Source organism: Saimiri boliviensis, chromosome 3 (assembly GCF_048565385.1).
Source record: "Saimiri boliviensis isolate mSaiBol1 chromosome 3, mSaiBol1.pri, whole genome shotgun sequence".
NCBI lineage: Eukaryota > Metazoa > Chordata > Mammalia > Primates > Cebidae > Saimiri > Saimiri boliviensis.
The window spans coordinates 115,155,630-115,299,808 of record NC_133451.1 but is presented as its reverse complement, the minus strand read 5'-3'; the positions used below and the strand labels follow the sequence as shown (position 1 = coordinate 115,299,808).

Genomic DNA, 144,179 nt, shown 5'->3' with positions numbered 1-144,179 from the left:
AGTAGCAGTTAGTATATCTTGAACTTTGATTGCAAACTGCTTGCCCAGAGCTTGGCTCCAGCACTTAGGAGCTACGGGAGGGACCTAGGCCAAAACACTTAATCGATTTTGGCCTTAGTTTTCTCATCTGTCCAATGGGGATAATACACATTCCTATCTCAGAAGGTTCTTATAAGAAATACACATACATGGCCAGGTGCAGTGGCTCACGCCTGTAATCCCAACACTTTGGAAGGCTGAGGTGGGTGGATCACCTGAGGTCAGGAGTTTGAGACCAGCCTGATCAACATGGAGAAACCTTGTCTACTAAAAATACAAAATTAGCCGGGCATGGTGGCTCATGTCAGTAATCCCAGCTACTTGGGAGGCTGAGGCAGGAGAATGGCTTGAACCCAGGAGGCGGCGGTTGCGGTGAGCTGAGATAGTGCCATTGCACTCCAGCCTGAGCAACAGGAACAAAACTCCGTCTCAAAAAACAAAACAAGGAAAAGAAAGAAAAAAAACAAAAAGAGATACATATACACACACACACACATATTTATTCACCTATTTACAGTCCTTTTCCTCACTAGAATATAAACCCCATGACACTAGGAAACACTGATTGCTGCTTTAATCAACTTAACCAAGCTGGAGCTGCATTCCCAGCATTCTCTTTCCTGCACGTGGCTGTGTTAGGGTTGACCACAAGAGAATTTTGCCCAGTATTTGGGAGACAAAAGCAGTGACTCTGCCATGTATATTTTTTTTCTTGAGATGAGAGTTTTGCTTTTGTTGCCCAGGCTGGAGTGCAATGGTGCAGTCTCGACTCACTGCAACTTCCACCTCCCTGGTTCAAGCAATTCTCCTGCCTCACTCTCCCGGGTAGTTGGGATTACAGGTGCCTGCCATAACACCTGACTAATTTTTTGTATCTTTAGTAGAGACGGGGTTTCCCCATGTTGGCCAGGCTGGTCTCGAACTCCTGACCTCGTGATCTGCCCACCCTCGCCTCCCAAAGTGCTGAGATTACAGGCATGAGCCACTGTGCCCAGCCAACTCTGCCATATTTTTATGCTGTGAAGGTCAGTGTAGGCTCCGGGCAGTGTGGGAGCTGCCACAAACATTGTCACTGATGTACAAGCACATATCCTGTCCCACGGCCACCAGCCAGGCTCCTGCTTCCCCAGTTCCCACAAGAAGGTCCCTGCAGCTCCTCTGAGTCCCAGGCCAGGTGTGTGTGCAGCTCCTCAATGAAGGCCCCGCGGCTCCTACTGATCAGTGTCACCATGTTGGAGTCAGTGAGGCAGACACAGGTTCCAGTTTGTTCTTGTGGGTCCCAGTTATTCCTGTGGCTTCCCGGGTGTTCTAGTGGGTCACCGTCTGTCCTTGCTGATGCCATTTCACACCTGGCTTTTCTTCCCTGAGTGGGTAACCTACAAAGAATTCATCACCCGACGAAGAGGCGATAGCCTTGCACAGACTCCTCTGGTAACTCCCGCAGCTGTGTAATATCTAATCCCCAAAATAAATCCATTATTCTGTATCACTTCTAGTGATTCAGCGTCTCTGGCTGAACCTTGCCTAATATGGAAATCCGTGCAGAAATCATTTCAGAGGATGTGCTCTCGGAACCAGTTCCAGGCTATCTGAAGTTGGACCTCTGATCTGATTGGCTTTTAAAGCATTCGTGGTCCCATTTCCATTGGTAAAGACAGTAATGGTCATACATAAAAAGGAATGGCAAGTTATTTTAATTATTACCTGTAGACACTTGTCATCAAGTGTCTTTGGAAAGCAAGGTTTCAGGTTGGGTGTGGTGGCTCATGCCTGTAACCCCAGCACTTTGGGAGCCCAAGGCAGGTGGATCACCTGAGGTCAGGAGTTCAAGACCCTGGCCAACATGGTGAAACCCCATCTTTACAAAAATACAAAAATTAGCTGGACCCGGTGGTGGGTGCCTGTAGTCCCAGCTACTCTGGAGGCTGAAGCAGGAGAATCACTTGAACCCAGGAGGCAGAGGTTGCAGTGAGCCGAAATCATGCTATTGCCCTCCAGCCTGGATGACAGAGTGAGACTCCATCTCGGAAAAAAAAAAAAAAAAAAAAAAGGAAAGGAAAATTTCAGGATGACTACGTAGCTCTTAACATAGAACACTTTATCACTGTACACGTAATGGGGTTGCTTGCTTGTTCTGAAGTGTTCTGCAGTACTTGGAGAAAGAAAATGATGAGCTTAGGGCTTTAAATTCCCAACTCAATGTTTGGCTAAAGGACCAGAAATCCTCTGTGACTTCCCTCCCCCTCACCAAAAAAAAAGGCATTTTTTTCTTGTAGCCATAGAGTCAAGATTTCTGAAAATCAGACCCGAAGTCCAATTCAATTGAATTTAACTTTACAGGATCTCCTTTGCTAAAGTTAAGGCCATGATTGGAAAGGAGAGGGACTCTAAAATTTGGGAAGGGGGTACACAGGCATATTCAGTGCCGCAGGGGGCCTTGAGTCCCCAGATCTGCCAAGGCTTCCTTGCTGGTAGAAGCAGCCCTTTCTAGCCTGGCTAAGGAGATTGTTGTCCTCATGGCTGAAGGTCCTGTAATGGTCTCCTCCAAAGTGGTTGCCTTACAAAAGACTTGTGACACTCCTTAGGAGGAGCAGTGGGTCAGGGTCCGCCCCACCCTCACCCCTGTTTCTCATTGATTCTAGAACAGACTCAAATTGCAGAGTCTCCAACAGGTACAAAATATAAACCATAAGGTTATAATACATCAGTTTACATCAACTGAAACCAGAAAGACATGTGTAGGAACTCAATAAAAATGCTGGATCAGAATGGAAGGAATACAGTGTTGGACTGGACTCAATTGTTTAATATAAATATATAATAAGGTATAATATAAAACTGAAACAGACTCTTGATTCAATTCATTAGCTCAAGTGGCTAGGAGTGGCGCTAATATTTTTACTTGATTGACTGAAACTGGACCCAAGGGGCTACACTAAAACTTTAAAGAAATAGCAAAGAGAGGCCGGGCGCGGTGGCTCACACCTATAATCCCAGCACTTTGGGAGGCCGAGGCGGATGGATCACGAGGTCAAGAGATCAAGACCAACGTGGTCAACATGGTGAAACCCCGTCTCTACTAAAAATACAAAAAATTAGCTGGGCATGGTGATGCGTGCCTGTAATTCCAGCTACTCAGGAGGCTGAGGCAGGAGAATTGCCTGAACCCAGGAGGCGGAGGTTGCGGTGAGCCGAGATCGCACAATTACACTCCAGCCTGGGTAACAAGAGCGAAACTCCGTCTCAAAAAAAAAAAAAAAAAAGAAATAGCAAAGAGAACACTTCAGGTACAGAATAAACATCAGAGGGGGAAAGGTAATACTTCTTTTAAACATGTTTGGGTATAAGAATGAATGAAAAGGAATTGGTTATTTTCTTTTTTTTTTTCTTTTTTCTTTTGAGACGGAGTTTCGCTCTTGTTATCCAGGCTGGAGTGCAATGGCACGATCTCGGCTCACCGCAACCTCTGCCTCCTGGGTTCAGGCAATTCTCCTGCCTCAGCCTCCTGAGTAGCTGGAATTACAGGCACACGCCACCATGCCCAGCTAATTTTTTGTATTTTTAGTAGAGACGGGGTTTCACCATGTTGACCACGTTGGTCTCGATCTCTTGACCTCGTGATCCACCCGCCTCGGCCTCCCAAAGTGCTGGGATTACAGGCTTGCGCCACTGCGCCCGGCCTCTAGGAATTGGTTATTTTCTTACCCACGTACAAGAGATTTAGCCCTAGTGAAGTTAATCTCATTTTTTACACTAATTCCAAGTAGTTCATGGATCCAACATCACGGATCATTTTTTCCCAGCCTTGTGCATCATTTTCAAATATTCTTACCTACTGAAGCCTGTGAAACGTGGTTAATTTTAATGAGAGATTCTAATGAAATCATTCAGCCATGCAAGCACAGGAACCTCTTTCTTTTCCAGGTCTCCCTCCTTTGGAACCGGTCCCTTGGCATGAGTCCAATAAGCACATCATCTTGCCCAGCTCTAAAGACTGGCTCCAGTTCTGAGACCTTTCAGACTTCCATGTTGTGATTTCTTAGCTTGTGTGTTAGGGAAGTTTGAACTTCTTCATTTGCATTGTTGCTTTAATTAACATGGCTGGGGCCAGAATCCAATAGACCACATTAGTCAACACTGGATAAGGAGGAAGCGTTGGAGGCGCATGATCCCAGCTCTGAGGGCTATGCATTCTTCCTGCACATGTCCCCAGAAACACTTCAGTCCTTGAGAGTTTCTGCAGAAAAAAAGCCCTCATGAATCTAGGGAATAGCATTAGCTGCATCAATTTTTTTTTAAGCAGATTTTTGTCCCCAGATACTGCTCAGCCTCTTAAATTCTACTTCTTAATATTTAAAAATTACAAACTCTTTATTCATATTTTATTTTATTTTATTTTGAGACAGCGTCTCGCTCTGTCACCCAGGCTGGAGTGCAGTAATGCAGTCACAGCTCACTGCAGCCTCCAATTCCTGGGCTCAAGCAATTCTCTACCTTCAGCCTTCTGAGTAGATGGAACTATAGGTGCGTGGCACACGGCTAGTTTTTTGTTTTTTTGGTTTTTGTTGTTTTTGTTTGTTTGTTTGTTTGTTTGTTTCTTATTTTTGGAGTGATGGAGATCTCACTATGTTACCCAGGCTGGTTTCAAACTCCTGGCCTCAAACGATCAGTTATCCAAAGTGCTGGGTTTATGGCTGTGAGCCTGGTCTGGCCAACTTTCTTTCTTTTCTTTTTTTTTTTTTTTTTTTGCAACTATTTTTTATACAAAGATTTTGGCCCTTAGTATCAGAGGCTGGAAAGGGAAAGGGGGAAGGAAGGATGGGAAAAAGTTGGTGAATAGATACAGAATTACAGCTAGAGAGAACAAATGAGTTCTGATGTTTTATAGCACTGTAGGATAAATACGGTTAATTATTATTTGTTGTGTACTCTCATAAAGCTAGAAGAGAGGATTTTAAATATTCACAACACAGAGAAACGATAATTGTTTGAGGTATCAGATATTCAAATTAGCCTGATACGATCATTACGCATCGTACACATGTAACGAAATATCACTCTATAGCCTATGAGTATGTACAATTATCATGTGTCCAGTAAAAAGAAAAGAAAACAGCATATTAGCCCTCAAAAGGAAATTTGTAAAAGGAGAACAATTATGCCACATCCTCTTAGCACTAAAATCTCAATGCGTCACCTACATGAATGAATTTTTACAACTCTAGATGTAAGTAGAAAGAGGAAAGTATTGTGAAAATCCTTGCCTAACGCTGCCATTCCTTCTGCTCCATGTAATTACTGAAATTACTCAAGGGGAAGGATTTGGTCTCTTTTTCTGAACCTACATAGTACTTGTTGATTTAATTTAATTTAAATTTCTTTTAATCTATAATTTTTATTTTAATTCATTATCACACCAATATCATATTGAGAGAGTTGGGCTATCAGAGTGTATGAAAGTTAATTCCATACCCATTATATACTTAAAATAGTTTATCAGAGGCCAGGCACAGTGGCTCACTCCTGTAATCCCAGCACTTTTGGAGGCCAAGGTGGCCGGATCCCAAGGTCAGGAGATTGAGACCATCCTGGCTAACATGGTGAAACCTCGTCTCTACTAAAAATACAAAAACTTAGCCAGGCGTGGTGGCACATGCCTGTAATCCCAGCTACTCGGAAGGCTGACGCAGAAGAATCGCTTGAACCAGGGAGGCAGAGGTTGCAGTGAACTGGATTGTGCCACTGCACTCCAGCCTGGGCAACAGAGCAGGAATCCATCTCCAAAAATATATATATTTGATAAGAAAGCTAAGGCTTGGTTAAATGTTGCAGCATGTAAGCCCACACATTCTAATTCCAACTGATCAAATTATTAAATTCAGAGCAATATATTGCAGTTTTATGTTTTTCAATTTATAAAATAAGAAAAATAATATTGACTTCTTTTACCCCTGTGCTAAAAGTGTGAACAGAGTTATACAGGCACAACCTGCTAGTTAATTGCTTAATAATCTTGCATGGATTTATGCCACTGTAGCAATTTTATGCTGGTTTTTCCAGTAGCAAAGCAGAGGTGTGGTTGTTCTGTTAAAATGACCATTTCGCAAGCTCCAACTTTAAACAACTCTGCCTATCAGTATTTGCAAACTGAAACATCCCCTTAAAACCAATGCAAACATCTAGGGGAGGATTTTATATTATACAAAACCTTTACTTGAGATTTTCATTTTCTCCCATAAAGTGTAACAACAGTAAATCCCATTGTTTGACAATCACTTTATACTAATTTCTCATACACTCAAGGCAGAAAGAGTCTTGCTCCATCCAAGGCACCAGGCTGTAGTGCAGTGGTGCAATCTCAGCTCACTGCAGCCTCCACCTCCTGGGTTCAAGCAATTCTCCTGCCTCAGCCTCCCAAGTAGCTGGGACTACAGGCGCACGCCACCATGCCCAGCTAATTTTTGTATTTCAGTAGAGATAGGGTTTCACCATGTTGGCCAGGATGGTCTTGATCTCTTGACCTCATGATCCGCCCACCTCAGCCTCCCAAAGTGCTGGGAGTGAGCCACTGCGCACAGCCAAGCCTAAGATTTTTTAAAGCTCTACACTCTTGAACTTCCCCCATAAAGTTTCTGAATTAATGGTAAGATTTATAAGCTGTAAAGATTAGGAAGATCTTATAAAGTATCCAGTCCTTCTCACTTCTCAATTTTTTCTATGATTTTGAATTGTACTCTTTACTCTTCCTGTATATGCTTTCTGAGACATTTAGAAGCATGAATAGAGTTGCCAAATACAATACCAGATGTCCAGTTAAATTTGAATTTCTTTTGAATTTCAGATAAACAATGAAAATATTTTTGGTATAAATATGTCTCAACTATTGCTTGGGATATACTTACACCAAATTTCTTTTCATGGTTTAGCTATTAATAAAATTCAAATTTAACTGAGTATCCTGTGTTTTATAAAACAGCTTTAAGACACTCATGTATTATAAAATTCCACCACACTTAGTGTGCAGTTCAGTAGGGTTTAGTATTTTCACTGAGTTGCATGACCATTACCACAATTTAATTTTTTTTTTTTTTTTTTTTTTAGACAGTTTAGCTCTGGTCACCCAGGCTGGAGTACAGTGGCAGTGATCTCAGCTCACTGCAACCTCTGCCTTCTGGGTTCAAGCGATTCTCCTACCTCAGACTACCAAGTAGCTGGGATTACAGGCACCCACCACCACACCCAGCTAATTTTTGTATTTTTAGTAGAGGTGGAGTTTCACGATGTGGGCCAGGCTGGTCTCGAATTCCTGACCTTAGGTGATCAGCCCTCCTCGGCCTCCCAAAGTGCTGGGATTACAGGCGTGAGCCACCGCGCCTGGCCTATGCTGCATTTTTATTTGCGAACTGGCACCCCTAATCATAGACATACAGAACAGAACCCTTTTGCCTATGAGAAGGCCAAGGACTGAACGTTACCACCAGACTCAGATCCAGACATCGCCGGAGCCGCTTCCAACTCTCTTACCTCTTTTTTGCACTCTCAGAGTTTCTCATTCTGGATTTGGAGACCTGGGCTCAAGGAAAGCCCCAAGAAAACAGGATTGGGGCGTTTAGCGGAGAAGTCGCTGGGAGGCGGAGGGAAAGGACGGAGACAGGCGGGCGCCCCGATTTAGGACCCGAAGTAGCCTCAAACAGCCGTCCGCCTTCTGTACCTCCCTGGGGTTTTTGGGGTGGCTTCTGCCCTTCTCTTTAGATCTCCCTTGATGTCAGCTGTGGCCAGATTTTCCCTCCATGGAATGCTAGTGAGGAAGGATAAGTAACACAACGGGGACTTCCTCACCATCTGGGCTTGATTTCGCATCTGCCACCATTGCTCTTTCCCCGCGCTGTCCCCAGCCTTCCCCACCCCAGCCCAGACTCCCCACAGATGTCAGCAACCCTCAGGGGTGTGGCCCTGAAGACCCAGGGTCCCGCCTTTGATCCCGATAGCGCCTGCTGCTCATGGCCTTGGGAAGCGCAGTCCAGGCATAAGGAACCACAGTTGTCACCCCGCCAAGATGTTCTTTTAGTTCAAGGAGGAGAAAGGTTTAAAAGCTCAGCAAACAGCTCACCCAAATGATGAGTGTGTGACTTTTCTTTGTGTGACTTGACTTTTCGCCTTCCTCAGAGTTAGCGACGTTTACTGTGTTGGCCTGGGCAGAAGTTACCTGGTTTTGCTCCTAAGAAGGCAAGTGAGGGGCACGTTGCTGGCAGGATTTGAGTGGCAAAGCCAGCATCCCCTCTGCCTGTGCCGCAGGAGTGCGGGCTGGGCACAATTCAGGACACCGCCCCACACCCCCGACTTGTAAAATACGTATTTCAAATTCCATGTCGCTTTGCATTTAAGCCCTCCGCAAAGCCACAGCCAGCAACCCAAGCTCCCCAGGAGCCTCTTTCTAACATATCTGTCTGCAACAGGGAAAGTAACCTGCTCTCACCCCAAACTACTCGCTCAGCTGGCGGAGTGTATTTTATCAAATTAAAAGAAAAAAAAAAGAAACCGCTAACTATCATTCTTCATAAACTCCTTTTTCTTTTTAAGACGGAGTCTTGTTCTGTCACCCAGGCTGCATTGCAGTGGCGGGATCTGAGGCCAGCTTTCCTGCAATGCTTATTGAATGCATTTCAGGGGAGCCCCGGCTTGGCTGACTTGTTCCCAGACTTCAGTTTGTTTGTTTGCTTGCTTGCTTATTTGAGACAGGGTCTCACTCTGTCATCCAGGCTGGAAGTGCCATGGCGCGATCTTGGCTCACTGTGGTCTTTTCCTCCCAGGTTCAAGCCATTCTCCTGCCTCAGCCTCCCGAGGAGCTTGGACTCCAGGTGCCTGCCACTACAACCGGCTAATATTTTTATAGAGACAGGGTTTCACCGTGTTAGCCAGGCTGGTCTGGAACTCCTGGCCTCAAGCAATCCCCCCTGCCTCGTCTCAGCCTCCCAAAGTGCTGGGATTACAGGCCCGAGGCACTGCACTCAGCTCCAAACTAGTTTAAGATGTTGTGTTTTTAGTGCCCAATCCACTTCAAATTCCAAATATTTGTGGTTCCCAGGGAGCCGGCTGCCATGCCTTGTGGCTTGGCAACCCGGAGGCCGCATTCTCACCTGTCAGCACTCTGGAAGTAAGTGAAAGACTGAGGAGTCAGATCTACGGTGGCTGAGTTTGAGCTACAAGAAGTGAAGTTTCTTTTGTGCTGTGAAACAAGACCACCAAGTCATGCTACGCATCGGACCCCAAGGGGCCACGGAAGCCTCGAGCTTCTGCAGAGAGGGGATTCCGTCCACCATCATCTCTCCCCAGCAGCCGGACTCCTCCCTCAGCTTACTCCTCAGAGTCCTGCCCAATGAAGTGAAGGAAACGCTAGCATTTCACAAGTTAGAGTTCATCACGTTCACCAGTTAGCAACCACAAAACATACTGGGACTACAGGCTTACTGTATGGGTAAAAACAAAAAACCCCAAAAACTTAAAAGTGAGAAATGCATGAAAAACAAGACACAATGACACCGAATGATCTAGATTTACTTTCTATCCATGGGCCCATATGTAAAGAAATGTATGTGTATTTCTTTGCATACATTTAGTGGCTCACGCCTGTAATACCAGCATTTTGGGAGGCCACGGTGGAGGGGATTACCTGAGGTCAGGAGTTCAAGACCAGCCTGGCCAACATGGTGAAACTGTCTCTACTAAAAGTACAACAGTTAGCCAGGTATGGTGGCTCACGCCTGTAATCCCAGCACTTTGGGAAGCTGAGGCAGGTGGATCACCTGAGGTTGGGAGTTGGAGACCAGCCTCACCAACATGAAGAAACCCCATCTATAGTAAAAATACAAAATTAGCCAGGTGTGGTGGTGCATGCCTGTAATCCCAGCTACTCAGGAGGCTAAGGCAGGCGAAGATTATTTGAACCTGGGAGGCAGAGGTTGCAGTGATCCCAGATTGTGCCATTGCACTCCAGCCTGGATGACAGAGTGAGATTCTGCCTCAAAAAAAAAAAAAAAAAAAAAGTGTATATATGTATCTCGGTAATTTCCAAACATATCATAATGAACCCTTAAGTAGCTATCTCAGTAATTCCTGAACATATTCCCTCAAAAGCCCACTTATAAGGCACAAATTACAGTTATTTTATCAAACTACGCATCAATCGTTGTATACTGAACATGCCTAAAGTACGTAAGACACTGTGAAACGAGTACCTGAATTAAAAGTACTGAATGTATTTCTTGCAAGTTCCTGTAATTCTAAACTACCTCAAAATAAACATTTTAATTAAGGTCAGTGCGGTGGCTCATGCCTGTAAGTCCCAGCACTTCAGGAGCCAAGGTGGGTGGATCACTTGAGCCCAGGACTTAGAGACCAGCCTGGGAAACATGGCAAAACCTCATCTCTACAAAAACTACAAAAATTAGCTGAGCGTGGTGCTGCGAGCCTGTAGTCCCAGTTATTCAGGGGCTGAGGCCAAGGGATGGCTTGAGCCCAGGAGGTCGAGGCCACAGTAAGCTGTGATTGGACCACTTCACATCAGCCCCTCACTCAGTAACACAGCATGACCCTGTCTCAAAAAAAAAAAAAAAAAAAAAAAAAAAAAAATTTTTTTTTTTTTTTGAGGATGAAATGTTTCCCATCATAGTGGATTCTTTTTTTTTTTTTTTTTTTTTTGAGACGGAGTTTCACTCTTGTTACCCAGGCTGGAGTGCAATGGCACAATCTCGGCTCACCGCAACCTCCGCCTCCTGGGTTCAGGCAATTCTCCTGCCTCAGCCTCCTGAGTAGCTGGGATTACAGGTACGCGCCACCATGCCCAGCTAATTTTTTGTATTTTTAGTAGAGACGGGGTTTCACCGTGTTGACCAGGATGGTCTCGATCTCCTGACCTCGTGATCCACCCGCCTCAGCCTCCCAAAGTGCTGGGATTACAGGCTTGAGCCACCGCGCCCAGCCAAAAAAATTCTTTTTAATTAAAAAATACTGAATTCCAAGATCTTAAAGAAACCTGTAGCCTCATAATCAGTAACTCTCATAGGAAAAAGTCCTGAGGAAGATAATGGCTCACTAATCCCTCCTATTTGCTAGAATGTTCTAACTTGGGCTCAGCTCATTGAACCAAAGAGATAAGACCATTTCAGCTGTGTATCATTTACTGGACAGATCTTATGAAGGGGGATCTTTATATGGAGTGATTTTGGGGACCCCCCAAAGCACCTCTGTTCAATATTACATGTCTACTGTGCCACGTGCTGTGTGACAGGCTATGTTCTGAGAACTGTGTCACTGGGCAATATCACTGTTGTATGAACATTATCGTGTGCACGTACACAGCTAGATGGTACAGTTACTACGCTCCTGGGCAATACGGTGAAGCCTATTGCTCCTAGGTTGCAAATCTGCACAGCACATGACTGTTCTGAATACTGAAGGCAACTGTAACACGGTGGTAAGTGTCTGTGTGTCTAAACCTAGAAAAGGCACAGTAAAAATACACTATTGTAATCTCAAGGAACCATCATTGGATATGCAGTATGTCATAAATCAAAATATCATTAGGCAGTGCATGACTGTATGTATGTGTGTTTGCAAGCATATATACACGTATATGCCCACACCAACACCAACACATGTGTACACACAGATCCATTCTGCTTTTTACCAACATTCACTCCTCTAATTTATTTGTAGAGCTCTTCCACCTTGAAAATCCCAGAAGGGACCAGGCGTGGTGGCTCACGCCTGTTATCTCAGCATTTTGGGAGGGCAAGATGGGCAGATCACCTGAGGTCAGGAGTTCGAGACCAGCCTGGCCAAAATATTAAAATCAGCCAGGCCTGGTGACACATGCCTATAATCCCAGCTACTTGGGAGGCTGAGGCAGGAGAATCACTTGAACCTGGGAGGCAAAGATTGCAAGCTGAAATGGCACCATTGCATTCCAGCCTGGGCGACAGAGCAAGACTTTGTCTCAAAAAAAAAAAAAAAAAGTGTCTCTTCATGTCCTTTGCCCACTTTTGAATGGAGTTTTTTTTTTTTTTTTCTTGTAAATCTATTTTAGTTCTTTGTAGATTCTGGATATTAGCCCTTTGTCAGATGGGTAGATTGCAAAAAAATTTTCCCATTCCATTGGTTGCCAGTTCACTGTAATGATTGTTTCTTTTGCTGTGCAAAAGCTGTGGAGTTTAATTAGATCCCATTTGTCTATTTTGGCTTTTGTTGCCAGTGCTCTTGGTGTTTTAGTCATGAAGTCCTTGCCTATGCCTATGTCCTGAATGGTTTTGCCTAGGTTTTCTTCTAGGGTTTTTATGATGTTAGGAAAATATATATGAGGCCAACAAACATATGAATAAATGCTCATCATCACTGGTCATTAGAGAAATGCAAATCAAAACCACATTGAGATACCATCTCATGCCAGTTAGAATGGCAAAATTAAAAAATCTGGAGACAGATGCTGGAGAGGATGTGGAGAAATAGGAATGCTTTTACACTGTTGGTGGGAGTGTAAATTAGTTCAACCTTTGTGGAAGACAGTGTGGCGATTCCTCAAGGACCTAGAAATAGAGATTCCATTTGACCCAGCAATCCCATTACTGGGTATATATCCAAAGGATTATAAATCGTTCTATGATAAAGACACATGCACACATATGATTTACAATCATTCTATTATAAAGGGGGCCTGCATGACTGGATTCGATGGCAAAGTTCTAAAACTATGCTCAACAGAAACAGTCCACTGACCCTCCTCTTAGAAGAAATGATTGCAGGACACAAGGAGGTTAGTCTTTCAGCCTTCGTTTTAATGCTTAGAGGAGTCTGCCTTTACATCGTTGATTCTCCTGTTTGGGTGTTGAAGTTTTGACTTCCTCTTTGTTGAATCCTGATGGAAGAGGGGTCAGAGGCGAATGAACATAGGAATCCAAGGCTCAGTCTCATAAGAACTGTGCATCCCATTCTCACTTGCTCTTCGGCACATTATCAGACCAGGTAAAGAGAGCAATGGTACACCCCTCTACAGTTCAACTCTATAGCAAATGACTATGTCGGAATCAGGAAAGCAGAAAAGGGGCTTCATGATGGGGCAGAATTCACAGGTATTAGAAAAACAGCGCCTGAGTTAGAGAGAGGGACAGACAGACAGACAGACCGCCAGAGCTGCAGCATCGTGCAGCCATTCCAGTTAACTTGCAAAGCAGACACTCCCCATTTTGTAGAGTATATGGGAGGGAGGGAAGTTCTTCTAAAGAGATTAATTAACGAAGCTTGTGTTTTTCATGACTGTGCTTTGAACGAGTAGATGGAGCTGTGATTAGTGAGAATAACCTCACAGGAACAGGAAGGAATCGATGCAGAAAACAACAGCCAGTGGCAGGCAGACCACCAAGACATGGGCTGTGCCCTAAGCTGCAACACTGAAGTGCAATCAGCTGATCCATTATTACAAGGAATACGAAATGTCCCTGTCTAAATGAGCTATAACACTGTCTCGTTGAGTTCAAGCTTTCTCAGCAAATTCCAAATTGGTAAACCATTAGAGTTTTGGCTTATTTCTGTGTGCTATACGCAACCTTTGCATAAAATATAATTTACTCCATTCAAGAGAAGCTGCGTGGTCTATTATAAAGACTAAAGCCAAATTCTACAGTTGTAGCAAACATGGAGTTCTGGTTCTTAACTCACAGAAATTTAGAAATGAGAGAGAAGCTCTACACTAACCCAAATGCCCACAGCAGCAAGACCGGACAAATTATAGCCATAAATGTGTTGGAAGTAAAAGCGTTTCTTTTTAAAGTTTCCTTTCTTGTTAAAGAATAAGTGTACTAACCGGGCACGGTGGCTCAAGCCTGTAATCCCAGAACTTTGGGAGGCTGAGGCGGGTGGATCACAAGGTCAAGAGGTCGAGACCATCCTGGTCAACTTGGTGAAACCCCGTCTCTACTAAAAATACAAAAAATTAGCTGGGCATGGTGGCGTGTGCCTGTAATCCCAGCTACTCAGGAGGCTGAGGCAGGAGAATTGCCTGAACCCAGGAGGCAGCAGAGGTTGCGGTGAGCCGAGATCGCGCCATTGCACTCCAGCCTGGGTAACAAGAGCGAAACTCCATCTCAAAAAAAAAAAAAAAAAAAAAAAAAAATAAGTGTACTAATAACTTTGTGAAGCCCTATCCTATGTAGCTGTTAGACATGCCATGCTTACAGGCACGTAGTACATTCTGTGTCTCTGTACTTTAACCAAGATATCTGTGCTGGATGTGTCACAGGCATGTCCCAGCTCTCCACTGCTTTTACCTTTTTAGAAAAGTTTTAAGTTGTTAGCCAATCGGGTTTTAGTTTAGATTGTGAGGTCTGGCTCCAGCCAATGGAGATCAGACACAGCAGTGAGAACAACCCCAATTGCATAAGGAATAAATGTCCGTGTATTCCCTTTGTTCTTTGTACTCTCCTGACATGATGATTACTGAGCGTCCAGGAAGTAAAAATTGCATTGCTGAAAGATCGTTTGTCTCAGTGCTAATTTTTGTTTGCAGCACTGAGCATCTATTTCCAACAAATGGAAACAAAAAAAGAAACTGTCGTGTGCCAGCCCAAGAACCAGAGAGTGTGGGCACTTAAAACTTTGTCACAAACCTCTGCGACAGATGACTGATGGCCTAGGTCTACAAAGGAAGTACAATTGGAATTGATACCTTTGATTTTTAAAAATTGAAAAGTGGGCAAAGAAATTTGGGAATATTTTTGGCCAAAGGGTCAAAGAAAAATAATTTGTGCCTTCTAGAAAAATGGCTGTCCAGAGCAAGTTGTCAAGGAACGTGGATAATTGAGATGTGTCCTGGGCTAAACACTGTCCCCTCCCACCAAATTCATTTCCACCTGGAGCCTGTAAATATGACCTTATTTGGAAATACAGTCACTGCAGATGTATTCCAGTTATGATGAAGTCATACTGGATGAGAGTGGACCCTTGTCTAATGACTGATGTCCCCATTAGAAGAGGGAAATTTGGAAACAGACACACAGAGGGAAGACAGCTGAGATTGTAGTCAGGCTGCCAGAAGCCAAGGAACATCAAGAATGGCCAGCAACTATCAGCAGCTAGGAAGAGGCCAGGAAGGATGGCCCACAAGAACTTTCAGAGAGAGTTTAACCTGTGGACACCTTGACTTCCGACTTCTGGCTGCCAGAATTGTCAGAGAATAAACTTATGTGTTGAAAGTCACTCAGTTTGTGGTACTTAGTTTTGGCATCTCTTAGGAGACTGAGACAACAAGTTGCTATTCTGCCTCATTCGTTACAATTAAATCTGACAGTTGCTTTGGAAAAAAGTCGATTTTGGCCAGGCACAGTGGCTCGTGCCTGTAATCCCAGCACTTCGGGAGGCCAAGGCGGGAGGATCACGAGGTCAGATTAAGACCATCCTGGCTAACACAGTGAAACCCCATCTCTCCTAAAAATCAAAAATTAGCCTGGCATTGTGGCATGAACCTGTGATCCTAGCTACTCAGGGGGCCTCGGCAGGAGAATCTCTTGAACCCGGAAGATGGAGTTTGCAGTGAACTGAGATTATGCCACTGCACTCCAGCCTGGCAACACAGCGAGACTCTGTCTCCAAAAAGAAAAGAAAATAAACAAAGTAGATTTTTTTTGTTGAGTGGCTAACATTCTAAGCACTTTTCATGGGTCAGTTAACCTAATCCTTACAATAACCCTCTGAGCTGCATATTACTATTATCAGGTGAGAACATTTTAACTATTTTTGAAACTCTGTTGTTACAGATGAGAACACAAGGCAGAAGGAAATTGAGGAACTTGGTCTAGTTCGCTCAGCTAGTGCGTTTTGGGAAAAGAAAAGACTCAGGCAGGCTGACTGCAGATCCTGCTCCACTGCCCGTGTGACACGCTTTGCAACCAAGGTACTCTAGATTTGTTGTTTTCAAAGAGCAAATGATCCAGATGATTCCCTTAGCATCCTTGTGGATAATTCAGGTCAAAGGTTAGCACAACAAAATATAGTGGATTTTACGGCTCGTTGGTGATTCTTTCCCGCTGTCTTCTATTCTAGCAATATGGTGATTGTCATTCATTCCCTGACTATGCCAGGCCCTCTCATCCACTGGTGCCTTTAAGATGGTTATGCCTATTTCCTAGAATGTTATTCCTGGCTTCTGCATTTTAAAATTGCATCTTATCTTTCAAGTCACAGCTCACATACAATGGTATGCTTAAAGGCATATGCATCTAAAAACAGGGCTTCAAATACATAAAGCAAAAACTAATAGAACTTAAAGGAAACTTGAGCAAATCCACAATTACAGCTGGAGATGTCAATATGCCTCTGTTAGTAACAGAACCAGCAGACAGGAAATCAGCAAGGATTTAGAAGAACTGAACACTACCATCAACCAACTAGATCTGGTTGACGTTTATGGAACATTCCATCCAACAACAAAATATACATTCTTGTTAACTGCATAGGAAATATTTACCAAGACAGACTATATTCTGAGTCATTAAACAAACGTTTACAATTTGAAAGAGTTTGTGTGTTGATTGTATAGATCGAAGGGAATAAAGACAAATATGAAAAAATAAAATAAAAGAATTTGTGGCTGGGTGCCGTGGCTTACACCTGTAATCTTAGTGCTTTGGGAGGTCAAGATGAGAGGATCACTTGAGACCAGGGGTTTCAGATCAACCTGGGCAACAAAGTGAGACCTCATCTCTATAAAATTTTAAATAATTAGTTGGGAGTGGTGGTGTGTGCCTGTAGTCCCAGCTACTTAGGAGGCTGAGGTGGGAGGATTGCCTGAGCCCATGAGTTTGAGGTCACAATGAGTGATAATCACACCACTCCATTCCAGCCAGGGTGAGAGAGTGAGACTCTGTCTAAAAAACTAAGCAAATAAAAATAATTTAAAGAAAATTAGGGCCAGACACAGTGTCTCACACCTATAATCCCAGCAATTTGGTAGGCTGAGGTGGGTGAATAACCTGAGGTCAGAAGTTCAAGACCAGTTTGACCGACATGATGAAACCCTGTCTCTACTAAAAAATACAAAAATGAGTCAAGCATGGTGGGGGGCACCTGTAATCCCAGCTACTTGGGAGGCTAAGGCAGGAGAATCGCTTGATCCCGGGAGGCAGAGGTTGCAGTGAGCCAAGATGGTACTACTGTACTCCAGCCTGGGCAACAGAGCAAGACTCCATCTCAAAAGAAAGAAAGAGAGAGGGAGAGAAGGAGAGAAAGAGAGGAAAGAAAGAAAGAAAGAGAGAAAGGAAGGAAGGAAGAAAAGAAAGAAAGGAGGGAAGGAGGGAGGGAGGAAGGGAGGGAGGGAGGAAGAAAGGAAGGAAGGACAGAAGGAAAGAAAAAGAATCGAAGTCACAAAAAATATGTTCTTGGGCCACCATGGAATTAAACTAGAAATCAGTAACAGTAAGATACTGGAAAAATCCTCATACTGTTGGAAATAAAATAATTCACCTAATCTATAAAATACCCATGTGAGGTGGATACTATTGTTATCCTTGTGTTAGAGATGAGAAAGTGAGGCAGAGAGAAACTGAGGACCTTGCCCAGGTTCACTCGGCTGGTGATAGCTGGAGTCAGAAATTGGACTCAGGCAGGCTGGCTGCCGATCACACTCTGCTGTCCCTCTGACTCATCTTGGAGCCGAATTTACCCAAACCAGTGCTTCCACAGATCAAAATGATCCAGATAATTCACTTGGCTTCATTTGGGATAATTCAGGACACTGTGACTAGTTATGCAATTCCAGGCTGACAGATCTTTCTTCCCCGATAGTCACTTTAAAGATGGTTTTCCATTGTCTTCTGCCTTGGTTGTTCTCCTATAAGCAATGTGTCTTTTTTCTTTGGCTGCTTTCTCTCTGGTTTTAGCGGTTTGCTGAAGATTCGCCTAAAGGTAATTTTCTTTTTTTCTTTTTTTTTTGAGCTGGAGTCTCACTCTGTTGCCTATGCTGGAGTGCGGTGTCGTGATCTCAGCTCACTGCAACCTCCACCTCCTGGGTCCCGGTTCAAGCAATTCTCCTATCTCAGCCTCCCAAACAGCTGGGATTACAGGCACGAGCTGCCATGCCCAGCTAATTTTTGTATTTTTTAGTAGAGACAGGGTTTCACCAACACCATGTTGGCCAGTCTTGTCTTGAACTCCTGACCTTGTGATTCCCCCACCTCGGCCTTCCAAAGTGCCTGGATTACAGGCGTGAGTCACCGCGCCCGGCCGGTAATTTTCTTTAAATTTATCCTGTTTGGGATTTGTGGAGCTTCTTGGGTCTACAAGCTGAATTACTTTTTTTCTCAAACTTGGAAATCCTACCATCATTTTCCCCAAATAAATATTCTGCCACGTTCTCTCTCTCTGTTTCTTCTAAGATGCTAATTACATGTCAGATATTGTGCCACAATTATTGAGGCTCTGTTCATTTAAAAATATATATATAGTTACTCTATCTGCTTTACCTTGAATGATTTTTCATGTCTTCAAATTCATCCGTCCTTTCTCCTGCAGTTAAGCCTATACAATTTTTTAAATCATTTCAGATATGTATTATTACATTCTAAAAGATCTATTTGGCTCTTTCTAAAAATCTCTTGGCAGCCATTAGACTGTACCTTCTACCAGGGGAGAGCATTTCATCCATTTTGTTCATTGCATTATCCCTGTTCCCTAGAACTGGCATAGCGTCTGTTCATGGACAAACACGTGACTCCATGTCCCTGGCTATGACTGACGGGAAAGAAACACGTGGATGTGGTAATGATTAGGGAACACATGAGAGCAGACCAGCTGTTTTTCTGCTCACTTCAATGCCTGATGATCTCAAAGTCCACCAGGCCTTCTCCTCCTGAAAATCTGTACTTCAGATAATGCTGATTGCTTTAGCTTGGGTTCCAAATAAGCAGGTCTTGAGAACCCCAACACCAAGATTCAAGGGCAAGTAGATTAGATTGTGTTGGAAAGGATCCCAGAAAATACCTACAGGTAAGCTGGGAACTGAGACAGGGTAAGGAGAGAAGCTGATAAAGGATGTATTATCAAAAGTGTCATTAAATGGCCAGCTGGAGCCTAATCCCAGTGGAGGCTTCTGAGAGTCAGTGCAGGGTTTTCCCTCACAAGAGGCAAGGGAGCTGCGGCTTTTATACACCATTCCCATCAGTCTTTGGTTGAGGGATGCTGGGTTTGTGGTGGGAGAGTTAATTCTCCCATGCTTTTGAAACTGACCCAGTAGTCCCATGGATAGTTTTTAAGATCCACATAGAAATTGACCCTTCTTGTCTTAAAGCTTGAAACTTACATTTGTCTTCTCTGAGTTCCTTCCTCAGGAAATGACCTTCAGGCCTCTCCAAAAAAAGCATCAAAGAACTGAAACTCACCAGATACCCACATCCAGACAATGAGATGCCAGGCTGCTCCCTCCTCATGATCGCTTCCTTGCCCCTCCCCAGTTCCTGTTTTCTCATAGATTGCTGCATTCCTTCCCTGCTATATAAATCTCTAATTTTAGTCAATTATAGTCCAGCAGGGAGATGGATTTGAGACTGGGCTCCCATCGCCTCGGCTGTAGCACCCAATTAATGCTTTCTTTAGCAATACTGTTGTCTCAGTGATTGGCTTTCTGTATGGCAAGCAGCAGGACCTAGACTGAGCCCCCCTAGTGTTTCTGAAACACTTTTAGTCTGCATGTTAGCATTGCTGGAGAGAGTGGGAGCCAGAGAATGACCTCAGGCAGTCAGAAGTCTTGCCAACTGCACTGCCGTGGTAAGGCATAAGTTGATATGGATAGGGCATTTTCATCAGGTGCTGCACTGATTTGCCCTGAGAACAAGTATCCAGTAAGACAAATACTTAATGCAGTGCTAGGCCCACATAAATATGAGCCTAGAATAGTAGCTAAATCACAGACTGGGGAGTCAACCCAACTTGGGTTCATTACGGTATCTTCTAGCAACTTGCCTTGTGACCCTAACAAAATTACTTAACATCTCTGAGCTTTCGTTCCCTGACTTAGAAAAAGGTATAATGGACCAGGCGTGGTGGCTCACGCCTGTAATCCCAGCACTTTGAGAGGCCGAGGCAGGTGGATCACAAGGTCAGGAGTTCAAGACCAGACTGGCCAACATGGTGAAACCCTGTCTCCAGTAAACACTATAAAAATTAGCTGGGCATGGTGGCTCACATGCCTGTAATCCCAGCTACTTGAGAGGCTGAGGTAGGAGAATTGCTTCAACTAGGACCTGGGAGGCGGAGGTTACAGTGAGCCAAGTTCAAGCCACTGCACTCCAGCCTGGGCTACAGAGCAAGACTCTATCTCAAAAAAAAAACAAAAAAGAAAAAGAAAAAGGTGTAATGCAGAAGAATGATGCAAAGTCAACAACAGAGTGCTTGGCCCCGGGTCAACACTAGAAAGGAGGGCAGTGCATGGCTTCCTGGCGCCCCTTCTCCCGGCTGTAAGCCAAAGCAATAACTGATGGAATTTCAGGCATCAGTGAGCCAGGAGGAATTTGTATGAAGGGCATGAGGAAAAGAGAATACAATTTTCTGGCATGCCTGAATTATAATGTGGTGGAAACACCTCTTTGCCCTGCTTCCTGGTTTCTAGCTAGAGTACCCAGCAGAGTGGGGTACTACTTACAAAAAGGGAGACTGGAGAGAGAAGATGCTTGGGGGGACTAAGCAATTCAAATATTGGGCTATTTAGTCCATTAGAGGTCAAAACTCTGAGTATTGCTCTAGATTATAGCTCATATTAGCTCAAATTAAGCATTCTTTGCAAATATATTTAGACTTTAATATACATCAATAGATTTGAGTTAGAAACTTGAGTTTAAACTCCAGCTCTGCCATTTATTAGCTATTAATGAACAAATTATTTAACTCTTATAGACCTCAGTTTCCTGGTCCACAAGATGAAATTATACCTGCTCTGTCTGTCTCATGAAGGGATTAAGTGAAAACAAGGTAAACTGTGAAGTGCTACTGTAAAAGACAGGACAACGTTACTTATTACTGTATCATAAAGACATGAGTACTGTTGTTACCAATCACATTGCAAAGAATTTCTGGGGGCTTCCAGTCTGGGAAAAACCATTACCAGTTTTTCCAAATACCCACAGCAATAGGATGACAACATTTAAACAACCCTCAGACAGGATTTTTTTTTTTTTTTTTTTTTTTGAGACAGTCTTGCTCTTGTTGCCGAGGGTGAAGTGAATGGTGCAATCTCAGTTCACTGCAACCTCTGCCTCCCAGGTTCAAGTGATTCTCCTTTCTCAGCCTCCAGAGTAGCTGGGATTACAAGCACCACCAGCACACCGGCTAATTTTTTTTTTTTTTTAAGTAGAGACAGTGTTTCAGCATGTTGACCAGGCTGGTCTTGAACTGCTGACTTCAGGTGATCCACCTGCCTCAGCCTCCCAAAGTGTTGGGATTACAGGTATGAGTCACTGCACCCGGCCAGACAGGGTTTTTAGTAAAATTAAGTGACAGTTTCCCCAGGAATTCCAGAATAACTTTGAGGAGGACCAAACCGCCACTATCAACAAAACCTTCTTGGAACCCTTGCAGCCTTAACACCTGTGTTAAGAACCTAAGGGAAGAAAGGAAGGAAAATTCTGATGGGGCTAAAAGCCGATGGAATCAGCTCTTCGAGACAAATATACAACACAACCTACCTTGACTTGTAGCGTTTGCTGGGGTTTGTGGTCTAAAGACTCCCAATACAACCCACATCACCAGCTGCAGATCTGAAGCCAGCAGCACAAGATCAAGTCTTGTTATTTTTATTTTTGAGGTGGAATCTTGCTCTGTCACCCAGGCTGGAGGGCAGTGACGCGATCTCGGCTCACTTTAATCTCTGCCTCCCGGGTTCAAGCAATTCTCCTACCTCAGCCTCCTGAGTAGCTGGGACTACAGGCGTGCACCACCACGCCTAGCTGATTTTTTTTCTATTTTTAGTAGAGTCAGGGTTTCACTGTGTTGACCAGGCTGGTCTCAATTTCCTGACCTCGTGATCCACCCGCCTCAGCCTCTCAAAGTGCTGGGATTACAGGTGTGAGCCACCGCACCTGGCCCTGATCAAGTCTTTTAAGCCAGTGTAAGCCGAGGATTTAGAATCAGGCTAGAGCCTCATAACACAGCCCTGGCTGACAGCAACTCACCCTGAATGAGCTGGCTCCACCCAGAGGAAGCTGGGGTGACCTAGGTCCTGGAGGACTTCAAACCTACTCAACAAAACCCTCTGTTAAGAGGAAAAGAACCTACTCTGAATTTAAAAAAAAAAAAAAAAAAAAAGACTTCTGGTAGTAGAATCTAAATTGACCAGATCAGGGCACTGGGCATAAAGAGAGAGTCGATACAAAGGAGAAAGATCTCATAGCTGTGGAGGGGAAGACTGAGTGGCCACTTTTGGGAAAACTTTGAAGTAACGATAGAGAAGGGAGTTTTCAACCCAGAAAGCTACCCGGGCCTACCTCCTACTCTCTGTGTGACAATACTGTCCTCAAATTACAGGAAAAACCCATCTCGTAGAAGTATAAACCTTATGGCTAGGCGAGGTGGCTCACACCTGTAATCCCAGCACTTTGAGAGGCCGAGGCAGGCAGATCACCTGAGGTCACGAGTTTGAGACCAGCCTGGTCAACATGGTGAAACCTCATCTTTACTAAAAATACAAAAATTAGCCGGGCGTGGTAGTAGCAGAGGCCTGTAGTCCAGGCTACTCAGGAGGCTGAGGCAAGACAATCACTCGGACCCGGGAGGCTGAGATCGTGCCACTGCGCTCCAATCTGGGTCTGGGCAACACCAGTCTCAAATAAAGAAACAAACAAACAAACATGCAAAACTCAGATATATTGTTCCCCGAGCGAATCTATGAAAATGAGCTCAAACCACCATTCAAAATAATCATAAAAAGCTTCAGCACAAAGTCTTTGATGAGCCTTAAATGTATTTATCCATAGATCTAAGACAAAATAATGAGAATAAAAACGGAAGAAGTGTGGACCCTACACGGTGGCTCACGCCTATAATCCTGGCACTTCAGGAGGCGGAGGCAGGAGGATTACTTGAGTCCAAAAGTTCAAGATCAGACTGGGCAATAGAGCGAGATCTTGTCTCTACCAAAAAAGTTTTTTTTTAATTAGCTGAGTGTGGTGGCACATGCCTGTAATCCCATTTACTCGGGTGGTTGAGGGAGGAAGATCCCTTGAACCCAGGAGGCAGAAGTTGCAGTGAGCCATGATCACACCACTGCACTCCAACCTGGGCTACGAAACAAGATCCTGTCTCAAAAACGAGAAAAGAGAAAGAGAAAGAAAAAAGGAGAGAAGAAGGTATTTCAATATGATACGCTCTGAAAATATAGATATGATAGAACTAATTCCAAATGTAGTTTTCTACTTAGAAAGTAGAAAAAGCTCAGGAAGTAACTCGCAAGTATTAACTGTGAGTAAAAGGCTATCACTTTAATTTGGAGGCTGGAAGAGAAAGAGTAGAGGAAAGTTATTTTTATTATTAACAGTTAATTTTATTATTGTATTATTAATTTTATTTTACTCATAATTGGGAGCAAATAGTGTATTAAAAAGACAGGCTTAAAACTCTTATTCAAAGATATTAATACCAAGATAACAATTAGAACAAAAGTACAAACCTTCCTAAATATTAAGGCATACCAAAAATTTAACATCTACATTGTAAAACAATATATATTGAGAGAGACATATGACATATCCTTCATAAAGCAGTCTGATAGAACTGAGAACTTTTGTATAAGAAAAGAGAAATAAATATAATTAGACATTTGCCTAAATTTGCAAAACAAAAATAAAAACAAAGGATGCAGGAACCAAAAGCCAATAAAAATGGTTCCCTGTGGGAGTGGAGGTTAGAATGCTACACGCCGCTGGGAGGGCAGCAAGGCTTTGGTAAAACTTACCGTGTGGTGTCATTTAGAACTTTAAAAACATTACATAGTTCATATGGCTAAAAATATAAAGTTAAAACCAATTAAAAACAAAGCCAAACCAAAGAAGGAAAAACAAACTGAAATGTAGCACTGGGCTTATGAAGCTGGTGGCACAAGCCGATGGAGAAAGGAATTACTTAAGTCAAACCATTAAGTGAATTAATGAGGTGAATTAAGTAATTAATTAAGTAAAATTATTAAGTGAAACATAATTTTACTGTATATCCTTAGAGATGTATAATCTAAGGACGCAAAGCAACATGGATATCTGAAATGCAGTTAATAGCACTTCAGTAATATTGGTATTTTTATTTGAAAACTATTTTAGGTATTTTGTAGAATAAAGCCTGTCTAAATAAATAATAAAGCAATTGTATTATTGTCATTAGGAACTACGATTTTCAATGATAACAGAGACAAATTTAATTTAATTATTTGATTTAATTTATTTATTTTTTTTCTTTTTGAGACAAGGTCTTGCTCTGTCTCCCAGGCTGGAGTGCAGTGGTGTGATCTCAGCTCCCTGCAACCTCACCTCTCAGGTTCAAGCGATTCTCCTGCCTCAGTCTCCTGAGTAGCTGGTATTACTGGCACATGACACCAGGCCCAGCTAATTTTTGTATTTTTTTAATAAAGATGGAGTTTCACCATGTTGGCCAGGCTGGTCTCCAACTCCTGACCCCAGGTGATCTGCCCACCTCGGCCTCCCAAAGTGCAGGGATTACAGGTGTGAGCCACCACACCTGGCGATAAATTTAATTTTTTAAAAGTAAAAACTCTGTAATCTTAAATCTGAATTTGAACTATCAGTATGAGCTTTTACAAAAGCAAAAGGCATTTCTGAAAATTCCTTTGGAATTTCACATAAAAGACATAACAGACTTAAAACAAATGCTATAAGACTTTTAGGGAAAAAATAGAAGAAAATATTTGGGCTCTAGAGCTAGTCGAGGGGTTCTTAGGCTGGACCCTAAAAATAAATCTATAAAAGGAAAAAATGATAAAGTTGGACCACATCAAAATTCAAATCTTTTGCTCTGTTCTCCTCAAAGAGGATGAAAAGACAGGCTACAGACTGGGAGGAAAAAAATGTGCAAACAACGTGTCAGACAAAGAACTGCTATCTAGAATATATAAAGAATTCTCAAAATTCAAAAGTGTCAAAATCCCGGCTAGAAGATGGAACAGATGTTTTCACCAAAGAGGATATACAGATGGTGAATAAGCACATGGGAAGATGTTCAAAGCCACTTGCTGTCAAGGGAATGAAAATGACAACCCCAGTGAGCTGCAGGTATCATTACACACCTATCCAAACAGCTAAAATAAAAACCGATCTCAGGGCCAAATGGTAGCAAGGATGCAGAGACACTGAATCGCTCACGTATTACAGGTGGAAATGTCAAATGGCACAGCCACTCTGGAAAACAGTTTAGCAGCTGGTTGTAAAATGAAGCCTTTCATTACCAGAAGACCCGGTCATTGCACGCTTAGAAATTTATTTCAGAGAAATGAAAACTATGTTCACAAAAACCTGTCAACAAATATTCATTGTAGTTCTGTTCATAGTATTTAAAAACAAGAAACAACATAGATGTCCTCCAGTTTGTGAGTGGTTAGATTAGTTGTGGTCCATCCATCAAGAGACCATAATCAACAATAAAAAGGAATAGTTTAGGCCAGGCACAGTGGCTCATGCCTGTAATCCCAGCACTTTGGGAGGCTGAGGCAGGTGGGTCACTTGAGGTCAGGAGTTCAAGGTCAGCATGGCCAACATGGCGAAACTCTGCCCCTACTTTAAAAAAAAAAAAAAAAAATCAGCTGGGTGAGGTGGTGAACACCTGTAATCCCGGCTACTCCAGAGGCTGAGGCGGGAGAATCACCTGAACCTGGGAAGTGGAAGTTGCCGTGATCCAAGATCGAGCCACTGCACTGCAGCCTGATTCCTTCCCACCCCTCTCCAAAAAAAAAGAAAAAGGAACGGGCTAATTCCCGGGCTAATCTGGGGAATTAACGCTGAGTGAAAATGCTAATCCCCAAAGTTACATATCCTATTTATATAACATTTTTTAAATGATAAAGTGATAGAAATGGAGAGCAGATTAGTTGTGGCTAGAGATGAGAAACCATGAGGGTGGGAGGTGGCAATCGTTAACAACATACGGAATCCTTGTAGAGATGGATCTTTTCTGCATCTTACTGTTTCAGGATTTTGGTTTCTTCTTAGAAAAAAAAATCGAATAGGTCTCACCACATTACAGGCTGCTCTCAAAACCTTCTGGCCTCAAGTAACCTTCCCACGCTGGTCTCCCACAGTGCTGGATAATAGTTACGAGCCATCATGCCTGATGCCTGATCTACACTACAGTGGTGCATATGTCAACATACACAGGTGATAAAATTGCCTAGAACTAAATACACACACACACACGCACACACGCACACACACACACACACACACACACCCCAAGTGAAAGTGGGCAGATCTGATTGGTGGATTGCGTAAGTGTCAATATTGTGATACTCTAGTTTTGCAAGGTACAAAGGATCTCCCTGCACTATTTCTTTTTTTTCCCCCAAGTCGGAGTCTCACACTGTCACCCAAACTGGAGTGCAATGGCGCAATCTTGGCTCACCGCAAACTCTGCCTCCTGGGTTCAAACCGTTCTCCTGCCTCAGCCTCCCAAATTGCTGGATTACAGGTGTCCGCCACCATACCCAGCTAATTTTTTGTATTTTCAGTAGAGACAAGGTTTCACTATGCTGGCCAGGCTGGGTAATAGTTCTTACAAATGAATGTGAAGTTATAATTATCTCAGTATAAAAAGTTTAATTTAATTTTTTAAAAAGGCAGTGTTCTGGACTCACCAATGTTCTTAAATCAACATTCAACATAAGGGAAATTTCACTGATGACAACGATGGCAATGATGAAAGTGGCAGCGCTGACGACGCCAACGGTCATTTGCTGAGCTGTCATTGTGGGCTCCAAGATGGCTGAGATTTGGTCTGTAACATACACTACTATCCCCCAAACACTACAACCTCTTGAACAATTATTTGTTAGCACTAAGCAACTAATTGTTGAATAAATAAATGAAAAATTTCGCAAGATTTTTACTTTTTATTATTATTACCTATTATCATGTTTCAGATGAGAAAACTGGAACTCAAGAAGTTTAAGAAGTCCAGGTGCGGTGGCTCACACCTATAATCCCTGCACTTTGGGAGGCCAAGGTGGACGAATCACTTGAGGTCAGGAGTTCGAGACCAGCCTGTCCAACATGGTAAAACTTTGTCTCAACTAAAAATACAAAACTTAGCTGGGTGTGGTGGTGCACGCCTATGATCCCAGCTACTCAGGAGACTGAGGCAGGAGAATCGCTTGAACCCTGGAGGCAGAGGTTGCAGTGAGCCAAGATCGAGCCACTGCACTCCAGCCTGGGCAAGAAAGCAAGACTCCATCTCAAAAGCAAACAAACAAAATGTTTAGGTAATACCCCAAGGTCAAACAACTTACAAGCAAAGAAGCCAAGATTGACTCATCACTGTCTGTGCTATTAACAAGGAATCATAGTCTCCCAAAATGCTAACAGAGCTTCCAATAAACCAAAACGAATATTCTTTATTTTACCAATAATCAGTTTAACTGCCTAACATCTCTCAAATGAACCTCCAGATGGTTCGTACTTTGGTTCTTATTTATAGAAAGGCATCAGCAGCCCTCCTCCCACCCCCTATTGTTCCCTGAGCATCACTGTGACAGAGTATTATTAGTGCCTCATGTGTGTTCAGAAAATCTGCCAATGACTGCAGCATTTTGAAAGCATGTTGGCCACTTCGGGAATGTCCATTAATTTCTGATAATACACTTAGGAATCTTACCCTATGGGTTTGTATTACTCCAATTTAAGTTGGTCATATAAACTGCAAATAAGGAGGAACAGGGTGGCTCATGCCTGTAATCGTAGCACTCTAGGAGGCTGAGGTGGGGGGATTGCTTGAGCACAGGAATTCAAGACCAGCCTGGGCAACACGGTGAGACAAAAATAAAAAAATTTAAAAAGTACCCTTGGCTGGGTGTGGTAGCTCACGCCTGTAATCCCATCACCTTGGGAGGCATTGGCGGGTGAACCATCTGAGATCAGGAGTTTAAGACCAGGCTGCCAACATAGTGAAACCCCATCTCTTCTAAAAATACAAAAACTATCCGGGCATGCTGGTGTGTGCTTATAATCCCAGCTACTCAAGAGGCTGAAGCAGGAGAATCGCTTGAACCCAAGAGGCGGAGGTTATGGTGAGCCGAGATCGCGCCACTGCACTCCAGTCCTTTTTTGAGACTCTGTCTCAAAAAAAAAAAAAAAAAAAAAAAGAAGAAGGAAAGAAAAGAAAAAGAAAAAAAATTTAAGATATTCTGGAATAAACTTATCTTAGCCCAGGTTCCCCAGAAACCAGGACCAAGGACAAGGCATTTGTGCTTACGCTTTATTAGGGAGAGCAACCCCGGGCAGTGTCAGTGAAGGAAGGAGGGAAGGAGGGAAGGAGGAGGGAGGAAAAAGGGAAGAAACAAGGGGGGAAGAGGGAAGAAAAAAGGGGGAAGGAGGAAGGAGGGAAGGAGGGAGGGCAAACATAAGCACATTGCCGAGCTCATCACAAAGCCCCGATTTTTCTGCCTTACAGGATGTCTCCGGAGAGGCCGACTAAACTATAAACAGTGTCATGAAACAGAGCGCCCACGAAGGAAGAGAGATTTTATCCACTGACTCCAGTCTGCCATTGAATGAAGTTCGCCCCACAGGACACCAACTCCTTGTCCCTTACCTGGGCGGTGCCTGCAGGCAGCCACCAGGAGACTGGACCCCAAGCAGTGGTGGCAGCCTCCCTGCCCGCCTGCAGCCTGCAGCTTCCACGGCCTGGCGAGGTGAGCAGGCGGGCATGTGTGGGCTCCGAGAGGTCACGGGAGCACTTTCTCACAAATAGGAGTTCTGGGCACACAAGCAAAACTGAAGCGAGGGAGACCGGGTCACACCTGAAAGGGCCGTTGTCCAGTGTCTGCTGCAACTGTCCTGGTTACAGGACTCGGGCAGGTGACTCAACTCCCATTTTTGTGATTGATGAAAATGTCAGAAGGGGTTTCTGAAGAAATTTCCAAACGCAAAATCTTTCTGTTGTCTGCATCATACTTTATTTGAAGAGCCCTCCAAAGACATCATCTACTGTCTCCAGAAGAAAAGATGTCAGCTGGAGTTTTCCCTGGCAGGAGGGCAATGAAACACGGCTTGAGAAAAGACTGAAAAACGTTTTTTGTTTTTTTTTTTTTTAAGCAAAAGGGACTGAGGGCTAGAGTGCCCATGATGTCTGGAGGACGTGGGCCGTCAGCCTGCCGTGTCTGATGGAACACTCATTCCCATGCTTTAACAGAAATTCTCGGTATTCGTAGGCACATTATGCAGGCCATGGTACCTCTCCAACTTACTTGGAACTCGCCATGAGAATAAAGGTGCACTCAGAATCACCAGGGCTGTGCTGTGATGGGACTTGGAAGCTTCCAGGTATTAGAGATGACTATGACCAGTGCTTTCCCGGCATTCATATGGACCCTTGATTGACTGATTGATTGATTGATTGAAACAGGGTCTCATTTTGTCGCCTGGGCTAGAATGCAGTGGCATGATCTCAGCTCACTGAAACCTCCGTCTCCCAGGTTCAAGTGATTCTCCTGCCTCAGCCTCCCCAGAGGCTGGGTTTACAGGCACGTGCCATGATGCCCGACTAATTTTTGTATTTTTAGTAGGCACGGGATTTCACCACGTTGGCCAGGCTGGTCTCGAACTCCTCGGCCTCTCAAAGTGCTGGGATTACAGGTGTGAGCCACCACACCCAGCCTGGGCCTCTGTGGTTTGATTCTGAGCAAATGACGAATGGGCAAAGGGTTGGGTGAGGGAAGAGTTCTCAAATGTAGATGTAAATGTGAAAAATGAAGAAGAAAGACCAGGTGAGGTGGCTCACGGCTGTAATCCGAGCACTTTGGGAGGCTGAAGTGAGGGGATTGCCTGAGGCCAGGAGTTTGAGATCAGCCTGGGGAACATATCAAGACGCTGAAATAAATAAATTGATAAATAAACAAAAAGAAGATGAGAAACAAAGGACAAGAAATAGGAAAGAAAAAAAAAAGGAGGAATCTGAAAACTGGGGAATAAATCATTTCTGAAGAGTAGGCCTGAATTTACATGCATATGCAACAAATATTCAGTAGGTCTCTTCTTCTTCTTTTTTTTTTTTTTTTTTTTTTGAGACAGAGTCTTGCTCTGTTGCCCAGGCTGCGGTGCAAGGGTGTGATCTTGGCTCACTGTAACCTCCGCCTTCTGGGTTCAGGCAATTCTCCTGCCTCAGTCTCCTGAGTAGCTGGGATTACAGGTGTGTGCCACCAAGCATGGCTGATTTTTGTATTTTTAGTAGAGATGGGGTTTCAGCCATTGGTTGGGCTGGCCTCGAACTCCTGACCTCGTGATTTTCCCACCTTGGCCTCCCAAAGAGCTGGGATTACAGGCGTGAGCCCCCACGCCCGGCCGAGTAGGTCTCCTCTAATGCACCACGGATGGTTCTAGGGCAGCTGAAGACAAGGCGGTGAATACGACATGTCTGTTTCACACTTGCAGTCTAACGGTTCTGCTGGAAGGCTGGTTTGGGAGGTTGCGGCAAGACGGAAGCCATCCCCTCCAGTTTATGAAGTCTCTGAAACTCTTTGGGTCACTTGGCAGCATCCCCTAAGCCAGAGGCCCAAGTTTAGATCTGTCTCCTGCCATCTAAAACCTAAGACACCTCAGAGTGTCTGCTATGAGAACTCCCCCTGGCCACATCAGACCAGAAATGTGGAGAGAACCGACTCAGTGAACACGCCAAGCAACACGTGAGAGTCACCGACATCCTCAGGAACCTCCTGGGTTAGAGAAAAGCATCATGGCTGTCATTCCAGCAGTAACTCCCCTGCTTTTTCCCAGAGTAGCCATCAGACAAGAGCAGAGCGTTATCTAATGCAGAGTGGAAGCTTGCCAGGAATCTACCGCGGGTGCCTTCAGTGTCCTGTTGGTCACTAAATATGTTTTTGATAGAGAAAAAACGGTGTGCACAAGAATTTTTGCAAAAATATCTAGAAATCCTATCCAGGTATCAGCGCGTGTAGCAAAGAGTGGATGTCTGATAAACTACCTACTAGTCCCGAAACATCTCCAAAAGAATGGTGCTGGAATAACTAGACATATACTCAAATGCATTGACGCCTCAAGACAACCAAAATCACATGCAAAACCCTGCATCTCAGCATGGCCACCAGGTGCCAAAAGATTGAAGAGGAGGGTGGTAGAATAAGCTCGACATTGTAATTGGAAAGAATTGGGTTCTTACCTGACTAGCTATGTGACTTCGGGCAAGTCACTTTAGTTCTCTCCAGCATCTGATCACTTCCCATCAGTTCCACTGCCACTGCTCTCTCCAGGTCCCTGGGATCCCACACTGTCCCCTCTACCTTTGTACACTGACAGTCCAGGATCAACACAGCAGCCAGAGGGATCCTGTGAAAGCCTAGTCAGAGCTCGTCACTCCTTTGCTCAAACCTCCCAGCGGTTCCTTATTCATTCAGAGAAAAAGCCAAGTCTGTGCAATGAATGGCTTGGAAGTTCCTGCAAGATCGGACACTTCTGTGATCTTATCGCCTTGCTCACTCCGCTCCCCACACTGCTCTGGAAATTCCTGAACCTGCTGAGCATGCCCCTACTACGTCGGGACATTTGAACTGACTCTCCTCTGTACCTAGAGCCTGCTTTCTCCAACCAGCTCAAAGCTAACGTCCTCCTCCACAGCAAGTCTTTGCTTAAATGCTGCTTTTTGGGTGAGTCCTGCTCTGACCTCCTGTTTAGCAATGCAATCCCCACACACCCTGCTCTACTTCTTTTTCGTGGGAGGTTGGGCAGGGAGAGACAGGGTCTCACTCTGTCACCCGGGCTGGAGTCTAGTGGCACAATCATGGCTCGTTGCAGCCTCTACCACTCAGGCTGCCGTAAGCCTCCCAAGTAGCTGGGCCTACAGGCCTGTGCCACCACACCTAGCTAATTTTTGTATTTTTTTGTACAGATGGGGTCTTGCTATGTTGTCCAGGCTGGTCTTGAACCTCTAGGCAAAATCAGCCTACCCACCTCAGCCTTCCAAAGGGCTAGGATTATAGGTGTGAGCTACCACGCTTGGCACCCTGCTGTATTTCTTTTTTCAGAGTATGTATCACCTTCTAAAATACTTTCTAATGTTTATTTCTGGTTTATTATCCATCCTAAAAGACCTATGAGGAGGGGAGTCTTGACGTATTTTGCTCACCAATGTACCTGAATTGGCTCAAGAGAGCAACTGGCACATCCTCAGTGTTCAATAAGTATCTGTTAGGTGAGAGAATGGGCAGTTCAGAGTGCAGGAAGAAAAGCCTCCAACCACATGCAAACAGGACTCCAATGGAGATGACTACAGATGTCCAGGCAGTTTCCCACTTGGTCTTCCATATGGGAAGTAGTAAGGCATATGTGAGCAGAGGCAGGACCCGATCAACTTCCAGGGAAAGCTGCCCCTTCGTAAGTAAGGCATGTTTGTTTCTGGCGCTTCTCCTACCAACCTCTACCAAGGTTCCAACTGTCTCGGTGGAATTTGTGCTGGGATCAGAGAACAATGAATGATGGACCGACACTGGGTTGCTGTCAATCACAAGGTGTCTGCCTGCCCCTCCCTCCCCTTACACGCTGAGTTCGCGCCATCCCCTTCGACTGAACAGAATCTAAGTGAGAGTTGTGCAGCAGGCAGAACAGCTACTGTTTGGCAAAATGATATTCGTAGCATTGGCCAAACTCGAAATGTGGAGAGAACTGACTTAGTGAACAAAAATGGCAAAATTTTTGTTAACATTAGATCCTGTTAAGGTCTGGGATCTAGGCTGGGCACAGTGGATCACACCTGTAATCCTAGCCCTTTGGGCAGCCAAGGCGGGTGGATCACATGAGGTCAGGAGTTCAAGACCAGCCTGGCCAACATGGTGAAATCGTCTCTACTAAAAATTAAAAAAAAAAAAAATTGCCAGTGCAATGGCTCGTGCCTGTAATAGCAGTGCTTTGGGAGGCTGAGGCAAAGCGGATCACTTTAGATCAGGAGTTTGAGACCAGCCTGGCCAACATGGCAAAACCCCATTCTCTACTGAAAAAAAAAAAAAAAAAAAAATTAGTCCGGTGCGGTGGCAGGCACCTGTAATCCCAGCTACTGGGGAGGCTGAGGTGGGAGAACCACTTGAACCTGGGAGGTGGAGGTTGCAGTGAGCCGAGATTGTGTCATTGTCCTCCAGCCTGGGCGACAGAACCAGACTCCACCTAAAAAAAATAAAAGATCTTGTTAAGGTCCAGGATCCCTCCATATTTCTTCACAGATAGAGAAAGGCAAATCAGCTATTCTGCAAGCACTGGCTGCCTTGAATTCCATTTTTAGCATTCAGGAAGTATGCATTTTTTAAAATGCTGCTTGATCACTGAATAAATCCTTATTTAACTGCATCGAGTAATACGATCATTGACAAGAACACCTAGAACCATGTCCTGTAACTATCCAGGACATAGGTCCCTGAAGGTAACCGCTACACTTCTGGGTACTCTGGCTGGAGAGCTTTCTCCCTGCCGACCAACCTTGGGCCTCGAGACTATTTGGATTCTCTCTAGTCACTGTATCTAGTTCAATCACTGAGTTAAACCAGCAAGTGGCTGTTAACTGTGGCATTTCACAGAACTATTTTCAGTAACAACACAGCCAGATCGCACATTTTTGAGCATCTAAGTCGTCCCTTGGCCATTGATGGCTGTGTCCAACCCTATCTGAGCCCTGCGTTGGACACTGGGGAGAAAAGAGATACAGGACAAAGAGCTTCTGTCTAGTCGAGAGACAGAATGCAGCCTTTAAAAAGATACGAAATGATGGCCAGGTGCAGTGGCTCACGCCTGTAATCCCAGCACTTTGGGATTTGGGCGGGCAGATCACTTGAGATCAGGAGTTCGAGACCAGCCTAGCCAACATGGTGACATCCCACCTCTATGAAAAATACAAAAAATAGCCAGACATGGGGGCAGGCGCCTGTTATCCCAGACACTTGGGAGGCTGAGGCAGGAGAATGGCTTGAACCTGGGAGGTGGAGGTTGCAGTGAGCCGAGATCATGCCATTGCACTCCAGCCTGGGTGACAGAGCAAGACTCCATCTCAAAAAAAACAAACAAAAATAACAAATAAGTTGTCCACAAAGCCTGTGTCCTGTCCTCCCACCCTCCTCTATGGACAGGATGAGCTTCACCACTTGCTCCACCTTCTCCACCAACTACCGGTCCCTGGCTCTGTCCAGGTGGCCAGTTACTGCATCTGGCTGGTCAGCAGCGCGGCCAGCGTCTATGCAGGGGCTGGGGGCTCTGGGTCCCGGATCTCCGTGTCCCACTCCACCAGCTTCTGGGACCCCATATGGGGTCCAGGGGTCTGGCCACGGGGATGGTGGGGGGTCTGGCAGGAATGGGAGGAATCCAGAATGAGAAGGAGACCATGCAAAGCCTGAACAACCGCCTGGCCTTCTACCTGGACAGAGTGAGGAGCCTGGAGACTGAGTACTGGAAGCTGGAGAGCAAAATCCAGGAGCACCTGGAGAAGAAGGGACCCCAGGTCAGAGACTGGGGCCATTACTTCAAGACCATTGAAGGCCTGAGGGCTCAGATCTTTGAAAAGTCTGTGGACAACGCCCACATCGTTCTGCAGAGCGACAATGCCCATCTTGCTGCTGATGACTCTAGAGTCAAGTATGCGACAGAGCTGGCCAAGCGCCAGTGTGTGGAGAGCGACATCCATGGGCTCCGCAAGGTCACTGGTGACACCAGTGTCATCAATCGGCTACAGCTGGAGACAGAGATCGAGGCTGTCAAGGAGGAGCTGCTCTCGTGAAGAAGCACCATGAAGAGGAAGTACAAGGCCTCCAAGCCCAGATTACCAGCTCTGCGTTGACCGTGGAGGTAGATGCCTCCATCTCAGGACCTCGCCACGATCGTGGCAGACTCCAGGGCCAATACGATGAAGAACTGAGCGGAGCCAGACAAGTACTGGTCTCAGCAGACTGAGGAGAGCACCACAGTGGTCACTACGCAGTCCGCTGAGGTTGGAGCTGCAGAGGTGACGCTCGCGGAACTGAGATGCACAGTCCTTGGAGATCGGCCCCGACTCCATGAGAAACCTGAAGGCCAGCTTGGAGAACAGCCTGAGGGAGGTGGAGGCCCGCTACGCCCTGCAGATGGAGGAGCTCAACGGGATCCTGCTGCACCTGGAGTCGGAGCTGGCACAGACCCTGGCAGAGGGACAGCGCCAGGCCCAGGAGTACGAGGCCCTGCTGAACATCAAGGTCAGGCTGGAGGCTGAGATCGCCACCTACCGCCGCCTGCTGGAAGAGGGCAAAGACTTCAATCTTGGCGATGCCCTGGACAGCAGCAACTCCATGCAAACCATCCAAAAGACCACCACCCGCCGGATAGTGGGTGGCCAAGTGGTGTCTGAAACCAACGACACCAAAGTTCTGAGACATGAAGCCAGCATAAGTAGGGTACTTTTTGGGGAGCAGGAGGCCAATAAAAAGTTCAGAGGTCATTGGATGTCAAAAAAAATTTAAATAAAAATAAATAAAATAAAATAAAAAATTTAAAAGGTATGAGATGGGCATCCATATAGGAAACGCCAGAAGAGTCCAGAGGACAAGAAGGACCCCTGAAGGCTGTGCAGGGAGACGGAGTTTCAACTGAGCCTTGCAAGGCTCCTGTGACAGAGATAATGCTATGTCCCCCACACAGTCCCCTTCCTGGGCCCCCTGCCTTCTCTGCAGTCAATTCTGGCCACTAGAATGGAGCTGGACTTTTAGATGGGAAATAATGAAGCCTCAAAAACAGATCTTTGTATCTTCTCCTGGCTGGACCCCCTCCATCCACACACTGCCCACCCACCATGCCTGCCCTTCTGAGCTGGATGCATCTCAGGCAAGGCTGCAGTAACAGCTCACAAGCAAACGTGTGCTTCAGTGTTGAATTGAACACTCCTTGTCTGAGACATGTAACAACGCTTTCACCCAAAGAGAATTTCAGGGTTACATTTTTAGACACACAGAACTTACGACCTTTGCTTAAATCATCTTGCTGGGAAGCCCTCTACTATTCCTAAGAGGAATATTTGTTCAAATGGGAACAGATTTCAATGCTGGGAACATCAACTTGTTAATAGCAACCCTCATCTTGGAACGTTGATGTAAACATATACTTTACCTCCTGGGTTACTTGTGGGTCCCTGGGAAGCAAGTTTGTGCATAGGACCCATCTGCTGGGTGTCTTCCCTCTGGTGCTGTGATCTATGTTTCTTTTAAAAATGAACATTTATGCCGGGCGCAGTGGCTCATGCCTGTAATCCCAGCACATTGGGAGGCCGAGGCGGGTGGATCACGAGGTCAAGAGGTCGAAACCATCCTGGTCAACATAGTGAAACCCCGTCTCTACTAAAAATACAAAAAATTAGCTGGTCATGGTGGTGTGTGCCTGTAATCCCAGCTACTCAGGAGGCTGAGGCAGGAGAATTGCCTGAACCCAGGAGGCGGAGGTTGCGGTGAGCCGAGATCGCGCTATTGCACTCCAGCCTGGGTAACAAGAGCGAAACTCAGACTCAAAAAAAAAAAAAAAAAAAAAAAAAAAAAAAAAAAAAAAAAAAGAAGAACATTTCTAATCCCTCCTTTTTAGGAAAAAAAAAAAAACTTATTTACTGTGGAAAGCCATTCAGAATAGATAAGTAAAATAAATAGAATTGTCATCACCTGTACAATGCAACAATCCAAAAACGAGAGAGAAAGAGAGAGAGAGAGAGAGAGAGACAGGGTCCAGGTCTGTCACCCAGCCTAGAGTGCAGAGGCACAATCATAGCTCACTGCCGCCTTGACCTCCTGGATTCCCACACCAGTGGCTGGCTAATTTCTTTTTAATTTTTGTAGAGATGAAGTCACGCTTTGTTGCCGAGGCTGGTCTTGAACTCCTGGGCTTAAGCGATCCTCCTGCCCTGGCCTCCCAAAGTGCTGCAATTACAGGCATGGGCCACAGCCCCTGGCCCCAAAAGGATATTTTTATGCACGATCATTTTCCTTTGGGTCTGTGTTTGTGTAGTGTCTGTTTTGTTTTGTATTGCGAAACAAGATCATTACCATATACACTGTTTGGTCCTTGCCTTTTTTCTTCAACAGTACCTAGTGATCATTTCCCCACATTATTATTAAGTACCCAATCTCTCCATGACAGATCTCTATAACCCAAATAAAAGTGATTTCACAAGGAAGAGGTCCCTTCTTACAAAGACAGCCGTGTCTATCAAGGTTTCAGGTGTCACTGAGAGCTCTGTCATCTGCCAAATCAAAATGAACAGACAGAAGGAGGGGCCTGGGGTCAGGAGCAGCTCGCAGTGTGCACGGCACTTGATTCTGGGTAGGAAGCTCCAGGGCACCCGAGTTTGCAGAGGCCAGGTGCAGCAGAGGCCAGGGGCAGCACAGAGGCCAGGGGCAGCAGTGGCCAGGGGCAGCGCAGAGGCCAGGGGCAGCACAGAGGCCAGGGGCAGCAGAGGCCAGGGGCAGCGCAGAGGCCAGGGGCAGCACAGAGGCCAGGGGCAGCAGAGGCCAGGGGCAGCACAGAGGCCAGGGGCAGCACAGAGGCCAGGGGCAGCGCAGAGGCCAGGGGCAGCAGAGGCCAGGGGCAGCGCAGAGGCCAGGGGCAGCGCAGAGGCCAGGGGCAGCAGAGGCCAGGGGTAGCAGAGGCCAGGGGCAGCACAGAGGCCAGGGGCAGCACAGATGCCAGGGGCAGCACAGATGCCAGGGGCAGCAGAGGCCACGTGCTGCAGAGGCCACGTGCAGCAGAGAGGGCACATGCAACAGAGGCCAGATGCAGCTGAGGCCAGCCATGGCAGAGGCCAGGTGCAACCGCAAGTTTCACACCGCTGCATCTCCCGGGGATGGGTGGGGGGGGGGGGGGGGGGCTTTGCAAACCCTCACCGGACGTTCTGCGTTGTGCTTCCGAAAAGCCACAGGGGCTTCCCGCGAACCGCGGCGGCGCGGGTGCAGGCAGTGACAGCTCCCACCGAAGGCCCCTGCGGTGTCCGCAACGGACCGGCCTCCCAGGGCGGGTGCTGGCGGCGGCCGGGACGGAGGCGCAGGGGAGTCCGGGTCACGCAGCGGCAGCGTCCCCCAAGCCCAGGGCGCCCGCCCCGCTCGGCTCGCACGAGTTTCTGCAGGTCTCTCCCGCCAGCCGCAGGGAAGCCTCTTTGCGGCGCGGCGCGGCTGGGTTCCGGCTTTCAAACAGAAAGGCTCATTGTCGGGAGGTCCCCGGGCCGGTCTAACCGCTGCGGAGACTCCCCGACGCCCCGCCCCGCCCCGCGCCGAACGGCCCAGCGCCTGGCTGCAGAAGCCGGACCGGCGCGGGAGCCGGGCGGGCTGGCCTCGACGGAGAGGCAGGGCTGGGGTGGTGGGGTTGGGTTGGGTTTGTTTTGTTTTGTTTTGTTTTGTTTTTGTTTGTTTGTTTTTATTTTGTTTTGTTTTTTGAGATGGGGTCTCCCTCCGTCGCCGGCTGGAGTCCACTGGCCCGATCTCGGCTCACTGTAACCTCCGCCTCCCCGGTCCAAGCGATTCTCCCACCTCAGCCTCCCCAGTAGCTGGGATTACAGATGTCCGCCACCACACCGGGCTAAATTTTGTTATTTTTAGTAGAGACCCTGTTGGCCAGGCTGGTCTCGAACTTCGGACTTCAAGTGATCCACCTGCCTTGTCCTCGCAAAGTGCTGGGATTACAGGCGCGCCACCATGCCCTGCTAATTTTTTTGCATGTTTAGTAGGGACGGTTTCACCAAGTTGTCCAGGCTGGTCTCGAACTCCTGACCTCAAGTCAACCGCTCCCCTCAGCCTCCCAAAGTGCTGGGATTACAGGCGTGAGCCGCTGCGCCGGCCTGGGTGCATTTTCTGTGCGCGGAAGGGAAGCAGCACCGGAACCCTCCTGTTTCCCGCGCCCTCCGTAAGCACCGGGGACACTGCCACCTGACAGCGGAGGAGGAAGCAGCTGGAAAAATAAAACGCAGGGCGCAGTTAGGTATATCTGCTAGTGTTTGTGTGTGGTTAAAAAAAAGCCGTCATTCAATGAGTACCTGTTTTCAAAGAATGAACATAAAAGGTATTTATTAAACATAATGTAATCACTTCTCCATGTCAGGCCCTGGCACTGATTTCTCAAGGTGACCGTTCGGACCATCCGAACGTTAATGTTGGTTTTAAGTTGATAGAGGCTGTGTTTGAAGCTGCCTTCTTGATTTTATCCTTGCAGCTGAAGATACCTTGTGAACTTTACTTCTCAGAACCGAGAGTCTGAGCGGTTGGCCAGGCACGAAGCGCGAGGGAAGGCGATGGAGGGGGCCGCTCCCCTGCACGGAGGGCACAGGCGCCAGCCGCTGCCAACACCTCCGGAAAGCCCTCACCCCAACCTGAGATCCCTGACGTCAGGCTCCTAATTTACATCGTTATTCCATGAGAACTGGGTAGAAACGGAGACGGCACGAACCACAAAACACCGAAGCTCTGGGATAACGTTAGAGCTACACTGCAAATTACAAATATAGAAGCCGGGCGCTGGGACTTACTCCTGTAATTCCAGCACTTTGGGAGGCCGAGACAGGAAGACCACTTGAGCCTAGGAGTTCGAGACCAGCCTGGCCAACCTGGTGAAACCCCACCTCTACTAAATAAAAGATTAGCCAGCAAGGCGTGGTGGCCCCGGGCGCCTGTAATCCCAGCTACTCTTGGGAAGCTGAGGCAGAAAAATCTTTGAACCACAGAGGTGACGCTCCAGTGAGCAGAGATCATGCCACTGCACTCCTGCCCAGGTGGCAGAGTCAGGTTCTGTCTCAGATAATAAGAAGAAGATCACAAAGAGAAGGAATTAGGTTATTAAAATTATTTTTGCTTCCTTGTCTGTTGAGCTGAATTAAAGAAAAAAGTTCTCTTTGCTATAAGAACTATATTGTAGGGTAATTAAATAGACCTGGTAAATGAGGGAAAAAATTTCTCTTAAGAATTTCAGTCAATGAATACAAAATAGCATTCTTTAATTACATTTTAATTACTAACTAAACAACGTCTAATTTTAAAACATTTAACTAAGTTAAATACACACTTCAGCTATCTGATCAATGCAATTCAGACAATTGCATTGATTGCGGTTTAGCTGAATCTTACAATAAAGGAATTTTTCACCCTCTAAACTCATTGATCAATCTTAGCACAAAAAGTGAGACAACTAGACATTAGGTGTGGCGATAGGAAATATATCATATCACCTATGAGACAGTCTTATCCAAAAAAAGAGAAAAAATGGAAGGAAGGAGTGAGGGAGAGAGGGAGGGCAGAAGGAAGGAAGTGGAGGGAAGAAGAACAGGAGGGAGGATGAGAGGGAGAATCTGAGCTCAGGCCAGCTTGGAATTCTAACTCCCAGTTCACTGGAAGAACAGTAGATAGAGAAGCAAGTTACATAAACACCCTGGGTCGCAATTACCTAAACCCTGAATGTGGGATGTTTTACAAAAATCAACTGACCCACTTCTTCAAGTGAATAGGGAATATAAAGGGGGAAGAGACTGTGCTACATGAAATAAAATTTAACAAAGACTTGCCAGGTAACTAACTATAAAGATGGAGCTTGTTTGGATCCATTCAAACGACCCAACTGTAAAGAGACTTAGGGAAAATTAAACATGTTAGACAATTGTTAGTTTATTAGATGTGATAATGCATTGTGGTTATGTAATGCAAGAACATAACCACTCTTTTCTTTCTGGTGAAATGAGTTAAGGAGGATGGATGGTGGACGACAAGGCATTCTTGGCTGAGTACAAGCATGGAAGTCTGTTACAGTCTCTACTTTTGTGTCTGTTCTGAAATTGTCACGATGAAAAGGTAAAATGAAATAAAGATGGCAATCAGAAGTGGAGAGAATATCGTAAATGTAGTCTGACCAGCCGGTGGCCGCTAATGGCTTTGATTTAAAAAATATATCAGATATTTGATTTTAAAAAGCTGTGATGGAGCGCCTCCCATCCTGATGGAATAATTTATTTCACCTTGAATAAAGGGTTTCTTAGTTGTTCCTGTCAAATTTGGCATTTGGAATTCAGTCCTTTGTGGAGATAATGATTGTGAATTCCTCTCCGAGATCAAATGTTTTTCAGACTACAGTTCTTCAATCTGATGAGCGTTACCAAAAAGAAAACCAGCTTCCTCCAAAAGCTCCAGGAGTGAATCCCCGCTCTCCAGAGGCAGCAGGGAGACTTGCATTTTAAAGCGAGTTTCATCCCCCACCCCCATTCTCTTATCACTGAGTATCTGGGGTAGAAAAAATAAAAGGTTAGGTTTACTCAACAGTGCACAGGTCTGTCTACGTTCAAAGCACTGGCATGCCAGTGTGCCTCAGGGGCTTGTGCCAACCGTCCCTTTCATCACCTGGAAAGCTCTTCCTTGATCTGTTTATTTTACAAACGTTTCTATGCCTTCCAAAACCCAGTTCACATAACATTATCTGTTCGTGGATGATGGAAATGCATTCCCACACCACAAAAGCACAGAATCATTTTATTATGAACACAAAAACAGAAACAACTCCAATGTCGGTGTCACTCCCTGAGGAAGCCCTACCTGCCTGCAGCCTCCTCCTCATACTCTACGAAGTTAATCCTTTCCTGGGGCTCCTTCCTACCTTGTATCCTTTATTATTTTTTTATTATGGAAATTTTCAGCCATACCCAAAGGGAGAGTGAATGGTAAATGAGCCCCCCCAGGCCCACCCATCTTTAACGTCATCAACATTTTTCAAGTCTTGCTTCATCCATTTCTCTCCAACCTGGGTACGTTGTTTTCAGGAGTATGTTAAAGCAAATCCCAGACAGCCCCTCCATTCCCAGTCTGGTACCCATTTCTATGGCACTGGGCACACTGTCAGATCCTGCTGCCCTGGCAATGTCTGCTGTAGGACCATTGATCTTCCTGTATGGCCGCAGCAACCAGCCCACAAACTGGCCCACAGTAGGCCCACGGCAAATACATGGAATACGTTTTTGTTGTTCAGGGCACTAGATTTACTACCATAGACTGAAGGAAACGTCTTTTTATTTTTATTTATTTATTTATTGAGACGGAATCTTGCTCTGTCCCCAGGCTGGAGGGCAGTGGCGCGATCTCGGCTCACTACAACCTCCACCTCCTGGGTTCAAGCGATTTTTCCACCTCAGCCTTCCGAGTAGCTGGGACCACAGGCACGTGCCACCATGCCCGGCTAATTTTTGTATTTTTAGTAGACACGGGGTTTCACCGTGTTGGCCAGGATGGTCTTGATCTCTTGACCTCATGATCCACCTGCCATGGCCTCCCAAAGTGGTGGGATTACAGGCATGAGCCACCATGCCCGACCTTTATTTTTAAGAGACAGGCTCTCTGTTGCCCAGGCCACAGGGCAGTGGTACAATCATGGCTCACTGCAGCCCCACCTCCTGCCTCAGCCTCCAGAGTAGCAGGTGGGCACCACCATTCCTGGCTAATATTTCTATTTTATTTGGAGATGGGGTCTTGCTGCGTTGCCCAGGCTGGTCTCAAACTCCTGGCCTCAAGCAATCCTTACCCCTCGGACTCCCAAAATGTTGGGATTACAGGCTTGAGCCACGGACACCCAGGCAAGGAAAGGTCTTAATTCATAAAATGCATAGTGCCTCAGGCATACATAATTTAGCTGAAGACAAATTGATTTAGGATAAGCCCTGGCAGCATGAGCATGGCGGCTCTGTAGCATAGCGGGCTCTGCAGGACAGTGCTTTGATTAGAGTTCCAGCTCTTCTCCCACTTGCCATGTCATTGGGCACAGCAGATTTTGTCTGTCAGAGATGGATGCAGTAATACCTCCTGTCCTATCTCTTCTGGATGAGGCTGTTTCTCCCTCAATAGGTGACATTTATGGTTTGTGTTCCCTCCCCTTGAACCTGGGTGGACCGTGACCCTGGAAGTGATGTTGTGTGATATTCAAGGCAAGGTCAAAAAAAGGTGGTGTAGCTCCCCTTGCTGGTTCTATTCTCACTGGAGGTTTGCACTGCCAGGTAAGCAGTCCAGCCACCTTGAGGCGGCCATGCTGTGGGAAACCCCGGGAAACACATGGAGCCACCCTAAGACTACATAAAGAGAGGTGCCTGGCTAGCTCCAAGCTGCCTCGGTTCCCCTGGTTCTCACGGGTCACCCTGTTCTAACTCCAGCTACTGTTTAACTACAGCTGCACGAGTGACCCCAAGCCAGAACTGAGTTGTTCCCAAATTCCTGCCCCACTGAAACCGTAAAAGATAAGACTTGTTTTAAGCCATTAAACATTGGGCAGATTTGTTTTGTAGCAGTGGATAAACAGAACACTGGGCACGTTACTTAACCTTTCTGCGCCTCAGTTTTCACATCTTTAAAACGGATAAGAAGAGTACCTAAAACCACATTGAGCTTTTATGAGTATTAAATGAGATCAAAACATACCCATCTGGCACATCATAGCACTCAATAAATGTTGGCAATTATCATTTGGGAAAGAATCGTTTAGAAATCCTGACCAATGAGATAATATTTGTAAGTTTCCATTTACCATGCATGCCGATACTTTTTTTTTTTTTCCTGAGACAGGAACTTGCTCTGTCACCTGGGCTGGAGTGCGGTGGTGTGATCATGGCTCACTGCACCCTTGACTTCCCAGACTGTAGCAATCCTCCCGCCTCGGACCCCCAAGTAGCTGAGACTACAGGACTACAGGCGCGAGCCACCATGCTCCATTAATTTTTTGCATTTTTAGTACAGACCGGGTTTCGCCATGTTGCCCAGGCTGGTCTTGAACCCCTGGGCTCAAATGTCCCACACGTCTCAGCCTCCCAAAGTGCTGGAATTACAGGCATGAACCACCACACTCTGCCTCATGCTGATATATTTTGGATAAGGGTATACTCTCTACAGGAGAGGTTACTATGAGTTTTGCCTTCTTTAATGTCTTAAAGGTTGAAACGAATTGTAACCAATTTAACTCATTTCAGATGACCTTTTTGCCTTAACTCATATTTGCAAGCGCTAAGTTTGAAAACAAAACAAGATCGGTGCAGAGAAGCCATATGATATATTGGGTGACAAATTGGTCATTCATTTAAATAAAGTTAATAAAGATTAAATTTGTTTCAAGAGCTATTGAATTTTCAAATTTTCAATGTACTCATAACTTTTTTAAGAACATGAAATATTAGCTTAACATAGTTTTCTCTGTTGGCTTCTTGCTCAAGTTTGTGCTGTTTTCTTTTGTTAAAATTAGAGATTTCTTTTTATTTTCCGGTTATAGTCATACTAGCTGTTAGTTTAAACCCTCTGTAATAGGACATGGAAACAGACACATAAAGACATTAGCTGAAAAAATAGACTGAAAATCAACTATTTTTTACTCCCACTAATTTCTGTCAATCATTTTCAAAAGCGTGTAAGATTCAGTCATTGGATTTACGCAGTGCCATGTCTGTCTAAACTCTAAGAGTTCCTTTATGTCATGTTCTTCAGAGCGAACATCTGTCCGCAAAGCAACGCTTTCCACCTCGTTTTACAGAGTACGGAAAAACTTTCAGCAAATTCACAGATTAGGTTGAGTTTCAAAATACATGTAGTTTAAAAAGTTCTGACTTCCAAATGTAATACATTTAAGTATATACTTTAGGAGTTACCAATAACTTCCATCACAGCAGAGTAGGATATATGGTAACATTAATTTTCTGTCATTTTAAATGAGATATATTTTTTATTGGAGAAATTAAAGTACCTATACTTACATATTTTTCCTTATTAACGAAGTATTAATCTTATTAAAAATAACCCAGCAGTAAATGATACATTACTGAATGAGAGGATAATGAATCTGAATCGTAGCAGGAATTTGCAATATTAATTACGGTTAGCTATTTTTCTCTCATTGATTTTCGTGCCACTTGAATGGAACAGAAGTGTGCCTTTTGTTTTGGAAGGTCTGGGGTAAAATGCTGTGACTGTTTTCCTTCAGTTGCATGTGTGTTGCCTGTGACTGTCTTCAAACACTAGAGGGGGCCTCTGATTTAAGATATGAAGAGAAAATAGAAATTTTAAAAAAAACTGTTTGGAGTGAGCACAGTAAAAAAAAGAAAGAAAGAAGTTGCTTGGAGTATAATTTGGAGGTACATAGACCCTGAAATGCAGGGGTACTTGGCAGTTTAGGTTTTTCGCCTTTTTAATACAGCTCCTCTCGGAGCAGAGCTAACTCAGGCAGTATACCCTGCGTGGGCATGCTTGGCAGTGACTGACCTCGGTTCTACTTCCCCCTCTAGTAAAACATGCTTCAGAAAGCAGAAACAATAAAGCCTTGTGATCACTTTCTCTTTTGTTTGCAGGCGTAAGTAAACTGAGTGGAAGGGAATGTTTTTTCACCAATTTGACCTTTGAGGAGAACTTGAATATAATTAAACTATGGATTTTTCTTTTTCATGAAAAACATAGAATGTTGTGCTCATTTAATGAATTTTATGGGGCTCCTTAGTAGATGTGTCTGAGAATGACATCGTTTGTTAAAATAAAGGGTATCGCTATGGTCACCAAAGAATGACATGAGTATGGTCCAGCACGGTGGTTCAAGCCTGTAATCCCGGCACTTTGGGAGGCTGAGGCAGGCGGATCACCTGATGTCGGGAGTTCGAGACCAGCCTGGCCAATGTGGGGAAACCCAGTCTCTACTAAAAATACAAGAATTAGCCTGGAGTGGTGGCCCACACCCGTAATCCCAGCTACTAGGGAGGCTGAGGCAGAAGACTTGCTTGAACCTGAGAGGCAGAGGTTGCATTGCATTGAGCTGAGATTGCACCACTGCATTCCAGCCTGGGCAATAGAGTGAGACTCCGTCTAAAAAAAAAAAAAAATACAAGTGTCTCGTTAGAAATATTTCAGAATAAATCTGTAAGTGTAAAAAAGGGTATGTAAGAATACTGGGACAGTAAAATAACATATGAATTTGCTTCCTTATGTAACTGAATGCACAGGGTCAATGGCTTTGACTTAGCATTCATTCATAAGGCTTTAGCTGGAAAAGATTTAATCTTGTGGGGTGAATCCACATGGCATGAAAAAATAGAGGAGATGAGATAATGATATGTATACTTCTTTTTTTTGAGATGGGGTCTCACTCTGTTACCAGGCTGGAGTGCAGTGGCATTATTTTGGCTCACTGAAACTTCTGACTCCTGGGTTCAAGTGATTCTCCTGCCTCAGCCTCCTGAGTAGCTGGGACTACAGGCACCCACCACCACGCCCGGCTAAATTTTTTTGTATTTTCAGTAGAGACAGGGTTTCACCGTGTTGGCCAGGATGGTCTGTCTGGCATTGTATACATTTCTATTTGGTTATCACATATTTGACAATCTCCAATCACTAATGTTTCATGCACACAATGATTTTGAAAATTACAGTCACTGCTATTTATGTTTATAATCAAATCTTTGCAGTTTTAATAACTCTTTCCTTCCCAAAGACATTATCTTCTGTATCTTGGGTTTTTCAGATGAGAATTTTATTGATACCTCTAAAATATAAACCTGCTTCATTAATGATCCATATTTTGGCTGCAAGCTGAACTTATTTGATACTTTGATAGTAAGCAATTTTTGATACCTTAATTAAACTGCTTTAAAACTTTGATGCAGTTTTCCATATCAGTCATACAACTCCCTATGTTGTTGTGTATGTATTCTGAGTACACAGTGAATTTCTGAGGATGGATTTATTTCCTGTTCGGCCAACTCTGAAAGACACACAGAGGGGACTCAGAACTTCACAGCACAGGTATTGGTGCATCTACTCTTTGTCCAGTCATATTTAGGATGCTTAATTTTCCTGATACTGTACATGCAAACCACTTACTTTTTTTTTTTTTTTTTTTTTTTTTTTTTGAGACGGAGTTTCGCTCGTTACCCAGGCTGGAGTGCAATGGCGCGATCTCGGCTCACAGCAACCTCCACCTCCTGGGTTCAGGCAATTCTCCTGCCTCAGCCTCCTGAATAGCTGGGATTATGGCACACGCCACCATGCCCAGCTAATTTTTTGTATTTTTAGTAGAGATGGGGTTTCACCATGTTGACCAGCATGGTCTCAATCTCTTGACCTCGTGATCCACCCGCCTCGGCCTCCCAAAGTGCTGGGATTACAGGTGTGAGCCACCGCGCCCAGCTAGCAAACCACCTACTTTTGAGAGAATTTACTATTCATCACTGCTATTTGTCCACTCTACCATTAAATAATGCAACCCATGCCTAACTTTTAAACTGCGCTGGGACACTTTGGGTGCCTTTTCCGAAATTTAAGACCAAGTGAGGAGGCTTCAGAAGGGTATTTGCTGGGACTGCATGAACCCTCCCCATGAAAAGGTGAGCTTCACTTGTCTGCTTGCTGTCCTTCCCTTAAAAGCACTCCCTCTCTCTTACAACAGCAACAGCGAAATTACAGCTGGAATTCTTCACAGCTATTATTTCAGAGTATCAACTAAACAGCTTTTAATATTCTGGGTGGAAATATAACATGGGCCATGAAAGAAATGACTGAACTTGAACAAAAATAATGAATCTCCAGGTAATGTGAAGACATTTTGAAAAACTTGAAGGTCCATGGTCTATAAACCTCTTAATTCTCACAAAAGTTCAAAGATGAAGACCCAAAGACATTACAAGGAAAACTGAGTTGAAGGGATCAAATTTGTAAGTTGAACTTGAAGGATCACAAGAACATAAATTTAAGCAAATTAATAACTCTTTCCTTCCCAAAGACATTATCATCTGTATCTTCCTTTTGGTGGTATTTGGATTATCCACCAGTGCTTACCCCCATCACATACACCAGTCAAACTTTTATACACACCTCCCCACAATTTATAACACTTTGTTTAAAAAACTGTATCCCCGGACGATGTGAACGCTGACAGAGAGCAATGTTGAGAGCCGAATGTACAAAGACAGAAGGCAGATGTTCTCACGAGGGACAGACGGCTGTGGCTGATGGCAGAGGCCAGGAGAAAGACCAGGAGGTCCTCCCTGACACTTGTAGCTTCAGCGAATGCAGAAAGAGCTCCTGCAACACTGTAACAGTTCTGACTTTAGAACCCAGGGTAGATGATGATTTCATGTATTTTTGAATCAAAATTTTCAGTTTCAAATTTTGAAATAGAACATACTCACAGCAGAACTTACGATATGGGAGAATTCCTGGTTGGGAAAGGCTTACTCCATTGCCAACTCTAAGGAAGATCAAGAAATACAAAGACCCGTTTGATATCCATACAGAAGCACACACGGGTACACAATTCCCACTGCCATCAATGGTGCTGATTTTCAAGTCCGTGTCAGTGGCTCACTGTTCAAACACGTGCTTCGTTTGACAATGGCAGTGTTAGCACGTGAGATCTTTGTTACGTAAGCGCTGCATCAAACCAGCTTAGAATTCAACAGAACCTTAAAGATCTTCGTCTGGTATTTTTCAAACCACAGTTTACATCCTGTTAGTAGGTCATGAAATAAATTCATCAGGTTTATAACCAGGGATTTTTTTTTTTTTTAACAAAACAGTGTAGAATACAAAATATTTAAGACTATACAGAATGCATTATTCCATGAAACTTGTTTATAGTTTGATGTATTTATATGCACACGTGTACTCATATATATAGTAAATTATGTAAAATGTATCAACAAATTCTGATAACATGGACATCTCCGGTAGAAAAGTGAATACCCTCTTCAGCCTTCCCATAAAGATACAGATGACCCTGGCTGAGCACACTCATACGTAACTTTGGGTCAGGGACTATTCCAAGCTCTTTCCGTGTATGAATCTTTATCATCCTTCATAACAAGCCTGTAAGATGGGTGCTATTGACATCTTACAGATGAGAACACTGAGATACACAGAGGGTAAGGAACTTGAACAAAGTCACCTAGACGAAAGCAGCAGAAGAGGGACTTGATTCTAGACAGCTGGACTCTTGTCAGGCTCCACGGCTTCTACCTGAAAAACCACGTTACAGCAGGGAGCTCATGTCCTCCCAAGATGGCGCTGTGCAAGTCTCACCTAGTATGACCAGAGCCAGTTCGAGCACAGAGCCTGACTTTCAACCCTGTGCTTGCCACCACACTCATGCAACAGTGTTCTTAGTAAAAGCTGTTTCATGAAGCTGAAATCAAACAAGCTCAAGATAAAAGATACAGACAAGCATATTTGCAAGAGAACATGTTTATTTACATCACTATTTCCTTTTTACAATGCCTCCACTTTTTAAATAAAAAATTTTCCAGGAAAGCAGGTAGCTCTAAATTATTAAGATATTTTAACAAATACAATTTTCACCCAATGATTTTTATTTACATGAGTTTTCAAAACTTTTAAATAGTTCTTTTGAAACTGCACAACATAACCAAAAGGTTTTACTCAGACCCTGCATCTTTGCCAAAAATTTTTCGTCTGGGAAATTATGTTTGTAATCAAATCCTTGCGGTTTGGATCTTTTCAGATGAGGATTTTATTGATACCTCTAAAATATAAACCTGCTTCATTAATGATCCGTATTTTGGCTGCAGGCTGAACTTATTTGACACTTTCTGATAGTAAGCAAAGATATTTTTGATACCTTAATTAAACTGCTTTGATTAAAACTTTGATGCAGTTTTCCATATCAGTCATACAACTCCCTATGTTGTTGTGTATGTATTCTGAGTACGCTGTGAATTTCTGAGGATGGATTTATTTCCGGTCTGGCCCACTCTGAAAGACACACACAGGGACTCAGAACTTCACGGCACAGGTATTGGTGTATCTACCAATCCTTTCATGTTGTAGTGATAGATTTCAAATATTTATTAGAGAAACTATAAGACAAGATAGATTTTCCTAATATTTTTGAAGTATGAGTTCCTCTGAATAGTTGGTGTAATATCCATTAAAAAATAGAAAAGATTGACTTTTTACCATGATGACAGCTACCGTTCACAATGAAACACCTGTGTAGCTCTGCCCAGCACCTCTGTGAATAGCCAAGGGCCCGTCTTGAACATCACGCAGCAGCGATAGAGGTATCGTCCATGAGTCGACCCTGTGGCTTTAAAGTGGGGAAAACAACGTGGGTTCACCAAGTTATAATATAGGAACAAAAGCTCTAGTAACTAGAAGGATTTTGAAATTCCTGAACCTGTTTTACAAAAACAGAATAAACGAGTGTTAAGCATCAAAATACAAATGGTGATCCTCCTCTTTTCACCCCACCTTCTCCCTTCCTTCACTCGCACCTGGGGACGGTCACCACACAGGCTGGGGCTGCCCTCTCTGCAGCCATCACCAGCTGACTCTGCACCTCCACCCGCTGCATCCTCTTCCGTCAGCACTTCTCTCTCAAGCCTGTGTTCCAGCAGCTACTGCCAGGCCGTTTCCCACTGACGCCATGTGGAATAGAATCTTATCTTTTTTTTTTTTTTTTTTGAGACGGAGTCTCACTCTGTTACCTAGGCTGGAGTGCAGTGGCATGATCTGGGTTCAAGTGATTCTCCTGCCTCAGCCTCCCAAGTGGCTGGGATTACAGGTGACTGCCATCATACCTGGCTAATTTTTCTATTTTTAGGAGAGGTAGGGTTTCACCATCTTGGCCAGGCTGGTCTTGAACTCCTGATCTTGTGATCCACCCTCCTCACCCTCCCAAAGTGCTGAAATTACAGGCGTGTAATTACACCACACCTGACCTGTTTATCATTACTGCTTAAATGATAAGTTTTGTACTCTCTCTCTCGCTCAGGGCCCTCCTATGTCTCAAGCTTTAAGCAGGCCCAGAGCCTGAGCTGACAGTAAGTTCCTTTTGGGGACTCAAGTTTTCCCAATCTCCTGTTTGCAAAAAAAGAGGTCTGCGGTGAACTCCAACACATACTGCGAGGGTAAAAGCAGCAGACAAAAACAAAGACTACCCCATCTCTAAGATCACTGACTGAAATAACTTAAAACATCACATCAGAAAAGTCAAGACTAAGAATGAATAAAAAGTATCATAACTGTCTTTAGTGGTAAAAGTTCTGGCAGGTTCACATCTCAGAGGGATATCTAGTAGCTAAAGTAATAAAATTTATGCAAATAATGTTTTTATTATACAGACATACAATAGCAGACCTTTGTGGGGAAAGCATGAGAAAGATGATCAGGAAATGAAACAGTAGAGTGCTCACAATCAAAAGCCATTTGCTATGCTTTAAACAGAAGAATTCTGAGGGATTCCCAGGCGGTGAAGACAGCACTCCTGCTTTCAGTTTGTTGCTGTTGTGGTTGTTCAGATGTACACAGTGTGTGTGTGTGTGTGTGTGTGTGTGTGTGTGTGTGTGTGTGTGTGTGTGTCTGATGTATATAGGGATGTGTGTGTCTGATGTATATGGTGTGTGTGTGTGTGTGTGTGTGTGTGTACACATACACAAACACAGCTAAGTATAGCATTCAAGGCAGGAATGGAGTGAGTGAAATAGATTCCCAATCTTTTATTCTTGACTCTTTTTTTAGTACTCATGGAAGCTGCTCAATTTTAGAAACAAAATCATGGCTCAACCTAGTTAAATCCTGCCAAATGTAGCTTTTACAAGCAGGGGCAGAAAATGAGTGCATCATACAATTAGAGAATGAAAGTCTTTTATTCAAAGGAAGAAAAGTATGGATTCAACCTTGCCTAGGACGTCACTGTCTGGTCTGGAAGCCACTAGACACATTTGGCTATTGAGTACTTGAAGTGTGGCAGTGTAACCATGTACATTTAATTGAAACCGAAATCTCAATAGTCACATGTGGCTAGGACAGGTGACTGGACTGCACAGCTCTAAAGTTTAATACAGGTACACTGGACCTAAAATTGGAGTCAGTGATTGTCCAATAAATGGGAAAGGGTGATCCTCAGCCACTGCCCTTAGTGTGACAAGTAAAAATAAAATGGTAGACATTCATGGTATACAATATGATGCTTTAAAATATGTACACTATGCATATGCTGTGAAATGGCTTTTTTTTTTTTTTTTTTTTTTCTTTTTGGACATGGAGTCTCACTGCTGTCGCCCAGGCTGGAGTACAATGGTGCAATCTTGCTCACTGTAACTTTCACCTCCTGAGTTCAAGTGATTCTCCTGCCTCAGCCTCTCAAGTAGCTGGGACTACATACACCTGCCACCACACCTAGCTAATATTTGTATTTTTAGTAGACACGGACTTTCCTGTTGGCCAGGCTGATCTTGAATTCCTGACCACAGGTGATCCACCCACCTTGGCCTCCCAAAGTGCTGGGATTACAAGCATGAGCCACCATGCCCACCCAAAATTTTTTAATTATAAGTTTTTCCAACTGATAAAAGAGCTGGCTCTGAGGAGTCCAGTCAACATTTTTGGCAGCAGTCAAGTTGCTAGAAGGTGGTACCTGTACTCGGAAAAGGGATCTCTGCAATTAAAAAGGGCATGCTAGTTATGTTAAAACTTACGCATGTTTGCTGGGCGCGGTGGCTCAAGCCTGTAATTCCAGCACTTTGGGAGGCTGAGGCGGGTGGATCATGAGGTCAAGAGACCAAGACCATCCTGGTCAACATGGTGAAACCCCGTCTCTACTAAAAATACGAAAAATTAGCTGGGCATGGTGGCGCACGCCTGTAGTCCCAGCTGCTTGGGAGGCTGAGGCGGGAGAATTGCTTGAACCCAGGAGACGGAGGTTGCGGTGAGCCGAGATCGCGCCATTGCACTCCAGCCTGGGTAACAAGAGCGAAACTCCGTCTCAAAAAAAAAAAAAAAACTTATGAATGTTTATTTTCTGGAAACTTTCCTTGTGAATTTCAACACTACCCAGAAGAGGTTTACCTTGAGAGAAAATCAAAAGACTGAATTAGCATTAGTTGGGATTACGTCTAGGTCTTCTGAGCACCACAGACAGAGGAATAAAAGAGATTAACTGATGGAACCAAAAATCTCTCCTTTTCAATACTGGTTATTCCAGCAACCTCAACAAGCTATTTCTGTGCGGCTAGAATACGATCAAGTCTACATACGTCTAAATCAAAGAGTACTTCTACATTTAAAAATAGCAAACTTCAAAAAGTCAAACAGCTAAAGGGACGTTACAGATGCCACTGGTTCCCCTCTGTGCCCCCACCCAGTCGTTAGACTTCTCCCCTACACAGTGACTTCACACATGAGAGTGCAGGATGGCAATGGGAGCGTCATTAGACTGAAGTGACTAGGTGAAAATGTTAAAAAGCCACAGTTTAAACACAAGGAGATCCAAAATTACGAGATTTTTCTTTTACAATTTAAAAGTATGGTGTGGAATAGGAGCTTGGGAGGGTTAATGACTTTTATACAGATGGAAAAAATATCGTATAAGTCTGGAAATATAAAAACTGGCAGAGTATGGAGAATATATTAACAGATAATTTACCAAATCCTGCATTATATAAACAAGGAATGGTTCCCCCAAACTTGAATAAGACAGACACAAAAAAGGAAGCAGTGAGCAATATAAACTGTCATTCCAAAAGAGTACAGACTTAAAAGAGGGCACAGAGCAGTGACATACATTCATGTATATGGAGTTAGAGGGACACCAGAACCCTGTGGAAGGACGGCTCCGATTTCAGGTAGCAGGGTGGCAATCAGAGGGGGACTCTGAGCTAAATGAACCACTCATCTCTCCAATTTACTTGCTTACACACTGCCCATCCTACATATTTTTTTTATTGCAGTAACCTGGAAATTGTGTAATTTTAAAAAAATGAAAACATTAAACCAGAGTATAGTTTCTGAGAGATGATCACTTTCGGAAGACAGTTAAATCCAGTATTACAGAGTTACAGGGAATCAGGGAAGTCTGATATTTTAATATCTGTATTAAACTTTAGAGCTGTGCAGTCCAGTCACCTGTCCTAGCCACATGTGACTACTGAGATTTCAGTTTCAATTAAATGTACATGGTTACACCGCCACACTTCAAGTGCTCAATAGCCAAATGTGTCTAGTGGCTTCCAGACCAGACAGTGACGTCCTAGGCAAGGTTGAATCCATACCTTTCTTCCTTTGAATAAAAGACTTTCGTTCTCTAATTGTATGATGCACTCATTTTCTGCCCCTGCTTGTAAATTTAGTTAATTCACCTTGATGACTAGTTACAAATTACAATTTTAAAGTATACTTCACTAAGCCAAAAAGAAAATATGCAATATAAAGATAAATCATTATATACCTAAGGAAATAAAAATCTTTGAAATTAGATTCTATTAAAAACTAACTCTATAGAAATGAATAGCAATACTGCCAAACACATATGATAAAAGTCAAAACTGTCACTGTTGGTCTCAAAATACTGTTCAGGGAAGTTCACATGAAAAAGAAGTCTGTTTGTTTTGAAGAGATTTAATTTAAAAAGCAGAAAATTTCTAAGCTTTACCTTGACAAAAATACTGGTAGGTATAAAACGCCTGAGCAGCTGATTTGTGAAGTTAGGAAATCTAAGCAGGTTGATGCTGAGAGACGGTAGCTGCTGGTACCCAGCCATCAGAGGGTAGAAATTGTATAACATCTCCTGCTCTGCACCGGGCAGGATACGTAATCGGATCTGCAGCATAAAAAGTCACAGAGGAAGATCATCAAATACACATATATGCAATGTCTACATGTTGTTATCCTCCGTTATTTACAAAAGATTGGATATCCAAACCCTTTTAGTAAAATACTCGCTCTCTCCTAGTCCATCTTTCAAAATGTAGGGCTAATTAGTATAAGTTTAGAATGAGGCAGACAGGAAATGTATAAAAAATATATGGAGGATTTCTCAGTTTCTACCAAGATCTACAAAGGTAACTTATACCTCTTAAACATAAGAACACTAGACAGGTTAATATTTTCTCTGTCTTAGCCCAGGTAGATTTTAAGTTCACAATATGTTAAGGGATAATTTGTAGAAGAGTGTCTACTTGTAGACATTATGCCAACGTAAAACAAATTAGTTCTAATTTGTTCAGCTGTTTTCATTTTCTCTTAAGGATTTTACCTTTGCGCCACAGTAAGTAATTGCAGGATGGAAAAAAGATGTTTTGAAAATCTTTAGCAATACTTTTAAAAAGTATACAAACTGGTAAGATTTTGGCATCTTTATATTTCCTTTTTTTTTTTTAATTTCCTACTATTTGTAAGTCAACACCTGGAAAAAAATCAAGACACTCAAGAAAAAAAGCTTACTCATTTGTAAATAATACAGTTGGTATATTTGATACTGTATATTGTAAATATAAAACAGTACCCGAACATACAGCGTGTATCACATAACATTCTATTTTGCATTGAACAACAAACAGCCCTTGGAATCTGCAGAGCAGTTGACGAGTCAGGTAAACACTTCCCAGTGGTAAGCCATGCTGTTCTCTAATTATGCCTTGTTAATTAGAAAGTCTTTCCTGACTTTGGAGGGGCATCTCTGCCATCCCTCTCACAGTGGAGAACAGGACTCTCACTGAAGCATGGTTTTGCCTGGGTGTTTTCTTTGCTCATTTAAAAACCTGATGAACTTTTCCAACTCTGATTTGACTGCATGAATCAAAAAATCTAGGTAACTTACAGAAACCTTTGCTGTATTTAAACATAGCAAAGGTTCCATGCAAAATCAAAATCTCTATGAAACTGTACTGATAGAAACACGGGCTATTAATATTAGTACAGTGAGGTCTCCAGGCCTCCCACTGACGCACACACACACACACGCGCACACACACTCATCAGTAATAAAGGAGAGATTTAAGTTTTCCAGGAACTAAAACATAATACAGTCCAAGGATTTGTGGACTTTTGTTTTGTAAGAAGAACCCACATGTCTGATCTCAATGATGTGGCAAAGGTAACCCATCTTTCGAGGGAGCTGTACATAAGGTGCTAAAAAATTCCCCATTACCAAAACAACAGGGACCACAGTCAGCTTTACCCAGTTCATTCATAAAAAGTAAAGGTACAGTTCTCCACTTCCTGGAAACACTTTTGTGTCAACATAAGCAACGCAACATATGACCTGTACCTGTTTGAGACCTGAGAACATGAAGGCATCACTGGGCTCCACAGAAATTTCCACATCTTGAACTAAGTTGGTCTTATTCTGCAGGTGATACTTGACAGGCAAGGACTCTCTGACTCGCCCAAATGATGGCAAATCTACAGAGAAAGATGACACATTTCTCTTGGTTTAAAAAATAGCTCACCATTTATGGCTTCGTTTTGTAAATGAATCTCATTCAACGGACACAGTATCATTTAAATGAATAAAGTTACAGTGTGCTTGCCAGATAAGAAAATTCTTTGACTGGGCAACGGCAATAGGACTATGATAAGACAGGCTAAGGAAAAAGTGTTCTTCTAAAAATGACTGGCCTAGACAGGGTCTTGGCTAGCAGGAATAGAATTATATTTTAGGGATCATTTTTTTAATCTATAAAAGATTTCCCAAAATATCAATCATGGTTCCTAAACTAGAATAAGCAAAAGCTGTGTTTTAGCGAAGTTGTAAGTAAAACTTTCATTCATGCATTTATGGATACACTGTTGTTTGGGTGCGTGCGTGCGTGCATGCGTGCGTGCGTGCATGCGTGCGTGCGTGTGTGTGTGTGTGTTGGCAGCTCTGCCATTTTATTTTTCCTGAGATACAAAAATATGGAGTGCTTCATGAATTTGAGTGTCATCCTTGCACAGGGCCACGCTAATCTCTGCACCATTCCCATTTCAGCATACATACTGTTGAAGTGAGCACTATATACAGTTTTTTTCAAATTATAGACATTAGGATAACTGAACAGTTAATAAAGGAAAGTTTCTCTTCAAGAAGTATTCCAGTAAAGAAAGAATGAGGGACAGATGTTATCTGCCTCCTGGTGGGAGCACACACCATTTATGAAGTATTCTTGTCAAAAACCTGACCCTGAATCTGTTATCAAGCCTATAGACACGCCAATTTACAGGAACAGAGAAACATTTAAAAATGACACCATGCAATCTGCAAAATTCAGCCTGTGGGAAACTCTATAGGACAAATGACTTAGTTTCTTAAGCAAGAAAGAGATGGAGGTAGGGAGGAGAGGGACAGAGTGGTTGAGAAAGTGGTATTAGAAGAGGTGACGGAGGGGTTAATGGTGGAAGTCGGGGGAGAGGAGAGAGGCTGTGGGAGAAGGGAGGTAGTCAGCCTACCTGCCTACCTATAGGTTATAGATGGATAGCATGAGACTTATCCATCAATTACAGTATAGACCTCAAAATAAACTGAAAAAACATCCAAAGTTAACTAGGAAATTTTCAGCACTGGAATTTGATGACATTAAGACACTATTGCTAATTTTTAAAGTCATAATAATGGTACTATAATTATATATTTTAAAATACCCATTATTTTTAAAAGAGGCATATGAAAGTATGGCTTGAAATGGTATCGAGGATTTGTTTCAAAATAACAGGGGTGGGAGGAGTGTGTAGAGGTAGAGATGAAACAAGACTGGCCATAACCGACTTTTACAAATGTTGAAAAATTTTCATAACAGGATGTTAAAATAACTAAACTCTTAGAAGTTAAAATAACTACTGTTATTGGATCCTTCTCATCAAGTAAAATTTAAATTCTGCTACCTGCATTGACATGGAGAGGGATAGTTTCCACAATCACATGTGGCAGAGTGATGACAGTACTGATGGTGGGGATGTTCTCCATGGCTGAAGTCCTGTGACAAAAGAGGTCATCTTTTAAACTCACACTTTCCAAAAGAAGTTAATAAATCAAAAACAGGAAACGTGTACTCACCAACTAATTTCAAAAGAAATATGTTACTTATCCATTTCCCAAAATATTATTATTATTATTATTATTATTATTATTATTTGAGACAGAGCCTCACTCTGTCACCCAGGCTAGAGTGCAATGGCACAATCTCAGCTCACTGCAACCTCTGCCTCCTGAGTTCAAGCAATTCTCCTGTCTCAGCCTTCCGAGTAGCTGGGATTACAGGTGCACACCACCACACCCAGCTAATTTTTGTATTTTTAGCAGAGATGAGGTTTTGCTACGTTGGCCAAGCTGGTCTTGAACTCCTGACCTCAGGTGATCCACCCGCCTTGGCCTCCCTAAGTGCTGGGATTACAGGCATCAGCCATCATGCCCGGCCTTCTAAAATTATTAGTGGAAGTGGTTTTGCGAAGTTAAGAGCTTTTAAAATTCCATGTCTGAATATTTCCAGTTAACAAATGATAATGACCCAGGGCTGCTTTGTATTACCAGCGGGGGATAATCATTATGCACACCATTTAATACAGTGTTTTGGTAGCAATACTTTCTCAATTCAGGAACAGTGAAGTGATTTAAATTGTAACATAAATTCCTTAACTCACTGAGGATGGTTTACAGGTGGGCCCGAGACCAGTTTGAAGAGCACTGTTGTAACTCACTACAAGTATATAGCAGAAACTGAAGAACTGAAAGTATTTTACCATCAACAAACGTGGTAGTATTCCCATATTTAGGGAGCCAAAGTAACATTATGAAACTGGTAAGGAACTACAGGGGTGGTGCCAGGGAAATCCCTGTGAGTCTAGGGGCAGAGCAGCTGACATTATGTGCGAATTACCAGACAGCAAAAGCAACAGGCAAAAAAAATCTAAGCCCTCATCAGTAATACACAAATACACCTCTGTCATAATACCGCAGCATGACGGAATAATTCAGCAGGGCCTTAAACATGCTGTTTTGACAATGACAATCAAATAAATAAAACTCAACATCAATATGGTAAATTCAGGAATGGAGAAAAGAAAGACAAGTTTATTTACTTCTTAGTAATATTACGTATTTCTCAATTCTTAAAAAGTTTCTGCTTTAGTTCCTAACATGGTAAATATTTGTGCATATAATTAACATAAATAAGCTGTTCAGGGTTCTCAATGATTTTTCAAAGTGTAAAGGTGTCTTGAGACCAAAACGTTTGAGAACTGTGGGCCTACAGTTATCTTTTATTTTCTGCCTTTGTCAGGCTTAGGGATGGGTGCTCTTCATGAACAGACCCAAGGAATTTTCCTTCTTGCTCTATGCTTTGCATATAATTTATAACATGAAAACAATAAATAATACCATGTAATTATATATGCTAAACATATATTCTTTGAAGATAGTCTCATGAATTTCCTCCAGTTATACTGGTTTTTTAGGTTAAAAATTTTCCTTTAGTCAATTTTTATAATTTATAACCTTTTTGTGACAGCCATAACATTCAGATCTTTCTACTCATTACTCTTGAGTTGTATAAAACATTCCCTTAAAACTAGTATCTTCTGATTCCTTTCTCATTTTTAAGTAATACATGTTATTCCCTGCTTTAAAATTTCTGAAAGTAATTAAGCCATACCAAGGGGATAATACATGAATATCACGTATCTACTTCCCAGTCTAAGAAATAAATTACAACGATACAACTGAATCTTCTTGCAGAGCCCTTCCTGCTTGTATCTCCCCACCCCAAAGGTAACCACTGTCCTGAATCTGGTATTTATTATTCCTATGTATTTTATACTTTTCCAAATTATGTATGTAGTCCTAAGAAATATATAGCATGTTTGACATGTTTTTCAATGTCATATTAATATAATTTATTCATATTCTCATCAGTAGCTTGCTTTGCTCACTTTACCTTAAGATGTTGATACATGTAGCTCTGGTTCATTCATCTCACTGATACATAGTATTCCATTGTGTGAATATGTCACAATTTATTCTCTTTTCTATTGATGGGCATTTAGTTTTTTTTCCACCCCCCCATTTTTTTTACTATTACAATCAATGCTACTATGAACTTTTTTTTTTTTTTAATCAGGTTCTTGCTCTGTTGCCCAGGCTACAGTGCAGTGGCACAATCTCAGCTTACTGTAACCTCAACCTTTTGGGCTCAAGCCATCCTCCCACCTCAGCCTCCTGAGTAGCTGGGACTACAGGAGTGCATCACTGAGCCCAGCTAATTTTTGTATTTTTTCAAACTCCTGGGTTCCAGTAATTCTCCCATCTCAGTCTACGAAAGTGCTGAGATTACAAGTGTGAGCCATTGCACCCAGCCATGAACATTCTTTTTTTTTTTTTGGAGACGGAGTTTCACTCTTGTTACCCAGGCTGGAGTGCAATGGCACAATCTCGGCTCACCGCAACCTCTGCCTCCTGGGTTCAGGCAATTCTCCTGCCTCAGCCTCCTGAGTAGCTGGGATTATAGGCACGTGCCACCATGCCCAACTAATTTTTTGTATTTTTAGTAGAGACGGGGTTTCATCATGTTGACCAGGATGGTCTCGATCTCTTGACCTCGCGATCCACCTGCCTCGGCCTCCCAAAGTGCTGGGATTACAGGCCTGAGCCACCACGCCTGGCGAACATTCTTATACATACACCCTTTGTGTACAGATTTAGTTTGGCTAAAATTTCAATAGCATATAAGTCACAAATTGTGACAAGCACAAATTCAGGTTTAATTATCTTTTTCAGCTTTGTGTTCATATACATGTGACTTCTGCTCTTCAGAATGACAGAAACTCTCAAATATTAAGTGACAAAGATGAATAATAAAGATATCAGAATAACAAAGACACTGAAGAAAAGACCAGATTGATATAATTTTTACCTTTTCCAAGAGATAATATAATGGCCGGTTGCTACTCCACCTTCAACATTTCCAAGAGATGGACATCGAAGACAAAAGCATTCACTAGCACTCTCTCCAGTCTGTAAGACAACTACAGGGAAGAGTCTTTATACTCTTTATGCAATGGTTTCATCTATGAAATGAGAGTTTCACATCCAAGTAATATAACAAAGAAAGAATATCTCACCCATTATATATTATTTATAGAAACTCACAAAGTAGGGCTCAAAGATGTTAAATGACTTTTTCAAGGTCACAAAGTCCACTGTTTTTGCTAATGTATCAATATTCCATTACAATAAAATCCAGCGAGGCATCTATATATCTGTGAGTCAGTCCTATGGAAACTAATGAATGTGAAAAGCTTAGAGACAGAATAATTATCTTATGGTGATTGTTTTTCTTTTTCTAAATTATTTCACGCCTCCAAAGTAAATACTTTGGGGTAGAGAAAAAGCAAATAGAAAACTTCCGCTACCCTTAAAGTACTCAAAATATTCCAGAAAATTGTGGCTTTCTCTTAATAAACACATACAGGTTGATCATCCCTAATCTAAAAATCGGAAACCAAAATGCTTCAAAATCTGAAATGTTTTGAGTGCCAACATGACACAAAAAGGTTATTCTACAAGGAAAGGCATCCAGGCGTGGTGGCTCACAACCGTAATCTCACTTGGGGAGGCCAAGGCAGGAGGATTGCTTGAGCTCTGGAGTTTGAAACTAGCCTGGGCAACCAAAGGACACCCCGTCCCTTTAAATAATTAAATTAGCCAGGTGTGATGGCATGCACCTGTGGTCCCAGCTACTTGGGAGGCTGAGGCAGGAGAATAGCTTGAGCCAGGGAGTCCGAGGCTACAGTGAGCCATCATCCTGCCGCTGCACTCCAGCCTGGGTGACAGAGTGAGACCCTGTCTCCAAAATGAAAACAAAAAATTTTAAAAGGCCGGGCACAGTGGCTTATGCCCTGTAATCCCAGTACTTTAGGAGGCCGAGGTGGGTGGATCATGAGGCCAAGAGATCGAGACCATTCCGGCCAACACAGTGAAGCCCCAACTCTACTAAAAACACAAAAAATTAGCTGGGCATGGTGGTGTGCGCCTGTAGTCCCAGCTACTCAGGAGGCTGAGGCAGGAGAATTGCTTGAACCCGGCAGGTGGAGGTTGAGGAAGCCGAGATTGTGCCACCGAGCCTGGCGACAGAACAAGACAGCCTCTCAAAAAAAAAAAAAAAAAAAAAAAAAAAAATTTTTTTTTAAAGACCAAATGTTCTTTAGCATTTCAGATTTCAGATTTTTAGATTAGGGATGCTCAACCACTAAGTATAATGCAAATATTCCAAAATCTGAAGAATCCGAAATCTGAAACACTTCTGGTACCAAGCATTTCAGGTCAGAGATATAGCCTGTATTACTAACAGCACTCATACTGCCTCACTATTGCCTCATGTGGCTATTCACCTCTGTGCAAGAATGCTTTCCTCCTGCCAATTTTAGAGTAAATTCCCTGATGACAAGATAAGCACCCATTCAAACCAAGTCTTCTCCACCTTTCAGTTCTCCAGAGCCTGCAATGTCACTCCTTTAAATGCAAGCAGGCAACAGTACTTATTTAATGGCAATTTTAGCAATCTCTGAGTGAAACTCTGAAGTACAACAATCGGTCAGGTGTGGTGGCTCACACCTGTAATCCCAGCACTTTGAGAGGCTGAGGTGGGCGGATCACAAGGTCGGAAGTTTGAGACCAGCCTGACCAATGTGGAGAAACTCCATCTCTACTAAAAACACAAAACTTAGCTGGGAATGGTGGTGTGCACCTGTAGTCCCAGCTACTCGGAAGGCTGAGGCAGGAGAATTACTTGAACCTGGGAGATAGAAGTTGTGGTGAGCAGACATCACACCACTGCACTCCAGCCTGGGCAACAGAGTGAGACTCTGTCTCAAAATAATAATAATAATAATAATAATAAAGTGTCTAAACATTAGGTTATTTTTATGGTTTTCTAATGAAGAAGGTTGTGACAGATTCATGGAGGTCTGATTGTGGACAGAACACATTAGTGAAAGGGAAAAAAGCTGGATCAACCTTTGCTTTAATTAAGTATTTTTAAGTAACGTTAAAGACTTGGAAAATATATTGTAGCCCAGTAAATAAAATACACATCAATTCGAACCTCTAGAGATCGCCTTTTAAAAAACCTGGGCCATTCATATTAAATTCTGCCAAAGTTCTCCTTAATTCTAAGAAGTTAAACAAAATGATCATTATCTTTTCTTAACAATTAACATTAGGATCAATTTGTGAGAATGAAGTGGTACACTGCTGGTTTTGAAGACGGAGGAAGGAGCCAGGCACAGAGGAGTGCAGGTGGCCTCTAGAAGCTGGAGAAGACAAAGAAATAGATTTCCCCTGAGAGCCTCCGGAAGGAACACAACCAGGATGACACCTTGTTTTCTGGACTTCTAACCTGCATAACTTTAATGTAGTTAAATCTATGTCATTTTAAGCCACTAACTTTGTGGTCATTTGTTACAGCAGCAGTAAGAAACTAATATACCAGAAGTTCAAGCCAGAGATTATTGCTTAATTTAGTAAATACTTATTAGCTAAGTACTACGATGCTGGCAATATGAAGATGAGTGAGACACAGCTCAGGTTCTAAAGGAACACACAGTCTAGTAAGGGAGCCATATTTACAAATAGTAATTGCAATATAATGGAATAAGAGTAACAATGTAAGTATGTGCAAAAAAACACGGGAGTAAAGAAGGAAGAGTACTTAGCTCTGCTTGGGAGAAACAAGAAGTTAAAGTTTACACGAGCCCTGAAGATCAAGCCAGAGTTCAACAGGATGAAAAAGGTTTTAGACAAAACTTCCAAAGATATGTTCAAAAGTAGCTGGGGACAATGATGGACGAATGCCTGTCTGTCTTGGTTGAAACCTGGGAGCGTGAAAGGGCAGTAGGGAGCCTGGGGTAGAGGCAGCTGGGAAGGCCAGCCAGAGCCGGACCAGGTGAGGCCTCGAGGCAGTATGAAAGGCAGGCTGGGGAAAAGAATGCCAAGGAAGAAACCAGTTAAGAACCTGCTTCTGTAGACTGGGTGAGAAAAATGGTTAAGATGGCACTGAGAATGGAGATGAAAAGCTGAATTCAAAAAACGTTTAGAAGGTAGCACCTGAACTCAGGAATGGATGTGGATGTGAAAGAGTGCAGTTTTTCTCTGCCGTTTCCAGCTTGGATCAAGGGTACTTACAACGACCCCTCCAACTGGACATGGGAATGCAGGCAGCCTGAGATCGTGTGGCAGCGGAAGAACTTGTAGAGAAAGAACAAGGGAACCAAAGTCAGGATACTGGAAATGACCAACGCTGAAAGCAAAGGAATCAGCAAGAATAGACAAATAACCAGCTTCTACTAAGCTGTCAGAAGAGGAGCACTGAGCTAAGAGATTTCATACTCTCCCATATATACATATGACTCGATTATTTCACATACTGTACATCATCCTCTCTGCCTCTAAGAAGTGATGAAATGACCTTTTGAGTTCACAAAAGAGCAAGTGGTAGGGCTGGACACTGAATCTAGCTCAGTCTGACCCTCAAGCTCATCATTCCCAATTAATAACAGTAAGGAAAAAGGGAAGGAAAGAGAAAAACAAAGCAAGACAGTGAAAATGATTTCCAAACACACAAAAGAAAACCAAGTTTCAAGAATAGATGAAAAAAAAAAAAAAACAAAAAAAACCTCATGAAGACATTGTGAAAGCAAAAGATATTATTCGTACTTTTTAAAACAAGAGAGGTATTGTCCTGGGTTTGAATCAGTCTTACAAACTGTTTTAGCTGGGAGACTCAGAAAATTTATCTTCTATTTTTCTATATTTGCCAAAGTATCTTTAAGAAATTATCTTTTCTAGGGGAGGGATAACATGGGGAGAAAAGCCAGATACAGGTGACTGGGATGGAGGCAGCAAACCACACTGCCATGTGTGTACCTATGCAACAATCCTGCATATTCTGCACATGTACCCCAGAACCTAAAATGCAAATATATAAAGAAATATCTTTTCTCATTCCAAGTTATGAAAAACAGTAAACATTAAGAGTCAATGAGATAAAAGCCTTTAAAAAGTTCAAAAATGAAAAAAGAATTCTTTTTGTGAAGTACATTTTCAAAGTACAACTTCCTTAGAGTATGAAAAAAATCTGATCTTTAAAAATCAGGTATAGTCAAGCAAATGGTATTATAAATGACACTAATTCCACCTTAATTCCGTATGCATTTGCTTTCGTGAGTATAGGTCTCAAGTTCCCTCACTTAGTAAAAAGTGAATTAACTCCTCCATTGCCAGCTTACACACACACACACACACACACACACACACACACACACACACACACACACAATTCTCCTGCTCTTTAAGTGGGAATGGACCAACTTCTCACCATTGTCCACCTGGGACTCTAGCTGGTCCACTGTGGTCATGGATGGAGCAAGCTGGAGCTCACTGGAAACAATGGTGAGGGCCCAGGGTGAGGCACTTAAGACGTCCGTCATCAACAGAAAGGGGATGTCAGCATAAACCCTTTCCAGGTGCTCAAACTGTCACAAATGAAGATAAAAGGTCTGTCAGGAATTACTTTAATCCACGTTATCATTTCAGTCCATTTCTGTAACTTAAATGATTTCTAGTATGCCTCACAGGAACATACCTTGGTAGAAACAAATTTAACTGCAACGTCAAATGGAAAGACTGTTTCTATTGTTACGGTTTCATCCTGCAAGAAAATTTAAAAAGCACACTCAATGGATTCTCTAAATCTTTGTACATAAAGTTATAAAAAACACAATCTATCACTGATCAATAAATAATCCCAAATTATACACACTAAGAGAAAAAGGCCTTTCTTTTAGGTAATGTTTGTAAAAATCTGTGTAGAGAGAACTGAGTACCATTTTTTTTTTTTTTTTTTTTTTTTTTTGGAGACAGGGTCTCACTCTGGCAACCAGGATGCAATAAAGTGGCACCATCACAGATCACTGCAGCCTCGAACATGTGGGCTCAAGTGATCCTCCTGAGTAGCTGGGACTATAGGCGCACACCACCATGCCTGGCTACTGTGTTTTATTTTTTTAGAGATAGGGCCTTGCTATGTTGCTCAGGCTAGTCTTGAACTCCTGGCCTCAAATGATCCTCTTGCCTCAGAACCCCAAAGCGCTGGTATTATAGGAGTGAACCACAGCACCCAGCGAATGTGTTTTCTTATACATTATTTATCTCTATATCTAATGAAGTGGGTAGGGCAGGCATCATCACCATTTTGCAGAGGAGGAAACAGATGTTCCACAAAGCTAGGGTCTTCTTTTGCCTAAGTTCTTACTACACCTCAACTCAAAATGACTAATAATAAAGAAAATATTAATGTAATATGACAGACACTGCTATCATCACTACACATGTATTATGTAATGTTCATAATCACACAAGGAAACAAGTGCTATTATGATTGCCACTTTAAGATGAGGCCACGTAACTGGAAAGTAACAAAGGCATAAAAGCAGAACTGAAACTGTCAGGGAGCCTACACTCTTAACCAACATGCTACATTTCCCTTCTAAGAGTCTGTTAGAAAAACAATGGGGGCTGGGCACGGTGGCTCACACCTGTAATCTCAGCATTTTGGGAGGCTGAGGCAGGCAAACTGCTTGAGCTCAGGAGTTCGAGACCAGCCTGAGAAATGTGGTGCAACCCTGTCTCTACCAAAAATACAAAAAATTAGCTGAGCATGGTGGTGCACACCTGTAGTCCCAGTTACTTGGGAGGCTGACATGGGAGGACTGCTTGAAACCAGGAGGTGAAGACTGCAATGAGCCAAGATCGCGTCACTGCACTTCAGGCTGGGCAACACAGTGAGACCCCATGTCAAAAAAAAAAAAAAAAAAAATAGAAAAAAGAAAAAAAAATGGGGTTATTTTATCTTTCAAAACAAATAACACAACCTCTTGGTAAGAAATCTTTAAAAAAGGTCATACTAGTTAAAAGCTCAGGCTGTAACATCAGGCACAGCTGAACTCTAATCCTGACTTGATACATACTAGCTATGTGACCTTGAACCTAATGATGTGACCTTGGGAAAGTTACACAGGTTATCTGAAATGCTGGGACCAGAAATGTCTCAGACTTTTGGATTTTAGAATATTTCCATGCTTACTGGTTAAGCATTCCAAATCCAAAATTTTCCTGGAAGCATTTCCTTTGAGTGTCATGCTGGCACTCAACAAGTTTCAGATTTTGGAATATTCTGGATTTTGAATTTTCGGATTTGGAATGCTCATCTCATGCAGTCTCTTTAAGTCCCAGTTTCATAATCCTCACAGGGTGGTTAGAAACATTAAATGAGATAATACATATAATGTGCTCAAAGTGGTACCCTTATCTCCTAAGTTACCATACGGGATTCTATGTATTATACCAGGCTATGAGAAATTTTCAACAGTACATGACATGCCTTCTCTTTCACTAATTGAAATACTAACAATTTTGAGATGGTTTTCTTTCCCAATGACCTGTAAATAGCCAAGCTGTGCAGTAACAAAACTACAGCCCAAACTGTGCAGTAACAAAACAAATCCCCAAATTGCTAGGCCTTCTCCTCTGCCGGGTTGAGGACCCGATTCCTAAGAGAAAGCTAAAAAAAATTACTGTCAGGACCCAGAAGATACTAAATATCATAATGTTCTATTATATACAGCACAGCAAATCTATTTAAAAACGTGGCCTCTTAAAAATCTCTATAAATAGAAAAAGAGACCAATAAGGAATACAAAGAGTTAGCAGCCGCCTTCGAGTTGTGAACTGTAACTGTGATCGTTCCTACTTTCACTTTTATGTGCACTTATCAAAAACAATTTTTACAAGTATTTTTTAATAACTGAAAAAGTTTTTTCAAAGGGAGACCTCCTTTCCTCCAGAACCTCCTATATATAAGTCAACTTACAGATTTTATCTTATGTGTGATTTGCTCGAGATCTCAAACCTATTGATCCTCTACATGAAAAGCCATACAGGCCAGGTGTGGTGGCTCACGCCTATAATCCTAGCACTTTGGGAGGTCAAGGCGGGCAGATCACCTGAGGTTGGGAGTTTGAGAACAGCCTGACCAACGTGGAGAAACCCTGTCTCTACTAAAAACAAACAAAAAATTAGCCGGGCGTAGTGGCGCATGCCTGTAATCCCAGCTACTCGGGAGGCTGAGGCAGGAGAATCGCATCAACCCAGGAGGCGGAGGTTGCAGTGAGCCGATATCACGCCACTGCATTCCAGCCTGGGCAACAAGAGCAAAACTACATCTCAAAAAAAAGAAAGAAAACCCATATAAGCCAATTTTCTATTTAATGTTTGAGCAGTGAATGCCAGCCTAAACAAATCTCAATATGTGACTTTTTTTAAAGTTTACTTAAAATGTGTAATAGACTATAAGCACCTAAGCTGCTTATTTTATAAGTAAACTAAAATAACACAAAATGGGAACACTCCACATATGATGCTTCGTACAGTAGTTATAAAAAAAATACCTTGTGACACTTGCAAACAATTTCTTTTTCTTCAACAGTTGTATTGATCAGGTAGGAAACGTATACAAGAAACATTCTTGAACCCACTGTTCCACAGCGAACATACAACATTTTTTCCAGCTACAACAAAATTAATGTTGTGATTTAATTAATATTACAGACATTGCCTCTTGATATATATTCTTGGATAATGTTCCCACCTTCTAGAGTTTACTATACCAACTGGCTAAATTCTTCATAACTTTTACAGAATATTACAACGTAACTGATCAAAGCTCCCAGATCAAAGAGTATCTGATTATCTGGATACAGCATAAGAGTGGAATCATTACTACCGCATCTCTTAGAAATTATTATTCTCAACTTTCACAAAATTTTTGTATCTCGTTTGGAAGCAGAAGTTAACTGAGAAGTAACTACATTAAGTTACAAACAACAGTTATTTCATTAGCCAACTAATTCATATTAAGCATTTTCTAAATTCCCTTGTAGAAAAACTGCTTAAGACATTTTATACATTTAAGTATGTAAAATGTGTATGAAATGTTCATTAATTAAATCACTTTTAGTCCTAGAATTGGCTGTTAAAATGCTCTGAACGGTTTAAAACTCACTATATATTTAAAACTACAAACTAATTGATTTCTTCTCCAATCCCAGTTGACCAAGTTTACCTGCTCCCCTGGATGTAAGTCTCCAAGAGGAATGTCAGTGAGTAAGGCCGGGTAGGACTCATCGCACAGTTCCGTCCCATGAAGAGTCACATGAGTTTTCTGAGTTAAATTGGCATCTTGTCCTAAAAGAGTTAATACTGATTGGTTCTTCAAAATAAGAACTCAAACACTATCCCAATAATCAATACTGTGTGAAGAGCACTATGTCATACCTTCTTTTAAACAAAAGTCCTAGAGTTGACATCACTGATGCGTATTTTTATGTTGGATTAATACTAACCAAACTTTCAAAAAAGAATGCTTACCTGGTTTTAAGCCAGCAGTGAGCTTCACATCTCTGATTTCGGTCTTTTCATGAGATTCAACAGTCACAACCAAACAATACATTTCATTAGTCAGGGCAGGGGGCTCGTGTCGCAGATGTACAGAAATGTTTGGAACTCTGGAAATGATCCTTTGAAAAGAAACCTTAGCTAAGTAACTGATTAAAAAAAAAAAAAGAGCAAATAAATTATTTAAATAAAGTATTTAAAAGAAATAAGACACTGGGTGTGATGGCTCACACCTGTAATCTCAGCACTTTGGGAGGCTGAGGCAGGAGGATCATTTGAGCCCAGGAATTTGAAACAAGCCTGGGAAGCATAGTAAGACCCTGATCTCTAGAAAAAACACAAAAATTATTCAGGGATGGTGGCACCTGGCTGTAGTCCCAACCACTGGGGAAGGCAAGGATGGCGCCTGAGGTGGGATAATCATTTGAGCTTAGGAGGTCAAGGCTGTAGTGAGTTGTGATAACACCACTGTACTCCAGCCTGGGCAAGAGAGAGACCCTGTCTCAAAAAAAAAAAAAAAAAAAAAAAAAGAGAGAAATAGGATGATCTTTAATATCAGCTTAGTAAAGTAGACTTACATTGTGCTTGCCTGAATTATTATGCTGTCCCAGTGAACTTCATTGTCGGGTAGTTTAGGTCGCCTTTTGAAAGACCGAGCTGCCTGTAAGGCTTCTTGGGAGGAAGCAGCATCTCCTCCTCCTCCCTGCCAATTTAAAACCACACATCTTCCCATCTCATTGCCCAGGGCAAGATCCACTGAAGTAATCTAAAAAAAAAGGATGTCAGAAATGCCATCTCACATGTGGTTGTCACCATCCCCTCTCACCAAAATTACATCATAGACTACTAGACCATGGAGCTCCTCTAGAGATCCCCCCCAGTGTGACAGAAGTCAGAACACCTGCTGTTAGAGTCTTCCTCTGGCTGGGACATTAACTGCACTCTGGGTTTCAACTTCTTCACTTTTAAAACAGAGATAAGAACCTGGCCTTCTATTGAGAGGCTGATTGTACAGCAGCAGTGTTATGAATTCAGCATCTGGCATAGTCCCTGATATAATGAAACTCAATTAGTGGTTGCTGAATGAAATAAATACTGTGATGGCTATAGATACATTATAAGCTAATTTCTGATTCCACAAATATTTTTCCTGAAAACATTTATAGTATTAGCAATAAAATGCTTTATTAATTGCATACATGTTGCATTCAACTAAATCCTTTAACAAAAGGACTCAAAATAAAATGACAAATTATAATTTATGTCTGGTAGGTTTCCTTAGGCACCATTAAAAAATAAAATATGCAATTAGGGGATTTAGTCAAAATCATGAAGGATTTTTTTTAATGAATAAGCAAAAAACTTTGGATACTGGTTAATAAAATCAACATGTTCATAGAAACTGTTACGGGAACACTGGTGGTACAACTATATCTTAGCAATGGTCCCAAGTGTAGATTAGCTAACCATTCCCATTCATGTCATGAAAAACAAGCACTTACTGTGTGCTAATCACTATTCCAAGCAAGTTACATTAACCAGCTGATTTAACCCACATGAAATCCTCACAGGTAAGTACTCCTATGATCCCCCTTTTACAGATGAATACACTGAGAAGACACACAGAAGCTAAGTAACTCCCCAGGGCCACAGGCTTGGTAAACTGGAGAGCTGCAATTTAAACCCATACCATTTGGCTCCAGAATTATGCTTAATAAAGATATTACTTAGATTCTCTATTTCTAATAGGCATTTCAACTGTCTATACTGTATCAATCTTTACAAATATATATGTTCATTTTTTCTTTAAAAATATGTACTCAGTAATGTTTAAATATCAAAGATATTCAGTCTGAATAACATAAAAAATACAATTTCTGTATTACATAATATACATAGTTTAAAATTCCTTAACTGATTATGTAGTCATTAAAAAATGAGATTGGTTTTATGTACTAACAAGAAATAATGTCTAGTGTACACTATTAAGTGACAAAAGCCAGCTACACTTTATTCTCAATTTTATTAATTGAAAAAATTTTAAACTACAAATACGTTCACAGAAAAATGTCTGGAAGGAAACTTCCCAAACTATTATGAATGGTTTCCTTTAGGAAGTTCAAGTAGAAGATTTTCATTTTTTACTTAATAAGCTTTTGTATTATTTAGTTTTCTGATATAAACATACTACTTTTATTAAAAATATTTTTAAACAAATTTCTTAACTAACCTCAATTTTCTTTCCCACATCTTCAGTTTTTGCAACAAATTTAAATAATAGTTTTCTTGTTTTACCAGGAACTAAGCACATCTTTCCTTGAGTCAGATTTTCTAAAACTTCACTTGCTTTGGATGCTTCTTCTATTACACAGAACTGGTTGTATTCCTGAAAGACATGAGCAGGGGTCATCAAACGTCAGCTGTCTGCTAACACTGAATGCCGGGTGCTTTGGAGCTCATTTAGTTTTAACACAAACACTGAAGCATTGTGAAAGGTTACCAATAAAAGAAAGTATTTTTATCCCAAATAGAGGCACTTACCCACTCACTGCTTCCACAACAAACAGTTCACTACACACAAACTGTTCTCTAAAAATATTTAGAAAACCCTCTCCCAGAGAGAGATACGGTTTGTGCTTTGTTGCACTGCACACTACTATTTATCACCTCCTTTCCTTGAAAAACCTTTTTTACTTGGCTTCTGTGATGCAATAATCTTTCCTGTTTCTCTTCCTGCTTGGTTACTTCCTGTTTTTCCCACCTGGAATGCAGTGGCACAATCTTGGCTCACTGCAGCCTTAACCTCTTAGACCCAAGGGATGGTCCCACCTCAGCCTCCAAAGTAGCTGGAACCACAGGCAAATACCATCATCCTTGGCTAATTTTTGTATTTCTTGTAGAGATGGGGGTCTCACTATGTTGCCTAGGCCGGTTTCAAACTTCCTGGACTCAAGTGATCCTCCTGCCTTGGCCTCCAAAAGTGTTGGGATTACAGGCATGAGCCACTGAGCCCAGCTCCATTCCTTTGCTTTCTTTCAGGTCTTCATTTCTCTCTATGTTCACTTCATTGAAAAACATATTTGTTTCCACATACTCCACACCATTGTTGCTGGTATCTCCCACATAAAGTTGTCCAATTCTGTCTTATTTCCTTAATTACAAGCTTAAATCCACAACTGTCTAGAGGACAAGTCCACTACCACCTGAAACTCAGTATGTCCCAAAGTGAATGTGCATCTGCCATGCCAGAAAAGAACAGGCCTTATAGATGAATAAAGGAAGGTATCTTTCATGTTTCTATCTATGGAATCACCATTCTCATCTGTTCAATAAATAAAATAAACCTTTCCAAGCAAGAGCCATCTTCTATCCCAGCAGATAAATTACCTTCGTAGAAATTCTCACCCAGTTCCAATTTTACACTTTCCCAATAATTTTCATCTCTATTCCATGTTTCCGAAGCTGATTCTACTTTTTTCCTTATGATTTATATAGTGAATTTCTTTTCTTTTCAGATGGAATCTCACTGTCACCCAGGCTGAAGTGCAACGGCACAATCTTGGCTTACTGCAACCTCCGCCTCCCAGGTTCAAGCAATTCTCATGCCTCAGCCTCCCAAGTAGCTGAGACTACAGTCACCCACCATCACGCCCAGCTAACTTCTGTATTTTTGTAGAGATTGGGTTTCACCACGTTGGCTAGGCTGGTCTCGAACTTCTCACCTCCAGTGATCCGCCTACCTTGGCCTCCCCAAGTGCTGGGATTACAGGCATGAGTCACTGCACCCAGCCTGTATTTTGAATATAAACTAAATTTTAAAACTAATTGCTTTATATTCCATTTTAGCATTTTTATTAGTTTTTAATGATAGTTTATGTTTGTTGTTAAGAAAAAAAAAAAAAGGAAAGAAAAGAAAGAGTAGACTATTGAGGGAAAAGTAAAACAAGAGTCAATTTGCTTGTGGCCAGGAATTTGAGGCTGAGGTGTACTATGATCACATCACTGTACTCCAGCCTGGGCAACAGAGTGTCTCTTTAAAAAACAAACCAAACCAAACAAACAAACAAAAATAGAGTCCGTGTGTTGACCCTCTAATTTCATAATGAACAAAACAAACAAAAAAACCCTGCCCTTCTGTCCTTATGCAGCTTAGATTCTGGTAAGGAAAACAGGTAATTTACCGAATAATCACGCAGACAAAGGTGAAACCACAGTGTGATTAGTACTAAGGCTATGAGAGCCTGGCTAAGTGGCTGAGTCATGTAAATCAGGGAGGCTTCCCTGAGGAAGTGATGCTTTTAAGTGAGAAAAGACAAAGAGGAATGAACTAGTCGGAGAGGAGGGCAATCCAATTCAAGAAGAGGAAAGGGCATATTAAAAAGCTCCTGTCCTTCATTCATCCTGTCCCCACTTTTCAGCTTCTGTATGCACTCCGCAATCCAGATTTATCTGTTTTTAAATGCCTCTTGTATTCCTAAATCTCCATTCTCAACACCAGTATCTTAATCCCAATCCTTGTACTTGTGCCTGGATTAATATAAAGAGCCTCTAATTGGCTTCCATGATATTATTTATTTCTGTTTTGCTATTAGAATAAAGTTTCTTAAACCTTTAGAAATAAATTTCACGCTTTTGCTTAAAAATTCTCAAACTGGTCGGGCATGATGGCTCACACCTGTAATCCTAGCACTTTTAGGGGGTTGAGGTGCGTAGACTCTTTGAGTCCAGGGGTTCAAGACCTGCCTGGGCGAAACAGCAACACCCCATCTCTATTTAAAAAAAAAAAAAAAAAAGTCAAAAATTAGCTGGGCATGATGACATGTGCCTGTAGTCCAAGCTACTCAGGGGAGGCTGAGATGGGAGAATCACTTGAGCCTGGGAGATTAAGACTGCAGTAAGTCAAGATGGTGCCACTGCACTCCAGCCCAGGAGACAGACATCCTCCTTGTCTCAAAAACAAACAAATAAAAACAATAAAATAAAATTCTCAAACTGATTAGAGGGAACCCTTGAGTAAGGGTCTGAAGTTGAATAAAACGTCATGATCTTCAGGTGATCCAGCCTCATCTAATCATTGCTATTACAGAGACATTTCTGACTTCTTATGAATCAAATCCTAATAAGACAGATAATATCATTTCTTTATCAGCAGCCAAAAAATAGAACACAGATAAAAGAATGAATACATCTTGAAAGACAATCTGTTTACTAGCCTATCCCTGCTTAACTCTGGAAGGTTCCTGTAAGCCACCTGGCCTTATTTCCCACTACCCAGCATTATAAACCCTCGATTCTAGAGAGGCTTGACTATCCTAGAAACACCGAATACGCTCTTCTGTCTCCATGCAGCGTTTTCTCGCTGCCAAACATGTTCTCCCCTCCCATCTTTTTAGACCTATTGTAATTTCATCTTCATTCTTGGAACAGCGTGCCTACTACAGCTGTACTTCTTTCTAGCCACACTGTGCAATTTAGTCTTCATTACCTACTTGGGCAATCTTTGATTCTGTCCTGGACCCTGGACCCCAAAATGCCTACATTTTAATGAGTTCGAAAAATGCTATACTCAGATTCAGAATGTTAAGAATATTGTAACTCTCAGCCGGGCTTGGTGGCTCAAGCCTGTAATCCCAGCACTTTGGGAGGCCGAGGCGGGTGGATCACGAGGTCGAGAGATCGAGACCATCCTGGTCAACATGGTGAAACCCCATCTCTACTAAAAACACAAAAAAGTAGCTGGGCATGGTGGCGCTTGCCTGTAATCCCAGCTACTCAGGAGGCTGAGGCAGGAGAATTGCTTGAACCCAGGAGGCAGAGGTTGCGGTGAGCTGAGATCGCGCCATTGCACTCCAGCCTGGGTAACAAGAGCGAAACTCCGTCTCAAAAAAAAAAAAAAAAAAAAAAGAATATTGTAACTCTCAATAAATGCTTGTTGGTTAAAGACTCACTGTACTTTCTGATAATCAAAAGTTGATTATCTACTAAGTGAATTCATAACAGTTGTAATGTAATCAAGTGCTTGATTATATACTACATCATGCTTCACATATATTGAAATGCAGAAAATGATTCAAACAATCCCAATTCTTCAAGGAAAGAAAGTTGCTTATAAATTTGTGCACAGGGGCCAGGCACGGTGGCTCAAGCCTGTAATCCCAGCACTTTGGTAGGCCGAGGCAGGTGGATCACGAGGTCAAGAGATCGAGACCATCCTGGTCAACATGGTGAAACCCCGTCTCTACTAAAAATACAAAACATTAGCTGGGCATGGTGGCGCGCGCCTGTAATCCCAGCTACTCAGGAGGCAGAGGCAGGAGAATTGCCTGAACCCAGGAGGAGGAGGTTGCAGTGAGCCGAGGTCACGCCATTGCACTCCAGCCTGGGTAACAAGAGCAAAACTCTGTCTCCAAAAAAAAAAAAAAAAAAAAAAAAAAAAAAAAAAAACTCCAAAAATAAAATACAATAAAAATAAAAAAATAAATTAGTGCACAGAAAATGTGTAGACTATTCAAGAAATTAACATAGAGGATGTATGGGAGAATGGAATTAAAGGAAGACACACATTTACTTTTCACTTTATATCCATCTATTCCATTTCAATTTTTAAAATATCAAACCTAAATTACTTTCATGATCATAAACTAAATAACATTAACTAATGTTGAAGTGGAATATAAACCAAATGATTTTTAAAATTTTACTCATTCTGAATATACTTATTTGGAATTCAAGTATACCCTATAAAAAAAAAATATAAGCCCAAATGTGGTGCTTCACACCTGTAATGCCAGCACTTTGGGAGGCTAAGGTGGGCGGATCACTGGAGCCCAGGAGTTCAAGACCAGACTAGGCGATATGGCGAAACTCTGTCTCTACAAAAAATACAAAAATTAGCCGGATGTGGTGGCAGGTGCCTGTAGTCCCAGCTACTTGGGGGACTGAGGTGAGAGGATCTCTTGAGTCCAGGAGGTTGAGGCTACAGAAAATTATGATTGCACCACTCCACTCTAGCCTGGGTAACAGAGCGAGACCCCGTCTCAGAAAAGACCAAAAAGGTATACATACTGTGTGTGTACATACACACACACACACACACACACACACACACACACAGAATTGTTAGACTTCATAAACACGGAGTGAAAACAAAAATTGGACTGGGCAAAGTATAAAACTTGAATTACTAGAAGTTTGGAAATATATTTGTAAACAGACCTTGCCAAAGTTCATTTGTTACTATGACACCATTAAGACATAAAATTCACTAACCTCATTTTATCTAGTTTAACACAAGCTACAAGATAAACATGGTAAAAACACGTGAAACAGCACCATTACCTGATTATTAAAGCTGACACAGAGCTTGGAAAACCTAATTGGATGTGGACAATCAGCCTTCAGATAAATATCAAACTGAATGGGAACATCAACATGGAAACTTGGAGCATGAAACTTGGCTTTGCATTGTACTAGAAATAAAACAAACAAGCTGCGTTATGCACGACCAGTTACCCAAGACCCACACACATCCTGTTAACCACATTTCTTCTTCAGAAAGACATATCTGCACTGACCATTCTTACTGACTTCTGCACTTTACGCATTTCAAGAGAGAAATGAGCTCACTTTTCATTATAAAAATGAAGTTTAGGCTGAGCGCAGTGACTCACACCTGTAATCCCAGCACTTTGGGAGGCCAAGGCAGGTGGATCACTTGAGGTCAGGACTTTGAGACCACCCTGGCCAACATGGTGAAACTTTGTCTCTACTAAAAATTCAAAAATTAGCCGGGCATGGTGGCATGTACCTATAATACCAGCTACTCGGGAGGCTGAGGCACAAGAATCGCCTGAACCCAGGAGGTGGAAGGTGCAGTAAGCTGAGATCACACCACTGTACTCTAGCCTGGGCAACAGAGTGCAACTCTGTCACAGAAAAAAAAAAAAAAAAAAAAAAGGCTAGGTGTAGTGGCTCATGCCTGAAATCCCAGCACTTTGGGAGGCTAAGGCAGGCAGATCACCTGAGATCAGGAGTTCAAGACCAGACTGACCAACATGGTGAAACCCATCTCTACTAAAAATAGACAAATTCGCCTGGGCCTGTAATCCCAGCTACTCAGGAGGTTGAGGCAGGAGAATCACTTGAACCCAGAAGGCAGAGGTTGCAGTGAGCCAAGATGGCACCACTGTACTCCGGCCTCGGCAGTAGAGTAAGACACTGTCTCAAAGAAATAAATAAATAAAATAAAATAAAATTTAAATAAATTATAGCTTCAAAATCATCTTTAATTTTAAAATCACAGCTGTTCCAGAAATGTAGATGACAAGATTTTAAACAAAAAAAGAGCCATTTTGTTATTAGCTTATTTCAAAATACCTACTACCTGGACAGTAAAGCACAAACGTTTTAAATAACTGTCCAGTGTTTCTAATAATACCTGAGCTACAAATGAGCAAAGTATATTTTTAAGACATAAAAGTATTTAAGATCCCGATTATCTTTATAAGTCACTGAGGAGGCACACACACAAAAATCAGTTTATCTATAACATGAGTATACTTCGAAAATTCTTTCTTGATTTTTATATTTTTCTGCATCTATTCATTCTGTAGAAATAAGATAATTTCTCTGAAATACTACTGTAGATGTTAGCTACCTACCAAATGGCACAAAGTCCTGTACTGCTATTGTGAAAATATTGCTGCCAGCCAGAGAAATTCGGTCTGCCCACAGCTTCTGAGCAGTTTTCACAGCTAAGATATCGCAGTCAGGTTCTGGATCAGGACTTTCATTCTGCATCAACACAGAGTTAACATTCATTCAACTAGCTGAAAGAAAAACCACTAGATGCATTAGTTGATATAGATACATGTATACATATGCCCAATAACACATTTTAAATAAACAATTCCAACCTACCATTAAAACATTTATGAGGTTCTTTTCTATCCGAGACTTCTGGTCATCTTTCAGAGTTGAAGCTAGTAGGAAGAAAAAAGGAAAAACATTGGAAGTACTTATTTTTAAGTCTACTTCCCCATTTATTGTTTTAAAAACTTTATGTAATAGTAAATAACTCTTCTAAGATGACTAAGCACAGTGACTTGCATATAGTAAAAGTAGTACTAGTTATCTGAGACTAAATTATTCTTTAAATTTTAAAAAGCTTAAAGATGCTACATAATTTTATGTATCAAGAATTTTACTCAAAAGAACATCAGGTTACCTCTGCCAAGGAGTTCTAGGGAGTAAGTAATGTAATCCTTTAATTGGGCCATGAGGTAGGAGCACTTCAGAGCTGTAGTTAATATAGATGTAAGCAGAGTCCACCATCCTTCACTACGATAATCACACATCACATAATCCAGCAACCTCGAAGAAGACAAAATGAAAGACTTGCTGAACCAGCTTCACAAGAAAGGGTTTGAAGAGTTCATGGAGAAAAAAGGACTTTTCTCACTTTACGTAAGTATAAAAAAATCTTACTGAGATAGTTTAACAGGTATTCTCATATTTAGCTAAATGTGAGATTTCCTAAAATGCTGAAAAAGATTGTGCCATCGATGACACTTGAAAAAATATTACAGAAGTGGAGTTTAACAGTGATAGAAATAAATATGAAATACTAACTCCTTCAACACTGATTTCTATTCCAATTTCACTTAAGGTAATCTAAATACTTGTAAAAGTAAATAGTGAACAGGACTCACTTCAAAGCTTTGGTATAATCCTTTGCGTAATAATATTCCTCTCCCATCTGAACCACTATAAAGGAAAAAAGATTTATGCATATAATTTTAAAAGTCATTCAAAGTTGCACGCAATGGTGACGTTTGTGGATACATACTTAGGTGACTTTTCATTCGTGGGCACTTATACTTCTTGAATTGTGCAACAGCATTGCTCAGAAGAGTTATGATCATTTCCTATTAGACAAGTAGAGTGCAAAACATTTCAGTACAAATGTTTTTTTTAATAGTGTAAAAAATAGTTTATATTGGACATAAAACTTACAGAGTGAACAACATTTCTCTCCTTCAGCTGAATGGCAAGAATTCCCACCTTTTCTTTTTCAGGATCAGAAAGATCAAAACCTGTGTAAGAAAAGACACAACCCATCTTAGATGGCTCATTCAATACAAATCTTCACATGAACACTGTATGTGTATACTCCTTGAAGTCTTTATTTAACATAATCATTTCAGATTCTTGAACATTCTAGAATCCCAAAGGTGCTAAGAGGCAGCTTTATTCACATGGTAACTTCTCTGTGTTCTGTTCTGATGGGAACATTATTGAGCTCAATGTTCTTTTACCTTGTGGAATCAACCATCTGAAAAGCAGTATCGGTATTATCCTCTATAGAGGATATACTCACTGGAGATTAAATCATTTCCTATTTTTTCTTTTCTGAGATGGGGTCTCACTCTGTTGCCTAGGTTGAAGTGCAGCAGTACAATCACAGCTCACTGTAGCATCAACCTCCTAGGCTCAAGTGATCCTCTCATCTCAGCCTCCCAAGTAGCTGGGACTACAGGCATGTGCCACCATTGTGGCTGATTTCTGTGTGTGTGTGTGTGTGTGTGTGTGTGTGTGTGTATGTGGAGATATATATATATATATATATATATATTTAGAGACGGGGTCTCACTATGTTGTCCAGGCTGGTCTCAAACTCCTGGCCTCAAGCAATCCTCCTGTCTTGGCCTCCCAAAGCACTAGGATTACAGGCATGAGCCACCTCACCTAGTCAGTAATTTAACAGTTACAGTTCAATTGCTTGAATTAAATCATGTATAAAGCATTAAAAAGATCTGCAGAGAAATTGTTTTTAAGGTAATACAAGTTAACGTTGTTTTAAAATGTGAAATTAATTGTTAAAGTTAACTGGAATTAAAATACTTAAATAGACAACAGTGGCATATGTCATTTAAAACAACAGATGTCCAAATGCTGTATTTTTTCTTTTTTTTGTTGAGATGAGGTCTCACTATGTTGCCCAGGCTAGATTGCACTGGCTACTCACAGGTGTGATCCTTCCGCCTCAGCCTCCCAAGTAGCTGGGACTACAGGCATGTGCCACCACACTCAGATAAATGTTTTAATCACAGCAACATCTTTAATTACAAAGTTACTCTAAGATGTAATGATACATACAAAGCATTCTAAAAATGAAAACAATGTTTAAAAAGCACACATTTTTACTTCAACATAATTTTTTATGCATGTGCAGCCAATGGAAAATCTATGATAGCTATTGTTGCCTTTTGAGATTGAGAGGAAAGGATGGAGGGAAAAATTATTTACTTAGTATTCCTTGTCGCCATGATCTTTGTCCATAAAAGTCAAGAACGCCTGTTTGTGTTTCTAAGGGATCAGGATTGGGATACATTACAGAAGCCTGTAAATTAAAACACAAGCCTAAATAACAGTTTATGGAACCCACTGCAAATCAACTCTTGCCCAATCTTTGACTGAACAAAAAAGTTTTCATAAATACAAATACCAAACATACATTCAATTATCAAATTTGTGAATACTTTAACATAAATTTTAACAAAAAATTAAGCTAAAATGTTTCATTTAATATTTAGGTAGTCTCATAAAAATTAATCCATCTGATTCTGACAAATGATTTCAAAGCAATTTCTTCACTTTTTTTAATCGTTGCTCTAATAAACGAGTAAAAATATATTACAAATTATGCTTGATATTTATTCCACATGCATAGATGCTCTTTGTGTAAATGAAAACAATGTTACAACGAGTTTTAAAGAAAAGATACTATTTTCCTTCTTTATCACTTCTGTATAAAATCCCGGTATTGTAGGGGGATATTTTTGGCACCAGAACTGACAGATTTACACTGTTTTTTCTTCTTAACTTTTCCCTCTGAAACCAAGATGTAATACATGTACATTGTTGAAAAATGCAGAAAACATCCAAAAGGAAAAGAATGAAAATCTAAATTACTTATAAACCTACTACCAACTCCCACTGTTGAAATGTTATCACTTTCAGATTTCACATGCAAAAATGTGTTAATGATTGATTTTTCAACCTGCTTCTTTCATTTAAATATATTCTGTACATTTAACCCAGCATTAAATATTCTTCTAGAATATTATCTTTCATGGCTGCTTGCTGGTGCATATTTTAACAAATTCCCTATAGTTACTCTTCTTATTTCTATTTACAATTAATAAATCTGTGAGAACAACTTTATAAATAAATCTTGTTACTTATCTCAGAATTTATTAGCTGCCTTAGTATTCCCAAAACTTCAATTCTAGGTCGAAAGATATGCATAATTTTAAAGCTTCTCAAATTATTTGATGAAAATATTATTTTACCTTTTAACCAATGGTATTTCTTAATGCCCAGGTCCTTGTATTCTTATAAAACCTAGTTTTAACCACTTTTAAAAATACTGTGTTCAAATTACAATATGCCAAACTTTAGAAATATAATACACACAATAAAATTATAAATCATACAAATAACATGGTAAAAACAGTTAAATCATCATTTTAGAGAAAAAAATCTGTTCACTTTAAGTACTAATATGCAAACTTTGTTTTGGAACAGTTTTAAAAATAGTACTACTGGTAATATTCACTCATCTTCAGAGAAGAGAAATGAAGGTTTTAAGTAAAAATAAACTGATGTAACTATACAAATATAAATGTATTTATACACGTACGCCACGTTCTTAAAGATGCTTATAGAAAAACTGATATTGAAATGTAATCATCCAAGAAAAAAGCAAAATGAAACATCAAGCCTAAGAAACTATGCAATTAACACTTTTCTTCAAACAGAGTCTTAAGAGGCTTCATACAGGAGGCCAGGCAGGGTGGCTCACGCTTGTAATCCCAGCACTTTGAGAGGGGAGGAGGGTGGATCACCTGAGATCAGGAGTTCGAGACCAGCCTGGCCAACATGGCAAAACCCTGTCTCTACTAAAAGTACAAAAATTAGCTGGGCTTGGTGGTAGGCACCTGTAATCCCAGTTACTCAGGAGGCTGAGGCAGGAGAATCACTTGAACCCGGGAGGCGAAGGTTGCAGTGAGCTGAGAATGCGCTACTGCACTCCAGCCTGGGCAACAAAAGTGAGACTCTGTCTCAAAAAAAAAAAAAAGTCTCCACGCAGGAAAACCCCAAGAAGAGAAAGAAGTCCATAGACCCTCTCCAGTGGGTCAAAACAGATTTCCAAACTCTTATAACAGTGATCACAGAAACAAAACAATGGATTTACAGTGTGACAGGGATGAAAATGTGGCTTTTAAAGTAGTTTTCTCTTGTCTAAACAGTCATTAACTTACTGCCAAACATAAATTAAATCTTCAAAGAAAAACTTCTGCTCAATCCACAGGTAAAAATAGAGTATTCAAACTAAAACCAAAAATCACTGTAATTCCTGAAACTATAAGAAATAAAAGCAAATTAAATTTAAGGACTTGAAAAAAAGTTATCAACACCAATCACTTCTACCTTCTTTTAAGAGAAGAATAACTCTCCTACGTGCTAGATAATATGGAGTCAGTAACTTACCTCATGGTTACAGAGGGTTTTTGCAAGCTGTTTCCGTTCCTGGGCATAGTATGCTGCCTGCTGGTAATAGAAACCAGGATTCTGAGTTTGAATAGCTGTTAACCCTAACTTAATAGCTTCATCAAATAAATCTCCAAAGGCCTGGAATCTTAAAGAAAAAAAGAATCAAGAAATAAAAAGGAATGAAAAGAAAAAGAAGCTTATTTCTGGTAATGCATCCTGGGAACCTTAACTTCAGCAGATTGTATTAAAATGGTGCTACTGATGAACAGTTAATACTTGTTGCAAATTTCTGTGTACATATTAATACACAGTAACTATAGGTTACAGATAGGTTCTATAGTTAAGTCATCTCTTCTAACAAGTCTTTATAAATATATCCTCAAACTGGATCTCAACATAGATCCTACCACTCAAATACACCCAAGTTTCTGGGAACAATTTCATTTTAGCAATTTTTAAACATCATTCTCAAACAATAAGCTCCATGACAGCAGGAATTTTGTTTACTGCTATATCTCTAGGAGCCAGACATTTGGTAGAGACTCAGTAGATACACGTTAAATGAAAAAGATGGTACCATCAATTAAATAATTTCTATTAAGGAACTGTATATACAATATCAATGTATAGTATTACCAGAAAATACCTATGCTCCATCGTCAAAAACCTACTTAATGACAATAACCCTAGTTCAGTTTTAGAACCAAAGTCCATGCTATTTCTCCAAATACTATGTATTATTTTTAAAATATTCTAAAAGTACAATGTAAAACATACTGTTTAGACATCCATGCAGCATGCTCAAAAGACAACTCTGCACTTCCAATCTTTTTCTTACAGAAGTCGATGTGTTTTCGGAACTGAGCGATTGCATCCAATGGGGTATTGTGTTGAAAACATAGCCTACAGATCTGCAAAATGTAAAATTGATCCCAAAATAAATGAAAAAAAAAGTCAAAAGGCATTCATTTAAAAACTATTTTGAGAACACTGAAAAAAAAAGACTATGAAGCTTCCATCTCTGAAATTCTTTGCAATACAATTGATTTTCCTCATCAGAATGGTTATGCTAAAACCAAAGGTTATACATCCCTTTTAGAATTGAAATAACTCATGTTTGTACATGATTTATTCTAACACCTTAGAAAAGCTTTTAAAAAATATGGAATAGAATTTAAAAATTATCCCCAATGAAGAACATACAGATGGACTAAAATAAACTATGTCTAACAGATGATTGAGAAAAGGTAGATTAATTTTCAGTTTTAGATTTGCCATAAAGCTAAAAATTCTCTGTAGCACAATTAAAGCAAAGTTACCTCCATATCAAACAAATATTACAGAAATTCTTGAAAACTTGTGTCTGGCAAACTATTTCAAAATAATAATAATACACATGTATTTGGGACAAAAGGAAAAAAGGAAGAAAAGAAGCCTAAATTTATTTCCATGTGCTTGCTACAATTTTCACTTTTATTTTTGAAGTACAAAGGAACACATGAAAAGTCAGTTTCTCATCCATTCCTGCGCCTCAGCCATCGAATTTCCCTTTCCAGAGGCAATCAGTTTCTGGCATATGCTTCTTGATATAGTCTACACACAGATAAGCATGTGTGTGTATTTCTATAAAACTACTGTTTTTGCACAAATAATGACATCACACTAAATATGCTAATCTGTGACTTTATTCACCTGCAATATATTTTGGGTATCATTCCATATCACTACATAGAGCTGCCTCATTCTCAACAGCTTTTAATATTCCTTTGTTTGCAGTTATAATTTACATAATCAATCACCTATAACTGGGTTGTTTCTAATCTTTTCCTATTAGAAGAAGACAATGAATTAAAGCATCTATTTGGTCATACATCATCAACACAATGTCAGGCATTTTTAAGATTAATGTGAAAAAACTAAAAGCAAACCAAACAGCCCTTGCTTGACTTCTGAGGGCATCTATTCTTATGATATACAATCTTAAAATAAAATGTTCAAACAATAGGCATAAAAGTTCCCTATAAGGTGAATAGATATACCTTTTCTGTGTCATTAAACCAAGAAGGAGTCACATAGTTCTAGTAAGTTTTATCTTTTAAAACTCAGTAATACAGGCAACTTTCTTCTCAACAACTCTTCCTTGCTCCCACTTAAAAACAAATAAACAAAAACAAAAAAACTCTCCAAACTTTAAAAACCTCTAGAACTTATCAATTCAAAACACAAGAATCAAGGCTCTTTCTGAGAAAAAGGATATAAAAGGGGAGAGCATAATTAATCAAATACTAACTTTTCAGAGCAAAAAACTAAGTTTGATGTTCAAATTTTAAGAAGATAATATTTAAACACAAATTCCCTGTATTTGGTATTACCTTGTAGTTTATAAATCCTGCCATAGTCTTAATTTCCAGAATATTAGTTTCATGGGCTCTCAATTCGTGTACAAGATTATAGGCGGTCCTGTAATTCCTAAATGGGGAGCGTGGTTAGTAACGACATAAATTAGTTTAATAAAAGAAAATCACTAGAAATAACAGAGAATATTTACTCAACATTTCTAAAGCTCAACAGCTCAATAATAACATATATATCAACCTCTGATTTCCTGAAAAATGAGTTATTCATTCATAAATACATGTGAGAGCAATCAATGATTTCATAAACAACAAAACCATGGCATGTGAACTGTTCCGTCATTAACATCTGTCAATAACAAACAGATAACTTAAAAAAAATGAAACTGGACAACTGTCCAGAAGAAAATCAGCATTCTGTTAAAAAACGTAAGTACTTTAAAGTACTATTACAAGCTCTCAAACAAATAGAAATTGTATTAGCAAAGGTGGTATCAGACAGTGCATGTCAGCTGGGCACGGTGGCTCAAGCCTATAATCCCAGCACTTTGGGAAGCTGAGGCAGGTGGATCACCTGAGGTCAGGAGTTCGAGATCAGCCTGGCCAACATGGTGAAACCCCATCTCTACTAAAAATACAAAAATCAGCTGGGCATGATAGCACATGCCTGCAATCCTACCTACTGAGGAAGCTGAGGCAGGAGAATCCCTTGAATCCAAATGGCGGAGGTTGCAGTGAGCCAAGATGGTGCCACTGCACTCCAGCCTGGGTGACAGAGCAAGACTCCATCTCAAAAAAAAAAAAAAAAAAAGACAGCACCTATCAACAGGATTTAACCCCAAGTATCTCTACAGGTTAAGCAGATATTAGTGGTCTCAGGTAGTCTACAGAGGAGGGGAGAATGTCCTTAGGGCAGCCCTCATTGAAGGAAAAAGATGGTGAGAAAGGAGGGCCTGGTGGGAACCGGGCCTACCTTGCACAGGGGAGGTAATGAGAAAATCTCAAAACAGGCTTTTCATAGAAAAAGTCTGTTTGTAATTCTCCAGGTAAATATATTTCTTTCCAGAATCATTTTTGAACAGAACTGAAATTGAAGAGTTTTTTTGATTGTTTTTTTTTTTGAGTCGGAGTTTCGCTCTTGTTACCCAGTGGAGTGCAATGGTGCGATCTCAGCTCAACGCAACCTCTGCCTCCTGGGTTTAAGCAATTCTCCTGCCTCAGCCTCCCGAGTAGCCGGGACTACAGGCATGTGCCACCATGCCCAGTTAATTTTTGTATTTTTAATAGAGACGGAGTTTTACCATGTTGACCAGGAAGGTCTCGATCTCTTGACCTTGTGATCCACCCGCCTCGGCCTCCCAAAGTGCTGGGATTATAGGCGTGAGCCACCGCACCAGGCCAAAATTGAAGGTTTTAAACTAATATCATCCATAAGAATGAACTAGAGTCCAGGCAAGATAGCTCATACCCAATTCCCACTTTGGGAGGCTGAGGCGGGCGGATCACCTTAGGTCAGGAGTTTGAAACTAGGCTGGCCAACATGGTGAAACCCGGTCTCTACTAAAAATATAAAAATTAGCTGGGCATGGTGGCAGATGACTGTAATCCCAGCTACTTGGGAGGCTGAGGCAGGAGAATTGCTTGAACCCGGGAGGCAGAAGTTGCAATGGGCCAAGATCGTGCCACTGCACTATAGCCTGGGCAATAAGAGTGAAACTCGGTCTCAAAAAAAAAAAAAGGAGCTACATTAAAGACAGTTATATGAAGTTGCTGAGATTCAGAAAACACAACTTGGTGCTCTGGTACTTAAACATCTCGAAACAACAATAAAAATAAGATGTTTCTGCAATAATCCTGTGTTGTTTTTACTTATTTCTATTTTTCTTTCCCCTCTTCAATTTTGGAATAAATAGCTGTTTTTGATATCTTTGTCTTCAAAAACTGAGTTAAAGCTACAAAAAGGTCAAGTTTCATTAAATTCTCCTTGGTAAAAGCAAACTACTAAAATGTTTAACCACTGCCAACACATCTGTAACTGATCCTCAAGGCTCTAAGCAGAGACTTCAAATGGAAAATGATGCTACTGACAGATATTATCAAAATTTTCTTAAATTAAAAAAGTAATTGAATTGAATAAATGTACTAGTATATAAACCTATAAAAATCAATAGTCTGGTGCTCCCTTCGGCAGCACATATACTAAAATTCAAGCAATACAGAGAAGATTAGCATGGCTCCTGCGCAAGGATGACGTGCAAATTCGTGAAGCGGTACATTTAAAAATTTATTTTGGAAAAAAAAAAGTCTGATTTAGATCATGTTTCATGTATATTATACTTTGGAAATCAGTCTCCTAACATAAGAATTTTACTGTGTATACAAATAAAAAATAGTCAAGAAGATGGGGAAAATTTTAATATAATATTTCTGTGGCTCATAAAATTTAATCAAATAAGAAAGCTTTATGACACAATGAAAATTTACTTCCAATAAAAAAATGAAAATTAAAAAAAAAACTAAAATATTATATTCCATTCATCTCTAGACTAGCCCCTAAATCTAACCAAAATGAACACTTTAGAATTAATTATAGTTTGGGTGAGATTCAGAAATTGCCATTATATGTTATTGTTAATATAAAAATAGGAAACATTTAGTTTGAAAGCTGAACAACTTACTTCAGCGCGTTTTGTGTATCTTGTTTCAGCTCACTGAAGAAAGCTATTTTGAACTGATGCCTAACAAATAAAAGCTAAAAAAAGACAAAAGAAAAGATCACTATTATTTTACATATTCAATTTAAAATGTGAAAATTATATTAATGTTTATTACAAGAAGACGTGAAAGAATGAAGAAAAACACTCAAAACTGAAATCCAAGAATTATTCCCACAAGTAAGGGTACAGTTAAGAAGTCTATACACATCTACCTTTAAGAACTGTAAGTGTAAACAGTTTAAAACCAAACTTTAAGGGCGAAGAGTTTAATTTAACAACAAATTAATTTTTAAAAAGCTTTAAAAAATACTTTAGAAATGCTGAAACCATTTAAAACATCAAAGTATTAAGAACATACAATAATCACCTCAAAAATAATAATAATCCACTCTAGAATGCTTCTATTGTTGCAAAAATCACATACCTGGTGTGTTGTTTTATTCAAAAATTCTTTATGAGATTTCACTCTTCTGATCTCGGTGTAGTAATAAGTCTGTGCATGTTCATAAAAGGCATTTTCCAATCTGTAAAATACAAAACAAAACCAGCATTTAAATCTTAAAATTATTTTAAACCAAACTTTTCAAGAATCATATTTGTGAGACCTGAAAGTAAAATGGTGACAGAAATATCTATTTTACATTATGATTAAGACAAAGTGAAGCAAAAGATAACCTGAATTTTCAGATTAAAAAGTCTAAAAATGAGACCACCCAAAAACCATTTAAAATTATTTATAATACAAGATATAACAAATAAAAATACCTTTCTCTAATTCATAACAATTTGGTAATCGCTCTCTCTTCTTTTTTTTTTTTTTTTTTTTGAGACAGGGTTTGGCTCTGTCACTTCTGGAGTGCAGTGACACAATCTCGGTTCACTGCAACCTCCACTTCCCTAGTTCAAGCAATGCTTGTATCTCAGCCTCCTGGGTAGCTGGGACTACTAGCACATGCCACCACACCTAGCTAATTCTTGTATTTTTAGTAGAAATGAGGTTTCACCATGCTGGCCAGCCAGGCTGGTCTCCATCTCCTGACCTCAAGTGATCCACCCACCTTGGCCTCCCAAAGTGCTGGGATTAGGATTACAAGCGTGAGCTACTGCTACTGGCCTAAAATTTGGTAATCTCTAAAAGTACATTCACCCCTACTATTTTATATTTTTATAAAAATTCTGAAAAACTATTATTAAATATTCAATTAGATTTCACTTTTTTCTTAGTATTTAGTATTTGAAAGAATAAGAAAACTAATGGGGAAAGAACCAAAAATGAGAACTGGCAAATAAGGTGAAAACATTTGTGTGATTTAAATCCCCCTTCATTCTATAACTTTGAGATTGCATAGGAACAAGAAAATCTGACCAGAGGCAGATACACAACTCAAGCTTTCTTTGGTGAAAAGAAGTTCTCAGGAGCCATCTGCCTAGGGCATGAAAGAAAGCAGAACTCAACCAGATAAAAGATAAACTTAAAAATCAGATATTATATTTTAAATTTGATTTTCTAGGTTAAGTTGATTTTTTTGTTGTTGTTGTTTTTTTAGACGGGGTCCTGCTCTGTCGCTCAGGCTGGAGTGCAGTGTACGATCAAGGCTTACTGCAACCTCAGCCTCCTGTGCTCAAGTGATCCACCCACCTCAGTCTCCCGAGTAGCTGGGACTACAGGCATACACGACCACACCCAGCTAATTTTTGTATTTTGTGTAGAAACAGGGTTTCAACATGTTGCCCAGGCTGGTCTCAAATTCCTGGGCTCAAGTGATCCATCTGTCCCGACTTCCCAAAGTGTTGGATTATAGGCACGAGGCCGCACATCCAGCCTTTTAAGATTTTTCTATTTTCAAAACTGCAGTTTTAAAAATGTTAAAATATGACAAAATTAAGATTCTAACCTTGAACCAAATAATGTATGAAGGAATGCATTAACCTAAGCTGTCCTTTAAATTTTGCAAATGGGTAGCAACAAGGCACTGACTAGAAAGTTTAATATTACGGTAGCCAGAAATATGCCTACAGGCTATTCTGAACGATGAAAAAAAAATCCTTCTCAATAGAGAATCAGTATTGTTAATCTAGACTGTCTCAGTAAATATTAAAGATAAGCATGGTTTTAGTTTTCAAGCTGAATGTGCACTCAGAGGTAAAACACCTGTTAAACAGTCAATACAGAGGACTGAGAGCAAGTAGGCTGGCTAAGTGCTGTGCTTTCCTCTAAACCGAGGGATAGAATCAAATCCTTCCCTCTAACTCTGTAACTGGCTACAGAGATATCACTGGATACAGCATAAATATTGTAAGACTCCCACTTTTTAATTCATACACTTCATTATTATTTGAGATTTATTTGGAAAAAACCTTAAACAGCTTTAAAAACATAAGTAAATAAATGACAGATCTAGTCAAGACGTAAGGGGGTTAGTGAAAAGAGCAATTCTTTTAGCAGATACTCAAACATTACACTTTTAAGGTAACAATTAAGTATACTCTTTTAAGGAAAGAGATCTTGAGTTTTCTTTGTTGCACATTTAAGAAATCCAACTGATTCAGTCTTCCCATTTCATGATTTAAACTAGCTGAACTTTAAATGTGCACGCTTTTTAAAAATGAAGTCCTCTGTCCCAAATAATCACGACTTCCCTCCCATTAATCCACACTTTCCAGCACAGTTGCAGGGCTTCCTTTTCCTTAAAACCTTCCCAGGTCACATTTATTCATTTCTGCTCTGAAATCCTATAGGACTTACAAGCTATATTACAGAATGCACACTTGTAGTGCTCTAGGGGATTTAAAATGCATGGCTTCTGTCTCCACAATTAAATCAGCTTCCTTATGAAGCTCAGGTTTATGAACCTGATCAACTTGTTTTGAGCTAGACACGATGCACACAGTAAACTTTTCATTACAAGCAGTTCCCCATTCTAACTTTTTATTAGAAGACATGTGATATTTACTCTTAGCAATACTCATACAAAGATCACCCGGAGTCTATTTTCTGTTACCATTGCACCAGCGTATCAAGTAAGCGTATTTTTCAGAGCACACAAACATATATTTTAGCCACTGCAATTGAACTTTGAAAAACTAGCACTGACTCCAGCAAAGAGAGCTACCAGTTTTCAGGTGAAGGACATTCAAGCTTCTAAGTTATAGATTCAGATTTATGTCTAAAAGGAAAGAGATGTTCCTAAATTTTGTAAAGTACGTAAGAGGCAAAGATATTCACACAGCTTGGGAGGACAAGAGGCCGAACTACTGTTTACTTAAAAGGAAATTATCATATTAAAGGTGGATCCTGTGCTAAGGGCTGAAAATAAAGGACATAAGAGCAGAAGCAGGAGCAGCAGTTGGGGCTGGCGGGTGGAGGGCAGGGTCCTTACATCCTTTTTCCCTTTCCCCTCTAGGCTCTTCAGTAAAAGGACAGAAGGGAGAGTTAAATACTGCTTCAACACTGTCCCACCCAGCCAAATGCTTACTGTAGCTCCAATTTTTAATTTACGGAAAGACGAAGATCAGAGACAAAAATCTAACTGCATGGATCTGTACATCTGCATATGTTGTTTTGTATTTTTAACAATGAATTCGGGCCCACTGAAATTCTTTGCTTGAAATAATTTTAAACTAATTAGAAAAACACTTCCAGGCCTGGGAACAGTGGCTCATGCCTGTAACAGTGGCTCCAGCACTTCGGGAGGCTGAGGCAGGTGGATCACCTAAGGTCAGGAGTTTGAGACCAGCCTGGCCAATGCAGTGAAACCTCAACTCTAGTAAAATTACAAAAATTAGCAGAGTGTGGTGGTGCATGCCTGTAGTACCAGGTACTCAGGAGGCTGAGGCAGGAGAATCGCTTGAACCAGAGAGGCAGAGGTTGTAATGAGCCGAAATTGTGCCACTGCACTCCAGCCTGGGTGACATAAGGTGACTTCATCTCAAAAAATAAAATAAAAGAAAACAAAAAAAGAAAACTGCTCCCAATATTTTCCAGAGCCATTTGTGGCACATCCTCTCTACAGCACAACTTTCCTCTGAAAAGCATTTGCTTTCGTACTCATTATGAAAATGTCACCTTTGTTTTGAAAGAAAAAGTATGTGTGTGGTTTTTAAACAGTTAGCATGACAATAGTTAGCATGACACAGACAGCCTACAGCCCTAAGAAGAAAGGTCTGAAAATTGGGAACACTGACTTTTTAATAAAAGAAAAATTCTTACTCATATCATTAACTTGGACAACTCATGTACTTTGCTTTGAAATGATCAGCAAACTTCTCCAATACAAAAGATGTTCACAATCATTCCCAATGGATTACAGAAGTTTTAGAAAGATTCTAACATTTTGGCACTTAAAACAACATAAATGAAATCATTGTAGCATGTATATTGAAAGGCTCTGAAATCGCAGGAATAAGCTGCCATCAGCAGCTCCACTACTTCCCTCCCAGATCAATGAGATGAAGATTTCCTGATATTCAGCTTACTCTCTCTGTTAAGATCAAATATAAATATGAAGAAAGGGTGTATGCTCCCTTATCTCCAGTGGACTGTCTTATGCACTCTCTATCTCATATCCACATACTAGAGACCATGGACCCAGGGCACTGGCTTTTTCATCAGTTATTCTGACAATGTACTTCTTACTTAAATGTTTCATTATCCCCAATAAAACCACAAGTAGTTAAGGGTACAGCCCCATCCTCTGTTTCCCTTGAATCCATGACCACATTAAATTTGAAAGTGGAGGAGGGCAGGGTCGCTAAGGGTTAAGGCAGGGTTCTCAAGCTCAGCACTGCTGACATTTTGGCCAGGTCATTCTGTTGTGCACAGCTGTCCTGTACCCTGTAGAGTGCATAGCAACATCCCTGGCCTCTACCCATCTGAAGCCAATACGGCAACCCCCTCAGTTGTGGCAATCAGAAAAGTCTCCAGGCATTACCAAATAGACTCTGGAAGGTAATACTGCTTGGTTAAGAGTCCCTATGGCAGGGTATAGCACAGAGGACAATGGCTTTCTAAAGAAGGCTTCATTGAACTAAGCCTTAAATGCTGAATAAGAGAGAGCCCAGAAAAGGGGAGCTGGCAGGTGGGCATGAGTATGAAAGCATCTGACAAGGAACAGCACTGTGAACAGGGAGGCACTGAAGGGGAGGGTCAAGGGGGAGGCAGCCACGCCGGGAGCGCTGAGCCCAGCTGTGATCCTGGGATGAGCCTCAGTGGAAAGAAAAGCTGCCTGCATGTGCTCCCAGTTGCCCCTCTCTTCTCTCTGTTCCCTATTGGTTATATGTCTGCATTTAAGAAACAAAACCCATTTATACTTTTCCTCGGAATCCCAAGCAATTATCTCAACGTTATCCTTGGCGTCACTGATTTGATTTTCTGTGGTGTGAATTCTACTGTTGGTCTGAAGAGTTATTTTGCTAATTGCAATTAAGTTTCTCTGCAGTTCATCTTTTCATTTGATCCTATTCCTTTGCATGTTCTCTGCTAAATGCATGCTTCTTTCTTAGAAGCCTGGTCATTTATATACAGGTGAGAAGGCCAGACAACCTCCTGCAGTGGATCATTTTCAGAGGTTTGCTTCTGAGAAAGAAACAAATGCAAGACAAGCAATAATCAAAAATAAATAAAACTGCCCATGAGTTAAAGAACACTTATGCAGAATGAAAAGAAAAACCATTTTACAGTGAAAATCAATGAAAATATTCATATCTAAATACATCCTAGCATAAAACATACTACTATGAAACTTCTTTGTAAAAATAAATGCTACAAAACAGTGAATAATGGCCACATAGTTTTTCAGGTAATGCTGTGTCTCCAGGTAATCTGTCCTTTACACACAAAGGCTTTACAAAGATATTTCAGTTAAGATAGAGCTCAGAACTTGCCTAAAAAATTACTTACATGGATACATCAACATATCATGAATGAAGCAAAAAGAGGCCAGAATGGGATGGAGACACTCATAAAAAAGGACACACATGTCACTCAAGGACATGAGGTAATTACTGCAAAGTACAATGGAAAAACATATAAACTTTTTTCCTTGAAATAAAGTTGAACTAGAAGCATGTATGGAAGAGTGTTAATGAGGTGATGTTCAGTGGAAGATCACTGTGTACCATATGATCACATTTATGTTGTGTTTGTGGGTGTGGTGTGTACATGATAAAGAAATACATACATCTGTTCCTATACAAAAAGATGTTTTTTGGAAGGAAACTTAAGAAACTGTTGATATTGGTTACCTCAGGGAATTGGAAAAGGTTAAGAATTTGACAAAGGAGACTTTTATTTTTACATTAATATTTTACATTATTGTTTTTCATGAACATGATTAAAAAAAAAATGGGTCTAAGCTACCAATTTCTCAGTTCTTAATAATGTAAAAACCAAACCCTTAAAAGACCCCTACTTACCTTATTATATAACCCACAAGGTGGTCAGTGTGTGGCAGTACAAACAAAGACTTTCCTGAGAGTTCACAGGCATCGCATAAAGCTGCAGCCCTTTCTGAAGCAATGACATCTTCTCCTGTCGATAATCCCCATAAAGATGAAAAGAGAAATAAAATAACTAATGTGGCTTCCTAAGTCTGAAAAAATATAATTAGGAATAAAAACCCACACAACTTTTCATCACATCAACAGGGCTCAGGGGCTCCTTGAGAGCTGTGTGTGGGTCTTAGAAGTTACATAGTACATGCCTTTTAGGAAAACACTGTGGAATTTTCTACTGAGCCGGGATAGGTAGCCAAGTAATGCCAACAGACATACCACATAACTATTTCAAAAAACATAACTAAAAATGGAAGCAATAATTCATGAAAGAAGTCTCCAAAATCATTTTGAATGCTGTAAGTCTCAACACAGAAACAAAAATATATTTTGGCCTAAAAAGTCTGGGAAAGTGGAAGTAAGAATTTGAAACTAAGACATTTTCCTAGAGGAAACCACAAACCCTATAGCCCTTTTCTTTGTCCTACAGAAAATTAATGAAAAAATTTCATACAAGGAATACAGTTTCAAATAGATCCTAGATAAGCAAATTACAATCTTTTTGGAAAGCTTTGGAAGTCAAAAAAATTATATTCTTGTAAAAAAATTCAAGCGAATTAATCATTTTGTAAATTAAACATCCCTTCCCATGTCACCTACTTAAGAAGGCAAGTGGAACCAGGGAAACAGGATTCAAGATCTGCATTTTTTACTATCTTTAATTTTTTTACAGTAAGCATTTATTCATGTGTCATTGGTGCCTTTTATTTATTTGTTTATTTTTCTGAGACAGAGTCTTATTTTGTCACCCAGGCTGGAGTGCAGTGGCACGATCTTGGTTCGCTGCAACCTCCGCCTCCCGGATTCAAGGGATTCTTCTGCCTCAGCCTCCTGAGCAGCTGGCACTACAGGCACATGCCACCACACCCAGCTACTTTTTTATTTTTAGTAGAGACAGGGTTTCACCATGTTGCCCAGGCTGGTCTCGAACTCCTGACCTCAGGTGATCTGCCCGCCTCGGCCTCCCAAAGTACCCAGATTACAGGTGTAATCCAATAAAAATTGGAGGTATAAAATAATTAATTAATTAATTAGACTTTTGATACCTGGGGGCAAAGGGGTTTTCTTCTGAATCAGAACCACTGCAACTTTTGTATTTCTTCCTTGTAAACTTTGCCTGCAATGAAAGAGCAAGAATAAAATTAATTATTTTAACTTAAGAAAATGTATCCATGACTTCAGATAAAATACAACCTTGGTAATACAACTGAAGATAAATTTCAACTAAAAAAGCCAAGATCAGAGGAAATCTTTGCCTGCACACAAAGCACATATATGCCCCAATGATTTGAATTCTAAAAGTATGATCTCACATCTTCTAATCTTAAAAATCTGCCTTAGGCCGGGCGCGGTGGCTCAAGCCTGTAATCCCAGCACTTTGGGAGGCCGAGGCGGGTGGATCACAAGGTCGAGAGATCGAGACCATCCTGGTCAACATGGTGAAACCCCGTCTCTACTAAAAATACAAAAAATTAGCTGGGCGTGGTGGCGCGTGCCTGTAATCCCAGCTACTCAGGAGGCTGAGGCAGGAGAATTGCCTGAGCCCAGGAGGCGGAGGTTGCGGTGAGCCGAGATCGTGCCATTGCACTCCAGCCTGGGTAACAAAAGCGAAACTCCGTCTCAAAAAAAAAAAAAAAAAAAAAAAAAAAAAAAAATCTGCCTTAAAAGCAAAAGATTAGGCCAGGCACGGTGGCTCAAACCTGTAATCCCAGCACTTTGGGAGGCCGAGGCGGGTGGATCACAAGGTCAAGAGATCGAGACCATCCTGGTCAACATGGTGAAACCCCGTTTCTACTAAAAATACAAAAAATTAGCTGGGCATGGTGGTGTGTGCCTGTAATCCCAGGAGGCTGAGGCAGGAGAATTGCCTGAACCCAGGAGGTGGAGGTTGCGGTGAGCCGAGATCGTGCCATTGCACTCCAGCCTGGGTAACAAGAGCAAAACTCCGTCTCAAAAAAAAAAAAAAAAAAAGATTAATATATACTTTTATGTAAAAGTTACAATACAACTTAATTCTTTATGGTGATAAGATTTAAATAGTGATAAAGCAAAGTGTTGTCAAAGACTAAACAGTATATTACTCTGTCTCCAAAAAAGATAATAAATGCAAGAAAGACATTTGGAAATTCAGACCAGTTAGTCTTCTAAATTTCTTCACATACCCAGCATTATATAGAGTCAATAATTATGCTACCTGTGAGGAAGCGAACAAGATTCCCTGGAGGTCAGTCCCCAAAGTGACCACTGCAGTCTCAACAGTACTCCGTTGCCTTCAAAAAATGTTAGCGAATAACACACATGTGCAAACTGACAGCCACCCTGACAGAGAAGATCATACCTGACTATTTCCACTCTGGTGGCGCACTCAGACTGCTTTTCTTTCCACTGAGGCTCATCCCAATCCAGTTCATAGAATACAACCACCAGGGCTGGCACCAGATTCAGATGCTTATTCATCCAGCCAGTCTTTAAGATCCCCTTAGGAATGTACCACTCATAGGAAGTTCTCTGCAAACATTGGCAAAAGTTGAAAAGTTACCTGACAGCAGCAGAAACCACCTGCTACCGAGTGCCAGGCACTTTATGTGCATTACTCTCATTCAATACACACACCTCCCATTTTTGATTAGGAAACTCAGGCTTACAGATTCAGTAAGAATTAGTAAGCGTTGAAGGTGGAATCTCAACCCTAGAGAAGCTATACTTCCCATTTAAAGAATGACTAGAGCCAAAGAGTTTCTATCAGCCTCATAACTAAATGCATAAAATGATGTTGCACGTCTAATGATGTCAAGAGTCTCAAATACTTTGTTAAAAAAAAAAAGAAAAAAAAGGCAGCCCATTTCCAGGTAAATTCTACTTAGATTCTTCATCATTCCAGCTTCTGTTTTTATAAAGCTTTTAAAATATTATCTGGAATCCGATATGGCTTTATTTCAAAGACATACTGCCGTGATGGCATTTCACCTCACTTGTGGATGAAGTAAAAAGCAGAGAACAGTTCTTAAACATAGAAGCCTAACAGCAGCTGCTTGGGTCTGAGCACTGAGTGCCGCAGAGTGGGAAGGGACGCTGTAGATTTCAGTGTCAGCCCTGAAGAACGCAGTGGAAACCTCACATTCCTTCCAAATCACCCGCGCGGACTCAGACTACTCCACTTCATGTTGCTGAAGTGTCTACCTCCAGTAATGAGGTCAGTAAGGAAGACTGACCGAAATAACATGGGATTCAGCCACGAGCTGGGAATAGAGAAATGAAAAGTAGCCTGAATTCGAGCACTGAGAAAGGAGAAAAAGGGGCTTGTGGTCTGGGGCCCTTCCTTCCTGACACAAACATGACACTAAAAAAAAAAATCATCAGGTCAAAGTTCGAGACCAGCCTGGCCAACATAGTGAAATCCCATCTCTACTAAAATACAAAAGTTAGCTGGTCGTGGTAGTGGGCACCTGTAATCCTAGCTACTTGGGAGACTGAGGCACGAGAATTACTTGAACTCCAGAGGCAGAGGTTCCAGTGAGCCAAGATCATGCCATTGCACTTCAGCCTGGGTGACGGAGTGAGACTCCATCTCAAAAAAAAAATAAAAATAAAAATAAAAAAATACAGAAAGAAAAATAATCGTGAAAAGGCCAGGGCTGGGGTGCTATTACTTGCACAACTTCAGACAGCTCAGTTTCTAGGGCTGGGTATATGAAACGGTGTCTCCTGTGTGTGGTTCTCAAATACATACACACAAAATAATCAGCTGGTGACCAAGTCCTACATTCTCAGAGACCAACTGGGGAGGCCTGCAATCTACATTTTTAACAAATACCCCAGGTTGTGATGACACATTTGGTCCAGAGACTACTGTGTCAGAGACACTGCTCTAGGACAAAAGAAAAAAAAAAGATATGGGTCAGAAGTAATAGGGTTTTACCACCTGACTTTCAAACCAACCTCATAAGATTATGATAAATAACAAATCAACCAATATACATAAACTGCTTAAAACAGTAAACTGCTTTACTGCTTTTTTGGAACTATGTTAGCTATTAGTGATACTATCATCATGATAATAATTATCGTCTAAGGTAAAGCAGTGTCTACTACGTTGTTCACCTTAAAAGTCAGTTTTGAACTGAATACCTTTCTTCATTCCACAATGAATAAACTGCCTTAGTTTACATATAACTCAAGAATAGGGAACCTGTCTTACTTCAGTTCATACCACCAGCTTGTTGCATGCTTCCAGGTACCTATCGCAAAGCAAGTCCTCAAAAAATCTGTGAAATTGAACCAAATTGCACAGACCATGGGATTCTACGATGACATTAGTAATGATGGTGGGGAATGCAAGACCATCCTTTTAAAGTGTGGACTATGTTAAAAATATGGAGACTTGAGGTTTTTCCCTACAAACAAATAAGGGGAAACCTAGGCTCATAAGATACAAAGCTTTATAAAGTTATTATTCCTCGGGAGTTTAAAAAAAAAAAAAAAGAACTATTATTAAACATATATGCAGTGTATTACATGAAAATGCCTAAGGCTTTCTTTATGCACCTCTGTAACCACTGTCTCGATAAACTCAGCACATACAACAGAACAAAAAAGACACACACACATTCATACACACGCAGAGACAGAAAGAACACATCCCATCATGATGCCATTACCTTGGGTCTACATTTGGGATACTCATGATCACCTGGGAGCACCTTGAAAGAAATTGGTACCCGATCAGCTCTCCGATTGGCACAGAAGGCATCCCAGACAGCTCGATGGACTGCATTAAAAACTACATCCAGGCCCGTCAGAGTAACAAAGGCCATAGGCCGGCAACATAATTCCACAGGGAAGTCCCACTGTGTGGGGCTCATGTCTACGATGTCACAAAAAACCTGAAATACAAACGTTAATACACTCATAATTCATTTTTTAAAAACTAATCTTCATTTCTAATATATAAGTCTCCATTTAAAAATCATTACCAAAAAAGAAAAAAAATCATTACATTACAAAACCAGGTGTGGTGGCTCATGTGTGTAATCCCAACACTTTGGAAGGCTGAGGCAGGTGGATCACTGGAGGCCAGGAGTTCGAGACCAGCCTAGTCAACAAATAAAACCTCATCTTGACTAAAAACACAAAAAAATTAGCTGGGCATGGCGGCACATGCCTGTAACCCCAGCTACTCTGAGGATAAGACATGAGAATCACCTGAACTCAGGAGGCGGAGGCTGCAGTGAGCCGAGATCATGCCACTACACTCCAGTCTAGGCAGCAGAGTAAGCCTCTATCTAAAAAAAAAATAAAACAATCATTATTAAAAGGGTTTGAGTATCTGCAAATTGTCAAACAAATAGAACACAGAAAAAGGAAAAACTTTTTTTTTTTTTCTTTGAGATAGTCTTGCTGTCCCCAGGCTGTAGTGCAGTGGCATGATCTTGGCTCATGGCATCATCCACCGCCTGTTCAAACAATTCCCCTGCCTCTACCTCTTGAGTAGCTGGGGCTACAGGTGCGTGCCACCGCATCTGACTAATTTTTTTTTGTTTTTAATAGAGACAGGGTTTCATCTTGTTGGCCAGAATGGTCTTGATCTCCTGACCCTGTGATCTGCCCACCTCGGCCTCCCAAAGTGCTGGGCTTACAGGTGTGAGCCACCGCGCCAGGCCAGGGAAAACTTTAATTCCTGAATTGGACCTATTAAAATGTAGTAACTATATGATATTTTTAAAAAACTTTAATGTTAAAAATGTTTGCTGAGAATGATGGTTTCCAGGTTCATCCGACACAAGAGCAGAAAATCAAACACCGTATATTCTCGCTCATAGGCGGGTGTTGAACAATGAGAACACATGGACACAGGGAGGGGAGCACTACACACTGGGGTCTGTTGGGGGGAAATGGGGGAGGGGCGGGGGGTGGGGAGGTGGGAAGAGATAGCATGGGGAGAAATGACAGATACAGGTGAGGGGACGGAAGGCAGCAAAGCACACTGCCATGTGTGTACCTATGCAACAATCTTGCATGTTCATCACATGTACCCCAAAACCTAAAATGCAATAAAAAAAAATAAATAAAATAAAAAATAAATAAATAAATAAATAAATTAAAAAAAAAAAAATGTTGAAGTCAACTTTAAGACAAATCAGTATTTTCAGTAATGTCTCAAAATGTACACAGAACTTTGAAATTAGCAGACCAAGAAAACAGGAGGATGATAAAATTAAAACAGATCTACATGATCTATTTCAACTGTAAAAGAAAAATATATTGAAAGAAAAATATAAAAGAAAAAAATTGACTTACATATAATGAAACTTCCTCTAATTTCTCAGTAATTGCTAATATATAATTTCTGAAACATAGGATATTATTAAAATAATAGGCTTTAATTTATTTCATTATCTAAATAGTAGCCATGGTATCTCATTTCCCACAATATAAAATTTACTATTTAAAGGAAAATCTGTAAGGGAAAAACTAACAATGAATGAAAACCTCTCAGAGGGTATGTTTTCACTGCATTCTTTAGCTAAGAATCAGTCCATAATAAACCTAAAGTATGCTCTGACTTTATAAAAGCAAGTATATAAAACTATGTCTATCCCAAACAAGACTGTCATTATACTTCTAATATAATCTTATTTGAAAAAGGATGTAACAAGGTTCTTTTTTTTTTTTTTTTTTTTTTGAGACAGCGTCTCATTCTGTCGCCAGGCGCCAGGCTGGAGTGCAGTGGCACAATCTCGGCTCACCGCAACCTCAGCCTCCTAGGTTCAAGCAATTCTCCTGCCTCAGCCTCCTGAGTAGCTGGGACTACAGGCACACACCACCATGCCCAGCTAATTTTTGTATTTTTAGTAGAGACAAGATTTCACCATGTTGGCCAGGATGGTCTCGATCTCTTGACCTCGTGATCCGCCCGCCTCAGCCTCCCAAAGTGCTGGGATTACAGGTTTGAGCCATCGCACCTGTCCTGTAATGAGGTTCTTTTAAAAGGTAATCTACACCAGTACATTACAGAGAATTCAGGTCAGCACAAGTGGCTCAGGCCTATAATCCCAGTACTTTGGGAGGATGAATCCAGAGGATTGTTGAGGCCAGGAGTTGGAGACCAGCCTGGGCAACATAGTGAGATCCTGTCTCTTAAAGAAATAAAAAAGAAAACAGCTAGGCATGGTGGCGTGCACTTGTAGATCCAGCTACTTGGGAGGCTGAGATGGGAGGATCATTTGAGTCGAGGTGTTTAAAATTTCAGGGAACTATGATTGTGCCACTGCACTCCAGCCTGAGTGACAGAGCAAGATCATGTCGCACACACAAAAGTTATTCCAAACAAAATTATCACTATATTTTTAATATAATCTTATTTGAAAAAGAGTATGTCATGAGGCTCTTTTGAAAGGTGATCTACACCAGTATATTACAGAGAAGTCGAAAATAATCTTTGTGAAAAGTGAGGCACACTTAGGCTAATACTTGATTCCAAAACATGGAATATTTTTAACTGAAAAGTTAATTTAGGAAAGACTATTAGGTTTCTCATGTTTAAGTACTGAAAGAACAATAGTTATGGAATAAATGATTTACAAAGCTTGCCAGAAATGTCTACAATGGATAGTTTTAGAATTGTTTAAATATTTTTAGGACAGGATTAAGTTATGAGGACAAAGGATTGCATGTTCAGAGAGAGAAACAGTCTAGTTATGGTCATTTGGGAGTGAAAATTAAAAAGAGGTGACCGGACCAGGCTCAGTGGCTCACACCTGTTATCCCACCACTTTGGCAGGCCGAGGCAAGCAGATAAGGAGGTCAGGAGTTCGAGATCAGCCTGATCAATAAGCAAAACCCCATTTCTACTAAAAATACAAAAATTAGCCAGGCATGGTGGAGTGCACTTGCAGTCCCACGAGGCAGGAGAACCCCTTGAACCCGGGAGGCGGAGGTTGCAGTGAGTCGAGATGGCGTCACTGCACTACAGCCTGGGCGTCAGAGCAAGACTCTATCTCAACGAATAAAAAAGAGGTGACCAAAATGCAATACAGGTACCTTTGCTTAATATGAAAGAGTCTAGACTAGAGGCCATTTCCTGCAATAACTCCCGAGGCCCAAAAGACATTAGCTGTGCTCTTTGAATATGGACTTGAAATAAGAGGAACTACAAATGACTGTGTCATACAATGGATCTATGAGCCACATTAATAAATTAAAATTTTCTAGTAGTCATATTAAAAAGTAAAAAGTGGAATTCATTTTAATATTCCATTTAACCCAGTACAGTATGTCCAAAATATTATCATACTGACACTAATATAAAAGTTATCAATGACACATTTTACCTTCTTTTATACTAGGTCTTCAAAATCTGGTGGGTATTTTACGCTCACAGCACATCTCAATTCAAACTAGCCTTTTCCAAATGCTTGATGTAGCTGCTGGCTACAGAACTGGACAGCAGAGATCTAAATTATGGAAAATCTGTCCAAAAAGGACTGCATGAAAATTGTATTGGAAATCCTTGCTATGTTCTCCTGTGGCACTTGAAATGGTCGTGCTTAATTCTGCAGCAAAGGAATGAGAACAAGAACACCGATACCGCACAGGCGCAGATTGAATGGATCTCAGAGACAGCCTGGAAGGAGAAATTTCAGGTATCCTGGAAGAAGCCAACGGAGGAATCAAAGAAACCATACGAGAAAGGAAGCGCAGCTATACAAAGTGAATAATGGATGGGAGATCAAGTAGTTCAAGGGAAATAAACTGGCAATTAGCGTGGAAAGAAAAGTGAACCAATCAATGTGGCAGCTAAAGAAAGCCCTAACCTGAAGTGGTTACTATTATTATTATTATTATTATTATTATTATTATTATTATTTAATGAACTGGAAGTTCAGCGTGCAGGACACAAGGCTACTAAGAATGGGATTCAGAGATGACCAACTATAAAACGAGGTGTTTCGATGTTAAAGATGAGAAGTAACAACCCAACCTAGGAAAAACACCGTCCCCGTAGTGGCAGTACCTGCTCTGGTAGTTCCAAGGAGGAAAGGCAGAGAAATAGCCTTGCAGTCCCTAAAGGCAGGTATCTTCCTCCTCTTATTCCCCTGTGTTAAACCTGGGAGGTCCTAGAAGCGGGTGCGTCTTTCCTTGGGTCTGAAAGAGAAGTGCCAGGATTGCACCCGTCAATGCAATGGCAAAACGCAGACCCCCAAACCAGCATTGTTAAGAGCTAGCTCTCTTCCTCGGCGGTCCCACCTGGCCCCACGGGTTTCCGGGCCCAAACTCACCAAGGCACCACGCCCCAGGCCCGCTGCAGCTGAGGCCGGTCGCCGGCAGCCGGGACAGGACGACGGGAGGCGAGAGGCGGCCACAAGGCCGGGGCCGGTGCCCACCGCCGCACAGCTCCGGCAGGCTGAACTTCCCTGTACCCACCTCCGCCGGCACAGGAAGCACTTTCTGGGCCTGAGTGACAGCGCTGTACGCCAATCGCTGTCCCGGAACTTTACGCGATCCGCCTCCAGGCGTCGGGAAGACGCTGCACTTCCCAGGCCCCACCTGCCACGGCTAGAGTTCCGCGCCCACAGCCCACCGCCGGCGCCTGGGCGCTGCCGAGACACAGGGCGCGCCCGATTGGCGTCTGCCAGTGCCAAGGCTGTGCTGCCGACGCAGCCGAGGCGCCAAAGGCGGACGCCGGGCCTCGGCGCCGCTGCCCTCTCTTTCTCTTCGTTGTTGCGGACGCCTTCCGCTCGGGAGGCGCCCCGCTACCGGCGCGATGAGTGCCAACGAGGACCAGGAGGTGAGCTCCCCCCGCCGGCTCAGGGCCCTCTCCCCGCGCGGGCGCGGCGCGGAGCCCCGGACTCTGGTGAGACCTGGTGCCCGGACGAGCGGCCCGGCGAGGGTGCCCCGAGTTCACCGGCGTCTCATCCAAGCGCTCGTGAATGGGCAGGAGTCCGCCTCGGCCTCTGTTCCACCCTCATTTTTCATTTTTGCAAACCCGGGGGTCTCCCCGGGTTTCCTTAATAAAAGGGATGAGCGTCCTTGGTGCACGACCCAGTGCTCTTGGCTCTCCTTGAATCCCATGTATTTAGTGCCGTTGACTGAGTTTTGCTGATCACCTTTAAATTATAGTCTGGTCACCTTTTAATCTCTTGGCTAGTGGAGAGCTGAGTTAAGTCACATTTCTGATGGAAGAAAGTGACACTAGTCGTGCCTCTGGTTTCTGTCCATATTGTTTGGTGCAATCTTTTACTCATCTGTTTTGAGCATTCATGTACCACTTGAATTTATGCTTTATGCTCAGATATTTCCTTGTGAGTTGCCATTTTGACATTGAATCATGTAACATTAGAGTTGGGCAGGTGCCACAGACCATCTGTAGGGAAACCTTCTAACTTTGATAAGTGGATAGATGAGGAAAAGTCCACAAAGTTAAAGTAGTAGCCCAGGGCCGCACAGTGAGTACGTGGTAGAACAGGGACTAGAAACCAAGTTTTATTGGGTAGTAGATAAGTAGTAGTTCACTGTTAATTTAGAATATAATGCTTCACTTTTCTTTCTTTGAGATGGAGTTTCGCCCTTGTTGCCCCCAAGCTGGAGTACAGTGGCACGGTCTCGGCCAGCCTCCTAAGTTCAAGCAGTTCTCCTGCCTCAGCCTCCCAAGTAGCTGGCATTACAGACTTACAGGCGTGTGCTACCACGCCCGGCTAATTTTTTGGATTTTTAATAGAAACAAGGTTCCACCACGTTGGCCAGGCTGGTCTCGAACTCCTGGCCTCAGGTGATTTGCCCACCTCGGCCATCCAAAGTGCTAGGATTACAGACATGAGCCACAGCGCCCGGCCCTGAAACTTAATCATTTTTATGTGATAAATATAATAGAATCTCTGGATTGGAAGTTAACCTTTAAAGAACCCAAAGTCCAACAAGCTAGCTAATTGATACCTGAATCTCTTCTAAAATATTCTTGCCAGGTGAATTTCTAAGTCAGTGCTTTAATAGCCTTGTCTCCCTGCAAAGCAAAGAACATACAGTATAATGTTTCTCAGAGTTTGACCATAGTCCACTACCTTACAACCCTTTAGATGGTTGCTAGAAAACTGATACCGGCACTCCACCCCAGACCTACTGAATCAAAATTTCTGTGGTGGGTCTAGGAATCTCCACTTTAACAAGAAAATTCATTCTTTTTTCAGATGACTGATGTTCTGATCTTTGAAGATAGATTCCTGCCAAGTTTCTCAGACCTCTTCACAGATGAAATGATTCTTTTTAGCCTTTCTTCATACATCCATTCTTTAATTTCTTCACTATCCTGGAATCACATGTCTGTGGACAGATTTGGTTTTTTCTAATGTCCTGTTTCAGAGTTGTGGCATCATACTGTTTTGTCTAGTTAAATTTACTGTCAACTAAAACCTTTTAAGTGCTTTATACAAAGCAGTTTGTCTTTTATCTTCTTTTTTTTTTGAGACAGAGTCTCACCCTGTTGCCCAAGCTGGAGTGCCATGGCACGATCTTGGCCCACCGCAACCTCCGCCTCCCAGGTTCAAACAATTCTTCTGCCTCAGCCTCCCAAGTAGCTGGGATTACAGGTGCACACCACCACACCTGGATAATTTTTTGTATTTTTAGTAGAGATGAGATTTCTCTATATTGGTCAGGCTAGTCTTGAACTCAGCTGGTCTTGAACTCCCGACCTCAGGTGATCCACCTGCCTTGGCCTCCCAAAGTGCTGGAATTACAGGCATGAGCCACCACGCCCGGCCTTGTCTTTCATCCTCAACTTTTATATTTAGATATCTAAGTATTAATACAAATTCTACTTACCCTGCTAAATTTCATCATTAGCTTGCTTTTTAAAGACTTTTTGGATTCTACTCTGCCATCAGCATTATCATTATCCCAATCAATTATCATCCACAAATTTAATAAACTTGCCTTCTATTTTTGTTCCTGTCTAGATCATTAATTAAAATATAGCAAAGGATTAGGGACAGAAGGAGTAATACTATGTTTTGAGTAAGGTTGTTTATTCCATTTTAATCTTAGTTATTTCTTGAATCCAGCTTGAACTTCTGTATTTTTTTTCTGTAAAGGTAGCAAGGGAAACTTCTGGAGCCTTGCTGAAATCAATATAGTCTGTATTTTATGCCTTTCTTCATTGTGCCAATCAAGTTTCCCTTTCTAAGAAGGGTATTTCTTGTTTTCCATATGCTCCCTAGGTCTTGGGGACTACTCCTTACTCTCCCAGTTCCTCACACAGTATTTCTCTAATAATTTCTTTTTGCTGTTGTTGTTATTGAGATGGAGTCTTGCTCTGTAACCCGGGCTGTAGTACAGTGGCGCGATCTCGGCTCACTGCAACCTCCGCTTCCCAGGTTCAAGCGATTCTCCTGCCTCACCCTCCCGTTTAGCTGGGATTACAGGTGCGCATCACCACGCCTGGCTAATTTTTGTATTTTTAGTAGAAATGGGGTTTCACCCTGTTGACCAGGTTGATCTCTAATTCCTAGCCTCAGGTGATCTGCTTGCCTCACCCTCTCAACGTGCTGGGATTACAGGCATGAGGCACCATGCATGCGCAGTGGATTACAGACGTGAGCCACCACGCACGCGCAGTGGATTACAGGCGTGGGCCACCACACACGCGCAGCCAATAATTTCTATTCTAAAATTTTGAGCATAGATGAAGCCCACTTTCACCCTCTTTAGTTTGTAGAATTTTTGAAAATTCAAACGTGGACCCAAGTGCAGTCTTTCTTCTTTTCTCAGATACTCATCAGTGATCACAGTGATTAACTTCTCAGTTGTAATACCAAAATGTTCTAAGAACAATGTCCAAGCAAGGATTACTAGTTACGTTTTCTCTGACAGTCCTTGATCTCATCTTGGGTAGATACTTGTCAACCTTTTTCTTAAAGTTATTTTTCTTGTCTTTAGATGTTTTTTAAACCTTTGTATCACTCTATGGAAAGGATTACAAATAAAAGGAGTGGATGTAAATAATAGGAAAGTATTGTTTTTTATAGTTCTCATCTCCAGGTTTAATGCTTTTTACACCCAGGTTCCTCTTCAGCAGAGTGCTAAGAGCACTTGCTCTGGAGTGGCTTAAACTGAGACTTCTCACCTCCCTAGTAGGAAGTAGAAAATAATAGGACCTCTTGACAGGGTTGATTTAAGAAGTCAGTGCAATAATACATTGTACAATGCTTAGCAGTGCCTGACATAGAGTTTTAAAGTATCATTGGTAGCAATATTGCCATGTGTGCTGCATGCATGTATATGGTAAGTATCTAAGCTTGTGTAAGTTAGTCAAGTTTTACACGGTTGAGTGGGTTTGAATGAGAAAGTAAAGACCCTCCATTTCTAATTCATTTGTACCACTAAACAAACTCATTCAATTCTTTATTTCAGATGGAACTAGAAGCATTACGCTCTATTTATGAAGGAGATGAAAGTTTCCGGGAATTAAGTCCAGTTTCTTTTCAATATAGGGTAAGACATGGCATGAATAAGAGCACTTACAACTTGACTAGAAAAGACTAAAAGTGGCTAAAAATGCTTATTTTGTTTTTTAAACTTGTTTAAATTTATTATGTCTGTATTTTCTATAGTGTTTAAATGGTAACATCACCCTAACATCAGTCATTTTTAACGTTTGAAAACTTAATTCAGAAACGTTTTGAAAACCGGGATAGGGCCAGGTGTGGTGGCTCACAGCTATAATCCCAGCACTTTGGGAGGCCAAGGTGGGTGGATCACAAAGTCAAGAGTTCAAGGCCAGCCTGACCAATACTGTTTCTACTAAAAATACAAAAATTAGCTGGGTGTGGTGTTGCGAGCCTGTAGTCCCAGCTACTAGGGAGGCTGAGGCAGGAGAATTGCTTGAGCCTGAGGGACAGAGGTTGCAGTGAACAGAGATTGTGCCACTGCCCTCCAACCTGAGCATCAGAGCGAGAGTCCATCTCAAAAAAAAAAAAAAAAAAAAAAGGATAAACTTGTTTTTGCTGTACCAGAATCATAAGACATTAGAAATGGAAAAAACCTTAAAAATTATATGATCCTATCTTTAACATAAAATAGTAACTATTTTATTTTGTAAATAAGTCATATAAACCTTTTATTGAAATGATCATAAGTAGGCCAGGCACCGTGGCCCACACCTGTAATCTCAGAACTTTGAGAGGCTAAGGCGGGCAGATCACCTGAGGTCGAGAGTTCACGACCAGCCTGGCCAACATGGTGAAACCCTGTCTCTATTAAAAATACAAAAATTAATCAGGCATGGTGGTGCACACCTGTAATCCCAGCTATGCGGGAGGCAGAAGCAAGAGAATTGCTTGAACTTGGGTGGTGGAGATTGCAGTGAGCTGAGAAGGCGCCACTGCACTCCAGCCTGGGCTACAGAGTAAGACTCCATCTCAAAAAAGAAAGAAAAAAAAAACCCACAAATAATGAGAAGTAACAGAATGGGAAAGTTTTTTGTAAAATATTTATAGTTATTATTAACACTGTCACAGTTAAAACTAAACTCTATGAGAAATGATCCTTATGGTTGATTGATGCATAACCATCACAGAAAATAAGGTTCTGATCTCAATTCCCTTTCAAGCTTAACAGTCTTTACACCATCTCCAAGTATATAATAACTAGGGGACCTCAAATGTCCAAAGTTAACAGTGGAGCTAAGTCCTAGGCCCTTCTATTTGAATCCAGTTACTATTCTGTCCTTAGCAAATGGGAGGCTGAGAATTTCCCTATACTTTCCTAAATGTCTCTATTCACAATGGCAATGATTTAGAGCACGGTATGCAGAATGCTCAAGGACATTTTTATGTACTGTAAGATGGACACTGACGTGACTCATAGGATGGATTTAAGAAGAATGAGACATGAGATGTCAAGTTCTGCCTGTGTCCTAAGTCTGACCCCAGTTCTTGCACGGAATGGTCTGGTAGCCCCCTGGTTGACTTCCCTGGTTAAGTACAGTCTTTAGCCTTTGTATGCCACCATGAGTCCTCCAACAGTGCTCGTGGGCTTTCTGAAACGTCTAAGCTGTCATCCCATTCTCTTGTTTAAAAAGGTTTCTCCATGGATTCCTCTCGCCTATAAAATGAGGACTAAAGTTTTTCACTTGACACTAAATCCTCCTGTTGGTTTCTGTCTCTCCAAACTTTCCCCTCCACTCACATCCCGTAGACGTAATGGGCTGTTACATTTTCCCCTGTGTGTTTGTATCTGGTACTGTGCTCTTGAGCACATCGTTTGATCCTTCCCTCACCTCATGTCCGTTCTCTCCCTGCTTCTCCTTTAAGGCCTAACTCAAGCCTCCTCTGGGACCTGTTAATATCTGGGCCGTGTCTCCTGTTTCTGCCCGGACTTTGAATCAGAATTAACTATTCCCCATTTCTTCATACTTTGTTCTGTTACTCTTGAACTGTTATTCATACTGCAGTTTTATAAGTTATATAAATGTCGTGAAGATAAGAATGGCCTTGCCTCTATCTTTATATCTTCAGTACCCAGCACAGGTTGAGGCATGTGATAATTTATTCCTAAATGCACCATGAGTAAGGACACATTGATTGCCTGAAGTGAGTAACTTTTATCACTTTTTAACTACCTATATTTGAAACATAAACATAAGCCTATGACATCTGTTATTGCAAGTAATCCTTACCGAGGTATGTCAGTAGATCCCTACATTTAATTGGCCTTATTTCTGAGCCTTGCCTTATATTTGTAAGAGTGTGGTTGAGGGTGAAGGGATAGGGGTGAAAAATTAGTGATCAGAAAATAAAGGTAAATCAGGTAATAACTTGGGGTGAAAATTTTGTAAATCTTATGCCGTTAAGTATTTTTAAAAGCAGCATATATATTAAAAATAATACAGACAAGGCTGGGCATTGTGGCTCACACCTGTAATCCCAACACTTTGAGAGGCCAAGGCAGGAGGATCATTTGAGCTCAGGAGTTCAAGACCAGCCTGACCAACATAGTGGGACCCCGTCTCTATCCGTAAAAAGTAAAAAATATAGGCCGGGTACGGTGGCTCACGCCTATAATTTCAGCACTTTGGGAGGCCGAGGCGGGTGGGTCACCTGGGGTCAGGAGGTCGAGACTAGCCTGGCCAACATGCTGAAACCCCGTCTCTACAAAAATACAGAAAAGTAGCTGGGTGTGGTGGTAGGCATCTGTAATCCTAGCTACTTGGGAGACTGAGGCAGGAGAATCACTTGAACCCGAGAGGTGGAGATTGCAGTGAGCTGAGATCACGCCATTGCACTCCAAACTCTGTCTCAAAATAAATAAATAAATAAATAAATTTTTTTAAGAAAGAAAAAATAATAATAAAGAGGAGATAAGCATAACCCTTTGTAAGGATGAGATGTTGATTCATGAATCGTTCTAGAAAATCACCATTTTGCAACCACCAGTATGATAATTGATTCATTTAAGCACTGTTCACTCAAAGGTTTTAGCCTTTTGGTGAAAGGTTGTCTAGAAATAGGGTATTCATGCAGTTTTGTAGTGTTATCCCACAGATGATGATGATTTTTTTATAGAGACAGGGTCTTGCTATGTTGCTCAGGCTGGTCTCCAATTCCTGGCCTCAAGTGATTCACCGGTGTTGGCCTCCCAAAGAGCTGGGATTACAGACATGAGCCACCTCACCCAGCAAGATTATTCCTTAATCACAAAGTGAAAATGTTTATGTGGAAGAGATCTAGAGATCACCTTAACCATGTGATCAATCTTGGTGTCACCAATGACAATTCTGGAAGATCTTGTGTGCCTCCTTATGTGATACTATGGGAAGATGCCACATCACCTCTGTAGTTTCCTTACCAAAAATGTTTAATTTGAATCTGAACAGAGAAAACAATCAGTTCAGATATGGGGACATAATGTAAGAAAATTAGCCTGTATTCTTTTTGGTGGCTTAAAAGACAGGGGAAGCCTGGCAGTGGCTCATGCCTGTAATCCCAGCACTTTGGGAGGTTGAGGCAGGAAGATTACTTGAGCTCAAGGAGTTCAAGACCAGCCTGGACAACATAGGGAGACCTTGTCTCTATAGATAGTTTTTTGAAATTACCCTGGCATGGGGCACACACCTGTAGTTCCAGCTACTATAGTGGCTGAGGTGGGAGGATTTCTTTTTTTATTTTCTTTTTTTACTTTTTGCCAGAGTCTTGCTCTGCAACCCAGGCTGGAGTGCAGTGGCACAATCTCGACTCACTTCAACCTCTGTCTCCTGGGTTCAAGTGATTCTGCTGCCTCAGCCTTCCTAGGTGCATACCACCACACCCAGCTAATTTTTGTATTTTTTAGTAGAGACGGAGTTTCACCATGTTGGCCAGGCTGGTCTTGAACTTCTGACCTTAAGTGATCCATCCACCTTGGCTTCCTAAAGTGCTGGGATTACAGGCATGAGCCACAGCGCCCAGCCCAAAGTGGAAGGATTTCTTAAGCCCAGTAGGTCCAGATTGCAGTAAACCACGATCGTGCCACTGCACCCTAGCCTGGGCGATAGAGTGAGACCCTGTCTGAGAAAAAAAAAAAAAAAAAGGCAGGGGAGAGGGCTGGGGACTGTTCTAAATTAAAGCAGAATAAAGAGGCATAACAATTCAGTGCCATCCATGATCCCTCAATGGATGATGAATTTGTGGGTTGGGGTGAAGTCTATTAAAGGATACTTTGGATATGATAGGGTAGTTTTTAATATGGTTTATCTATTAGGTAGTATTTTTGTACCAGTGTTGAATTTCTTGGGTGTGATAATGATCTTGTGGTTATGAAAACTGTCCTTTTCTTTAGATACTTTACTGAAATATTGAGGAAATTTCATTACTTTTAAATGTTTCAGCAAAAACCAAAGGGGAAAAAAACCCTATTGGGAGAGTAGGGGTTGATTCTATGGTGGAAAGGGGATAAGATAAAGTAAATGGTGCAAAAAGTGTTTGGTGAATAAGATGAATGTCAGTGAGTGTTCATCATACTATTTCAGTTTTTCTTTACAATTAAAATTATTTTAATAAAAAGTTGACAGAGCAAAAAAAAAAAGATGTCTTTATTCAGAAATTGTTATTCATCTGAAGGCATTCCTTTCCCTTATCCTTTGCCTTTTCCTTCTTTCTCTCAGTTTTATATTTCATTTTCTGATCTCTTGGGGTTGTGCCTCTGGGGATTTAGCAGTTGTGTAACTTAAGACAAAGATGAGGTATATAGCCGGGCGCGGTGGCTCAAGCCTGTAATCCCAGCACTTTGGGAGGCCGAGGCAGGTGGATCACGAGGTCAAGAGATCGAGACCATCCTGGTCAACATGGTGAAACCCCGTCTCTACTAAAAATACAAAAAATTAGCCGGGCATGGTGGCGTGTGCCTGTAATCCCAGCTACTCAGGAGGCTGAGGCAGGAGAATTTGCCTGAACCCGGGAGGCGGAGGTTGCGGTGAGCCGAGATCGCACCATTGCACTCCAGCCTGGGTAACAAGAGTGAAACTCCGTCTCAAAAAAAAAAAAAGATGAGGTATGTCAAGTTTGTGTATTATTTTTGTCTATTCTCTTTCTATATCCCATGGACAAGTTGATGTTTTATTTTAATCCTCAGAAAACTGGTGAAAGCACTAAAAAATACCTAAGATGTAGGCGTGGTACTGGAAAATCTGGTAGGCTGGTTAGGGACAAGACGTGGGCATAAACTGAACCTATTAAGACATAATAGGACTAAATTAAAGTCAGACTGTCCTGAGACTCCCTTCACCCCCGCTCAGTCCTAGCCTGTACCCCTAGACTTTTCAAAATGTTGCATTTCTGATCTGAGCATGAATATTGGAAAGAACTTACCCTTTTGAAGATTATAATTTAGTTTTCTGTTTTTTTATCACTTTTTACAAGCCTAAGATTTCCCCTTCTCTTCAGATAGGTGAAAATGGTGATCCCAAAGCCTTCTTAATAGAGATTTCCTGGACAGAAACATATCCCCAAACACCTCCAATTATATCTATGAACGCTTTTTTTAACAACAACATGTGAGTAGTGTTTTGTTTTTACTGCTTCTCATTTCACTTTCTGTTACACTCTTCTCTCAGCAAGGTATTTTTGTTGTGTATTGTAGATCATCAGCTGTAAAGCAGAGTATATTAGCCAAACTACAGGAAGCAGTAGCAGCTAATCTTGGAACCGCTATGACCTATACGTTGTTTGAATATGCCAAAGACAATAAAGACCAATTCATGGAGAACCACAATCCCATCAATTCCACAGTGAGTATGTGATTTTTTTTATTTTTTTATTTTTTTTGCTGGATTCTTCTGTTGTTTTGGTTTTGCTCTGTAGTGATTAATTTATACTAGTTAATATATATTCCAAATTGTAAGAAGACTTTTGTTGCAATGAGAATTACACCTGAGTTAAATAAGAACAATGAATTTCACATTTCTTCTATTTAACCTAGAAAATGATATTATAGTCTCTAGGTTTTTACCCTTTATCAAAGACTAGAAAACGGCTCATGCCCACCAAAACTGAGATACTGTAGAACCTAGTATTTTTAATATTTGCCTCATCTCTTCATAAAGCTGAGACAGCTAGGGGATCTTAGGGATGCCGTGGTAAAGTGAGTAGGGAATTCCTTTCTCCATGAGGCTTGTCTTGTTGTAAATAGCCTTGCCACAGTTCAGTTTGTAGATGTTGCAGCATATGGAGACTTTATTGAATAGAAAAAATGTTGTACTGTTATTTCCTGAATGGTTTTAGGAAATATTTCTTTACTGACCTGAAGCATCTGTGTACGAGACCCCTTTGTACCACGTGGTGCACTAAAAGACCTTCATTGGTTCATTAATTTAGTTTTGTTTTGTGAACCAAGTGGGAAGCTTTTGGCAGCAAGGCTTATCTTCGGTTTGAGTGGTTTTGGCTTTCACATTCCCAGCAGGACACAGAACCCCGAGAGGCCACTGGAGGAGCAGTAGAGGGTGGTAGCTAAGATCACGGACTCTGGGCCAGACTGCCTGGGTTCACACCACTGCACCACTTAGCAACTCTGTGACTTTGGGCAAGTTTCTTAATCTTTCCATACTCAGTTCCTCATCTGTAAAATGGCTTATATAGCATCTACCTCCTGAGATTGTGGTGAGGATCAAATGTGTGGTATATGGAAAACATTTGCAGCAATGCTTAGACCTAGGAAGCATTTTAAATTTTAGCTATCATATACCCTGACTGCATTAACCCAAATGTCTTAAAATTTTTCTTCCGGGAACCAAGATGTTCTAGGGAGGTACATGTGATTTTTCTGAAGACATGTAAATTGCCAAACATTCACACTGAGAAACACCTCTGTAAAAAAAAAGAAAGATTTTAATTAAATTTGCAAATAACAGCAAGTTAACTGAATTGTAAAACTACCTTGGAACCTCAGATCTTCAACATAATGCTGATCATCAGATCTTACTTCCCAGGATTTTGGTTATAACAATTGAACTAATATTAGTCCTTTGATGTGAACTTTTAAAGAGTGAAACCAATAATGTGTTAAGGGCACTTTTTTAAAAAATGAATCATAATAATATAGGATTCTTTTACTCATATGTGTAAAAATTACCAACCCATTTCAGGATGTAACTGTATTTCGTGTAACAGGTTGTAAGGGATGAGGCTGAGAATTATTTCTTTTTTTTAGACAACGATAAGCAATATCATCTCAATTGAAACTCCTAATACAGCCCCATCAAGTAAGAAAAAAGACAAGAAAGAACAACTTTCAAAAGCCCAGAAGCGTAAGCTGGCAGATAAAACAGGTTTGTGTGTTTTTTTTCTTTCTTTTTTCTGTTTTTTCTTTTTTTAAGACAGAGTCTTGCTCTATCGCTCAGGCTGGGGTGCAGTGGCATGATAGCTCACTGCAACTTCCACCTCCCAGGTTCAAGAGATTCTCCTGCCTTAACCTCCCAAGTAGCTGGGATTACAGATGCATGCTGTTATACCTGGCTAATTTTTATATTTCTAGTAGATATGGGGTTTCACCGTGTTGGCCAGGCAGGTCTCGAACTCCTGACCTCAGGTGATCTGCCTACCTCAGCCTCCCAAAGTGTTGGGATTATAGGCGTGAGCCACAACGCCTGACCTTTTTTTTTTCTTTTATAACCCAGATAAATGGATGCTTTTTAGTGTGATATGGTGAATATATTTAGATTAATTCCGTACTTTTTATTCTTGGAACATTTGGGTCAGAAATCTTCTGGGTCACGTGTATATTTTCAACATACTGAGACTGAGGCTGAGACAGGAGAATCGCTTGAACCCAGGAGGCAGCAGTTGCAGTAAGCCGAGATCGTGCCACTGCACTTTAATTTAGCCTGGGCAACAACAGCAAAACTCTTGTCTCAAAAAAATAAGAAAATACTCACTACGACTTCATCACAAGAGATCACCATTTGAAAAGAAGGTAGCTGAGGGGCCAAGTAACTATAAATGAGTCTAGAGATTGAGGAACATTCAAATCGTTTACAAAAACGTGTTTTACCTGGAGCTCTGACATGATTGGGATTTTATTTGTTTGCCTCTTTGGGAGGTGTGTGTTATTAAAAAAATTTTGAAATACAGCTTTCATTTGAAATGAATACTGGTATACCATTAGATCTTAGTGTGGTAAGTAATTTAACATTTTTTGCCTATGGTTAACTTATTTAGACAACAATAAGATTTAAGAATAGAATTCTCGGCTGGCGCGGTGACTCACGCCTGTAATCCTAGCACTTTGGGAGGCCAAGGTGGGCGAATCCCGAGGTCAGGAGTTCGAGACCAGTCTGGCCAACATGATGAAACCCTGTCTTCTACTAAAAATACAAAAAATTAGCTGGGCATAGTGACGGATGCCTGTAATCTTAGCTACCCGGGAAGCTGAGGCAGGAGAATTGCTTGATCCTGGGAGGCACAAGTTGCAGTGAGCTGAGACGCACCACTGCGCTGCTCTCCAGCCTGGTGGCACAGGGAGACTGTGTATCAAAAAAAAGAATCGAATTCTCTTGTGTCCTAAACAAGAAACAAAAGTCCTTTAGAGATTATAAACTCCAGCTCGTATCAACAACAATATTTGATTACTTTTTGTTATTTAATCTGAAAACTTGCAAATTGATAATAGTCTGTAAACGTTTTCACAGTTAGGGAAAGTGAGGACATTGTCGTTTGTGCACCTGTGCATACTTAACATATCTATGTGTGTGCTACTAGTGTGAGGTTCAAAAGTTTCTCTTTATTGAAAAGAACCGACCCTTTTATTTTGGTGAGGGCCTTTTAAATGCCCTTTCTTTTGTAATGGAATGGCAATTTTTTTGGTTTATGTTTTGTTTAATGTCTGTCTGTGGCAAATAGCAGCTCTGTGTTTGTCCCCAAAATGCATTTTTGAAATGGTAATGGTTTATGAAATAAAAATATCTAGGAATTCATTGTACCTAATGTCAGAGCACCATTAAAGTATAAAAACAACTGAAGCAGTAAATTGTTAGCCATTACAGTCTGCTGTCTAGAATTTGGTTTATCTCTCTTTGAATGTTGTTGCATCTATATCAGTTAGGTACTATTGCTTTCATACAGAATGACCTGCGATCACTCATTTCCATTTCATTAATACCTCCCTACCATTGTCTCTTTGATGGTATGCCCCTAAAGCCATTACCTTCCTATAATGACAGTATAGGAGTTTGCGACTTGGAGCTTTCTTTCTAAATAAAACTTTAATGGGCCAGCCATGGCACGTGGTGATGTGCTCCTTATAACCGGTAACCAGTGGGATACGATTCTTCATGGCATGAAAGAGAAAAGAACCAGTATCATCTAAAATTGAGCTCCAGTGATATTGCTTCTCTCCTATAAGTTTCACGGGTTAATTTCTTTTTCTCTAGCTGGAAAATTCATATAATGTACTTGTTTTGAGTGTTTCAAGTTTTGAAGGTTTCATAAAGTTGAGACGTGTATGGCATACATCAAGCATAAAGGAAATCAGGCCATTTTTAAATTGAAGAATTTGTAGTTAGTATTTGTTAAGCTATTCTTTGAATATTCTGTTAAAAGTATAAAAGCACTTTGTAAACTATTATAAGCTAATTTCCAAGCAATCCCAACAGATTAAAGCCTTTTTTAAAGAATGTTAGATTAAGTAATGAATATTTTATCAGAGCAGAGCAGCTAATACATAAGTTAGCCAGCCCTCCTCTTAGTCTTGAAGCCAAGTCAGACATGTGTTTGTCGGTCTTCCTGTCTTCAGCCTGGCTTCTGGGTGTGAAATGCTAATTTATTAAACAGAACAGTACAAGTTCTTTCTTGAATAAGCAATGACCTTAGATAAAGCAGAACCTTCATGCAAATGCATGAAACTAATCAATGGATTAACTGCTCTTCTGGCATTGCCAATCCATCTCCATATTTTTTCCTTACTTTCAGATTTTGTCTTGGATAGCAATATCATAAATGTAAAAAAGGAGTATACCTAAAATATTTTGCTGGTATTCCCAGGAGAACAGTATTGATTCATAATGATAAACTGTTTTTCCAACTTCGTAATATGTCATTTAAATTTTTAATCTATTTGTTGTGTATAATAGTATAAAAATCTTATTTAGAATGTTAATTTAAAACTAGCGGGTTGGTCTTAAAAATAAAGTTACTATTTTTTATCTTCTAGATCACAAAGGAGAACTTCCTCGAGGCTGGAACTGGGTTGATGTTGTGAAGGTATATAACATTTATATTCTAGTCTTTAAACTTGTTATAATTGGTACCAGCAAATAATGAAATTCCTATTTTTTGTTTCCCTCTTCACAATCTTTGGAATTTACTGGGATGTCCGTTTCCTTTTTCACATTCAGCATGTAAGTATTGTTGAAATACCTTTCACATTCTTCTCTTCCTACACTCTCAATTTTAGACATTCTTTTTTTAAAATAATGAAAAATTTACAGAACTAAGTCATAACGACAATATAGTATAACCATGTAAGTACATCTTAAGAAGGCAGATGCGGCTGGGCGCGGTGGCTCACTCCTGTAATCCCAGCACTTTGGGAGGCCGAGGCCGGCGCATCATGAGGTCAGGATATCGAGACCATCCTAGCCATGGTGAAACCCCAGCTCTACTAAAATACAAAAAGTTAGCCAGGTGTGGTGGTGTGCACCTGTAGTCCCAAGCTACTCAGGATGCTGAGGCAGGGAAATAGCTTGAATCTGGAAGACGGAGGTTTCAGTAAGCCAAGATCGTGCCACTGCACTCCAGCCTGGCGAAAGAGTGAGACTCCTTCAAAAAAAAAAAAAAAAAAAAAGAATGCAGATGCTTAGGGCGTGGTGGCTCATGCCTGTAATCCCAGCACTTTGGGAGGTCAAGGTGGTTGGATCACCTGAGGTCACAAGTTCAAGACCAGCCTGGCCAACATGGTGAAACCCTGACTCTACTAAAAATACAAAAATCAGCTGGGCATGGTGACACAAGTCTATAGTCCCAGCTACTCAGGAGGCTAAGGCAGGAGAATCGCCTGAACCCCGACAGCAAAGGTTGCAGTGAGCCAAGATCGTGCCACTGCACTCCAGCCTGGTTTACAGAATGAGACTCCATCTAAAAAAATATAAAAACTGGTTCTTTACCTGATGGGAAAGAAGAAGAAAAAAAATGAAGAATGCAGATGCTTAAATACCATTCTAAGTTATCAACAATATATGGAAACTGAAGAAAACCAGACATGGAAAAGAGTGTTTTAATTTATTAGAAATTACTTTTTTCTTTTTTGTTTTTGAGGCAGGATCTTGCCCTGTCACCCAGGCTAGCTTGTGGCATGATCATGGCAGCTCACTGCAGCCTTGACCTCCCAGGCTTAAGTGATCCTCAGCCTCCTCACTAGCTGGGATCAAAGTCATGTGCCACCATGCCCAGCTAATTTTCTTATTATATGTAGAGACAGATATGTTCGCCAGGCCTGTCTCGACCTCCTGGGCTGAGGTGATTCTCCCACCTCAGCCTCACAAAGTGCTGGGATTACAGGCATCAGCCACCACACCTGGCCCCAGTTTTTGTGGGCTTTGTTAAGGACAGATCTTAAATGTAGTTGTTCATCATACCAAGAACAATTTTCCGTTTTTGTTTAAAATCGTTTGCTTTCATTTTGAATTTTTCTGCCTACATGTCTCAAACTGTTCTTGTATTAGCTGTAGTTTCAAATACGTTAAACTAATATTTAACACAGTAAATGAATTCTTTCTGTAGGACTTGATAAAATAAATTTTGCATTCCAGTTAGTGCCACAACTCCTGTGAGAAGTGTTTAATGTGATGCAAGGGTAGTTAAAGATTAGGGTTTTAGTGAGGACCCACAAACACAGGGAACTTAGAAGCAGTGGATTCTTAAACCTTTTTGCTTTTTGTTTTGGGTTTTCTGTTGTTGTTGTTTTGGTTTTGAAGACAAGGTCTGGCTCTGTCGCCCAAGCTAGAGTGCAGTGGCGTGGACATGGCTCACTGCAGCCTCGACCTCCCCGGAAAGGCGATCCTCTCACCTCAGCCTCCTGTGCAGCAGGGGCCGCAGGCGTGTACCACCACACCCAGCTAATTTTTTGTTTCTTTGTTTTTGAGATGCAGTCTCACTTTGTTGCTCAGGCAGGAGTGCAGTGACACAATCTTGGCTCATTGCAACCTCCACCTTGAGTTCAAGTGATTCTCCTGCCTCAGCCTCCTGAGTAGCTGGGATTAAGGCATATACCACCACACCTGGCTAATGTTTTTGTATTTTAGTAGCGATGGGGTTTCACCATATTGGCCAGGCTGGTCTCAAACTCCTGACCTCAAGTGATCTGCCCACCTCGGCCTCCCAAAGTGCTGGGATTATAGGTGTGAGCCACTGTACTCGGCCTATTTAGTTAATTTGTACTAGAGACAGGGTCTCACTTTGTTGCCCACAGTGCTGGTCCCAAACTCCTGGGCTCAAGTGATCCTTCCACCATGGCCTCCCAAAGTGCTGCGATTACAGGCATGAGCCACTGCTCATAGCTATTTTCTTTTTTTGTTTTGAAACCAAATCTCGCTCTGTCACCCAGGCTGGAGTGCAGTGGCATGATCTCAGCTCACGGTACCCTCCACTCCTGAGTTCAAGCAATTCTTGTGCCTCAGCCTCCCAAGTAGCTAGGACTACAGGCACACACCACCACACCTGGCTAATTTTTGTATTTTTAATAGAGATAGGGTTTCACCATGTAGACCAGACTGGTCTCAAACTCCTGGCCTCAAGTGATGCCCCTGCCTCTGCCTCTCAAATTATTGGTATTACAGGTGACAGCCACCATGCCTGGCCCTGGCCATTTTCTTAAACTTTATTTTAAAGCCAGCTGTTTGGTCCATGGAATGCATTTTCTATTGAAGCTTCAAAATAATCTTTGTGTTTCTAGTAACTAGTACAGAAATATTTCCTGGGAATGGGGCCCTAAGGTACAATTGAAAGAAACACAGTATTTCTTCCTCCCCTATGTAAGATACTTGTATGAATGAAGCCTCTCTGGCATTCTCACATTTTCCCAGGCCCTTCTCCACCGATGCTTGATGGATACTTCATGTTGTCCTACGTGTACCAATATATAGCCTAACCAGCTAAATCCATTCTTTCCTCCAAATGTGCTGTGCTCCAGAATGAGCAATTTGCTTTTTTTTTTTTTTTTTTTTTTTTTTGGGAGATGGAGTTTTACTCTTGTTGCCCAGGCTGGAGTGCAATGGTGTCATCTTGGCTCACCACAACCTCTGCCTCCTGGGTTCAGGCGATTCTCCTGCCTCAGCTTCGGGAGTAGCTGGGATTACAGACATGCACCACCATGCCCAGCTAATTTTGTATTTTAAGTAGAGGCAGGGTTTCTCCATGTTGGTCAGGCTGGTCTTGAACTCTCGACTTCAGGTGATCCTCCCGCCTCAGCCTTCCAAAGTGTTGGGATTACAGATGTGAGCCTCCACACCTGGCCAGAATGAGCAATTTTCTTAGTCAAAATGTTGCCTCTCTCAGTGCAGCTCGAAGCTGAAAGTGAGAAGAAAAAAATCTGTGCTAAAGATGTTGATAGTGCTCCTCCTTCCCTAGCTCCAGAAGCTTTTATTTTTAAGAGTCCTTGTTAATATAAATGGAATTACAATTTGTAACAAAGAATAAAATTCAAATTATCCAGTAATCTTGGGAGGTGAAAGATTTTTTTTTTCTTTTTTTTTTTTTTTTTTTTTTTTTTTGAGACAGAATTTCGCTCTTGTTGCCCAGGCTGGAGTGCAATGGTCCAATCTTGGCTGACTGCAACCTCCACCTCCCAGGTTCAAGCTATTCTCCTGCCTCAGCCTCCCAAGTAGCTGGGATTACAGGCACCCGCCACCACCCCCAGCTAATTTTTGCATTTTGAGTAGAGACAGTGTTTTACCATGTTGGCCAGGGTGGTCTCGAACTCCTGACCTCAAGTGATCCACCTGCCTCAGCCTCCCAAAGTGCTAGGATTACCAGCTTGAGCCACCTCTCTCAGCCTTAACCCATTTTCTTATGAATCTTTTCTGGTGTTTCCAGAGGCTGCATGACATTTGTTGATGCCATCACTAATACTTTTAAAGCACTAAGAGAATATATGCTTATATATTCTTCTGTTTGCCAGAATCTTCTCAGTTCATAGGTTGAGGATGTGCGTGTTAACCCACATCGTTCTTAGTACTTCTACTGTGTTCTTATTACTTCTACTGTGCTGCTGTTCATTATACCTGATTTACTGTTGAAGCATATTTGTGAGAAGCCAGCTATCTTCCACTGAAATAGATAATAAAGAGATTTGAGTGGGGCATGGTGGCTCACATCTGTAATCCCAGCGCTTTGGGAGGCCTAAGCAGGAGGATTGCTTGAGCCCAGGAGTTCAAGACCAGCTGGGAAACTTGGTGCGAATCCCCCTCTACGAAAAGTTTAAAATTTTTAAGAGTGTGAAGAGGTCCTTGAGCCAGCACCTTTAGTAGCTTCTGTTTTTCATGGCCTCCCACACCCTGGAGTTCCCAGGAGTTGTTGGGTACAGTAATCTTTCTCAGTAGTTGGGGCACTAGTCTGATCAGAATCGCCTTGCTATTTTATCTGCCCCTCTTACCCCAAATTTGCCAACCCCTACCAAAGATTTTTCTCAAAAAAAATTGCAATGCAAAAATAAGACTCTTATTTTCAAAACTATAAGAATGTGTTGTCTGGTTAAGATGGTAAATCTTATGTTGTGTATTATTTTTATTTGACCACAACTTAAAGTTATTTTTTTTTTAATGTTAAAAGAATGTGTGATAGAAAACAAGAACCAGAAGGATGTCATTCATTTTATAAATGGTACCTTCTCTTTGCATATTCTTGGTTCCAGTTTATCTCCTAAGAAGCTTCGAGAGTGTCCCACTCACCCACACACCTGCCACCCTTGTTCTGTTGAGTTTAGATTTTTGTCGAGGTTATGTTTTGAAAACCGTTTGAATTTGCTGAGCTAGAAGTTGAAAAGTGTGATAAAAGCTATAGGTGATTTAAGTTACTTGAAACTTGTTGCCTATAGTTTATTTAATTTTGATACTCCATGGAAATAATGAACTCAGAAAATATCGCTTAAACTTGTTGACTATTTTCTGTTTTTTTTTTTTTTTTTTTTTTTTTGTTTTTTTTTATAGTTAAGCAAAACTGGCTCTAAGGATGATGAGTAGCCCTTGGAATTTGAGACGAAGAAAGAGCATTCTTTAAAAAGTAAACTGGGTTCACAATCTTACATCGCTATTTTCTGGTATTGAGGTGGCTTTTTATAAAACACAAATTTTTGTATGTTTCTTACATTAAAAATGTTGTAAGTTGAAAGTTCATGAAGAGATCTGGTTATATTAAATTATTTTCACAAACTTGCCTTAATAAAAGGTGAAAATGTTACTTACTGTTTAGTATACTTTATGAAGCCTCTGAGCTTTGTAAATGAACAGGCATGGGGAATAAGAATCTGTGTTAATTTATATGCTCTTATCCTGGTGGATGTGATATTTTCTTAAAGGAGTATGAAGCCTTTTTCAAACCATCATCCCAGTGGAGCAGAGTACTAAATGAATAGTTAGTCCATAGTGCAATCCATGTTAATAGTCTTCTCATCTTAAAGTCTTCATTTCTTCTTTTGCTTAATTACTCAACCATAAATTGCTTCCAAGAAATTCAAATGCTGGTATTTGAACTTTATTCATGATATTCTTTGTAGTTTCTTTTAATTTTTGAAAGGTAAACTGCTTCCCTTGAATAAATTAATATCTATTTGCACTTTTGATTTGGGTCAAGATGTTTGATCATGAGTGCTTTGAATGATACGTGGAATAGGAGAATATGAAGACAAATCTGCCAAATACACTAGAAAGCATTGTAATAAGAAATGCTGGCTCTTACTTAAAACATTCTCCTTTGCATATACCAGGATGGGAGTAAAAGATGCCTTACTATTTAATTTTTGTATTGTTGGAGGCATTGATTTTAATAAAATCCTATTTATCTGCTGTTTTGTGCTTTTAGTTGTTAGATAACTGAGGTCTCCTAAATGGTTCAACAGAAAACCACATTTCAAGTCCTTTTTCCTTTTGGAGTGTCTTTTCAAGTATTCAATTGTATTTTGCAACCTGAGTATCTTTTTAATCATATATGTGGGAGTCTTTTAGATGCTCAACTGTTATACGCGCTTGATTTAAAAATAATAATAATAGAAGAAACTATTGGTCTAGTTGTGCCATGAAAAGTTTCTGATGTTTGTGTGTGTTGTACAGTGATTTTGTATATGTGCCCAGCTTTAAGAATACATAAAACTACTGTTATGTGTGGTAGGGAGATTGTTAGTTTCTCGAGTTACACCTGTGCAGCTCGGGTCCGAGTTTTTATAGAATAATACTCGTTTAAAGAAGTTAAGAGCAGTGTGAGTTGTATCCGTGGTTTTTACTGGTTAACTGACTTCAGCTAAATAGTTTGAATTATAGAGTAAGTATAATTACCGCAAAGGAGTTAATCGCATTTTCAAAAGCCGAATCATATTTTATTTCTTGAATTAATATAGAGCAAAACATGATAAAATTCAGGGCTATTGGAATTATGCCACCTTTGTTTCAGGGTTGTATGTGGTAGTATCTGTGGTATTGGTTTGTTTTTTTGTTTTTGAAGAAACATCTGCTAGTGGAATAAAATACTTGGTTTTGCTCTGAGGATTCTGAAATCGTTCAGCCTCATTATGGCTCATAGATTACAGAGAATGATGCTAGTTACATGCCAATGAACTATTTTTACTCTTTTTATATGAAATGTACAAATTTCTAGGGGTGGTGGTGACGGTGGTGCCTCTTATTTCCTTATGTGAAACACTTGAACAGTCTCATCAATATTGCCGTCATCCATTTAACACGCCTAGTATATTTTCTCAATGTCTGTCTACTTAAATTTTGTGGAGTGACACTATTCATAAGCAATAAAGTCTGAATTATACACAGTGACTTTTCTACACGTTTCATTTCAGATCTCTTCAGAGAGAACTGTTGATTTTATAAATCTGCATAGCCTTATGGTGTAAGATGTACTCTCCTCCTAGAAATTATCCAAAATGTTGGATTAAAAAATGTTTTTCAGATGAGCTCACAGAACATAAGTAATGCCCAGAGTCTAAAAAATTCAGTGAAAGTTGGAACGTAGAGGTTAAGGACAGTTTTCCCAGTTTCAAGGGCCCAGAAGACAAAAGATGATGGCCAGGATCAGCCCAGGTTAGGGAGTTATACCCCCGAAACATCTATGAAACTGAGGCCCAATCCCCAGTGGGAGCCCCAAGGAAATTTTCTGTCTTGAACTGTGGTTCTGGATGGAAAAGTAAAATATAAGTATATACATAAATAAGTGGATACACACACACACACACACACACACACCCCTCCACCTGACAGTTTGTGCCCCCAAGTTACCTCACACTTGGATTTCAGCCCAAACAGATAAAAACCCTCAAGCCAATCTTTTAGTTGAAAGTAGCACCAAATCGGTAGGGGCTCCAGGTAACTGTGAGAAATGAACGCACATCTGCTCTGTTTTTTCAGAACTCAACTTCAGCCCAGACCACCAATGAGTGCCCTACAAAGAGTTTGTGGAATGTGCCCTCAAAGTCAAAAATGACAATACATAAAAGCAAGGCATGAGAGCCTGCCAAAGCAACCTTAGGGGCATAGGAGCCACACGGATATAGTGATACCCATACAGACTCTTAAGTGTGTTTTCAATAAATAAGAAACTGAATAGAGAACAAGAAAATTATCAAACTGATTTGAAAACCAAAGAGAACTTCATGAAATGAAGAAATAATTGAAGTTAAAGATGACAAATACACTTTCAGTGAACCTTGACAAATCCACCATGTATAAATATCCTGTGGAATGAAACTGGTCCTAGGCCAGCATTTTGGGTTTTCTCTTTTTGACAGCAGTGTGAGAATAATTCCACATCATTTCTTCACAGGCTACAACTTTTTTATTTGTTGGGATGATTCAAGCTTTCACCAAGCCCTGCTTGGTACTATAGATATGCCTAACCCTAGATATTGGAATTTTTTTGGAGGGTTTTTCTTTTTCTTTTCTTTCTTTCTTTCTTTTTTTTTTTTTTTTTGTAGGGAGGTAGGGTTTTGCTCTGTCACCCAGGCTGGACTGCAGTGGCACAATCATAACTCTTTGCAGCCTCCCCAGCACCTAAGCTCCTGAGTAACTAGGACTCCAGATATGCAGAAGAGAGCAGTTTTGAGGATTTGGCCGACGTTTCCAGAAGGCTATCTGTGACTGCTTTAAAAATAAATTTGGCAGAGCGCATTGGCTCACTCCTGTAATCACAGCACTTTGGGAGGCCGAGGTGAGCAGATCATTTGAGATCAGGAGTTCAAGACCAGCCTGGCCAACATAGCAAAACCCTGTCTCTACTAAAAGTACAAAAAAATGGCCAGGCGCGGTGACACAAGCCTGTAATCCCAGCACTTTGGGAGGCCGAGGCGGGTGGATCACGAGGTCAAGAGATCGAGGCCATCCTGGTAAACATGGTGAAACCCCGTCTCTACTAAAAATACAAAACATAGCCGGGCATGGTGGCGTGTGCCTGTAATCCCAGCTACCCAGGAGGCTGAGGCAGGAGAATTGCCTGAACCCAGGAGGTGGAAGTTGTGGTGAGTGGAGATCACGCCATTGCACTCCAGCCTGGGTAACAAGAGTGAAACTCCGTCTCAAAAAAAAAAAAAAAAAAAAAAAGTACAAAAAATATGCTGTGCATGGTGGCAGGCACCTGCAATCCCAGCTACTTGGGAGTGTGAGGCACAAGAATCACTTGAACCCGGGAGGCAGAGGTTGCAGTGAACTGAGATCACGCCATTGCACTCCAGCCTGGGTGACAGAGTGAGACCCTGTCTCAAAAATAAATAGTAAATATAAAAGTCATGCTATGTAGTAACAATAGAGATTAGTGTTTGCACGTTTTTACCTTTGAATATTCCAGAGTGAAAACAGAACAAGAGGGATTGGCCGTCTAGGATTCAAAATTTCAGTATTTTCAGTTAATGTGATCAAAAAAAGTAATACGTAACCTAGAGTGATTTTCAAATTTGTGTTGCTTTAGTGAGGAAATTAATTAGGGGTCTTTACTAGTATTTTTTAATGGAATGGGAGAGAATAGAACTGAACAGAAAATACCAGCATGCACTACCTGTTGTTAGAGTGGTTCCCCCCCACCCCGTGAAAACTAGTTTTGGGATGTGCACATACAGATACTGAGTCACTAAGTAAAATTTATTAAAATGAGTCATGAAAAAAGTGTGAAAGCCACTGATCAGAGCATCCGAAAGATGGAACAACTTTCATATGAAGACTGTTAACTTTTAGAGGCATACAATGTGCCTTTCAAAGTGCTAAGGGTGGCAGGGCACGGTGGCTCACGCCTGTAATCCCAGCACTTTGGGAGGGTGAGGTGGGCGGATCATGAGGTCAGGAGTTCGAGACCAGCCTGGCCAATATGGTGAAACCCCGTCTCTACTAAAAATGCAAAAATTAGCTGGGCATAGTGGCTCATGCCTGAAGTCCCACCTACTCGGGAGGCTGAGGCAAAAGACTCGCTTGAACTCAGGAGGTTGACGTTGCAGTGAGCCGAAATCGTGCCACTGCACTCCAGCCTGGAGTGAGACTCTGTCTCAAAAAAAAAAAAAAAAAAACAAAAAAACAAAACGGAAAGTGCTAAGGACTTTTATCATTGATTTTTGCATTATCCCTGACGATCAATTAAGTAAAGCAACATTGCACAAGATGAGGAGAGGAGCAAGTGTTTGAGAGTGGGATCTTTAATGACTTTGTAAATTTGTAACAATGAAAATTCTGGCATGATCGTTTTTGCCCATATGAAGAGCTGAAAACATTTTAAGAGGCAATGCCTGAATAAATAGATAAGTAATTTTAATGGCCTTAATTTCTCACTAATGAGAATCAAAAATAAAATTAGTTTAGCTTTCCCATTTCTAGAGGAATAACCATATTTGCTTGATGAGTTTCCCGTATCAATCTAGTTTCCAGAATAAATTGTCATAATAGGTTGATGGTGGTGATAAAGCAGACAGGAAACGCCCACTCCTGCCCGTTCTCCGTTTGTTATTGCTGGCACCTGGGACGTTTCAAGCGCTCCTGCCTGCTGTGCTGCAGCCTTCGGGAGCTGTAATAGGTCCTTTTCTGTGCCTGCCACGAAGTCTGGCCTGTTGGGAAACAATTCTTGATATTTTAAACAACAAACCACATCTATGCTCCATTGTTTATCCTTTTGTTAGTGAAAAAGAATGCAACTTAGAAAAGGAGGACACTTGCGAGTGGAGATGGGATGCAGATTTAAAGTATTTGGCTTCGTAATTGGGTGATCAGAAATTAACCGGCCCGGCGCCGTGGCTCACGCGTGTAATCCCAGCACTCCGGGAGGCCAAGGTGGGCGGATCACGAGGTCAGCAGATCAAGACCATCCGGGCTAACACAGTGAAACCCCATCTCTACTAAAAATACAAAAAAATTAGCCAGGTGCGTTGGCACGCACCTGTAGTCCCAGCTACTCTGGAGGCTGAGGCAAGAGAATTGCTTGAACCCAGGAGGCGGAGGTTGCAGTGAGCTGAGATCACACCACTGCCCTCAGCCTGGACAACACAGCAAGACTGTCTCAAACAAAAAAGAAAGAAATTAACCTTGAAAGTTTAACACTGGGACAGTTTTTAGCGTACTCAAAGCAGTCAGGGAAAAGGTTTGTGTTTAATGTGGCTGCGGAATCTACTTAGGAGGAATTTTTTCCTCCTAGGTGCTCCGGCTTTTCATTCTCCTGCTTCTACCGCAAGATGAAGCTGCATACCATGTGTTTGTTTTTACAGAGGTCAGTAGATATTCTGAGTCTCTTACGGTCGTTCTCTGTGAAGGAACGTATGAATATTGGGAACCTGGAGCCTACGGGAGATTTTCATCTCTGAGGCTTCCTCATGGGAAGCCAACACTTAGCTTCTGTATCTCTTCACTACCCTTTGTATTCCTAAAATTACACTTTTTTCAAATATCTACCCAACAGTATGATTATTTTTAAAACACAAAACTATTGGCCAAGTGCGGTGGCTCACGCCTGTAATCCAGCACTTTGGGAGGTCAAGGCAGGAGGATCACCTGAGGTCAGGGGTTTCAGACCAGCCTGGCCAACGTGGTGAAACCCTAGCTCTCCTTAAAATAAAAAATTATCTGGGTGGCCTGTAGTCCCAGCTACTCAGGAGGCTGAGACAGAAGAATCGCTTGAACCCAGAGGCGGAGGTTGCAGTGAGCTGGGATCGCACCACTGCACTCCAGCCTGGGCAACACAGCGAAGAGTCCGTCTCAAAGGAAAAAAAAACTATCAAAACCTTTTCCTCCCGCTTCCGTTTTTCTGAAGATCTCTAAATCTACCATTGTCGCTTTGCCATTTCACTTGATGAATTACACAAACAATATATTCTTTACCTCCCAGGGGCATCTCACAAATTAAATTTTAAATCGATGAATGTTAGGTTTTTGTTTGAAATCCTCATGATAACTGAGAAGTCATGCAGTTTTGGTTATAAGAATGTCCATCCATCTGCTATAGGAAAGCTTAACTCCCACTACATGCTGACAAATACCATCTGTTAAATTTTTCCGTTGGTTTCTATATTTTTCTTTTCGTATGTCAGTGTTTTAAAATTTCTTATTTTTTATTTTTATCAAAGCCATACATGTAGACAGTTTTAGAAGGCAAGTCGTTGTGCAAGGCTTTTAACTTTATAAAAAAGATCTTTTCCCTCCTGTCACAATCCCCACCCCACGGGGGTCACTGCTTCCAGCTATTTTTAGTATGACCTGGTCTCTAAGGCCCTGGACTCCTGCTGGGTCTGGCCCTCCTCTCCTGTTCTTCCCCACCACCATCCTGATCCTGCCTATGGTGTTTGTTCTGGCTGTTTCCTCTGCCTGGGACACTCCCCCAGGTAATTGTAGGATCTTTGCTCCAAGTCTGTTTTTTACTCTGAGTGAGGCAGAAAGCCTCCAGAGCATACGTACTGAGCGAGGAGTAGGGAGGGGATCTGACTTGTGTGTTGAGAATAGTTAAGTGAGAGGGAAGGCAGGAAGGCTGGTTAGGAAGCTGTTGAGGAAGTGGGTGAAGAATGACGAGTACTTGACAAGGGTGGGAGGTGGGAGTGGGTGAGAAGCGGTCGGTTTCTGGTCTGGACGTGTAGTGAAGGCACTGCTGACAGGCTTGCTGATGAATCCGATGAAGGATACGGGAGAGCTAGAAGCATCAAAGATGACTCCAAATTGGGTTTTGGCCTGAGCAGTTGAAAAAAAAAAAATCAATTGATAATGATATTAGTTCTGCTTAACTGATTCTATAAATAAGGCAAGCTTATAAATAAGTAAGGTAATCCCAGTGAAACTGCAACTGGATCTTTAAAAGAAAAGCTAATTCCAAAGTTCTTAAGGAAAACTAAGCATACTAGAATAGACAAAAAAAAAAAATGTTGAAAAAGGGTTACAATGTGAGATTCGTTCTTTTAATTTGTTAAATATTTCAAGGAGCAAGAATTAAAGTGACACTGTGCTGACACCTGCTCAGATCAATGGAATATAATAGAGCCCAGAAATAGACGTACGTGTGTGTGTGTGTGTGTGTGTGTGAGAGAGAGAGAGAGAGAGAGAGAGAGAAAGAGAAATTAATAGATATCTGTGGAAAATGCAATTTCTTCAATGTATAGGACAACCAGATAGCCAGTGAAGGAAAAAAGGAAAGGTACTCTTCGCTCCCCTTTGACATCACTCACGGAGGAGACTGGCTTGTTACCACCTGCTATCAAAAGAACAGAGCCTGGCCTATGCCATGGAACCTGGGGTCAGGAGAGCGAGCTCTGCAGTGCTGACCTGCTGTCGTTGGCTGTGCTGAGTAATGCATTGTCTCGCTTGGATCCACCAAGGCTCATCAATTTACTGTGAAGTAAATTCAGAGAGATGAATAAAACTTTTAAAATAAAATGGATTTGCAATGCCAGCACTTTGAGAGGCCAAGACGGGAGGATCGCTTCAGCCTAGGAGCTCAAGACCAGCCTGGGAAACATAGTGAGACCCGCATCTCTATGAAAAATTTTAAAAAGTAGCCTGGTGCAGTTGCACACACCCGTCGTCCCAGCTATTCAAGAAGCTGAGGTGGGAGGATTGCCTGAGCCAGGAAGGTCAAGGCTGTAGTGAATCTCCGATCACTCCCCTGCATTCCAGCCTGGACAACAGAGCAAGACCCCGGAAAGAAAGAACGAAAGAAAGAAGAGAGAGAGAGAGAGAGAGAGAGAGAGAGAGAGAGAGAGAGGAGAAGGAAGGAAGGAAAGAAAAGGAAGAAAGAGGAAGAAAGAAAGAGAAAGGGAGAAAGAGAAAGAAAATGGAGATTTTAAAAATAGTTTCAGTGCTGGGCGCGGTGGCTCACGCCTGTAATCCCAACACTTTGTGAGGCCGAGGCAGGCAGATCCCAAGGTCAAGAGATCGAGATTATCCTGGCCAACATGGTTAAACCCTGTCTCTACTAAAAACAAAAATTAGCTGGGTGTGGTGGCTCGAGCCTGTAGTCCCAGCTACTCCGGGAGGCTGAGGCAGGAGAATTGCTTTAAAAAACAAAACAAAACAAAACAAACAAACAAACAAACAAAAAACAGGGAGGCGGAGGTTGCACTGAGCAGAGATCAAGCCACTGCACTCCGGTCTGGTGACAGAGTGAGACTGTCTCAAAAAAGAAAAAAAAAGTTTCAGGATGAGACAACCTTCCCAAAGTATGAAACAAAACTCTGAAGCCATAAAGAAAATGCTACGTTTGATGACATAAAAGTAAAAATTATGTGCATGGAAAAAAAATGGCATAAATAAAACTAGAAAAAGCACTCTTAGTATACTTATGCATAAAACAAAACCTCTTAGATGTGACAGTGTCAGAAAAAGAAATGTAAATTACTGTTAAACAAAGGACACACCCTGGTAATAAAAGAAATGAGAACTGCAGGGAGAGTCTGTTTTTCTCCCGTGGGACTGGCAAAGACCGAATAGCTGGGTGACATCAAAGGTGTGAGGAAACCGGTCATCTCTCACAAGTTTTTTTTTTTTTTTTTTTTGAGACGGACTTTCACTCTTGTTACCCAGGCTGGAGTGCAATGGCGCGATCTCGGCTCACCGCAACCTCCGCCTCCTGGGTTCAGGCAATTCTCCTGCCTCAGCCTCTCCAGCAGCTGGGACTACAGGCACGTGCCACCATGCCCAGCTAAGTTTTTGTATTTTTAATAGAAACGGGGTTTCACCATGTTGACCAGGATGGTCTCGATCTCTTGACCTCGTGATCCACCTGCCTTGGCCTCCCAAAGTGCTGGGATTATAGGCGTGAGCCACCTCGCCCGGCCCCTCACAAGTTGTTTTGAGCGTAAATTGATGCAACCTTGACAGAGGACAATTCAGCAAAATCACAAAAGGCCTTCGGTCCAGAAATTCCACTTCTAGAAATTGTTTCCATGTCTCTGCTTGTCTGTGTGACATGATCCACGTACAGGGATAAAGTCTTGCATCATTACTTGCTCATAATCATCAGGTATGTCCTGGGTCAAAGGCACCAGATTACATAGGCGATCAAAAAGAAAAGCATTTGCATCAGAGTAAGGGGGATATATGAGAATGGACACCCTGCCACATTATTTGTGTTGATTTAAGAAAATGATGTCTTTAGGCCGGACACGGTGGCTCACGCCTGCAATCTCAGCACTTTAGGAGGCCAACGCAGGCGGATCACCTGAGGTCAGGCATTCGAGACCAGCCTGGCCAACATGGTGAATCCCCATATCTACTAAGAATACAAAAATTAGCCGAGCATGGTGGCAGACACCTGTAATCCCAGCTACTCAGGAGGCTGAGGCAGAAGAATTGCTTGAACCCAGGAGGCGGAGGTTGCGGTGAGCCGAGATCCCACAATTACACTCCAGCCTGGGTAACAAGAGCAAAACTCCGTCTCAAAAAAAAAAAAAAAAAAAAAAGTGGTAGTTATTATTTTTAAAATAAATACCTTTGTCACCATGCTCTAATCAGATGTCCTTGGATATTAATATCAAATGTTTCCAGTTTATAAAATCTTGGCTGTTATTCTACCACATAAATGATTAAAATAGAGAAAACTACATTTTCTTTTTTTTTTTTTTTTCTTTCTAGAGCCAGTTCTGTAAAAAGAAAAATACATTTCCTAAACCTGTGTTTTTCAAGCTGGTTCATAACCTATTAGTGGATAAAAATTCAATCTAGGGCAGGGTGTGGTGGCTCACGCCTGTAATCCTAGTACTTTGGGAGGCCATGGGAGGCGGATCACCTGAGGTCAGAGGTTGGAGACCAGCCTGGCCAACATGGTGAAAACCGTCTCTACCAAAAATACAAAAATTAGGTGGGCGGGGTGGCAGGTGCCTGTAATCCCAGCTACTCAGGAGGCTGAGGTAGGAGAATCGCTTGAACCGGGAGACAGAGGTTGCAGTGAGCCAAGATCACATTATTGCTCCAGCCTGGGTGACCAAAATAAATAAATAAATAAATGTAGTAGATTTTTAGCAACATAGAGATACATATTTTGAGACCAAGTCTCACTCTGTCGCTCAGGCTGGAGGGCAATGGTGTGATCTCAGTTCATTGCAACCTCTGCCTCCCAGATTCAAGCAATTCTCCTGCCTCAGCCTCCCGAGTAGCTGGGATTACAGGTGCACACCACCACACCCGGCTAATTTTTGTATTATTAGTAGAGACAGGGTTTCACCATGTTGACCAGGCTGGTCTCAAACTCCTGACCTCATGATCCTCCTGCCTTGGCCTCCCAAAGTGCTGGGATTACAGGCGTGAGCCACTGCGCCTGGCCAATAGCAACATCTTTTTTAATGAACAGAACAGAGTTGAATAGAATATATTGATCAGAATGTAATATGTGTTCTAACTAAGAGTAGAGACTGTGAAACATTTTTGGCTTGCTTTAGAATGAGCGTGTATGCTTAAGTACCAGGTTGTGACATAAAATCTACTGTGAGTTCTATTTTATAAACTGAAAATCACTTTTCTAAATCTTAAGTTGCTGCTTGACTTTAATGTTTGTGAGGATTTCACTGGAATCAAATCAGATAACCTTGAATGTAACCAAACAGCACTTAGCTTGGGCCAAAGGTGGCGGGGAGTCAGTTGGGCGAATTCTAACAATCCACTAGCTGGAGTGTCCAAAGCGTTTTATCTCTGGCACCAACCCATTTAGCAGGGCAAGTGTCCTAGAGAGTCCAGTCTGAGACTGAAAAAATACAGAACAACACACACACACAAAACCTGACCATTTTCCATGGTCATCCCAAATAACCTCTTTAAAATTGTGTTTGCCGGCCGGGCGTGGTGGCTCAAGCCTGTAATCCCAGCACTTTGGGAGGCCGAGGCGGGTGGATCACGAGGTCAAGAGATCGAGACCATCCTGGTCAACATAGTGAAACCCCGTCTCTACTAAAAATACAAAACATTAGCTGGGCATGGTGGCGCGTGCCTGTAATCCCAGCTACTCGGGAGGCTGAGGCAGGAGAATTGCCTGAACCCAGGAGGCGGAGGTTGCGGTGAGCCGAGATCGCGCCATTGCACTCGAGCCTGGGTAACAAGAGTGAAACTCCATCTCAAAAAAAAAAAAAAAAAAAAAAAAAAAAAGTGTTTATTCCACCTATAAAATGGAGCAAACTATAATATAGAGCTAAATCCTGCCATTTTACTTAAGCCTCCCCTTCCTTCCTTCCTTCCTCTTTCTTTCTCTTTCTCTTTTTCTCCCTTCCTTCCTCCTTCTTTCTTTCATCCTTCCTTTCTCTTTCTTTCTTTCTCTCTCTTTCTCCGTCTTCCTCCCTCCCTCCTTCCCGTCCTTCCTTTCTTTTTTCAGACTGAGGCTTGCTCTGTTACCCCAGGCTAGAGTACAGCAGCGCAGTCTCAACTCACTGCAACCTCTGCCTCTAGGGTTCAAGAGATTCTCGTGCCTCAGCCTCCCATGTAGCTGGGATTACAGGCGCCCACCACCATGCCTGGCTCATTTTTTGTGTTTTTAGTTAGAGACGGCGTTTCACCATGTTGACCAGACTGGTCTTGAACTCCTGACCTCAAGTGAGCCACCCACCTCGGCCTCCCAAAGTGCTGGAATGACAGGCGTGAGCCACCGCCCCCGGCAAGCCTCCTGTTTCTTAATAAGCTGCAGAACTTGTTGTACCCTGTTTCCCACTTGAGCTGTACCTATCATTCCAACCACGCCATGTTTGAAATCAGGACACCTACTTTACTTGTGCACTGAGTCAGTGATTAAAAACAAAAATATATTCAATTTCTGCACTTCCGTTGTAATTCTTTTTTCTTTTTTTTTTTTTTTTGTATTTGCAACCCTATTAACTGACCTGGTGTGATATTTATTTATTTATTTATTTATTTATTTTGTGACAGAATGAGACTCTGTCACCCAGGCTGGAGTGCAGTGGCACCGTCGTGGCTCATTACAACCTCCGCTGCCCAGGTTCAATGATGCTTGTGTTTCAGCCACCTAAGTAGCTGGAATTACAGGTACGTGCCCCCATGCCCGGCTAATTTTTGCGTTTTTATTAGAGACAGGGTTTCACCACATTGGCCAGGCTGGTCTCAAACTCCTGACTTTGTGATCCACCCACCTTGGCTTCCTAAAGTGCTGGGATTATACACATGAGCCACTGCACCCAGCTGAGCTGAAACTGATCTTCATTAACTGGTTCAACAGAATTTGGTTTCTTGGATTTATAGCTTAGGTCAGGAATAGGCAGATCTGTGGACACTTTAGTTAAAAATTTTGGTGAAGAGTCATTAACTCAAAAGTTGCAGCACTACCATAGACAGCCTAAGTAAAACTGTAAAGAATGGCAATTCTGTTTCCCACCTGTCTTCCCTGTCCCAGCATTCGTGTTCCATAGACACTCAGAGCCCACGTGCTACAGTAAAACCCAGAGTTCCCACTTCAGGTCCCATCCCCTTACCTACCTCTCTCAACCATATCCTAAGTGCACATCCCCTTTCCCCATGAAACTCACAGTAATGCCTCTGATGAAGTGCCTGTATTCTATGTTTGGAGGAAAACTATTTGCTTTAAGTAACTCATCTGCCCAGCATCACAGTTACCTCCTAGCTGCAGGAGTACCCATATTCCATTCCTTGGTGCTCAGAATCAAATACCTCTGCTCTTACCCGAGGCCCACGTCTTCACTTGGGTTCTAAACTCCATTGCCTCGAACATTCTCAAAGGCTTCCGCAAGTCTACCTTTTCTCTCTTGCATCACCACTTTCTATGTGTTTATTTTTGAAACAGGGTATTGCCCTGTCACCCAGGCTAGAGTGCAGTGGCGCGATCTCGGCTCACTACAACTTCCGCCTCCCGGGTTCAAATGGTTCTCCTGCCCTCAGCTTCCTGAGTTGCTGGGATTACAGTCACCTGTCACTGCCTCCAACTAATTTTTGTATTTTTAGTAGAGACGGGGTTTCACCATCTTGGCCAGGCTGGTCTCGAACTCCTGATTACCCGACTCGGCCTCCCAAAGTGGTGGGATTACAGGAGTGAGCCACCACGCCCAGCCCTGCATCACTATTTTCTATCTACTGGACCACTCCCCTCAGCAAACGAGCGTGCTCTAGTATCTCTCCAATAACAAAAATGGAAGTCCTTGGTTGGTGTCCCACCTGTCTCCAGCTCACTACCCATCTTTCTGCTGACCTGCACAGCAAAGCTCCTCTTTGGATCCATTCATTCTGCATTGCCCCCGATTCACCCAGGCTGCTGCGTCTTTCCATTACACACAGCAGCTGGCATTTTCGTGCCTCTGAAGATCTGCCATTTCACTTCACTGGGGACTCACTACAATGCAGACAAGCAAGCATGTTCCCTTGAGTCAAAAGAGACACACCAGCTCACACAGCGCGACCTCTACCAGACGGGAGTCACAGTGTCCTGTGAAGCCCACAGCACTGTCTTTGCCGCTTTCTGACACCCACTGGAGGCCGAGGGCTGGCAAAACCCCAGAGGGTCCATGTCAGGTCTGGCTTCCTTCGAGTAAATTCACTTTTATGTGTGTGTTTCTTGGGAGATCCCAACAACATCGCATTCAGCATTCAGAACAGATGGCCTTTATTTCAGCAGGTGTTTCTGGCTGACAGTTTACAGAAGATGGGCATCACAAATAGCATCAGCCTCTATGAAAAACAGGAGAAAGACAGCCAGGAAAGTCTGAAGGAGCCCCAGAGCTTGTTCCTCCAGAGCAGCTTGTTCCTCCTCACTGTGTGCAGTTCATTCTCCCTTGGCCCTCCAATTGAAGTACTCATCCGCTCCCCTGGTCCTTCCCCTTCCTCAAGATATGGCTCAGAAGCAACGCTCTCTTAGAAGCCTATGGTCCCTGAAATCTAAATGCAAATACACCAGATATCCTCCCTCCAAGCCACCAGAACACTAAAGACTGCATGAAAAGTCTGAGATTGCAAACAAATGGAAGTGCAAAGACAGAGCATTCATATGCTGCTGGAAGGTTTGGTTTGGGCCGGGCACGGTGGCTCATGCCTGTAATCCCAGCACTTTGGGAGGCCGAGGGGGGCAGATCACCTGAGGTCAGGAGTTCTAGACTAGCTTGACCAACGTGGTGAAACCCTGTCTCTACTAAAAACACAAAATTAGCTGGGCATGTAACACCAGCTAGGGAGGCTAAGGCAGGAGAATCGCTTGAACCCAGGAGGCAGAGGTTGCGGTGAGCCAGGATCACGCCATCACACTCCAGCCTGGGTGACAGAGCAAACTCCATCTCAAAACAAAGAAAAAAAACCAGGCAGGTTTGGTCTGAACGTGTTAAGAGCCAGTGGTATGGTAGTATACAGGGAGAATTGGCAGGACTCCAAGGAAAGCTCTCGCTCTGTGGCTTAAGCCAAGAGGCTGTCAGCTTTGAACTTGCTACAGTCTCACCTGGTGATCAGTGCAGAGTCAGATAGTAGCAGGGACCGAATGCTAAAAAACCGACAGGGAGCTGGGCATAGTGGCTCAACCTATAGTCCCACGCATTTGAGAGGCTGAAGCAGGAGGGTCACTTGAGCCCAGGAGTTGGAGGCTGCAGTGAGGTATAATCACACCACCGCACTCCAGCCTGGGTGACAAAGCGAGACCCTGTCTCAAACAGACGGACAAAAACCACAAAGCCTACAGGGGCTGGGCTGTCACAAAACATAAGCAGGTTCGGTTTAGAGAAGAAAACAACCCAAAACAGTAAGGAATGACGACTTTCTAGTTAGCCGCCAGTCAGTGACAGTCAGGGCTGATGGGGAGTGCGGTGATTTGTGGAGTTCAAAGTTCGCAGCTGCTGTGTGACTCCAGCCTGTTGTTGCCGTGGAAGAGTATTACTAGATCTTTTAAAGAGCAGCCAAAAGTTGTGGTGTTGGGGACAGTTGGGACCGCACGTCTGCCGGGGGTCTCTCAACCTGCAAGAGGGTCCCAAGACGTGGAAGAGAGCGTGCGCTTATAGAAATAAAGCAAGCGAGAATGGGGCTCTGGAGCGCTGAGAAGGCAGTGCCTAAACAGCAAATTTATTTTTCAAAAGTCAGGAATAAATACCCTTTCTCTGCTCTGGTTTAGGTCATTGCAAGAGGAAGTGCAAATCTATACCTTACATGGCCTATACAATAGAGAAGTCAGATACACAATCAGTGGTTGTAAAAAGTAATAGAATTTCCTGTGATCACAAAGCTTATTTACATCCAGACATTATTCCTCATGGCTGCAGGTATTTTTGGTTTGATCTTGTTTTAGGACTCACATGTGAAAAGGTTTTCTGGTTTTGCTCATCAGAATATCTTTTAACCAGGTTATCCTTTGTCTGCTCCTGACTCAACTTATCTCAACTCCCCCTGTTCAGGAGTCTCTGAGTCTGGGATCAAAGCCATCCGTATAGTGGCATTTGCTTTGCAAATATCCCCACAGTTAAACCATTATCTAGGGTCCAAGGCAGTCATGTAAGTAAAGAAAAGGTTAAAGCTATTCTTAAAGAAAGAGTCATAAAAGTTAAAAGCAGAAACTGGTTGCTGGTATGGAGTCACTTAGTCTAGCAGCACCGCATAGTTTAGGCCCAAACGATATCGTGGTTGATATTAGAAACTGATCAGTCATCTTTCAGTTCCTTCTTTCCAATAGCTCAACTGCCTCCAGCAGGAAACTGTGTTTGGGATCAAGCTCACCACATAGTGAGACCCATGCCTTTTGGGGGTCTCACACGGGAAAGTTCCACACATTGTGTTTTTATTTTTATTTGTTTATTTACTTGTTTATTTTGGAGACAGAGTTTCGCTCTTGTCACCCAGGCTGGAGTGCAGTGGTGTGATCTTGGCTCACTGCAATGTCTGCCTCCCAGGTTCAAGTGATTCTCCTGCCTCAGCCTCCCGAGTTGCTGAGATGACAGGCACGGGCCACCATGCCCAGCTCATTTTTGTATTTTTAGTAGAGACGGGGTTTCACCATGTTGGTCAGGCTGGTCTCCAGCTCTTCACCTCAGCTGATCCACCCGCCTCGGCCTCCCAAAGTGCTAGGATTATAGGCATGAGCCACGGTGCCTGGCCCACTCCTGCTGTTCTGATTATCTTTGGTGGACACTAATGTTTGACCTAAAGAGCACATTTCTCTGCTCAGCCTCTCCCCTGCAGACAGTTTTTAAGCTTGTTGTTTATATATATATGGTCAGCCCTCTGCGTTCATGGGTTCTGCATTGCTGGATTCAACCAACTGTGGATCGAAAATACTCAAAAAAAAAATTTCTCTGTACTGAATATGTAGAGATACTTTTTTGAGGGGGTCAATATTCTCTAAACAATAGAATATAACAACTGTTTACATAGCAATACATGGTATTTGGTATTAGGAATCTAGGGAGGATTTAAATTATACAGGAGGCTGTGTATGGGTTCTAGGCAAATACTAAGCCATTTTATGTCAGGAACTTGAGCATCCTCAGATTCTAACATCTGAAGGGGTCCTGGAACCAATCTTCTGTGGATACCGAGGGATTCTTAGATCTAAATTGGTCTTTTTCCCTACACAACAGTAACAGAGGGAAACAGCCAGCTCTCCTACTCCTTTAACATCTGTTGCCTTATCTGCAACTCCCTAACAATATTTTTCTAACCTGGAAGTCCTCCTCCCTTTCCTGACCCAGTTCTTCTCTGAAATTGTACATGAGAGCATCATCAATAAATGTAATAGGGGCTGGGCGCGGTGGCTCACACTGTAATCCCAGCACTTTAGGAGGCCAAGGTGGGTGGATCACTTGAGGCCAGGAGTTTGAGACCAGCCTGGCCAACATGGCAAAACCCCATCTCTCCTAAAAATACAAAAATTAGCCAGGCATGGTGATGTGTACCTGTAATCTCAGCTACTCAGGAGGCTGAGGCAGGAGAATCACTGGAACTTGGAGGCAGAGGTTGCAGTGAGCTGTGATCACACCACTGCACTCCAGCCTGGGTGACGGAGTGAGACTCTGTAAAAATAAATAAATCAATAAATAAAACCAAAAAAATTAATATAATGGGTTTCAATTATTTATATGAAAATTTCACGAAAAATATCCTTTATTTTGCTAAAATTCTTATTTTACATATTTCCACATGCTAATTTTAAAACTGTTACCATAGGCTGGGCGTGGTGGTACACATCTGTAATCCCAGCACTTTGGGAGGCCAAAGCAGGTGGATCACTTGAACCCAGGAGTTCAAGACCAGCCTGGCCAATATGGCAAAACCCTGTCTCTACTAAAATACAAAAATTAGCGGGTGTGGTGTTGCGTGCCTGTAATCCCAGCTACTCAGGAGGCTGAGATGGGAGGATCACTGGAGCCCGAAGAAGTTGAGGTTGCAGTCAGCCCAGATCACACTACTGCACTCCAGCCTGGGCAACAGAGCAAGGCACTGCCTAAAAAAAAATGTAACAATATAACGTGGACGTGTATTTATTTTCAAGACTCTAACTTTTGTCTCAGTCAACTCCGTGCTGAGATCTTTGTGCAAACGTAAAGTGAGCTCCCTCCCTCTGTGATTCTCACCTTTGAATGGCAGCCCAGTTCCAGTCTATTAACAACGCTGGCTGCCTGGGTTCCACCCTTGGCTCTCCAGCTTTCTTTTTCTCTTCTTTATTTCGAGATGGAGTCTCACTCTGTTGCCCAGGCTGGAATGCAGTGGCTCAATCTCAGCTCACTGCACCCTCCACCTCCTGGGTTCAAGCGATTCTCTCGCCTCAGCCTCCCAAGTAGCTGGGACTACAGGCGCCCACCACCATGCCCGGCTTGTATTTTTAGTAGAGACAGGGTTTCATCATATTGGCCAGGCTGGTCTCAAACTCCTGACCTTGTGATCCCCCTGCCTCGGCCTCCCAAAGTGCAGGGATTACAGGCATGAGCCACCACACCCGGCCAGCTCCACCACTTTCTAAGCTGGTGAGCTTGTGTGCTCCCTAACTTCTGTGCTTGTTTGCCCTTCCTAATGTGGCAACAGGAGCATGAGTCGCCACCTGGTGGGGTTTCGTGTACAGCAAATCCTCACTTAATCGGTTCTTGGAAACGGACTTGAAGCAAGACGACACACAAACCAAACACAGTTTCTTACACACTGATATCAACCAGAGTTAAGCTATAATTTCTGGTCGCAAAATTATCACCAAACTTCTAAATAAAGACCAAAATACTCCTCATATTAAACATTGAGTAAATGTGAGCTGTTCACACATTTAAGAAGGATTAAACAAAACAAGTCAGATGAAGACTTACCTGTTTATTCCAGCTCAGGGTCGCCAGTGGCCACACAGTCCTTCACAGCAGCTCAGAGCACCAGGTGGGACCCACCCTGGGTGGACACCCTCTGTCCTAGAGCGACTCACACCCACATTCGCTCACACAGGTCCACACTCACACCCTCAGTCACACACACCCACACCCTCCCACACCCACATCCTCCTTCATCTCTCCACTCACCACACTCATCCTCACCCATGCTCACACCCACACTCACCCTCACACCCTCCCTCATCCCTCACTCATCCACACTCACCACACTCATCCCCACGCACGCTCATACCACACCCACACTCACCCTCACACCCACACTCAACCCACACACCCAAACTCACCCTCACGAACTGTCACACCCACACTCACCCTCACTGTCACACTCACACACCCTCATTCACCCAATGTCACACACACACCCACACTCATACCCACTGTCACATACACACCCACACTCATACCCTCACCCACTGTCACACGGACACTCGCATCCACACCCTCACCCACTGTCACACACACCCACACTCATACCCACTGTCACACACCCACACTCACCCTCACCCGCTGTCACACTCATCCACACCCTCACCCACTGTCACACCCACACTTCCACACACCTTCTCACCCTCACCCAGTCACACACACCCACGCTCACGCCCACACACCCTCACCCACTGTCACACCTACTCACACCCACACTCACCCTGACTCATCCTCACCCACTGTCACACACACCCACACTCACACCCACACACCCTCACCCATTGTCACACACACCCACTCACACCCACACACCCTCACCCCGTCACACACACCCACACTCACGCTCACTCACTGTCACACTCACACCCACACTCACCCAGTCACCCACACTCACACACCCACACTCACCCACACCCACACTCACCCACACTCATCTTCACTCACTGTCACACACACCCACACTCACCCACAGTCACCCACACACACCCACACTCACCTTCACTCACTGTCACACACTCACACACCCACACACACCCACACTCACCCTCAGTCACCCACTGTCACACTCACACTGGGACCATGAAGACTCACCACTGAACCTCATGGAAACAGCTCTGGGACATGGGAGGAACCTGGCATCTGAGGAGAAGACCCGTGCAGACATGGAGAGAACGTGCAAATGAAACACCATTATTTGAGGACCTGCTGCACATGAAGCAAGACAGAGGATGAAAAGTACAGAGTCTAGAACACAGAGAGGCTGAGTACAAAGATGCCGCTGTGTGTCCCCTGCCCTGCCTTGGTCCACTGAAGATTTGTGCAGATGAACTATAACAAGCCAGGTAGTGCACAGCTGTGGTCCCACGTACTCAAGAGGCTGAGGCAGGAAGATCGCTTAAGCCCAGGAGGCAGAGGTTGCAGTGAGCCAAGATCACACCACTGTACTCCAGCCTGGGCAGCAGAGCAAGATCCTCTCTCAAAAAAAAAAAAAAAAAAAAAAAAAAGAAAGAAAGAAAAAGAAAGAAAGAAAGAAAGAAAAAGATACAGGGCTGGGCGCGGTACCTCACACTTGTAATTCCAGCACTTTGGGAGGCCATGATGGGTGTACCACAGGTCAGGAGTTCAAGACCAGCCTGGCCAACATGGTGAAACCCCGTCTCTACTAAAAATACAAAAATTAGCCAGGTGTGGTGGTGGGTGCCTATAATCCCAGCTACTCAGGAGGCTGAGGGAGGAGAATCGCTTGAACCCGGGAGGTGGAGTTTGCAGTGAACCGAGATCTAGCCACTGCACACCAGGCTGGCAACAGAGTGAGACTCTGTCTCAAAAAAATAAAAATAAAAAAAATAAAAGATATAAACAAACAAAGGTACCAGGACTAGGGAAACGTAGGGAGCACAAAGTGTTTTCTTTCTCTCTTTCTTTTCTTTTTTCTTTCTTTCTTTCTCTTTCTTTCTTCCTCTTCCCCTCTCTCTCTCTCTCTCTCTCTCTCTCTCTCTCTTTCTTTTTTTTGATGGGTCTCACTCTGTTGCCCAGGCTGGAGTGCAGCAGCTCAGTCTCGGCTCACTGCAGCCTCTGCCTCCCAG

General features: G+C 41.9%; 2 protein-coding genes, 1 non-coding gene and 1 pseudogene across 5 annotated transcripts; 2 read left to right on the top strand and 2 right to left on the bottom strand.

Moving 5' to 3' along the window:
* Positions 1–49,451: 49,451 nt before the first annotated feature.
* TRAPPC11 (trafficking protein particle complex subunit 11) lies at positions 49,452–103,807 on the bottom strand. 3 transcript variants are annotated; one of them, XM_074396682.1, is made up of 31 exons: positions 103,721–103,807; positions 99,910–99,989; positions 99,366–99,590; positions 97,046–97,215; positions 95,754–95,824; positions 94,570–94,684; positions 88,580–88,679; positions 88,117–88,190; positions 85,457–85,553; positions 83,862–83,995; positions 83,082–83,229; positions 80,835–80,928; positions 79,542–79,621; positions 79,375–79,453; positions 79,238–79,292; positions 78,754–78,899; positions 78,447–78,508; positions 78,188–78,320; positions 76,866–76,996; positions 71,758–71,913; positions 70,106–70,293; positions 69,501–69,649; positions 69,196–69,317; positions 68,522–68,641; positions 65,659–65,724; positions 65,392–65,548; positions 60,931–61,042; positions 57,908–57,999; positions 56,316–56,449; positions 54,699–54,866; positions 49,452–50,354 (listed from the first exon to the last, which is right to left on the bottom strand). In XM_074396682.1, the coding sequence occupies exons 3-31, from the start codon at positions 99,567–99,569 to the stop codon at positions 50,310–50,312; spliced, it is 3,402 nt and encodes a 1,133-aa protein (XP_074252783.1). In that variant the 5' UTR covers positions 99,570–99,590; positions 99,910–99,989; positions 103,721–103,807; the 3' UTR covers positions 49,452–50,309. The 3 variants fall into 3 exon arrangements, with proteins under 3 accessions (XP_074252783.1, XP_010342711.1, XP_074252782.1); XM_010344409.3 differs by lacking the exon at positions 99,910–99,989 and having other exon boundaries at positions 103,721–103,803; XM_074396681.1 differs by lacking the exons at positions 99,910–99,989; positions 103,721–103,807 and adding an exon at positions 99,704–99,880.
* On the bottom strand, positions 56,939–57,041 carry LOC120363774 (U6 spliceosomal RNA). Its single transcript, XR_005579218.1, has one exon. It is a non-coding gene; the product is annotated as a U6 spliceosomal RNA (small nuclear RNA).
* Positions 87,614–87,726, top strand: LOC120363742 (U6 spliceosomal RNA; annotated as a pseudogene).
* Positions 103,808–104,226: 419 nt separating the features above from the next.
* RWDD4 (RWD domain containing 4) lies at positions 104,227–137,687 on the top strand. The gene is made up of 7 exons (XM_074395676.1): positions 104,227–104,560; positions 108,112–108,192; positions 113,619–113,728; positions 113,815–113,962; positions 115,381–115,498; positions 118,378–118,427; positions 137,448–137,687. Exons 1-7 carry the CDS (start codon positions 104,471–104,473, stop codon positions 137,685–137,687), a joined length of 837 nt encoding a protein of 278 aa, XP_074251777.1. The 5' UTR covers positions 104,227–104,470.
* Positions 137,688–144,179: the final 6,492 nt, after the last annotated feature.

Coding starts and splice junctions, on each gene's coding strand:
- TRAPPC11 (XM_074396681.1), bottom strand. CDS start 99,730: ATGAGCCACCACACCTGGTTTTGTAAT. Junction 88,191..88,579: donor TGAATAAAACAACACACCAG/GTATGTGATTTT, acceptor GTCTTTTTTTAG/CTTTTATTTGTTAGGCATCA. Junction 50,355..54,698: donor CTACCAGTATTTTTGTCAAG/GTAAAGCTTAGA, acceptor CCCACTTTAAAG/CCACAGGGTCGACTCATGGA.
- RWDD4 (XM_074395676.1), top strand. CDS start 104,471: ATGAGTGCCAACGAGGACCAGGAGGTGAGCTCCCCCCGCCGGCTCAGG. Junction 104,561..108,111: donor GCGCGGAGCCCCGGACTCTG/GTGAGACCTGGT, acceptor TCTTTATTTCAG/ATGGAACTAGAAGCATTACG. Junction 113,729..113,814: donor GCTTTTTTTAACAACAACAT/GTGAGTAGTGTT, acceptor TGTGTATTGTAG/ATCATCAGCTGTAAAGCAGA.